The sequence below is a fragment of the Tenrec ecaudatus genome, chromosome 8, assembly GCF_050624435.1.
Source record: "Tenrec ecaudatus isolate mTenEca1 chromosome 8, mTenEca1.hap1, whole genome shotgun sequence".
NCBI classification, from domain to species: Eukaryota; Metazoa; Chordata; class Mammalia; order Afrosoricida; family Tenrecidae; genus Tenrec; species Tenrec ecaudatus.
In genome coordinates this window covers 96,812,048-96,917,642 of record NC_134537.1, presented here as the reverse complement: position 1 = coordinate 96,917,642, position 105,595 = coordinate 96,812,048, and the positions used below count along the sequence as shown (strand labels likewise).

At 45.0% G+C, this 105,595-nt stretch overlaps 1 protein-coding gene and 1 non-coding gene across 3 annotated transcripts; both read left to right on the top strand.

Moving 5' to 3' along the window:
* The first annotated feature begins 36,603 nt into the window (after positions 1-36,603).
* LOC142455788 (U8 small nucleolar RNA) lies at positions 36,604-36,738 on the top strand. The gene has a single exon (XR_012785918.1). It is a non-coding gene; the product is annotated as a U8 small nucleolar RNA (small nucleolar RNA).
* A 10,367-nt stretch (positions 36,739-47,105) lies between these two features.
* On the top strand, positions 47,106-99,217 carry GPAT4 (glycerol-3-phosphate acyltransferase 4). 2 transcript variants are annotated; one of them, XM_075556620.1, is made up of 13 exons: positions 47,106-47,265; positions 68,961-69,143; positions 78,143-78,212; positions 78,380-78,680; positions 79,432-79,506; positions 81,713-81,802; positions 81,971-82,064; positions 82,628-82,743; positions 83,796-83,851; positions 84,807-84,892; positions 91,500-91,628; positions 91,708-91,787; positions 98,196-99,217. In XM_075556620.1, exons 3-13 carry the CDS (start codon positions 78,158-78,160, stop codon positions 98,302-98,304), a joined length of 1,191 nt encoding a protein of 396 aa, XP_075412735.1. In that variant the 5' UTR covers positions 47,106-47,265; positions 68,961-69,143; positions 78,143-78,157; the 3' UTR covers positions 98,305-99,217. The 2 variants fall into 2 exon arrangements, with proteins under 2 accessions (XP_075412735.1, XP_075412734.1); XM_075556619.1 differs by having other exon boundaries at positions 68,961-69,973.
* Positions 99,218-105,595: the final 6,378 nt, after the last annotated feature.

Here is a 105,595-nt window from a genome sequence, read left to right as displayed (position 1 = left end):
CTCGTGGCTTTGATGCTCTGTCCTGTGCTTCTTCCGGCAGGGATCTTGCCAGTTCTCAGCTGCTGGTTCTTCCTTCTAAATGAGCATAGGATTCTCTCCCTGCTTCTGAAGCGCTGCTTTCACACCCAGAGGAATGTCCAGTCCGCTGCACCTCATTTTCATGGGTCCAACAATCATTTGGTGGGCGTCCCAAAGGCTGTGTGTAGAAAAGCTGTACCAACCGCAGCCAGGTACACACCAAGGCAGCTGAGCCACCGCCGCGGCTGGAGAGCCAGTGCTGTCCAGAGAGTTAGAACTGAGGGTGGCTAGATGGGGTGGTTTGGGTGAGTCTCACTGCAGGTACATTCAGGCTGAAGTCAGTATTGAGGGAGCCAGACACACAGGTCAGAAGACAGCATAGTCGTAGCAGAGGAGATGCAAGTGCAAAGGATCCTAAAGCATGAAATGAACCTGACCTGTGATCTGGTTTCTGTGGGGAAGAAAGTGGCCCGGGAGGTCTTAGGCAGGCCAGGGCCAGATCCCAGAGCACTTTGTGCCATCTGGTTGTTTCAGCAGTCCTAAGAATTACATAGTAGACAGGAAACAAAGCAGATGGTGGTAAGACCAGAGCCCAAGCCTCCCTGCCTGCTAGATCCTTGTGCTTATCGAGGTGGTGAGCAACCGGGAGAGGAGGAGCAGGCTGTAATCTAGAACAGAGCTGCTCTAGCCGTACTGTGCATGCCATAGTGGGACTAGAAGTAATTCATCTTGTTAGAGTGCAGGTTCTCCTTCATAAGGCCTAGGGAGAAGCCCAGTCTCCGTGTCTGACAAGCCGCTCTGGGGAGAGCAACTCCTGTGCATACTGATGTCTCCAGCTCCGCCTGTGTGCATGTCAGGCTGCACGCAGCTTACGAGTTAGACTAAAGCCATAAAGGGAGTTGCTCCATTTCCTCAGTTGCCTGTTCTAAAGAGGCTGACCTGGACCTGTCAGTGTAAACCAAGTAAAAAGAAGGGAAATGATGTGGTTTAGTTAGTGGTGAGTACAGCTATGTGTGGCTTAACTTCCACAATATCAGTACCGTCTGAAATGAGATGAGCCACGTGAACCTTGTGCAAATGCCATATTGCAAACCTTTTAAAACCCGAGGGTCTGTGAGCTGTAGCCACGGGACACAGGAGACCAGCATGGCATGGCGAGGTGTGCGGTTGGGCTGGGTGGAGGCTGTGCAGGTGACTGTTCACTGACTGAACTCCTTTTGTTCAGGGTCAGATGTAGGTTGTGACTGCCCTTTTCTGCACATGCTCAGCAGGCCAGATCTGGTGATAACCAACGCTTGCTTACTATGGGTGAATAGTGAGCCTTTTCTGGGAAGGAAGGGCTCAAAAGAAACACCATCAGGAGGGAAAGAGCAGGCTGGCAGGTTAATGATAGACAATATGGAGTATATGTTTTAACATCTTGTGACAATATTTCTAATACCCTACAGGTAGGGTGACTGGGCAAGCTGCAGAATGTGTAGGTTACACAGGTAGAAGGTTCAAACTAGAAGAGGAAATCTTAGAACAAAATCCCAGTTCTAAAAAAGGGCTAGACTTACTGAGCCGATGGGAATCTAGATGAAGCCCTGAGGCTAACACTTTAAGAGGACTCTTGCACTCAGAACTAAAGTTATTTCTTGGAGGCCACCTTTCAGCCAAATAATAGATTGGTCTAGAAAATGAACACTATCATCTATAAGTTAGGATAGCTTTTTTAAATGATCAACTGTGAGGCCAAAGGGTCAACAAGTACCGAAAAGCACTGATCAGCTAACTGAGGAATGGTTTCAGAATGGAATTAAGGAGAAGCTGACATTGGAAAATGGTAACCAATGTCACAGGATCAGATTTGCTAAACAGGAACTCACTTTGTAGTGTAAACTTGTTCCTTAAATGTAACGACATACTTTTTTTTTTCTAAGTAAAATAAATTTCAACTTTATTCAACTGATGCCCTTAAAGACCAGGGATGGGGGTAAATCCAAATTTGCAAATCAAACCCAGTGAAATACATGTGGGCATCCTGCAGGGAAGCCTTCCAGAAAAGCCAGCCTGTTTGGTCTTTGCACGTGGTTTTCTTTGAAGTGGTCGTTCCTGGAATAAGCTGGTGCGCCACCAAAGCGTCCCCAATTCTTTGACACGGTCCTGCATAGGCCAGGTGTCAGCTGGTGTTTCTTGCCCCTGGGCCTAAGAATTCTCCGCTGCTTCCACTAGAGGGCGCCCATCCCTTGGCTCAGGGCTTGCCCTCACTCAGTCCAGGGCTGTGGGAGCATGGGGCGCAGGGGAGGTACCCATTTCTCAGGGGGCTTTGAGGGAGAACTCGAGAAGGATGTGTCATAATGTTATGCCGCCTCAACACCCGTGTCCCTTGACACTCTGCCATGCACCCTTTGCCCTTAGTAGTGAAGACCCAAAGCTGCCCCCCAGTTTTTATTGCAAAGTAGGGGCCGAGGCTCAGGAGGTGCAGCATGGAGGGGAGTCTTCTGGCTCAAGGTCAACAGGCATCACAAAGGCAAGTGGGGGGCCATGCTAGGTCACGGGCAGAAAGCCATCACAGTGGTCAAAGAAGTCGGGCTGGGGAGGGGGGGCGGCTGGTTTCCGCTGCCAGCGTCCACATCCAGTCAGTTCCCCAGCTCCTTGCACTCTTTGCTCCTGGTGTGCCGTCTGCTGGACGCCTCAGGTTCTGGGGCGAGGATGGCCGGGCCCCCTGTGGAGAACCTCTGTCTACCCTCCTACCTCCTGAGTCCACCCAGGGCCGGTGCCTCTGTGAACCACCTTGAAGCCCTGCGTAGCTTGGTATGCCGGAAGCTAGTGAGGGCCGGGTGCCTCAGTGGGAGACCAGTGCGTGCCACAGACCTGGGACTGTTACAAGGAAGTCACCCAAAGGGTGCTCTGCCACAGACGGACCCAAGGAGGCCGAGGGGCCACAGCAACACACAGAAGGGAAGTGAGGAGAGCATGCTGTGGACAGAAACAGGAAGTGGGGGTGGGTGGAGCCCATGGAAGGCTGGGTTCCCACTGGCTAGCTCTCCAACTCTGGAGAAGTCTGAGGGTCACTGTCTATCTTGCCCCAAGGTTGTCCATCCCAGAGGGCTCGGCCCTGTGACAGATGCCCCGGTTGTCCTGGCACTTCTGGGGATTGCAGATGGCTTGGCTTTACCATCACTTCCTCACACACAGCCTCACTCCACATGGGGCGCAGCGCAGGACTCGGGCTTGGCCTGCACGTGGCCTCACACAGACCTGTGCTCCACAGACCCTGGCCACACTACACTGGTGGTGCCGAGCAAGGGGTAGCCGGGTAGCTGCTGAGAGACTTCCAGGAAGGTAAGCCAGTCCAAGTCGCTGAGCCCAGGCTTTGCAGCTCGGCCCACCACTGCCTTCCACAGGGCACAAGCCCCTTGGCCTGGGCAGAGCATGGGTGCCAGGTTGCACACCCCAACCCCTTCAGCAGGCCATTCTACACCAGCTTGGCAAGCCAGAAAGCATGGTCTGGAGGCTCAGGGCGGAGCAACACAGTCTCACTTCAGGAAGAAAAACAGCCGTCTGCTCACTCTGGGTGGCTGCTTCTGGGGAAGGGGGACAGGGAGCAGCAGCAGGCTGCATGTAGTTTTTCCCAGGGGAGATGGGGATCTGGTTCAAAACAAGGATGTACACTGACTGACTACACCAGGGCAGGGAGAGGGGTACACCCCCTCGAACACCTTCACTTCTGCTTCAGCCAGGTAATGGCAGAGGGGACAATTCCATCTGCAGGGCTTCTCGAGAGCCTTCCTGTGGGGCATGTGCTCTGGGGATGAACCACATTGGCATTCCCTTCTTCCTGCACTCTTTCCCCTTCCTGACTTCCTCTTCCAGTTGAGAGAGAGAAATGGAGATGGGGAGGAGGGGGGAGAGAGCAAGAGATGGGTATTCCTAAGCACTGTGTATCTCAGTGGCATTAGCACCCTCTCCAAGATGTCACAGGAAACAGCATGTTTGAAACTCCCACAAGGTTACAGAATCACATCAACAGGCAGCCTCTTGGTCCCCACTCTTGCCGGCGCCCATGCATGCACGTAAGCACACACACTCGCACACCGAGGGCGCCGTCTGTTTGCGGAGTGGGCGCAGGCTGGCTCACGTCAGGTACTGCACCACGAGGAACATGAGCAGGCAAGTGAGCAGCATGCCTCCGAGCATGAAGTACTTGTCCTGGAAGGCCCGCTTCTCGATGAGCCGCATCACAGTGTTGGACAAGCCCAGCATGTTGGTGATGTCCAGGACCTTCTTCTGAGTCCCGTTGGTGGTGAATGTGCGGGACAGGAGCTCCTCTCGCTGCCTCTCCTCCTCCCTGGCGCACCGCTGGTGCTGGAAGTTCCGGAGGGCAGTCTGCAGGTGCTGGACATCATACTTCAGCTGGAATGACATACATTTCTAAAGCAACCCATGGAGCACAGCTTTACAGAAAGGAGTCAAACTTGACTCGTTGGCAACTGAGGGGTACAGTAAAGACAGTGGCCTGTGGCCTTGGGATTTCCCCACCAGTAGATAGATAGGGTCACCAGAAACTACTGGAGCTGCCTGCAAAAATCCTGCCAGGGTTCCCATGCTTGCCTCGGGCTCAAACCAGCATGGTCTGATCTGGAAATAGGCTTCAATATCAATCTGGACTAAATGGTCTTTGAATGGATTATCCAAGAGATCTACAAAATAAAGGAAATAATGCCAACTATTTGTATATAAAATAAAAATTTCAAAGAAGATCCTCTGGGTTGGGGCATTGAAGGACCCCACTATTGGGATCATGGAGAAGAATACACAGACTGAAATAAATACTAACATCTAATGTTTATTGAGTTTTTACTATAGATTGGGTAGTTCTGAGCTCTTAAAGTGGATTAGCTCAATAATCTTCACAATAGCCCTATACTAGAAAAAAATGTGAGATTAGGAAATGGGTATCCTTTCGATGAAATGCTTGTCTCTGCCCTTGCCCTTGCACAGGGTGTTTTATGTCTCTAAAGGTAGAGCATTCTCTTGGGTCACTTTTCTTTGGAATGGCTTCAAATACAGAATGCTCAACTGATAGAACAATATCACTCATAGCACCTGCAAGTAAAATGTTGCTGAAGATCATCCAACAAAGGTTGCAGTAATACATTGACAGGGAGCTACCCGAGGCTCAGAGCACGTGGAACAAAGATGATATCAGATGGATCCTGACTTTCTGACAATCGTTTTCTGAATCTAACCAGTCTCATATCTTTTGAGGATTCACTGTAAATTCCTTGTGGGGCAAAAATAATCATTAAGTTCTATTCTGACCACCACAGAATCAAGTAGAAGTGATCCAAGAAGAAAGGTTTAAGTTACTTTGTGTTGGGTAATTCATTGTGTGATCCATACTGAAGGCTGAAATCCTTGATCTTCATCAGTAAGTGCTTCAAGTCCTCACTTTCAGCAAGCAAGATTGTGTCGTCTGTGTATAGCCAAGTTGTTAATAAGCCTTCCTCCAATCCTGATGCCACGTTCTTCATATAACCCAGCTTCTCTGACTTTGTTCAGCATATGATTGAATACGTGTGGTGAAATGATACAACCCTGACACACCCCTTTCCTAATTTTCATCCATGAAGTGTTCCCTTCTCTGTCCACCCAACTGTCTCTTCATCCATGTACAGAACACAGTTAAGTGTTTTGAAATTCCCATTCTTCTCAAGGTTATCCACACATTTGAACACCTTGGCATAGCAAAACACAAGTAAACATGTTTCTGTTATTCTTTGAGGTAAGATCCATCTTTTTCCTGAGGTGTCCCAAAAGACTAACTACTAAGATTCACATGACTTTAGAGGAGGTGAAATTTTTCACAACACAAGAATATTTTCTGAATTAGGGTATTTTCTGTATACCACAATCCTTACAGATTCTACCTAACTCATTGAGACAAGGAAAGCTATTCACAATGGATTAAACTCAACACAAAATAGCAAACCTTTCTTCTTGGCTCACTTCTCTTAGGTTCTGTGGTGGTCAGAAATGGTTATGTTTGCCCCTCAAGGAATTTACAATGAATCCCCTTGCAGTACAAATTTGAACGTATGAGACTGGTTAGATTCAGAAAAAGATTGTCTTAAATCCAGCACTAAGAAGGATGGAAGGAGCTCGTTTTCATTGGCTTAAAGCCCGTTGAGTAGGGTACTCCTTGTGACCCAAAAGTATTTCCTGGCTCAAAGGTAAAATTTTAAAACATCAAACTGTTGCTTCTGTTATCTCTGAACCTCAAGGATAATTGTGACCCTCTGTTGCCTTACCAGTTATTTGTCACAGAAAAGGATGGGGATAAAAGAGATTTGCATTTATCGAACACCTGGGTCTGGAGAGTGCAAACTGCTATCCATGAATACATTGAGTGTCCAGCAACCCTATGCAGAAAACGCTTGTTTCATCATTTAACTCCAGATTCCGGGCAAAATTGTCTTTATCCTTCCCTAAGTGGCTCACTAATGTCCTTTTCATACTTATAGTTTTACTATTTCATCTCTTTTTAAAAGCCCACCAGAATTCTCTAGAAAATTAAGGTGAAATGAGTTCCTCTTGGTCCCATGAAACGGATGGTCTGGGCATGCCCAGCTTTGAAAGCATAGCTGTAATCTAACTTCGAGAGCAGGCCCAGGAGCAACATGATGGAAAATTACTTGAGCCTCACAGAGGATGTGACTTCATTGTAAACACAGTGTGGCACCAATGGGATGTGCTCTTCCCAAGATGGTTGATACATTTACAGTAACAATGGGGGGGAGGGGGGGAGAGTGCTGACCCAACAGGCAAAGAAGACAAAGAGTGAAAAACAAAACAAAACAGTGTGACCACCTTCATCTACATGTGTTGGTTCTGTACCTCTTCAGAACTAACCAATTTAGGGGGGTCCTCCACCCCTAAACCAAGGTCCCTAGCCTTCTGTGTGTGCTCCAACTGACTTGTCTTTCACACAGGCAATCCACCTGTCCGTGGCTTCCCAAAATTCTCAAAGAGATTGATCACAGTCACTGCTTCCCCCGGCTTCCTGGAATTTCTCTGGGTCGTGTTGGCAGTTCTGTGGTGAGCAGAATGTGTGTAAAGTACTCATGGTGTTTGGATTGTTCCCAGGGTGAGGCTGGAGCTAGGACTCGGAATGCCCTTCACAACCTTCTGCAGACCAAAGGCCTTGCTATTTCCAGCACTAACACAGTGCCCAGTGAGGGCGGCCAGCCAGAGAACAGATCACAGAATACTATGCTTCTCTTCCCCACAAAACCACCTATGGGCTTTTTAGGCAAGTATGGGAGGGTGTGGGACGTTCTAAGAGAGCACCAGGAGAACGCCAAAGACTGGCAGAAGCATGCCAGCTTCCCAGAGAGTGGTGCCCAAGCCAGACTTGAAACACTGGAGGAGGTGGGCTAAGGAGAGAAGTAAGGGAGACAAGTTGGGGAAAAGTCACAGACTGGAGGTCACCTTCAGGTCCCCCTGTTGTCGGGAGCAGCAAGAACACAGAATTTGAGTTGGAGCGTCAGGAAGATGGGGTTCCTCTTTAAGCAAGAGTCCTATTTACCATACATACTAAAGAGTTTGGATTTTGCCCAACAACTTTCAGGAACCTCTGAAAGGTTTTAATAGAAGATCTGATCTAAGATCTGCATTTCAGACATGTGATTTGCATTGGGAAAAATCCCTGTGGTGACTGTGGAGAATGGAGGACAGACTGGAGAATTGGAAATGTCTGGCTGGGCTAACAAGCCAAATGGGAAAAAAGGAGGGGAGGGCCTCTAGTCCCTGTTGGTACAGTGGGTTATGCATGGGGCTACTAACCTCAAGGTGAGCAGTTTGAAACCACCTGTTGCTCCTTGGGAGAAAAAATGAGGGTTTCTACTGCCATAAAGCATAGCAGATTCAGAAATGCCAGGGGGCGTTCCACCCTGTCCTACAGGGTCACTATGAGTCAGAATGGACTTGGCAGTGGCAGTGAGTGTGGTTTGGTTGAGTCCATAAAGGGGGATAACGGAGAATGGACAGGGACTTCTGCATCCGGCATTGGCGGACTAGGAATCTGGGTCCAACTCTCTCTGCAGGCAATTTGCAAGTCTGCATGCACATTTCTAAAGACACCACAGAGCTAATGAGACAATGAGGACTTGTGACACCAAGGCCCAGAAGGCAGAAACGGAGAGAGGTCAGCCTTGCTGCGGTAGGCGCAGTGGCAGCAAAGAGGAACTAACTCTTCTAACTCCCTGGGTGGAGGGGGGGTTCAGTGCCATTGAGTCAATTCCAACTCATAGAGCCATCTGAGGGAACCCCTCCTCCCAGCTGCTCTTAGTTTTGAGCCCATGGTTGCAGCCTCTGGTGGACGGCCTGCCTCTTGGTCACTGGCCTCCACGCTACCTGTGCTAAATCTGGGACTCAGATGGGAGAGCCCAGTGAATTTAATGAAAACATTACACCCTTTTTTTTTTCACAACTAAATGAAGTCTAGGACGGCCTTCTATTATTAATCTACACAAGTCCCAGTAGCATTAGCAATATTTGTGACTTTGAAACCAGAAGCGGTCGGCTATTTTCCAGGTACAATGCTCATACATTGTGGCAGATTTCTCAAAACATCGCTTACATTCATCCCTTTTTCTAAATTGTAGTTTTTATTACACCTGATGATACATCTTGTTTAGTACATCTTTAGTGCATTCATAAAGAAGCCCATATATTACTGTACCACAAGTTTGGCTTCGAAGTTATCTCAGTAGCTGTATTTTCAACTAATAGGGAATCCTATTTATTTCATGTTTTTAAAAGCATTGTTCTCAGAATGAATCCATAGATGTCTCAGATTGCTATCAGGGCCCATGAAACACAAAAGCTGAGCAGCTGGAGGCTAACAGGACCAGTGGGTACAGGTTAGAACCGTGCCTATGGCAGGTGGGAGCTCTGGTAAGCCACCTGCATTCAGGATTGCAGTTCTAGGAGTGAACGTGACTGTTAAAACAGACCAGGCCTCATACACACAGGCAGCTGCCCATTTTTCAATCAGGGATGGCCGTGAACCTTTTAAACTGGCAAACTGAATGAAAACAACCCTCCAAGTGATGCCCCAAAAGGCCCCAGCTGGGGTTTCCTGTCCTTGGGTCTCCTTTGTTCCTGTCTTGCAATTCTGTCAGAATTTAGGACACATGGACAAACCTCTCCTGTTTCCTATTAGAAGTTAGAAATTAATCCACCTCCATCTGAAAGACACACAGTGATCTTATGGGACAAGGATAGACCTGCCCCCTGTGGGTTTATGAGACTGTAACTCTTTAAAGGAGTAGTGAGATAGTTAAGGTTTATTGTGCCAACCTGGCCAATAAACACATGTGGGATTAATTGACAGGTGGAGCGATAAATGGCTTGGTGAGCCTGGCCTTTCTAGTTCTTGGGTTTCTTGCTTTCTGATGGTCAGACCAGTGTGCAGCTGCCTTACCCAGTTCCCTGCTTCAGCTGGTAAGGCTCATTTCCTGCAGGAAATCCCTGAGAAGAAGCCACATGATCCTACCCCGATGTAGCCCTGGGTGCTGGAGCAGCCGTGTGGCCACCCCTGCCAGCACTGAGATGCTTACACACTTACTGATTCAGCTTTCCTCCTGCAGTTGGCATCAGTGCGTGTGTTTTGTGAGACTGAGGAGGACTTTGTAGATTGGTGTCCAACATATGGGCTAATGTGGGACTTATGGGCTTGGACAGCACTGGGTTGGGATGCTTTCTTTATGTACACTTACCCTTTATATAAAACTCTCTCATATACATATGAGTGGCTGTGGATTTGTTTCTCTAGTCTACCCAGACTAACACAAGTAGAAAGCCTTATCTTTCTCCTGTAGAAACACTGGTGGTTTTGAACTGCTGACCTTGTGTTTAACAGCCCAGCACATGATCAGCTGGCCTTCTATGGAAACTGACTCGGTGGCAGTGGATTTGGATCTGAAGGGCAGAATTTTCTAACAATACCTGAAGCTGGAATGTGGCTGCATACCTCTGAACAAAGGACCATCGGAACCAGACAGCTATCCCAAACCAAAGGGCCCTAGAAGACCCTGTTTACAAAGTCTTGCTTATAAAACACGCTGTGACCTGTTGCTTCGGAAGGTAGATTTTCATGGGCAAGGCCCCCTTTGTCCTCCTCCTTGTTGTTGTTGTTGTTAGGTGCCATTGAATTGGCATTGACCCATAGCAGCACTATGCACAATGGAATGAAACATTGCATGGTCCTGCACCATCCTCACAATTGTTCCTATGCCTGAGCCCCTTGTTGCAGCCTCTGTGTCAACCCATCTCATCGAGGGCCTGCCTCTTTTTTATCGCCCTTTTACTTTATCAAATATGATGTCTTTCTCCAGGGACCGGTCTCTCCTGACAATATGTCCAAAGCATGTAAGACTCAATCTAGCCACCTTTGCCTCTCAGCAGACTCTGACCGTACTCATTCCGAGACAGACCAGTTTGTCTTTCAGCAGTCCATGGTACTTTCAATATTCTGCTCCAGCACCACAAGTCAGATGCATCTAGACTTCTATGGCCTTCTTATTCACGATGTCCAACTTTCACAGGCATTTGATGCAAAGGAGAACACCATGGCTTGGGTCAGGCACACCTTAGTCCGTAACGGAACATCCTTGCTCCTCAGTACTCTAATGAGATCTTGTGCAGCAGATTTGCCTAATGCAATACATCTTTTGATCTTTTGACTGCTGCTCCCATGAACATTGATTGTGGATTCAAGTGAGAAAAAAATCCTTGTGTACTAAAATTCAATAAATACTTGTTCTCCCTTCTATCCCTGACTCTAGAATTTTCTACCTTGGGACAGGTTGCCCCGAGTCACCCCCACTATGTAAACACAAGCATCAGGCAGAAAGAAAGAAATTCAAATAATCCCTGAAGAAAGATAGCACCCTAGATCTCAATTTAGTTCCATAAACATTTTTTTCAAATACAGTGTCTAGAATAGAGGTAACAGGGCTCATGAGGAGGAGAGGGGGTGGGATGGGAGCCAATATAACAACTGACAACAGAAATGTACCCGCAAGTACTCTGGAGAGAGGACTCGCTAGACTCAGGCTGTAGAAAAGTCACACAGAGAATCAAATAGGAAGCCTTAACAAGTGCCCTTGCTGATTTACAGAAGGGCGAGTCAGGAAGAAGGGCTGATCTGGAGGTATTCTGTGGAATTCGTGCCCAGCTGGAGTTGAATTTCACCCGGGGGCCGGCCACCGAGCAGCAGAGAGTGTGGAGAGAGTTCTGTGAGTCCGGGATCCTAGTTGCAAGTGCTGAACCTCAACCTGAATCAGCTTGAGGAAAAAGGCCACACACTCGCAGAAAACGGCAGCCGGTCTCTGATCATCCACCCGGTCCCCAGATTTGAAGAGCATCTTCAGAGGTGTGTATGCAAATGTATGTTTGTCACCGTCGGTCTCTTCTGTTTGTCTGTACCCTTCGGCCTCTCATTCCCACCAGCAGGTAGAATTCATCCACTGGGTAGGAAAAAGAGGGGCCAGGCACATTGAAAGTTGCACCATTCCAGGTTAGCGTGGTGTGGTAATTATATAATCATTTGTCAATTTGAGAGATATGAGTGAAAGGGGTGGAGTCTAGGCTGTCAATCCGATCATAGCCAATGAGGCCTCTGTGTGGGCATGGCCTACTCCTGGGAATTCTTGGAACTCAGGTATTTCCTCTTTGGGAGCAGGTGACACTTTTCTCTCTCTGCTCACTCCCTGAGAGACACTCTACTGACAAGACACATGATGTTATGCCCTGGGAGCTGGAGAAGTCACACAAACCTACCCTGATGCAACCAGACCTCTGGAGCCAGAGAAGCCACGTAGAGACTCCTGCCAGCGCTGAGATGCTTACACCATCACTGGAGCCACAAGACTTCCAGCCCACTGGCCTGTGATCTGCTTGCATTTGGCATCATTACATATATTTCATGAGTCGGAAGAGGACTTTATGGATTGGTATTAGACATATGGGCTAATATTGGACTTATGGACTTGATCTGGATTGGGCTAGGACGTTTTCTCAATATTCAATTGCTCTTGTATATAAGCCTCTTTCTTGTATACATATGAGCGTCTATGAATTTGTTTCTCTAGTCTACCCAGACTAACACAGGTGGAATTGTACCATCCTGGTTCAAGCTTTAAATCTTAAAAGTCCCAGTGGCTGGCACTGTTTACAGCAGTGATTCTCAACCTGTGGGTTGTGACCCCTGTGGGGGTCAAACAACCCTTTTACAGGGGTTGCCTGATTCATAACAGTAGCAAAATTAGTTATGAAGTAGCAATGAAAATAATGTTATGGTTGGGGAGTCACCGCCACATGAGGAAGTGTAGGAAAGGGTTGCGGCATAAGGAAGGTTGAGAAGCACTGGTTTAGAGCATGGGCCAAGGTTAGGGATCAGTCACGATAACAAAGACTGGCCTCATCAGGGTGTTATCGGAAATGAGATGGAGTAAACACTAGACAGCTAGAATCTGCTGTAGCCCTAGGAGCTGCTGGCAGTGGCGGTGGAGTCAGCCCTTGGACTCAGTGGTGTCGGACACAATGGAGCAAAGCATTGCCCAGCCTGTGCTCTCCTGTGTTTGAGGTGGACAAAGAATCATTTGCATCATGTGTCCTGCGTGCCTCGGTTGTATTGTGCTGCTGTGTCTCTCTGTCTTCCTTAGCAGGGTCATGACCCTCACTGCACGGAACTAGAGGAATTTACTAGAAGATCACTGTTACCCCAATCAAAATCATACCCAATGTGAATGGGAAGGCAGTGTGTGTGTGTGGACTGGAGACCCAAAGCCCATCTGTAGACAATTGGACGTCCCCTCACAGAGGGGGCACAAGGAAGAGATGAGTCAGTCAGGGTGCAGTATAGCACCGATGAAACACACAACTTACCTCTAGTTCTTTGGTGCTTCCTTCCCCCTCAACCCCCCAATATCATGACCTCAATTCTGCCTTACAAATCAGATTCGACCAGAACATGCACACTACAGATAAGAGCCCACAACATGGGAAATCCAGGATAGATAAACCCTTCAGGGCCAACAAGGAGAGTAGAGATACCAGGAGGATTAGGGGAAGTGAGGGGCGGGGGCAAAAAGGGGGAACTGATCACAATGATCAACATATAACCCCCTCCCTCCCTGAGGGACAAACAACGGAAAAGTGGGTAGAGGGCGATGGAGGATGATGTAAGATATGAAAATAATAATCTGTAATTTACCATGGGTTCAGGAGGGAGGGCGGACAGGGAGGGGGGAAATGAGGAGCTGATATAAAGGGCTCAAGTAGAAAGAATGTACTTTGAAAATGAAGATGGCAGCATCTGTACAAATGTGCTTGACACAATGGATGAATGGATGGATTGTGATGAGATGTAAGAGCCCCCAATAAAAGTATTTAGAAATTTTTTTAAAAGATTACTATCTTTCAGCTTTATTTTAGTGTCTGAGATATACATATGAGTTTCTGTGGATTTGTTTCTCTAATGTACCCAGACTAACACAGTGTCCCTAGCTTGTGTTAAAAAGTATCCCTCTCAGTTAAAAGGTTAAAAAGTATCCCTCTCAGTTAAAAGGTTAAAAAGTATCCCTCTCAGTTAAAAGGTTAAAAAGGATCCCTCACTGTTAAAAGGTTAAAAAGTATCCCTCTCAGTAATGATTGATGGAATGGAAGGCTTGGAAGATTGAGAACTATGAAACTAGGAAGCCGCTTAAAATACATTCTGAATAATCACACCGTTTATATTCGCGGTTTTGCTTTGAAGCGCTCATTATACAATAAATGTTCCTCTAGCCTTTTTAGTTTTAGAGTTTTTAGCATTCTTGTTATTCCGGGGTGCCATTTTGATGGGAGGATGTGGTACAAAGATTCTCTCCTTATGATATAGTATGACTAATTTTGTGTTGGACTCCATTCTCACGGTGACTTTACAGGGGTCAGTAAAAACAATGCTACAAAATCATAGCCATGCTTATTAAAAACGTCAAAAGGTGAAGCTATTATTTCTTGTTGTTTACTCTTCTGAACTTGCAGTGTGCCTGCCTGCAGCCCTTTCCTAAGATGCCCTGGTGCCACAACTGGGTAAGCCGTGCCATGTCCATTTGGCAGAGCCAGCAGTGCAAACCCACTAGCCGCTCGGTGGGAGAGAGTTGAGGCTCTCTGCGCGCATTGAGATTTCCAACTTTGGAGACTCCATAGAACCAGAATCGCCTTCGTGGCAGTGGGCTTGTTTGTTTTTGACTCTTCCCCTAAGACTTTGCGCTCTGTGATTCATACCACGTCGCAGTGGCAGTTTGGGCATCCTCCGAGACTCAGCATTGAGCTCCTTTTGGCGTTGCCTTACCTACAGCATTCTCTGCTTTTATAGCTAGGTTCTAATGTCGGTAGCAATGGACACCACAACTCCCAGACTGTACTCCTCACAATTAAGGCGCTTTATTAGGGATGTCCCACCACTTGTCTGTCAGCTTGTCGTACTGCGTTGGCTCTGTGCTGCTCTGAGGCTGGAAGCTGTGTCACTGGTATTTCAAATGCCGGCAGGGTCCCCAAAGAGACCAGGTTCCAGCAGAGCGTTCGGACTAAGAACAGACTGTGTTTGTACATGGAATCGGCTGCCCACTTTGGAGGAAGGAGCCGCTGAAACCTTACACATAGCCTGGAAACATTGTCAAATACGGAAGGACTCGTGAATGGAAGCAGACATTGTCAGAGACAGCGCTAGGGGGTACCCCCCGTGGGACAGGACTAGAAATGTGAGTGAGGAGATGCTGCTTTCTCTGATTGGAGTCCACAGTGGTGGCCAGGGAAGGAAAGCCTGGGGGAGTAAAGTCTTTGAGCACTTCATCTGCTGCTGGGCAGTTCTCCAAGTGAGAGGAAACTTCTGCAAACCCCAATTAATCATCGGAATCTGGAAGGCACAAGTATGCATCTAGAAAAAAACTCCAAGTTGTCACAGTTAAATGGACCGCATAGAGACCAACACTCTAGACTTCCTGGCCGTTTGGAATCAGAACACACAGGGTTGACTAGGCTGGGGAGAGGAATGGCATTGTGTGCATCATCACAGGGGGGCATTTCAAGATGTTGCGTGTGGTGCCATGCTACCTGTGATCAGATAATATCTGTCAGCCATCATGGAAGGCCAATCAGTACAACTGTTATTCAAATGTTGGCACCAACCACCAAAGCTAGCGGTGAAGATGTTGGAGAATTCTGCCAACATCTTCGGTCTGAAATTGATCAAACATGCCTTCAAGGTGCACTGGCCACTACTGGCCAAGGGCTGGGAAAGCTGGCAACCAGGAGGAAGGAGCAGGAGCTAGAAAACAAGGCCTTGTGATCAAAAGGAAGCCGGGGTCGCATGATCGAGTTTGGCAAAACCAACAACTTCATTGAAAACACCTTTTTTTGGACAACCCAAACAGTGACCATGTATGTGGACTTCTCCAGATGGAATAGACAGAAATCACATTGACTCTATCCATGGGAAGAGGGCTTGCAAAAGCTTACAGTAAGCACCTACAACCAGGCCGGGGCCAACAGTGGAACAGGCCATTAATTGCCCATAGGTAAGTTCAGGTTGCATCTGATGAAAATGGTAACAAGTCCGTGAGACGCAAATATGACCTTGGGTCTATCCTACTTGAATTTCAAGGACATCTCAAGGATAGATGTGATACATTGAACACTAATGACAGAAGGCTGATGAGCTGTGAAGACATTAGGAAAATCATTCATGGGGGGGAGGAACTGATAGCAACGATGACTATATAACCCCCCCCTGAGGGGATGAATAATGGAATGGTAGCTGAATGGATACACTGGATGGTGCGAGATACGGCGGTGGGGGCGGGGGAGGTATATCAATAACAATAATATCGAATATAATAACAGGGTTCTTGGGGGGAGAGTGGAGGAAGGGTGGGGATCAAGGGAGCTGATATAAAAGGGTGCAAGAAGAAAGAAAATGTTCTGGAAATGATGGTGGCCACAATTGTACAATCATGCTTGATCTATTTTTTTTAGTATATGTGCTGCCGAAGCGAGCACGCTTGATCTAATTTAACTATGGATTGTTATAATGTCTGTAAGAGCTCCCAATAGAAACTGGGGGAAAAGACCCACAAAATTAAAAAAAAAGAACCCGATACACGAAGAAAGCAGAAGGTCACTAAAAAGATAGAAAAAAGAAAAGGTCAAAGTGGATGTCAGAAGAAACTCTGAAACTTGCTCTTAATTGTTTAGCAAATAAAAGAAATGATGAAGTAAAAGAGCTGAACAAAAAATTTCAAAGGGCAGCTCTAGAAGACAAAGTAAAATATTATCATGAAATGTGTGGATTCTGATGAGAGCTGTAAATGCCCCCAATAAAATGGTTTAAAAAAAAACAAAACCATTTTTTGGGTGGGTCCCAGCAGCTCAGTGGTGAGCAGAGTGGCAGCAGCAGGCAACCCAACTTCAAGAAAGTTCTTGGTGCCCTGCAGCAGCGCCAGGCACCCAGCAAGCACCCTCCCCACAGCCCAGAAGGAAGGTCCGCTCAGCCAAAGGGGAGGCGAAGGAGGAGCCCAAAAGGAGAGAGGGAGATTGTCAGTGAACCCGTGCCTGCGCAAGTGGGGACGAAGTCAAAAAGGCAGCAGGAACGGATAAATCCTGTCCCAAAAAATTGCAGGGACAAGGGGAGCAAAGGGGAAACAGGCTGAAGCCACTGACCAAGAAACTAAAGATTCTGGAAATGGAAAAACAAGAAGAGTCTAACCTCTGATGAAGCAGGAGAAGAAGCCAAGTCTGATGAATGTTCACCTTACATGTCTTATCCATGGGCCCTGCTATCTCCCTTCTTGTACAATCCACAGGAAGATTTTTATCAACTATTTTGTAAATACAAGTTTTCTAGCAGCTCTAGAAACATTTTAAAACAAAACATTTTTAAGAAGGAGGAAATCCCACTTCCTTCCATTTCTTTTAAGCATAAATGTGGGGTTTTTTAAAAGACGTGAAATTACTTACTGGTTGTTTATTTTTTGGTACAACCAGAAATTAGTGGGATTTTGAATGGGTGTCAACCTAACATTCCATGGGATGGGGGAAGGTTTTATATCCCTAGTAAACATACTTCATGGCAATTTGGAGTAACTGTCATGCACTTGTCTGACTTGAACCCTTAATATTTTGTTTCTATGGTTGGTTTGTTTTCCTTCTTAGTAGAATTGTGTCTGGAAACCATTCCATGACAACTCCTCTCTTGTCAGAACTGTGCGTTCTGTAGCACCTTGGGTCGTGGGAGTCCCGTTTTCCTGGTCACTTTGTTACATGCTGCGACAGGTTGAACATTGAGTGTGTAGTGTGCGTGACACTGAATTGTGAATTAGTGAGACCTAAGGTGCAATAGCTTATCAACACTTGAAGATAATGGTACTTGATAATCTTTTTTTGTAAGTTTGCCTCCAAATTTAAAGCTGGAATATCATGGAACTTAGAAACAAATTGTATCTGCATGCCCCTTTAGGATTTTGGTATGCACATTAAGAATTCTGCACACACTGTTCATAATGTCTCTGTACTGATCTCAAAACATCCAATAAAGTGCCAGTAACAAAGAGAGGGAGAGAAAGGTAGTTAGAAAACCAAAAAGGAAGAACATGCTCAGCATATCTTAAGCTGAAAAACTGAAGAAATATTCAATCCTTGTGTTGCAATATCGGAAGCTTCTATGGGCCAAATATTAAATGATGCAGGAAGCATCCAAAGAAAGATGGAAAGAATACAGCATCACTGTATCAAAAATAACTAGTCAGCATCCCACCATTTCAGGAGGCAGCCTATGAGCAAGAGCAAGAACCAATGGTGCTGAAGGAAGAAGTTCAAACTGCACTGAAAGCATGAGCCCAAACCAAGCATCTAGGAATTAATGGGATACCATGCTGATGAAGCACAAGAATCACTTCCTCTTCTATGCCAGGAAATTTAGAGGACAGCACTTAGCCAAGTGACTGGAAGAGATCCATATTTGTGCCCATTCCAAAGAAAGAGGACCCAACAGAATGCTGAAACTATGGAATGATATCACATACACGTGACATTTTGCTCAAGACCATCCAACAATGGTTGCAGCAGGACATTGCCAGGGAGCTGCCAGAGATTCAGGTGGGACATCACTGCTGCTATCAAACAGATCATGGCTCCAAGCAGAGGATCCAAAAAGTTGTCTCCTCATGTTTTATCCATTATGCTATGACATTCGACTGTGTGGACGGAAACAAACCACAGCCAGCCTCGGCACGAATGGGACTGCCGGAGCACTTGGCAATGCTCCCGTAGAATGTGTACGGGGATCAAGAGAGTTGTCTGAACAGAACGAGGGAATTAGTGCATAGTTTAAAATCAAGTAAGGTGTGCATCAGGGTTGCATCCTCTCGCCATACTTATTCAATCTGTCTGCTGAGCCAGTCATCGGGGAAGCTTGATTACGTGAAGAATTCAGCAGCAGGTTTGGCGGAAAGCATACTGACAACCTGTGATCTGCAGATGACACTTTGCTTGCTGAAAATGAGGCCTCGAAGCACTTGCTGATGAAGATCAGAATTGCAGCCTTCAGTGTTGGTTCGAACCCAATGTAAAGAAGGGCCAAATCCTCACAACTGGCCCAAGAGGAAACGTTGTGATAAATGGAAAAAAGATTGACGTTGTCACGGATTTTGTCTTACTTGAGTCCACAATCGATGCTCACGGGAGCAGCAGTCAAGAGAATAAAAGATGTGGTGCAGTATCAGGCATCAAACAAATGAAAAGCATATCAGTGGGAATGAGGGGGAGGGCAAGTGGAGACCCAAAGCCCATCAGAAGTCAATTGGACACCCCCTGTCAGAATGGCCACAAGAAAGAGAAGAGCCAGTCAGGGTGCAGTATAGCACCAATGAAACACACAACCTTCCTCTAGTTCTTTAATGCTTCCTTCCTCCCCACTAACAGGACCCCAATTCTATCTTACCAATGGGACAGGTAAGAGCTCGAAATACAGGGAATCCAGAACAGATTAACCTCTCAAGACCAATAAGGGGAACAGCGATACTGAGAGGGTAAGGTGGCAGGGGGAGGGTCAGGGAACAGATTACAATGATCAATGTGTGGCTCCCATCCCAGGGGAACAGAAAGCGGAAGGGTTGGTGAAATGGGACAACAGTCGGTGTAAAACATGAAGAAGAAAAAAAGAAAAAGAAAGGGGATGTGAGGGTGGGAGGGTGGGAGGGAAGGTGGGAAAGTGGGTGGGGAGGAGGAGCTGATGCCAAGGGCTCAAGTAGAAAGAAAATGTTTTAAAAGATGTTGTCCTATATGATGACAACATATGTAAAGATGTGTTTGACAAAATAGATATATGTATGGATTGTGAAAAGAGCTGTAAGAGCCCCCAATAAAACAAAATTAAATTAACAAAAAAAGATGTGGTACATTGGGAAATCTGCTGCACAAGACCTCTTTAGAGTGTTGAAAAGCAAGGAAGTTACTTTGAGGACTGACGTGCACCTGCCCCACGCCATGGTATTTCTGATGGCCTCCGGCACATGTGGAAGCCAGACTTTGAAGAAGGGGTGATGTGTTGGAATGACGGTGCTGGTGAGGAGTACTGGAAGCACCCATGCTGCCAAAAAGACAGGATGCTCCTTAGAGGCAAGGTTTGCTGAGACCTTGTCTCACATACTTGGACATGTTGTCAGGAGAGACTAGTCACTGGGGAAGGACATCTTGTTTGGTAAAGTAACGGGGCAGAGAAAAAGAGGAAGACTGAGCAAGATGGACTGACACAGTGGCTTTTCTGATAAGCTCCAGCCTGAGAACAATGAATTGCGAAGACGGCGTTGGACTGGGCTGGGCTGAGTTTCCTTCTGTTGTGGGCAGGGTCGCTCGGATTTGGAACTGTCTTGAGAGCACCTGACCCAACAGTAAGAAGAGAGCTTTGGATGGGCAGAGGAGGCGGGGCAGGTAATTGAGTCTCATAAAAGCCAAGCTTGCTTTCTTTTTCTTTTTGGTGATCCGAGTGAGTTTTTGTGAAGGACAGAAGAAGTCTCAGGCTTTACAGTAAACTGAACACAGGACTGTACCCCACTGCCCTCCACCCCTACCATGTGGCGGCGGGGGAGAGGGGTGCGTGTGTGTGTCTGTGTGTGTGTGTGTGTGTGTGTGTGTGTGTGTGAGAGAGAGAGAGAGAGAGAGAGAGAGAGAGAGAGAGAGAGAGAGAGAGAGAGAGAGAGAGAGAGAGAGAGAACAGCGCATACAAGCAGAAGACAGAGGAGCAGCGGGAGAGAGAGGACCCAAGCTGTTTTTCTAAAACACAAATCATCGCACTTGGGGACAAATTTAGGTACAAGCCAGAAAAATGACAAGTGACAAAGCCAAACTGAGACCTTTTTTTTTTTAACAAAGGGAAAAGACTCTAACATTATACCATGAAGAAAAGGCGTTTTTTTTTTTTTTAATCCAGATATTGAACTATGGGAGTGGTCTATAAAGATATCCATAAAGGCTACAGTCACAGAGATGAAGAAACGAATAATAACAACAATTGATTTATTTCTGCTGCGAAAGGTTTCGATGCTAACCTAACAGCAAGGACGAGACTAGGGACCCTCTTGGATGTCCTTCCACATTGCAATTCTGTGGATCCATGCAGGCCCCACACACCTCTTTCAGAAATGCACACTAATTCCTTACAACGCTGAGTGCCTTGTGGTTTTTGTTGTAAATGTTTTCCCAGGTTGCAGAGCATAAGGAAACAAATCTAGGGTTAGGAGTCAGAAAATATAGGCTCAAATCCTGAATTTGCATTTTTATCGATGCCAGGAACCTGGAGAAACTAGCGCCTTAGTCGAAATAAAGAAAGTAAAAATAAAGCCAACATAACAGACTGGTTGTGTGGGCAAAGAAATGAGGTAAGTTAGGAAAAGACTTTTGAAAACTCTAAAATTATTTGACAAATGCAACTTCAAAAAGTTTGTGTGGAATTAGAAGTTAGTGGAGCTTTCTTTCCCATGGTTTTTTAAAGCTCCCTCATACACCCCGTCACTCTGTTATTCTCGATGCCTCCTCCCAGCAATGCATCCTCGTGGTTCTGCACCAAACTCGCTTCTACTAGGAGTGAACGCAGGAAGGTTTGTTGTGGAAAGAGTTTTGCCAACAGGACACCTCACAGCACCGAAGCAGGCTACCATAATGTCCATGCTGCAGCAAGACAGTGAGATTTTGACCAGGAGGAGCGGACAGGGGGGGTGCTTATAGGCATGAAGGGGCCACGTGACAAGATATTACAGGGGAGAAGTGAGTACAGCACACGTATTCTTAACATTGTCCATGTTATTTCCCATCATCCTGGCATTCTTCTCAGATGGAACTGCGCACTCTTGAAAAAGATCTTTTTTTTCTCAGCATTTTATTAGGGACTCATACAACTTTTATCACAATCCATACATACATCAATTGTATAAAGCACACCTGTACATTCCTTGCCCAAATCATTTTCAAAGCATTTGCTCTCCACTTAAGCCCTTTGCATCGATTCCTCTTTTTTCCCCTCCCTCCCCGCTACCCCCTCCCTTGTGAGCCCTTGATAATTTATAAATTATTATTTTGTCATATCTTGCCTTATCTGGTGTCTCCCTTCACCCCCTTTTCTGTTGGTCATCCCCCAGGGAGGAGGTCACATGTAGATCCTTGTAATTGATTCCCTCTTTCCAACACACTCACACTCTACCCCTCACACTCCTGGTCCTGAAGGTATCATCCACCCTGGATTCCCTGTGCCTCCAGCTCCTATCTGCACCAGTGTACAACCTCTGTTCTATCCAGACTTGCAAGGTAGAATTCAGATCATGGTAGTGGGGTGGGGTGGGGGGGCAGGGAGAAGCATTTAGGAACTGGAGGAAAGCTGTATTCTTCATCGGTGCTACATCGCACCCTGACTGACTCATCTCCTCCTCTAGATCCCTCTGTGAGGGGATCTCCACTGGCCGACAAATGGGCTTTGGGTCTCCACTCTGCACTTCCCCCTTCATTCAGTATGGAAAGTTTTGGGGTTTTTTTGGATGATGATGCCTTATACCTGATCCCTTCAACACCTCGTGATCACACAGGCTGGGGTGCTTCTTCCATGTGGGCTTTGGTGCTTCTGAGCTAGATAGCTGCCTGTTTACCTTCAAGCCTTTAAGACCCCGACACTATCTCTTTTGATAGCCGGGCACCATCAACTTTCTTTGCCACATTTGCTTATGCACCCGTTTGTCCTCAGCAATCGTATCATGGAGGTGTGCAGCCAATGATATGATTTTTTGTTCTTTGATGCCTGATAACTGATCCCTTCGGAACCATGTGATCACATAGGCTGGTGTGTTCTTCCATGTGGGCTTTGTTGCTTCTGAGCTAGATGGCCGCTTCTTTATCCTCAAGCTTTTAAGACCCCAGACACTATCTCTTTTGATAGGCGGGCACCATCAGCTTTCTTCACCATATTTGCTTGTTCACCTGCTTTGGCTTCAGTGGTTGTGTCGGGAGGGTGAGCATCATAGAATGCCAATTTAATAAAAGAAAGTATTCATGCATTGAGGGAGTGCTTGAGTAGAGGCCCAAGGTCCTTCTGCCACCTTAATACTAAACCTATAAATATAGGAATATAGATCTATTTCCCCATCCTCATATATATATTTGCATGTACATGTCTGTCTAGACCTCTATAAATGCCCTTTGCCTCCTAGCTCTTTCCTCCATTTCCCTTGACTTACCCCACTATCATGCTCCATCCCCACCTGGGTTACAGCTATACCTCTTTGTTACATTACCTTACCCTTGATCATTCCCTACCAGACCTGCCACTCCCACCTCACTACCAATTTGGATCCCATGTTTTTCCCTTGTCTCTGGGTTTGTTAACACCACTTCCTTACTCCCCACCTCACCCTATCCCAAGTCCCCAAGGAACTGTCGGTCCCGTTGTTTTTCCTCCAGATAGTTCATCCAGCCTATCTTATTTAGACAGACCTGTGGAGATAATAACATGCACAAAAACAAGACAGAGGAAAATAAAGCAACAGTATACAACAAAACAACAACAAACCACTGACAAAGAACAAAACAAAACACTTCAAGAAAGAGAAGCTTGTAGTTAGTTCAAGGATCGTGACAAACATCTTTTAACAAAAAGTATTTGCACAAGCTAAAGCCCTGATCCTTGCTCTCATCTTGCAAGCAGTTAAACTTTTACAAAAGGCTGAATGGTCTTTTCTAGACAGTTAGAACAGAGGCTTTGGTCAAGTCACAGTGTAATTCCAAATGGAATTTAATTTTCGATCTGGGCCAGCCATCTTAGTCATGCCCAACACCCTAGTTTTAGGTCTGTACACATTAATGTTGACAGGTATCATCATTCCTATTTGCAGGTGTGAAAGCCTTGGCTTTTCTGTATTCACTGTTGGAGTTACACAAGTTCATGTCCACTTGATAAATTAGTGTAGGGGTGGAGTCTAGCCTGCCAATCAGGTCACAGCCTGATGGTGCCTCCTTGTGGGCATGGCCTTCACATGAGGATTCTGGGAACATACTCGCTTTCTCTGCCTTAGTCTTTCTGTGAACAAGTCATGTGGAGACTTGCTGAGCCCTGTGAGAGCCTCTCTCTCTCTGCTTTACCATTCTGTGGAAGATCACACTTGGAGAGGTGGAGGAGCCACGTAGAGACCTGCACCAGCACTGCGATGCTCCACCACCACTGGATCCACAAGACTTTACACCCACCGGCCTGTGACCTTCCTGCATTTTGCATCACTGCTTGTGACTACATGAGTCTGAAGAAGGATTTGGGGGCTAGTATTGGACTTATGGGCTAATATTGGACTTATGGACTTGATCTGGACTAGGCTGGGGCGTTTTCTTTATATACAATTACTCTTGGATATAAAGCTCTCTCACACATATGTGTCACTAGATTTGTTTTTCTAGCCAACCGTATCTAACACATTCACCACTAAGCAGCATAGCTTATGTTAGAAGCTAGCAGTTCTAAACCAGAATGTATTGTTTATCTTTCCCTGACACCACATTGCTTGTCAAACAGAAATATGATCTGTCTTGGGCTCTTCATTTGACACGTGGGAAGGCAATCCCTGATTCCAACCAGCCAGATTCCAACTTTGTTAAGTAGTGAGGCTGCGTGGTTTCTGATGGATTTTTTCCAGTTCTAACTTTGGTTGAATATGTTCTTTTAAAGTCCAGGTCTGTTTGTGGGTAAAAGGTTTTTACCTTATAAATCTGGTTAGACCACTGGTACAGATGGGAACTGGAAACACAGGGAATCCAGGGAGGATGATCCCTTAAGGACCATTGGTGAGAGTGGTGATTCCGGGAGGGTGGAGGGAGGGTGGGGTAAAAAGGGGGAACCGATTACAGGGATCTACATATAACCTCCTCCCTGGGAGATGGAACAGAAAAGTGGGTAAAGGGAGATGTCAGACAGTGTAAGATATGACAAAATAATAATTTATAAATTATCAAGGGTTCATGAGGAAGGGGGGAGTGGGGAAGAAGGGGGGAAAATGAGGAGGTGATGCCAGGGGCTTAAGTGGAGAGCAAATGCTTTGAGAATGATGAGGGTAACAAATGTACAAATGTGCTTTACACAATTGATGTATGGATGGATTATGATAGGACTTGTATGAGTCCCCAATAAAATAATTAAAGAAATAAAAAAAAGAATCCTCAAAACCTTTGAATGAGCATGCACACACACGGTTGTAATCTTAGCCACATTTGGGAGGTTTCAGTGTACAGGATAAACGCACACAGCCTGATAAAAAGAGGCCTTGAATGACTGAGAAATTGCGAACAACTTGTCTAACATTAGCTTCGATAGCAATTGCCAGGGTTGTGCTGAGCTAGATGCTTGGCATGGCAAATAGAGGAAAACCAACTCGTAAGCAGTGATAGTAAATTGAAAACCTACAGTTTATTGAAATATCAGGAACAATAAAAAGAATAAAAATTTAGAAAAACACAGTGTAGCTGCTTTCTGTTCCCCAAAGTAACCACACATTTAAAACAATAGAAAAGTGGGGAATACAAGGGCTCAAGTAGAAAGCAAATGTTTTGAAAACGATGATGGCAACAAATGTACAAATGTGTTTGACACAGTGGATGGATGGACGGATGGATGGCGATAAGAGCTGCATGAGCCCCCAATAAAGTGATTGTTTAAAATTTAAAAAGCCCTTGACATTTCAAAAAAAGAAAGAAAAGTGGGTAATGAAACAAAAACAACACAGCTGTACTAGACTTATTAACTATATTGACACAGCAAGAGAGGTGTGTCAGTAGAAATATAATGTTGGGGCAAAACATTATTAAGTAGGACTGCCAAATTATCCGTGAACAAAGAATTGGTTAATGTTGGTGGATCCGATCAATGAAATGTGCTGTTGCACAGTGAAAATGGACTATAGCGACACTATCCACACCAAAGTCACCGCCATCCAGTCGATACGGACTCATGGTGACCCGGCAGGACAGGGAGGACTGTCCCTCTGTGGGAGCAGAAGGCCCCGTCTTTCTTCCAAGGAGCAGCTGGTGTTTCCAACTGCTGACCTTCCCGTCAGCAGCTCAACGTGTAACCACCATGCTCCCAGGGCCCCTCTGCATTGACAACTAGCGAACACGAAATGGCGTGAAAATTAATAAATGATGTAACTGCATGTTGAAAGAAAATGCATATTTTCCACATATATATGCGCAAATTAATCACACAATTAGTGGTTAATATATAAATACAAATAAATAAATTATAAGACAATTTTATAAGAATGAATTAATTAATCTATCTAATTGAGATAGTGGAAGTCCATGTTGCTGTGCCCATGCATAACCTCTATCCATGGGCCACCAAGTCACCATGAGGCCTGAACTACCCATCATGAACGGGGTATTGTCTGACCCACAGAGTCATAAAGTTGGATGTGCGCAACAACACTCCATTGCTAAATGGAAGTGGTATATACCAGATCGGGCCAAAGTAGGACCTGAAGGGACAAATAAGCTGCATGAAGAAGTGGCCCAAATGCCCACAGTCTCCACTCCTGTCACATTACCTTGTTTCTCCCAGTCTGCACCTATGGCCTCCTGGGGAGTTCCTTACCATACTTTATCTGAAGACCAAAAAAGTCATGCTTGGTTTATGGATGCCTCTGTATGATATGCAGGTGCCACTCGTAAGTGGACAGCAGCAGCACTACAGCCCCTTTCTGGGATCTCCCTAAAGGACAGTGGTGAAGGGAAATCTCAATGGGCAGAACTTCTAGCAGTGCACCTGGCCGTTCAGTTTGCATATAAGGAAAAATGGCCAGATGCGAGACTATATACTGATTCATGGGCTATGGCTAATGGTTTGGCTGGATGGTCAGGGATTTGGAAGGACCATGATTGGAAAATTGGTGACAAGGAGGTGTGGGGAAGAGGTATGTGGATGGACCTCTCTGAATGGGCCAAGAAAGTAAAGTTAATTGTATCTCATGTGAACGCTCACTCACCAAAGGATTACCTCTGAAGAGGAGGACTTTAATAATCAAGTGGATAAGACGACACGCACTGTGGAGACTGGTCCTCCTCTTTCCTCTGCCACCCCTGTCCTCGCCCAATGGGCACATGTACAAAGTGGACATGGTGGCAGGGGTGGAGGCTATGCATGGGCACAGCAACATGGACTTCCACTCACCAAGGCTGACTTGGCCACTGCCACTGCTGAGTGCCCCATTTGCCAGCAGCAGAAACCAACATTAAGTCCAAGATATGGGACCATTCCTCGGGGAGATCAACCAGCAACTTGGTGGGACCTACTCTGGCTATGGATTTGCCTTCCCTGAACGCGATGCTTCTGTCAAAACTATTATTTGTGGACTTACAGAATGCCTCATCCACCGGCATGGCATCCCACATAGCATCGCTTCAGATCAAGGAACTCACTTTACAGCAAATGCAGTGTGGCAATGGGCCCATTCCCATGGCATCCACTGGTCGTATCATGTTCCTCATCATCCTGAAGCTTCTGGCTTGATAGAATGATGGAATGGCTTCCCAAAGACACAATTATGGCACCAACTAGGTGGCAACAACTTGCGGGGCTGGGGCAGTGTTCTCCAGGAAGTTGTATACGCTCTAAACCAGCGGCCAATATATGGTGCTGTGTCTCCAACAGCCAGAATTCATGAGTCCAGGAACCAAGGGGTGGAAGCTGGAGTGGCACCACTCACTGTTACTCCTAGTGATCCCCTTGCAGCATTTTTGCTTCCTGTCCCAGCAACCCTGTGTTCCTCAGGCCTGGAGGTCCTGGTCCCGAAGGAAGGAACTCTCCCACCTGGAAACAGCACGGATTCCACTGAACTGGCAGCTGAGAATGCCCCCTGGCCACATTGGGCTTCTCATGCCTGTGGATCAACAGGTCAGGAAGAGTGTCACTGTATTGAATGTCTGATTGATCCTGATTACCAAGGAGAAATTGGACTGGTGTTACATAGTGGAGGTAAAGAAGAATATGTCTGGAATCCAGGAGATCCCATAGGCCGACTCTTAGTGTTACCATGCCCTGTTATTAAAGTAAATGGTAAATTACAGCAACCCAATCCTGACAGGACTTATAATGACCCAGACTCCTCAGGAATGAAGGTCTGGGTCACCCCACCAGCCAAAAAACCACAGTCAGCTGAGGTGCTTGCTGAGAGCTAAGGTAATCCAGAATGGGTAATAGAAGAAGGTAGTTCTACCTATCAGTTTTGACCACGTGATCAATTGCAAAAGCATAGTTTGTAATTGTCAATGTATTTTCTTTTTATGTGCTTATTGCATATCTTTCCTTTGTTCAGGTATGATATCTCAGATACAATTGGACTCAGTGTGTTTTCATTTACATGTATGATAGATGATTGATGATAAGTATAAGTGTTATTTCATCAATGTCCGGAAATTATATAAATATATATGGCTAAAGAATTGTGCACAGGTGCCAGGTTGGCAAGGGGTGGATTGAGATAGTTTATTGTGCCAGCCTGGCCGATAAACACATGTGGGATTAATTGAAGGGCGGAGAGATAAATGGCTCGGTGAGCCTCATCTTTCTTGTCTCTCACTCTTTGATCATTGGATAAGTGTGTGGCTGCCTTGCTTGTTCTGTGCCTCAATTTGCAAGCTACACTACCTATGGGACACCTAACCTGTGAACTGTGTCACTGTAACTTGAGGTCCCTTTAAGACTTGCCTCGCCAGAGAATTGGAATGTACATCTCTGGAGCTGGGGACTGATGGTTGGTGACCTGCCTTGCTGTTTGCTGCCTGTGCCGGGATAGCCTGGATCTCTCTACAGAGGACTACCTGGTGGCCCTCAAGACTTGAAGGACTGCCAGTGTCTCACAACTCTCTCACGGGAGTGAGTTGCACTGAGCCATTTGTACTGCTGTGTAATTTAGCTGTTCATTTCTAGTATTATCTATCTATATAATTTAACAGTTCATTTCTTGTGTTGTATATCTATCTTTATAAATATATATATATAATTATTAGCAATCTGGTTTTGTCTCTCTAGAGAACCCTGTCTAGCACACTAATGAATAATGTTACCACCTTGCTGTTCTTTTTTTCCTCCCCCAAATAATTTTTGATCAAGATATTATATACATAAAAAAGGTTACACAGGAAACACACCTGCTCCCACCACCAAGGTCCAGAAATAGAATAGTACATGGAGGTCTAGACCTCATGAGAAAGATCTATCCTAAAGATATAGACTGGGGAGTTATCGGCATAATGAGTAGCAGTTGAGTAATTGTCAAAATCAGTGAAGGCACACTGGGAAAAGGTACCAGAGTGAAGACTGCAGAGATATGAAGATTTGTGGGACATTCAGGGTTAAGAAGTGGACAGAGGAACCTGGATCTGTAAAGGAGACTGAGAAGGATCCTAAATGTAAGAGAAACACAGGGAACTCATTCTCCACCTCCTGAGACCATCTGGTCACATCTAGGACAGGTTTCAGAGAGCAAGCGTGCCACGGAGGTACACTCAGCAATTTCCTTATATCTGCACCTGGTCTTCCCCATGGGAGGTAAGAATTCAGCCACTGAACCACCGATCGGGTAAGCTCTCTGTGGCTACTTTTGTCTGCATAGCTAAAGCTTGAACCCCTTCCCTGGGATTTGCAAGTTTCCCATCTCTTCCAGGAGCCTGGGTGGTGCAGTGGTGAAAACACCCAGCGTCTAAAGGTTGGCAGTTGCAAGCCACCAGCCCTTTGCAGGAGCAAGATGTGGCGGTCTCCTTCTATAAAGCGTTTATGACTTGGGAACGCACAGAGGCAGTTCTATCCCATCCCATGGGGTCTCTGTGAGTCAGAATCAACACCAGAGCAATGGTCTCCATTCCCTCTCCCAGGATTTCAAGAACAATAAATAAATAAACAGCTGCCCATTCAAAGGAGAGGGTCTCACTTGGGGTGGGCCCATGTGCGTCAGAGTGGAACTGTGCTCCACAGAGGTTTCCACGGCTGAACTTACAGAACCGGGTAGCTGGACCTTTCTTCTCGGCACCTCTGGGTGGGCTTGTTTTTCCAGCCTGTCAGAGTTGAGCATATTAACCGTTTCCACCATGCAAAGGTTCCTCTGGGATTTTACTCAGACTCGGATTTTTTGGTTTTGTTTTGTTTTCACGCCCCTGGGTTCACAACGGGGAGGGAAAAATCAAAGCCAGGAATAACTCAACTCCTCACCGCAGGGGAAGGTCTCAAGAGTCTCACATTCTTCGCTCCCTCCGGCAGGGTCCTTTCCTGACGAGCGAGCATGAAGCTTCTCAGAAATAAGTTCGGAATGATGCCCTGCAGGGAACACTTTGAACTGGAGAGGAAGATGAAATGTAAATTAAGGTGTAACTGTTTAAAGGACCTAGTCAATGAGTCTACGAGGTGCGTGTGTCAAGAGACACTGCGCCACGCTCCTGACAATGGACATGGGAAGGATGCCGGGGAGAAGTTTGCTCTTTAATTTTCTTTCCATTTGGCAAGGGCTAGTTTTCTGGGAACTTGAAATCTTACTTTTCCAACTTTTGCCAAAAGAAGTATCCATGAAACCATCGTCCACTGCCCATGTTGAAAAACACTTCGCCTTTCCTCCTCTTCATCACATATATCAGCGGGGTGGGGGTAGGGGGTGGGGTGGGGGTGACTATCCTTTTCCACCTGAAAATAGGTGTACTTAAAATGAAAAACAAAAAAGCTTAAACTTTTATTTTAAGTGGTTGAGGACATTTGGGGTGGGGGTGGGGGTGTAATTTACCTAGATTCAGAACCCAGATCTCTGTTTCTGTAACGCCTGACAGTTTCCCTACTGTGTGAGTCAGAAGTATTGCTACCAAACCATGGATGCTTTTGTTTATTTTTAAATACTAATACATGAAGCTTCTATACTTGAAATATCCATCCCCTATGTCTCTAGACATCTCAAGGGACTGTTTCCATCATCTCTCGACCTCTTCCCTCGCCCGCCCCTGGACACCGCATGAAAATGGCAGTTTGGGCCTCCCCCAGGGTCTCCGAGTGTGGTCCTTTGCCATGTGCTTGGTGACTGGGGAGGGAAGCGAGTGCTGAGGGAGGAAGAGGAGTGCCGTGAGGTGGGTGGGGTGAGCTCTCCCAACGAGATTCTCATCGAACAACCTTTGCTCCCCTCACAGAATGAGCAGGCTCATTGCCATGATGAGAACAAATTTCCTCAGCAAAACTTTACTGGCCTTTTCCTCGCCAATCGGTTTTCAGTTTCCTTAAAAGTCCTTCATAATAAGCTTCCCATGATTGTCCTGTGTCCTTCAGGAACATTTCCCAAGATGACACCTTGAGAATCCTGAAAACCAGTTATCATAACCTTCTGAATGAACTTCTATGCTGTGAATTTATTGGGCCTGGCAGATCCCCTCAGAAGTCACTGTTTGGATTGGACCCTGCTCTCCAGTTCCTATTGGGCAATTCAAGACTCACCTCAGGTTATGACTTGTTCCATGCAGTCCTCTTGTCTAGCTTCCATCTTGCTTAAAAGATAGAAAGGTAAGCTCTTGGAGTTAGCTGGCTATTGAATAACACTTCTGTTACCCATTGAGCCAAAAACTTGCTGAGGCTAAGATATTCACTTAAAGTTTAAAATGCTGAATCCTGTGAGAGCTTGTGCTAGTTACATGATTTCACATCAACCCAAATTTTTATGAAAGTATACAGTGGAGTCCCAATTGTCAATCAGGTCACAACCTGGTGATGCTTCCTTGGGTTGTGACCTTCTTATAAGAAGAAACTAGGAACCTCCTTCTTTGTCACCTTGCCTTCCTGCTTGCAGAAACTCTGCTTGCCCCACAGGGATGCCCCCATGTAGGCCTCCTAACCCTGAGGTCCAGCCATGTTTCCAGTGACCTTGGATCCATGTCACTTTGCACCCACCAGCCTGTGATCTCCCTGCTTCAATTTTCTGCAATCACCAGCCAGAGAGACTTAGGAACTAGCATTGAACTTATAGACTTGAGTTGGACTGGGTTGGGATGCCTTCTTGATATGAAGTTCTTTCTCAGAGAGAGATGAGTGTCATTAGGTTTGTTGAGGTTTTTGTTGTTGTTGTTTTCTGATAACTTGGTCTAACATAGAGCACAATTTCAGTAATTATCACAGCACTGGAAATTCTACATCATTTTCTACCAGTTTCTATAATTCAGCCACAGATGAAGGTCTTCCCCTTCTTGGCTCATCTTTGAGGTCTTGCCGACCTTCTTTTAAAACGCTTGATCCATCGAATAACTGTTTGTGTAGGCGGAGTAGCAGTCCTGTAAACTGGTTGCAAAACTTCAATGATTTGGGAAGATGGAGTTTTGTTTAAAATGAGGGAGGTGGACATACGTGTGAACTTGAACCCTGACAGCTATACTTTTTTCACTTGCCCTCATATTTATCACTTGGTATTAAAACTGCTTGCTGAGTGGCTGGCCTCTCCTGCTAGACCACAAGTGCTGGGAAGGAACTGCCAGTGGATGCTAGCCGCAGGCTGGACGCCTCTGAGGAACTCACAACATGCGGGTTAGAATAATATATGAATATTTGTGGTCAGTATGCCTCTTACCAAAGTTTCAGCTTCCAAAGTTTTGAAATCTTTGGAAGAATTTAACCTCTTTCCAGAAAAAAAAAAAGTTCATTCTCTCAGGTTATATAATTCAAGGATGACACGTTTTAAATAAAAGCATTTTCTTATCTCGATCTACTCTAATCCTTGGCTTCATGGGCTACATTTAGGTGTAGTGACTGCAGGCTACATAAGAATAGTCTTAATGGCTGAGCAAGCAACACTTGCTTCATTTCCTCTCCTCTCTGAAGGGCCTGTCCCAGGCCAACTCATGCTCTGTAAAACAGCCGGACACGCTGCCAGCTGGTGAACAGGGAATAAACAAAAGTAATCAAGCGCACAGGCGCCTTAGCAGGGAGGATAGTGAGACTTCATCTTATTTACTTCAGGCATGGTATCAAGAGGGACCTGGAAGACACCATGCTTGATCAAGTAGAGGGCCCGTGGAAGAGAGGAGGATTCCCAATGGGGTGGACTGACACAATGGCTGCCAATAGAGTAATGATTACGAGGATGGCGTAGGACCTGGTAGTGTTTTGCTCTGTGGTGCATTGGGTCAATAGGAGTTATAACTGTCTCAGTGGAACTTACCAATTACAGGCTTTTAATTTCAACTTCCAATGTTTTCAAATTTTAGGTTTTGAAAGATTTTAACTACACCACCATTCATCTTGAGCCCCCCCTCCCCACTGCCCCAGTCCAGCAGGAACCCCAGCAGCTGCAGGATGCTTCCCCAACCCCCCCAGCAGAGAATGGAATTGGAGTAGGGGTAGGGGCTCGGGGTGCCGATTCTAGGGTCAGGGCAGAGAAGATGCCAGACTGGGATGCGAGGGCAGTGGGGAGTTCACAAAGGAGGAGTGTGGTGGCTAGATGAACCTCTTAGGTTGGAAGGCACTCAAGATACAGCTGGGGAAGAGCTGCCTCCTCAAAGTTGAGCGGACCTAGTGATATAGAGGGAAGAAAGCTTTCCGGGCCTTAATTTGCTGAGGTGGTGCAATTTAAATGAGAGGGCACATCTGCACACATTTATTAATCACTGAACTGTGGAATAGACAAAAAATGAAAATTGGACATCACCAAGAAAGAAATGGAACTCTCATAGGCATTCGTGAGCTGAAATAGACTAGAGATTTTTACAATCACATAGTTCACTATGTCAAAACTGACCAATTGTATCCTCATCAAAAAGAAACATTTCAAGATGTACCTTGAAGTACAACATGGTCAGTGTCAGGATAGTACTTATACATGCGCAAAGAAGATCCGCTAATGACTGCCACTCCAATGGTGAGCAAACAACCAATGAAGCTCAACTCTGTAAAGAATAACATAGTATCAGGATTGGATTAAAACCAGTTACAGCCTGGAATACATAGATGACACAAACATGCTCACTGAAAGTCATGAGGCACTTACTGATGAAGACCAAAGCGACAGCCTTCAGGTGAATTACACCTCAATATACAGACAACAAATATCCTCACTACTAGACCAATGATCAACCTCATGATAAATGGAGAAACTATTAAAGTGCTCAGGGATTTCATTTTACTTAGATCCACACTCAATGCTCATGGAAGCAGCAGTCCAAAATTCAAATAATGTATTCAATTAAGCAAGTCTGCTGAAAAAGACCTCTTTAAAATGTTCCAAAGTAAAGATGGCACTTTGAGGACTAAGGAGCTCCTGACTTAAGCCATGGTATTTTTAATCATATCACAGACATGTGAAAGCTGGACAATGCTCGAGAAAAACCAAAGAAAACTGTATGCACTGGAATTATGGTACTGGTGAAGAATACTGAGTATAACATGGACTGCCAGAAATACACATAAATCTCTCTTGGAGTACCAGAATGATCTTTATACGGGAGGATGTTGAGACTTCCGCTTCAGTACTTAGGATATTATGTTAGACAGGATTCTCTAGAGAAACACAACCAGGACACTTATGGTTATAGAACAGAGGGCTCAGTTCAACTCACTTTCATGGAACAGTTAATATACTGGAATTCCTTCAACTCACGTGGCTGCTGGGTCCAAGGTCAAGGCCGAAGACAGCAGACTCTTCTCTCAGGCCAGGCAGGCAGAGTCTGTCTGCAGGCAGCAGAAAACAGGGAGGATCAGCAATAGTCTGGAGCTCAGGAGCTTAGCGAAGCAGGCCCTGATGGGATCTGGAACTCAAGCGCAGTGACAGGATCCACCAGCCTCAAGCTCAAGCAATGTATGCACCAGCAGCATGACAAAGCAGCTCTCAGAGGAGCTTCAAGCTCTAGCTACAGGATCCACGGGTTAGCTTGGCCCACAGGTAGTGTAGCACCCAGGTTGAGGCAGTGGTAGAGAACTAGCTAAAGCGGCAGCATGCCAGTCCGATCACCAGGGAGCGAGAGAGATGGGATGCTAGCTGGGTTGTCCTCCAATCAAACTGCGACCTGGTTAAACTCTGACCCCATGTTTCTCTTGGCCTAGTTGGCACAATAAAACTATCACTGATGTTATTCATTGGCACTAGTCCCTGGGGAAGGACATCGTCCTTGGCAGAGGGTCTACGAAAGAGGAGAAGACATTCAATAACAAACTGACTCAGTGGCAGCAACGATAGGTTCTAACATAACGATCTTGAAGGTGGCACATGACTGAGCAGGGTTCATTCTGTTGTTTATAGGATTGTCATGAGTTGGAACTGACTTGATGGAGCCTAACTATAGCACCCATCTAGTTTTGACTTCTAATATTTTGAGATCTTAAAGCTTTGGAAGAATTTAACCTCTTTTCAGAAATTGTTCATTACCTGATTATTATAGAGGGCTAATAACCTTTTAAATAGAAATGTTTCCTATCTTTCTCTCCTCTGCTCCCTGCTTTCTTGTGCTACATTTTTTTGTGCCAGCTGCGGGCTATATAAACACCATCATAATGGTTGAACAAACAACATTTACTTTTCCTCTCTGAAAGGCCAGAGGAAAACTCATATTCTGTAAAACAGCCAGGATGCTCTGCCAGCCGGTTAATGGGCAGAGACAGAAACAGCCAAACACACAGGCTCCCAGGTGCACTGCACACACAGCTGCAGCTTCCTCTTCTCCTAAGGGGTGCTGTTGTAATCGCGGCTGTTACCTCCGTCATTATGCTCTTGCTGACTCCTATAAGGCGTGATATCATCTCAGAAATGGGTGAGCCGTCACGAGCGGGGTTCACTCTCTGAAATGAACGGCAGTAAGAATCAACAGAAAAAACTATAGACAGTTATAAAAATGGCTGATTTATTTCTAACAAAATTCAGGTTTCTGAATTTCTCATTGATGGGAATTGGGGGGAATACCACATGTAGCAGGGCTCACCACGCTGAGAGGAAAGATCTAGAAGAGCATGTGGCTCTGAGCCCACAGCTGTGTGGATGTGTGCGGGGCAGTCCATTGGGAGCCTCATCAACCCTGGACCACAGTAGAGCGATCCCCGAGGAGGTACTCGGCGAGGTCATCAGTGCAGAAGCACACCAGCAGGTCTTTTCTTCCCCAGACCTCTGGTGGGTTCGAACTGCTGACCTTTCTTTGGATTGACAGCTAAGTGCTCACCCATTGAGCCACCCAGGCACCTTCCCACAGTTGTCGAGGGTGTCAAGTCTGCCTGTTAAAATTTTTTAAAAGTGCTATTGTGAGTTGAATAGAGGTTTACAGAGATCATCATCAAGTTTACATTCAACAAATCATACCCATTGTGTTTCATCTCATTCATTGTGATCCTCTCAATACACTATCACTTATTCCACTTCCTCCCTGGTTTCCTGTTTCCATTCCTCCTCCTTTCCTAACCCTTCTGAACTCTGTCCTTTTGATCTCAAGCGCTTGATTATCCTAAGGTGTGCACACCCCACTAGTGCTAAAGACCTGTCCCACTTGTCTTCCAGTTTGTCACACTCCGGTGGTTTGTGTATTGCTGAGATCTATACCAGTGGTATTTTCAAAGCACATAGGTTCAACAGAGCTTCAAGACCAAGATCAGACAATGAAGAAGGAGTAGGGTGTCCACTTCAGAGAAATCAGCCAGTGAAAACCTTATTGATAACAGCAGAATGTTGTCAGATACTGAAGATCTTATGAAATGAAGAGCATTGTCAGAGATAGTGACAGAAGATGACCCCTCAGGTTAAAAGGCACTCAAAATATGACTGAAGAAGAGCCGCCTTCTCACAGCAGTCACCCATAATCAGGTGGATGGAGTAAAGCCTTTAGGACTTCCATTTGCTGATGAGGCATGACTCGACATGAGAAGAAACATCTGCAAACATCTATTATTAATTTTTGGAACTTGGAATGTACAAAGTATAAATCTAGGAAATTGGGAAGTCACAAATAAACAAGTGGAATGCATGAAGACAAAAATCCTAGGCATCGTCTGTAAGGTTAATCCCTACCTGTTCCTCCTTTTGCAGAACAGAGATAAAATGATGATCGGAGCTCTCATGATACGTGATTAGCGTCTCCTTGTGAGCAGGACTTGCTACATCCTGTTTGCTCCTGTCTGATTAAAAAAATAAAAAATCCTAGGCATTAGTAGGCTGAAACAGACTGGCAATGGCTGTTTTGAATCAGAAAAGTATGTGGTTTTCTGTACCAGGAATGAGAAATTCAAGAGGAATGGTGTCACATTCATGGTCACAGAGGATATTTTAAGAAAAAAAAAAAAGAGAGAGGACCTGATGCAAAGGGCTTAAGCAAATGCTTTGAAAATGATGAGGGCAAAGAATGTACAGATGTGCTTTACACAATTGATGTATGTATATGTATGGATTGTGATAAGAGTTGTATGAGCCCCTAATAAAATGTAAAAAAAAAGAAAGAACTATCTCAAAGTACAATGCTATCTGTGATAGGATACTATCTAACCACATATAAAGAAACCCAGTCGATACAATATTATTCAAATTTATGCAACAGCCATGAAAGCTAGTAATGCAGAAATGGAAGAATTTTACTAATGTCCTCAGTCTAAAATTAATCAAACATGCAATCAAGATGCACTGATAATTACCGGCCATAAGAAGGTAAAAGTTGGAGGCAAAGAGGAAGGGACAGTAGATGGAAAATATGGCCTTGGTGATGGAAACAAAACTTGAGATCACATGACAGAATTTTGCAAGACCAATGAATTCACGGCAAATATCTCTTTCTCAACAACACAAACAGTGACTACATACCTGGACTTCTCCAGATGAAATACACAGAACTCAAATGGATGATATCTGTGAGAAGAGAGGATGGGTAAACTCAGTATCAGCAGCTAAAACCAGGCCAGGGCCAACTGTGGAACAGACCATCAATTGCTCAAGTGTAAGTTCAGGTTACAGCCAAAGAAAATGAAAACAAGGTCACGAGAGCCAAAATATGACTTTGAGTCTATTTAACCTGGATTTTGAGAACATCTCAATAACAGATTTGGTGCACTGAACACTCATACAGAAGAGCTGTTGAGTTGTGGGGGGACACCAATAGCATCATGCATGAAGAAAGCAAACGATCTTTAAAAAGACAGGAAAGAAATAAAAGATAAAAGTGAAATTTGCTCTTAATTGAGTAGCTAAGGCAAATGGAAGAAGTGATGAAGTCACAGAGCTGAATAGAAAATTTCAAAGGTCCGCTTTTGAGAAAGCAAAGCATTATACTGAAATACGCAAAGGCCTAGAGCTAGAAAACCAAAGTGAAAGAACATGCTCGGCACACCTTGAAAGAGTCTGTGGGTAAACATTGAACAATGCAAGAAGCATCCAATGGAGACGGGAACAAAATACAGAGTCACTGTGCCAAAAAGAGCTCATCTATGTCCAACCATTTCAGGAGGTAGCGTCTGAACCAAAAAAAAAAAATCTATGATATTGAAGGTAGAAGTTCAAGTGCATTGAAGGCATTAGCTAAAAAACAAGGTTCCAGGCATTGATGGAATACCAATTGAAGTGTTCCACTACGTTGGTCTAAAAGCACTGGAAGCATTCACTTGCCTAAGCCAGGAAATTTGGAAGACGGCTACCCGGCCAATTAACTGGAAGTGATCCGTATTTGTAGCCATTCCAAAGAAAGTGCCTGGTTTAAAGATCCAGAAAAGTGTGCACCAGGGTTGTATCCTCTCATTGTTCTTATTTAATCTGTATGCTGATGAAATCATCAGGGAAGCTGGATTATATGAAGAAGGTGGGAGCGGGATTGGAGGAAGGATTCTGAACAACCTGTGATGTGCAGATGACACAACCTGCCTACTGAAAGGGAGGAGGACTTGAAGCACTTGTTGATGAACACCAAGGGTTGCAGCCTTCAGTACGGATGACAACTCAATGTAAAGAAAGCCAAAATCCTCACAATGGGACCAATCGGTAACATCATGACACATGGAGAAAATATTGAAGTTGTCAAGGATTTTGTCTTACTTCGATCCACAATCAGTGCTCAAGAGCAGTCATGAGATCAAAGAAGTAGTCAATCTGCTGCACAAGACCTTTTTTAAATGTTGAAAAGCAAGGATGTTGCTTCGAGGACCAAGGTGTATCTGACCCAAGCTATGGTATTTTCAATTGCCTCATAAGCTTGTTAATGTGGTAAGGAATTCTGAAAAATACCTGATGGGTCTGAGTTATGACACTGACAAATAGTATTGAAAGTACCATCAACTGCCAAAATAACCATCAAATCTGATTTGGAAGGAGTACAACTAGAATGCTCGTTAGAGGAAAGGAGAGCGAGACTTTGGCTCCGGTACCTTTGGGCATGTTGTCAGGAGGGACCAGTCCCTGGAGAAGGACATCGTGCTTGGTAAAGTAGTGGGTCAGCATAAAAACAAGAAGACTCTCAACAAGATGGTTTGAGACAGTGGCTGCAACAATGGGTTTACACGTCAGGGCAATTGTGAGGATGATGTAGGGCTGGACAGTGGGGTGTTTTGTTCTGTTGCACATGGGGTTGCTATGAGGGCCCCTAGCAACAATAACAACAATACAGATCGGTCCACTGTTTGGTTGAAATTGGAGGTCCGGGGGTAAGTTCTGTCCCAGATCTGAGGGGGGAGTAAGGGCCATCATCCTGGGAGTTCTGCTAATCTCTATCTGATCACTAAGCCTGGTCTTTAAAATTTTTGTTCCACCTTTTTTTATAGAAGGACTACTATGTAGGACTTTCTAACGTGATCTCTTTCAGAAAAGTTGGGTGTGGTGGCCAGGCACCCTCTAATTTTTCTGGTCTCAGGATCACGCAGACTGTTGTTAGCATGTCCGTTAGCCCGTTGGACTAATTGTTTCCATGTGTCTTTTATTTTTATTACTCTTCTTTTTACCAGACCTGGACAGAGCAATAGTTGCACCCTGTAGAAACCAAATTCACTGCCATTGAGTCTATTCTGATAGGTTCCTATATGACAGGTAGAGCTGCCCCTGTGGGTTTCTAAGACTGTAAATTTTATGGGAGTGGAAAACCTCATTTTTCTTCAGAGCAGCTGGTGGTTTCAAACTGCTGACCTTGTGGGTAGCAGCCCAATGTGTAACCCACTACGCCACCAGAGCTCTCAGTTGAGCCCTACATTGCTTGATACTATCTCTAAATGAAGTTACACATACAACCACAAGGAGCATAGGATTTATGAAAAAGATGCCACTCATGGTGTATTTTTGGATTTCACATGTGCCATTGTCAGACTACACTGCCTGGAGTGAACTTTGAATTAATATTTAATGTTTTTCCAAAGACTCATCTTATAAGTAGCATAAATGCACTTATTGACTTTTTCTATTAAAAGTGTTTATTCTAGAAATGAACACATGTATCCCATGCCACAATTTAAATAATAATATCTTATTTTGATATAGTGAAAAAGCTCAATCCAAACAAATGTAGTGTGGGGTTGTTTTTTTTGAGCTCTGAAAGGACAAGAATGAAACAAGCTGATCTAATGTATTACACCATTTCACACCTCAGTAATGTTATGATTCATTGAGCTCTGATAATATGATAGCTAGGAATCATTATTATTTGCCCACACAGCCCAAGTATTGCCTGCTGTATTTTATATATTAATTGCTAGTGTACTTCTCCATTTTGTTAATACAGTATCTGTATCAGTTTCATAAATTTCTGGGGATTGTGTAATTTTCACTTATACTGAGCAACTGCCATGTTCTAGATAATCTGTTAACCTACTGGAGATAGAAACGTTTCTGTTAGTAGTCAAGTGGTTTAACTCCTGCTGAAGTGTCCTTACTTCAGCAAACTATGATTTCCACTAGATTAAAAAAAACCTTGCAAAGTAATTGGAAGCTCTCCTTTCCCTCCTGTGGGGATCCCAGGAAGGTAGGCATTTGAAGCGGTGTGATAAAGGCCTCTGGGAGTGCATTTCAGAACAAGAAAATCTGGGCAGAGTGGTCATCTAGATTCATGCAAGAGGATGCTCTGTTCGGTCATGTTTTTGGGGTACATAGCAGGTAGAATCTATGCAAGGAGAACCTTTGTGGGGTACAACAAATTACTAGAGTCCATGGAACCAGGCATTTCTCCTGTCTTCCTTTTTAAACTTTGGGGTCAACAAACAACCTAGTAGTGTTGCGTTCGTTTCCCAAGTAGGCATCCCTATTGCTGAAAGTATGAGCTGCCATGTAAATTCGATCATTCCAGTTCACGTAGCAGTTTAAAGCATTTACTTAAATCAAAATATCGTTGTTAAGTGCTCTTGAGTCATTCTGACCCATAGTGACCCTAAACACCGCCCAGGCCTGAGCCATCCTCACAATTGTGATGCGCTGTTTGGGCCATTCTTGCAGCCAGTATGTCAATCCCGCTCATAACAGGCCTTCCTCTTTTTCGCTGCCCTCCACTTCACCAAGCATGATGTCTTCTCCCAGGGACTGGTCTCTCCTGATAACATGCCCAGAGCATGTAGGATGAAGTCTTGCCGTCTTGCTTCTATGAGCCACTCTGGTTATGTTTCTTCTGAGGCAGATTTGTTGGTCCTTTGGCAGTCCATCTTACTTTCCAAACTCTGCACCATCACCTTAACTCAAGTGTGTTAGAAGGGCAAACTCATGTGGCTTTCCATTACTTCCCAACTCTTAAGAACTGTATATAAGGCCTCTACAATCTTGGTCTGAGAGAAAAAAGATCCCTACTTGAGTAGATTTTTTTTTTCTAAGTTAGAATGATTTTGCACAACCCTGTTGCCCTGGAGGGCCAGTGCCCCAGAGAGAAGCAGCCCTGGCTGTGTGTATGCATAGGCTTGTGCTCTGGTCATCTTACCCTGATGTTATTTGCATGCCCATTCTCATGAGCAGAGGTGGCAAAAGAGAATTGGGCAAACCAGAGAAGTGACCTCTGGTGATCTCCTGAGGCTAGTTGTGATCAAGTGCATGCATGCCAGTGAAGATATTCACTGTCACAAGTGTGTTTGGCTAATATAGGTGTAGGTTATTCCCTGCCAGTCCAGAACCAACTTCAGAATCTCTGCAAGACTTTCGTCTATGTTAGTATGGTGCCACAAAGGTTGCACAATCACCTGCTAACCTGACGGTTGCCAGTTTGAAGCTATCCAGTGACTCCTTGGAGGAAATGGCCTGACGATGTTTCTATAAAGAGCAGGTAGCTTTGTGTCAGGGCTGACTTGGTGGCAGCTAACAACAGTGTCAATGGCATGTCCTTTGCCTTGGACTTCTTAATATGCAATGGAGTTCTTATGAGGGGGTACCTCAAAAAAGCTGGAATTGCGCTGAGTGGAGCTTTTGTAGTACGTTTTTCCCACTAGGTGAGCCAGTAACTCCGAGTCAGTGCATTCCATGGTGTCACCTTTGAAGGTTCTCTCTGGTCACAGTGAATTTTTTCGTAAAAGCAGTTTCGCTCAAACCTCATTTTTTGTAATGGCCAATTTAAGAGAACAGCATGTGGCTGTGAGATTTTGTTTCCTGTTTGGGAAAAAGTGCCGCAGGAACTGTTGTGATGTTGAACACAGCTTAGAAGCACAGCGCTCTGGGAAAAACTCCAGTGTATGGATGGTTTTCTTGTTTCAAAAAAGGTGACAAACCACATTCTGGAGGTCCAACAACTTCCCGAACTTGTAGTGCAAGTAGAGTTCGTCCCACCAGGTCAGACTGTTAATCAAGCTTTCTATTTAGAGGCTCTGAGAAGATAGCATAGCAGTCTGCAACAAGAAAGACCTGATTTGTGGCAGATGGGGGACTGACTGGTTTTGCCACCATGACAATGCACCTGCTCATGTAGCCATCTCAGTGTGCCAGTTTTGGGCAAAAAACAGCATGCCTCTCTTGCCCCACACCCCTTACTCACCTGACTTTGCTCTGTGCAACTTTTTTTTGTTTCTGAAAATGAAGAAGGGCATGAAAAAACAGTGATTTGACATACATGAGGGGAAGAAAAAAGGGAGGTGCTGCTAGCCATCCAAAGAGATGAATTTGAAAAACGTTTCCAAGGATGGAATTGCAGATTTGAAAAATGTATTAAGTGCAATGGAGAGTACTTTGAAGGTGATAAGGTTGTTTTGTAAAAAAAAAAAAAAAAGAAAAGAAATACACAGCAATCCATTGGGGGGGGGGGTATCCCTCATATATCCTGGCACCATTCATGATCAATTTGATTCCTTCTAAAAATAAGTCATTATTTTATGTGCCATACAAAGTCAGTATTAGTCCTAATACCTGGTGTCAGGAGCTCTATTCTGAGAGAGGATAAAGGACATTTACTGAATCGGGCTCTTCTCTGAGTGGTTGGGTGTGAGCATGGCACAGTTGGAGGCCCAGTAAACACTGATGGAGTATTCACTTCTTGACGACTTTGGCCATGTAGATGGGGAGCTGTGATGCTACATGGCACATGTATGGAATTATCTCCTGAAGAAAGGAGTACCCCTGGGTCAAGCCACGACATGACATATACCCAGCAAACACGAGGACAGTGTAGACCTATTTTGGGAAACGAGCTCAAAGTAAGGACGAGATGAGCGTTGTTAAATCTCTCACTGGCGCCTTAGCCACTGGGGCCTCCTCTTCTATGGGACTGCTCTTCATCAAGTCTTCAAAATTATTCCTACAGTTATGTCGTACAAGGGTCCTTTCATTTAGAATATGAAATGATTCAACACAAATTTATAGGTTGTTCAAATTCACAGTGAAAAGAACTTTCGTATTGGATGTAAGCCTGGCCATGAAATGGGCAGTGGGGCTTTTGTATAAATAAACGTGCTTGGTGCCTAAATTTTAAAGCAAACCTTGCTCATTTTATCTACCCCCATTATATCCCCCCCTAGAACCCCTGGTGGTTGTAATGCATTGGGCTGCTAACTGTAAGGTCAGCAGTTCGAAACCACCAGCTAGCTGCTCATGAGAAAGACAGAATTTTCTACTCCTGTCAGCAGTTACAGTCTCGGAAACTCACAGAGGCAGTTCTAACCTGTCCTATACAGTTGCTATGTGTTGGTATTGACTCAATGGCAAGGAGTTGTTTGGTATGGGGTTTTACTGGAGTCCTTCCATCTATAAATGAAATGACAAAGGTTCATCCAGACCATTGACCTTTACAAACAAAACCCTAGTGTCTCAGGGAACTACACTAAATGCTGTTTCTATTGGGCACTTTTTCCAACATAGCCTGCCTGCCTGCACTAAAGAGGGTTTGAGAGTGCAACAGTAAACTTATATGTACACTGTGTGGATATGTTAACCCCCAAACTGAGTCTACTATTTGGCTAGGCAAAGGATTAACCCCCACCATCCTTTCTGAGTCTATAATACATGTGAAACTTTTTCAACTTAAAAATTATTATGCACTGCATGAAGCCTCTGCTCAATCCCCCCTGACCATAGTCAAGGGATTTCACTAACCTCGCTATCAGACGGTGTTGTAAACTCGATTATGGCAGACATGATTAAGTAAAATGCAGTAACTGATCATTGATCTCCCTTTTGACCCACTTTGAATTTGTTCTAGTTTTCCATATTTCCTGCTTTTTTCCTTGATTTTAATTTTACTGCCCTTTATTTTTTCTTTTCAATGTATTTGCTGGTTTATTCGTTCATTTTTGTATGTTTTCCAGTATGTAAAATCCAGGATAGGCAAATCTGTAGAGATAGTAACTGGTATAATGGTTTATTGGGGATTCAGGAGGGGAGGTTGGAGGGAAATGGGGAGCTAATAATGAATACAAGAAGGAAGAAAAGGTTCTAGAACAGATTTTAGTGATGTTTATACAACTCTTTATTAATGAGGTATATGATATATGAATTATAGTTCAATAAAATATTAAACATTTAAAAATTATGCACAAGGTACTATATGTAAATGTTACATAAAAGTTTAAATAAAAATGAAAAATGAGAGCAGAGCAGATGGATGGATTACTTCTAAGTGTTGGCCAGTTCTAGGTCACAGAAGGGGATCAAATAGAGGAGACCAGAGAGCACTTGAGATGCAATGACTAATTTAAGCATTGTGGATGTCCAGCTTTTCCTCTTATGAAATCTGACTCAGTTGAAGATAAGCCAGTCCACGCATTATTATTCATCTTTGTATCGCTGGACTCCAGCAAAAAGATAGGCATATAGTAAGGGCTCAAGGAAGGCTTATTAAATGAAGGGATAAATAGTTGTGGTAATATGAGCAGGTTTCCAAAAGTTCATGGGAAAATGCCATATATCTTTATTTCATTTTCCCACAAACTTTTGGAAGCAGAAGTCCCCTCCCATTTATCATGGGAATGAGTGGTCCAGTGTTTTGTCCAGAGTCATCATTCTTACAGACAGATCTCAAGGCCTAAGAATGTGGCCTTTACTCCACATATTGATTAACAGGTTATTTAGCATGACAATCTGACATGGGGATGTTGATAGGGAGGGTGACACCAAAATGGGTATCAGCAGAAATTGTTTTTTCAGTAAGATAACCCAGAAGCTAGTCATAACAATGAAAAACATTTTTCATAAGACCAGTTTACATGTGCCAACACAAGGCTAGACCTCTATGCTAATGTACTTTTTGATGCTAATGTGCTGTGAGAGCTTTCATTACCACCCGCTAACAATGGTGGTTCAAATCACATGGCCTTATCTGCATGAGCTACACACATGTGCTAATGTTTTCACTGCTGATTATGTTCTAAGAGTTGCTGTTCGGATCCACTTTTCTGGTGCTTTAGCTATGGTATGGTGGTAATTAGTATTTGAGAATCCATATCACTAACTTTTTTGATAGTAAAGTAGTAACTAAAGGAAAAAAGGGAGACAAACCTAAAAAGACTCCCACTAAGTTATGAATAATGTTGTACCTGATAATGCTGTAATTCAACATGGAAAGATTTTACTACATTTTCGTATTCATTTAATCTAAGAAATATTATATTTAAACAGCTTATGACTATGTTTATATTATGTTCTGGGCTTAGCACTGATATAGTCTGGTATGGAAAGAGGTCTCTGAGGTTAGGAGGGGGGTGAGGTATGAAAAGCAGGAGTTATCACACTGGGTGACACTAGTGACCCCAAGCCTAGGGATGCCACTGAATTTGACAGTAATGTGCCTCGCAGACGGGGAATTGGGCTGGGGAGGGCGCTGTTTAACCAAATCACACTAGTTGCCCTTGTAGATTTGACTCATGACAACCCCATCTGCTGCTGAGTAGAACAGAGTTGTGTGGCTAGGGGTGTGTGTGCATTTGTTTATTTAAAGAACAAGAGCTAAAATTTTGAGATGATAAGCTGAGGTTAGATGTTTGAAGTCTGAGGAGGTGATAAGAAATGCACGTGAAAATCTTCAGCAAAAGTTAACCTTCAGCAGAGAGAGTGGGTCCAAGTTCAGGTAGACATTGGCAAATGGTACCTATGGGGGAACACAGAGAGGTATACCAATCCCTTGAGCTCTTTGGCTTTACTGAAAAGCAAAGGAGACTTACGGATGATAACTAACATCGCTTGGGCCAGCCAGGTCTGTGCTAATTTACCTGTAGTACCTCTTCAGTTTGAGAAGCCCTGGTGGCAACGTGGTTACACGTTGGACTGGTCATCTCAAGGTCTTCAGTTTGAAACTACTAACTGCCCTGCGGAAGAAACACAGGACTTTCTACTTCCAGAAACTTCCCGGGGCAGTTCCCACGGGATGACGATGAATTGAATCAACTCCATGGTAGTGAATTTGGTGTTTGCGTTGGTCCCTCTGTAGCTCAGAGTCTAGGTTGCTGTTGAGGAAGTTTTGGACCACTAGGCACAAGATTAGTGGCTCAAACCCATCAATTGCTCCTAGGAGAAAGATGGGGCGATCCTCCTCTGGTAAAGATCTACAGCCCCAGAAACTCTATTATGGGGTCATGGAATGAACTCAGTGGCAGGGGGTTGGCTTTTTGGTAGTGGTAGTTCTCCCCCCGCCCCCCGTCCCCACCCCCACCTCACCTCCATCGTCACAGAAATCCCGTGAGGCAGTTCCACCCACCGCTGGATGACAAGATAATTTAGTGACTCAAACCTCACCTCCTTGATTTCTCCCTCTCAAAAACATACATGTACACGTATGTACCTTAAAGACAGTATGCAGGCCTTAATCCATCTAAAAAAAGATGGAGACCCCTCTTTTGGTGAGGGATCACCCCACCCCCCCACCCCCCGCACGAGATGAGGCAGGGCCCGAGGCCGACGGGACAGTCTTTCCAGCGTGTGCCTCGCCCCAGGTATAAGCTGCCCCTCGCCCGCTAGGGGGCGAGTGGGCGCACGCCGTGCGCGCCCACCCTCCGGGGACTGCCGACGCGGCGTCCTCCCCCCGCCCCGCCCCGCCCCACCCCGCCCCGCCAGGCTCGGCCGGGCTCGGCTGGGCTCGGCTCGACTCGGCTAGGCTAGGCGCGCGCCCTGCGCAAGGGTGCTGGGCGAGAGATTTGACGGCGGGCGGGGTGGGGATGGGACGCGAGGGGCACGTCAAAGCCGCGTAGACAAAGGGCGGGCGCGCGCACGTCCTTACGCACGCCTCGGCCGGCCGCCGCGGACTGGGGCGGGAGGACCGGGCAACGGAGGGATTAGGAGCCCCGCAACCTCTCGGTCGGTGAGTACCGCTGGCGTCAGGGGGACTGAGACACACCCAGGGCTCGGGGTCCGGCGCTCAACCAGGGGCCTGCGTTCGGGGACACCGTCGCTGCGCCCGCCGCCCCAGCGTCAGGAGGCACCATTGCCGTTTCCTGGGGTTTCCCGGCCCGACGTGGAACGGCCCGCCCCCTCCCCCCCGCGGTGGAACCGCCTGCCCCGTCCCCGCCGGGGGGGTGGGGGCGGCCGCGGCACCTGCGCTCCCTTCCCGCAGCCCCCGAGCCCGGCCCGCGGCGCGCTTGCTTCCCCCCGGCCGGCCCGGAGGCGCGGGCTCCCCGCCATTTCCTCCTCCGTCCCGGTCCCCGGGCCCCCTCCCGAATGCAAGGTGGCCTGCAGCCCTCTACGTTCCAAGTCGTGGAATTTCAATCCAGCTCCTTTCAGCCTGTAATTTCTTTATTTTTCTGGCGCTTCGTTTTTCCCCTCCCTGGTTCTCCACGTGAACATCGCCTTCCGAGCTTTGTAGCCCTTGAATCCCTGGCCTTCCTGTGTTTACTTCACGGCTCCCACCAAAGCATCCTATTGCTTCGGGGCTTTAGTAGTTTGGCGCCTCACTTTCCATTTCACAGAGGGCGTGAAGTTTTGCAGTTTGAAACTTAGGAAGAATACGCTCCGTGAAGCACTACAGCTTTATTGGAAATAAGTTGCCGACTTCCCTGGATATCCGTGCCTCTCACTGCTGATGGCCTCTGTGATGATGGATCTTCTCATTGATAACTTTCTGAAATCAGCTAGAGAGTTTTCATTCTGGTTCATTTTCCTTCATTTTAGCCGAGCTTTGAGTGTCTCTGCTTAGTTTCCTGTCGTGTAGATTCTCTTCCACCCAAGGGACATGGTGTGAGAAGCGATTATCCTTATGCCAAACACTGTAGAAAAGAGTCTTGTAATAATGTCAGGCAAGGATTATTAGCTTTCTGCCGGTGATGAATTAAAAAAAAAAGAGACTTGGTATAAATAAACCCAAACCAAACTTTCTGCTATCAAGTTGGTGCCGCCTCATAGTGACCCTATAACTTAAACTTAGTTTAGAGCATTTTGAATACACCAAAGTAGAATAGTGAGCCAACAAGTGCTCTTGCATCCAGCCTCATCATCACTTCTAGCTGGTCTTGACCCATCTACATCCCTATCCCTCTCCGCCCCCACCCCCCATGTTTCTCAGGGAGAAATACTTGATGCTTTAGTTGAAAGTGAGCTTTCATTACTCAAAAGCAGCTTTAGATTGGAATTAAAATTCTTACTAATGTATAAAAATCATAATGTATTTTTTTCCTGGGACACAGTTTACTGTTACAGGTTTTTCAAGCCAGAAGCACATAATAGATTTTGGCGAAGGACCGGAAAAAATGTATCAAAGTTAATCAAACTGCTGGAAGGCAGGTTAAAACAAAAAGTATTTCACATCTGGATAAGAATGTCCCGATCACCTCATCCAGCTTTCCTTTTTGATGGGCCTTCAAGGTACAGGGAGGTTCAGTGACTTGTCCAGACGCCGCAGGTAAAAAGAGGCAGGACTCAAGTCACAAGTGACAGCTCTCACACTTCTTAATCTAACTTCCTCTGCCCCTTACTCTCTGCTGCCTTTAGGTTGGTTCCTTTAAGAAAGAGTTATGTGTGAAGGGCTATGACTGAAAACTCTGAAATTAAAATCATGAGCATTTGGATGGGTACACATGAGCTTTCCACCAAGTTGTGGATTACTCAAACCAGGGGATAGGCCTTAAATTTATTTCTGAGGATAGATTTAGGACAAATGAGAAGTCGATGTGGGGTACTTCTGACATTAGTATATAACACTGAGACTCAGTATAATTTTAATTAAAAAATATTTTAGGGAGCTCGTCCAGATATCATATCAATCCATAATTCAGTTATATCAGCATAATTATACGATTGCTACCACAATAGTTCCAAACATATTCTTTCATCTTGAACTCCTTGATAGCAGCTCCCTATTATTTCTGCCTTCCCCACTCTACTCCCCAGAACCCCTTATTGTTATTATATATTATTTTTATTTTCATTAATTGTTTTTGCTGTATCTTAACCCATCCAATACATCCATTCACTTACAATTCTGTTCTTTGCTCCCCTCGAGTGGGGTTGTACAATCATTCTTGCTATCAGTTCTCCCTCAATACCCCCCCCCCCCCGGTCCCCCTTATTCTCAGGAAATCATTACTGCTGATACTGTTTCTGAAGCATTTATCTATCTTGGCTTCTATGCTTCGAACAATCTTAATTCTACAAATGAACCTACACAGGGCTAACAAGATTAATGAGGGAAAACAAAAACCATAATAGTAAGGGGAAGAAATATTAAGAACCTGAGCAGCATTTCTCAACCTGTGGGTCTTGACCCCTTTGGGGGTCAAGTGACCCTTTCACAGGGATCCCCTGATTCATAACAGTAGCAAAACTACAGTTATGAAGTAGCAACTAAAATAACTTTATGGTTGGGGGTCACCACAACATGAGGGCCTGAAAGGGTCACGACATTAGGAAGGTTGAGAACCACTGAACTAGAGGAATGGGTTTCATCAGTGCTCTACTACACCCTGGACTTATCATCCCTTTTGTGTGGCCCTTCTGTGAGGGACTGTCCAATTGTAAGAATGTGACTTTAACATGCTTGATAACCTTCACGTTTACTTAATAAAGCTAGTAAAGGGAGCTAGGATGAGTGGGAGTGGACACTGGAGTTAGCAGAGAACAGTAGCACCCAGCCTTAAGACATTCTCCTTGTCATTAGCAGATGACAATCCTAGTCTGGATGGATTATGGGATAGGCTCTTTTAAAAATCCTGATGTGCATGCTTTAGGGTTCTGTCCTGCTGTAATCTCCAGAAAGTAGTTTAGTATCTGCACTTGTGTCTGTTTTGTCCTTTAAAATGAGGATAATTCTAAGTATTGTGAATTTTGTATTTGTATGTAAATTGCAATGATTTATGATGATGATGTGACATGCTTGCTTATAAGTTTGCTTGCAGGATGTGAATTTGTGATGTCATCATACACATCCAGTTTTTGAAACACACCCATTTCCGTCCAGTTTATTCTGACTCATAGTGACCCTCCAGGACAGAGTAGAACTACTTCTTGGGGGTCCCAAGACTTTCCATTTTTAAAGGAGCAGAAACCTATTTCTTCTTTGGAGCACCTGTTGGGTTTGAGCTGCTGACCTTGTGTCCAATACTTACCTGACAGTGCCAAAAGGAGCCTGGTGGTGCAGGGGTTAAATACTTGACTGCTAGCCAAAAGGCCAGTGGTTCAAACCCACCAGGTTCTCTTCTAGAAACAATACGGCAGTTTGATTCTGTAGAGACTTACAGCCTTTGAAATTCTACGGGGCAGGCCGTTCTCCTTGGTCTTCTATGATTGCTATGACTCAGAATAGACTTGATGGTAGTGGGTTTGTTGTGTTTAAGATATAGGACATGTGGGAGTAAGGGGTGTGTGTGTGTGTGTGTGTGTCTGGTTTATTACGATTTTAGTCAACTTGTGGACTGGTTGCTGCAAAAGGTTACCTTTTTAAGAAATCTCTTGCTTTCTGGAGCTAGAAGCTAGGGATTGTTTGGTCCTAGTGAAACTTTAACTGGACTGCAGAGTTGTCTCTTCAAATAGAAAGGAATCCCATCATGGAATGTCACATTGTTTTGTATCATGATGCTCATGGGGACGCCTTGGCCAAATGCCATTCATTCCATGTATCACTAAGCTATACAGTAATGTTTACGGCAGTATGACTAATGCTGGTTACGGGGATGGAATTTTAAAGTTAGAAGGAATATTTTGAGTGCTTGGAGTTTTTCCTAACTCCTTTAACTGGCCTCTTTCTCTTTTAAAATATATAAAATACATGCAACCGCCCAGTTACCAAGGCTTGCCTCCTTTCTTAGAACACTTTTATTTGTCCTTGTATGATAGTCGTTTTTATGTTTGGGCTGCACCTCCTGTTAGATTACAAGCTCAAGGTCGGTACTTGAGCTAGTACAATGCTCCTGTATTGCATATAATAAGGCTTGATACAGTTTTTGTGGATTTTTAAAAGTAAAACATTTTTCACTGGTGAGGAAACTTAAATGTAGGCTAGCCGAATGACTTATCCAAGGTCGCAAAGACCACATGCTAACAGAGCTGTGTCTGGGACCGAGGAAGACTCCTCTCTTAGTTCTCGGTCCTTTCAATTTTACTATTGTCTTCATTCTTCAGAGCAATAGGGAGGGTAAAAGTATACATTTATATACACACACATATACATGCCTGTGTGTATTTTTTCCTTAACTTTTCTGTAAAAGATTTTGATTCATGCTGTCTTGTATAATGCAGGCCACATAAGTAATTTTACACTTTATGGTGTTAGTTGGCAGTGCAACCAGTTTATGTGCACCTGATGCAGATTATTGCTACTCTATACTACATAGGGTCACAATGAATCAGAGTTGATAACTAGTCATAACAGTTGCCATTTTTAAAAAGGTAAAAAGAAATAGGTGAATAGACCTTTAATAATATAATTTCATCCAATTTATCCAGACTGTCACTTCAATATGCAATCAAGATAAGAAATTATGGATGAGATCTTTTACATTCATTTGTTATACTAAGTCATTGAAAAAAATTAGTGTGCATTTTGCATTTACCCACCAATTCACTGCTGTCAAGTCAGTTCTGACTTACAGCAACCCACTAGAGCAGAGTAGAAATTCTCCCTAGCTTTTCCAAAGCTGTGAATCTTTATGTAAGCCGACTTCATGTCACATCTCCCAAAGAGCAGGTGGTGAGTTCAAACTGTCCACCTTTGGTTAGCAACCAAGCACTTTCACCTTGCTGTACCACTAGGGCTCCTTTAACGTCGTTAGCACGTCTCAGTACAGATTAGCTCTCTTCTGGTGCCCAAGAGTCACATGTGGTTAGTGGCTATTGCTACTACAATAGTTTTTGCTTGTATTGAATGTTTATGTATGCTTTAGTAATAAATAGATAACCATTTTCTCACACACAATGTAGCACTATGATCAAGAAGAAAATATTTAGGGGATTGACTCATGGTAGAAAGATAGACTTCTATCAATACAGAATAAATATTAGCAGTATTCTTGAGCCAAAATAGACCCAATAAAATAAAGGAAGCAAGCTAGCTGTAATAAACTGTTATCTGGAGAAAAAGATGTGGTGCATTCTCAGATGATAAGACTGTTTTTGTAAATTGGCCCATGTCAGTCCCATCCCCACAGCTCGCCTTCAAACCCCAGGCCACAACTCAAGCTGTGTTACAGGACTGTCCTCTGAAACAAGCAAGGGGACAGGGGAGCTGCGTTATCCTGACAAACAGCTGCTGAATGGAAATGAACACATTTTAATAAGTAGGTTGAATATGGTCTAACTGTAAAACTTAGGGAGCAGAGTAAGTGTTAAGGAGATGGCAGGAATGGAAAAAACAATCTTGCCATTTTCTCCTCCTCCTCCCGTGGACAGCACTGTTTAAAAGAACTGAAGGGGTAGGCACCCTGGCAAGTGGACCGATCCCAGGGCATTTTTCTGGGGAACATTTCTGAGGGTGAAGGGGAGTATTTCCTTTCAAGTTTTAGTTGAGATGATTGTGAGTTTATTCAGAGTTGAACAAAGAAGTCTGAGGCTTCATAGGAGTTCACCTTGTATAAGGATAGCTTGTGTCTTGACAAACTGCTTTCTCATTTGAAATATGACTGCTTAATCATTGGGCTGAAACTTAATAAATGGCAAGTAACAAAACAAATGAACAACCCAAGTAAACAATGGGCAAAAAATGTAAATAGACACTCACCAAATAACGTAATACGGATGGCAAATAAATACAGGAGAAGGTGCTCAATATGATTAGTCATCACAGGACTGCAAATGAAAATTATGAAAAGCCAATACATGACATAGGAATGCTTAAATACCAAACACTGATGCGGATGAAGAGTAAATGAAATCCTCATATGCTACAGGAATGTAAAATGGGAAAGCTAATTTAGAAAACAGTTTGGCATTTCTTAATTTGCCTTAGACTCAATCTATCTATGGGTATGTACCCAACAGAAATGAGAGTATAAGCCCATAAAAGACTTGTAGATTATTGTCCATAGCATATATTTACTTATAAATCCAATAACTGGAAACAACTCAAATGTCCATTTGTCAAACCAAACTCATTGCCATTGAGTCAATTCAGACATCTATACAGTGGAATACTACTCAGCAATAATAGGGAATGGACTGTTATACATGCAATAGCAAGAATTAATTTAAAAATAATTATGTTGGGTGAAATAAAAAAGTATTTGTTTTTGAAATTGAACTGACATAGCAGTGCTTAGTTAATGAACTGTCTTGGATTTTACAGCCCCAATAAAGTGGCTTTCCATAAACCAATGGCTCCTGAATATAGAAATACTTTTTTTTGGAGCCAACTCTTTTTTTTAATTGTTGTATTAGGGGCTCATACAACTCTTATCACAATCCATACATACATCAATTGTGTAAAGCACATCTGTACATTTATTGCCCTCATCCTCAAAACTTTTGCTCTCCACCTAAGCCCCTGGCATCAGCTCCTCATTTTCCCTTCCCTCCCCGCTTCTCCTTCCCTCATGACCCCTTGGTAATTTATTAATTATTATTTTGCCCTATCTTGCCCTGTCCAATGTCTCCCTTCACCCACTTTTCTGTTGTCTGTCCCCCAGGGAGGAGGTCACATGTCAATCCTTGAAATCGGCTCCCCCTTTCCAACCCACCCTCTTTCTACCCTCCTAGTATCGCCACTCACAACACTGGTCCTGAAGGGATCATCCGCCCTGGATTCCCTGAGTTTCTAGCTCCTGTCTGCACCAGTGTACATCCTCTGGTCTAGCCAGATTTGTAAGGTAGAATTGGAATCATGATAGTGCGGGGGCGGGGGGGGGCGGGGGGGACAGGGAGGAACCATTTAGAAACTAGAGGAAAGTTGTATGTGTTTCATCGTTGCTACATCGTATTATGACTGGCTCGTCTCCTCCCCAAGACCCTTCTGTAAGGGGATGTCCAGTGGTCTACAAATGGGCTTTGGGTCTCCACTCTGCACTCCTCCCCTCATTCACTATGATAAGATTTTTTGTTATTTTTTGTTGGTGTGCTTCCTCCATGTGGGATTTGTTGTTTCTGAGCTAGATGGCCGCTTGTTTACCTTCCAAGCCTTTAAGACCCCAGGTGCTAAATCTCTTGATAGCCAGGCACCATCAGCTTTTTCCGCCACATTTGCTTATGCATCCATTTGTCTTCAGCGATCATATCAAAGAGGTGAGCACACAATGATATGTTCTTTTGTTCTTTTATTCCTGATAACTGATCCCTTCGGCACCTCGTGATCATACAGGTTGGTGTCCTTTTCCATGTGGGCTTCGTTGCTTCTGAGCTAGATGACCGCTTGTTTACCTTCACGCCTTTAACACCCCAGACGCTATATCTTTTGATATCCGGGCACCATCAGCTTTCTTTACCACATTTGCTTGTTCACCCGCTTTGTCTTCAGCGGTTGTGTCTGGAAGGTGAGTATCATAGATTGTCAATTTAATAGAACAAAGTATTCTTGCATTGAGGGAGTACTTGAGCAGAGGCCCAATGTCCTTCTGCTACCTTAATACTAAACCTATAAATAATATGCACATAGATCTAGATCCCATCCTCATATATAAATATATTTGCATATGTACATGCCTTTATTTAGACCTCTATAAATGCCCTTTGCCTCCTAGCTCTTTCCTCTATTTCCTTTGACTTTCCTCTTATCCCACTATCATGCTCAGTCTTCATTTGGGTTTCAGTAATTCCTCTTGAACACATTACCCTTGATCACGCCCTACCAGGCCTCCCAGACCCTCTTCAGCACCGATTTGGATCACTTGTTGTTCCCTTGTCCCTGGGTTTGTTAACACCACTACCTTTCCACCCACCTGCTCCTCTCTCATGTCCCCCTGAACTGTTGGTCCTGTTGTTTTCTCCTCCAGATTGTTCATCCAGCCTATCCTATTTAGACAGACCTGCGGAGATAATAACATGCACAAAAACAAGACAGAGCAAAACCAAGCAACAATATACAACAAGCCAATGACAAAAAGCAAAGCAAAACACAACAAGAAAGAAAAGATTGTAGTTAGTTCAAGGATCGTCTATTGGCCTTTAGGAGTGTTTTCCAGAACAGTCTTTTGGGGCACAACGCCCTGGCCCTAAAGTCCACCTTCAGCATTCCCCGAGGACCTTGCTGCTCTATTCCCTTGCTGTTCTGTTGCACCCCCTTAGTCTTTTGCCTTGGTGTGGCGGGATCAGATTGGGCACATTTTCCACACTATGTCTCTTGTGTTGTCCCCTGTAGGGCTGTGGGTCAGTGAGGGAGGTCATGTCTCATAGTGAGGCCGGCCTTGTGGTACTCTCTGTGGACTGGCTGCTCTAATTGGGAACATCGTCCTGAAGGCCTGGTGGGCCAGGATGTGCTCCACTCTCTCCTCCTCCCCCTTCATCTGCTTCCATGTGCTCTGATCAAATATGTCCCTCTCCCGGACCTGCAGATTCAATGCCATCCTTTAAAATAAATTCTTAGGGGGAAGAGGCAGGTGTCCACGTAGTAGTTGGGATTGGGGCTGGCTCCTCAGACCTCTCCATTTGTTCCCTACTCCATGCCGGCATGTTGCATTCACATCTTGGAGCACTGGGTTGAAATCTGGTCCCTCTTTCCCTGTAGAGACACAAACAATACCCTATCCTTGGGTGGGTTAGTGACCTGTGCCCCCGCTACCCATTTCTTTTATTATTTTCTTTTCCTTTCCCCACCTCCTTTTTAGTGGAGCCAACTTCTTGAGACAAGTTGCTTTGGGGTAGTTTGGTATGGTGGTGTATATTACCCATTTCCACCTCCAGTTAAACCTTTATAGGGCTAGGGGAAAATTCTGGAGATCGGAATGACCAAAATTTAAAAAAACCCAAATTCATTGCCATCAAGTTACTCCAACCTCCTAGAGGTCCTGTAAGACAGGGTAGAACTACCCCCTGTGGGTTTCTGAGACCAACTAACTCTTCACGAGAGTAAGAGTAGTTTCGAATTGCTGATCTTCTTGTGGTTACCAGCCCAACACATAACCCATTCTCCCACCAGAGCTCTTTTAGAATGACCAAGGCCTTAAAATTGAGACACTATTCATGTTTCCTTCCTAGTGAGTTGGGCTGTTCTTTGAACTATTTTACCCTAGCTTTTTCTTGGACCATTGATTTTACCCAAGATGGTTGTCTTCTGTGTGTATGTGCCTGATTTCTGAGCATTTTAAGGTTCTCGACCTAATAGCCCCAAGTGCTGACCTATCTTAAGTTCCTGAAAACGTCCTGTGCTCTTCCTCCTAAGCAGCTTCTGTTCTGGCAGAACAGATTCCTTACTCTGCACCACTTCTGATGCATCCAGTCCAGCGCACACTTCCTTGGTGCCCACGTGCACAAGCATTTGTTACTATCACGTCAAGAATTGAACTCATTGGATCTGTTGTGCCCCAACAGAATAAACTTGGGAAAATGGATGCATTTCATCTAGAATACAACCTTCCTCTAAGCATACAGGTGGTCTGCCTGGGTAGCAGAGAGATCACTATCGGGAAATCAGTTCTGAATTGCAGACATATGTCTGTTACTAACCAGCTTTGTAACTAGTAACTGTTCAACTCTTTCAAAAGGCTCAGCGTTCTGAGATATAAAATGAAGTGGTTGGACCGGAATTCTTCATGATAAACTAATAAAGTTGCCATATGCCATCATTGTATTATTGCCCCCAGATTTACAGTGATGGTTATAGCAGTAACTTCTGTTTATTGAACACTAACACTGGTATCGCTTGATAAGCATTATCAGTCACCTGCACAGCATTTTCCTAGGACACCCGTTAGTCCCATTCTGCAGAGAAGCAACCCAAAGGGTCCATTTTTTCCCCTTAAAGTTACACATATGAGGCTAGCACTGAATGCAACTTTTCTGATTCTCTATGTGTAACCGTGATGCTTTACTTCACAGTTATTTTACCGTTTTAAGGAAGGACTCAGACTAAATTTTGGTTTGGGGAGGAATTTTAAAAGACATTAATTTAGTCGAACCACTACAGTATATATATCTCTGCCATCCTGCAGAATCAAGCTGTGGGTAAACAGTCTATTCTTCTTAATAATTTTAGATTCTGCTTTTTATAACCATCTTTATTGAAATATAATTCATATATACCATAAAATTCACCGTTTTAAAATGTACCAAACCAAGTCCCCTTTCCATCGAGTCAGTGCTGACTCTGGACCTATTTATTCATAGAGTTGTTTGTGCAACTATTACTGCAGTCAACTGTAGAACATTTTTATCACTTCTTTTTTTAATCCACCATGACTGACCGCTATTTTTATCACTTCTAAAAGAAATCGCACAACCCTGTAGCTATCATTTCCTTATCTCCTTTTCATTCCTCCAGCCCTAAGAGACCTCTAATCTACCTTCTGTCACTGTGTTGTTCTTGGGTGCCATCTCCTATAGATCCCATGTGATAGAGCAGAACTGTCCCATAGGACTTTCTAAACTCTAATCCGTATAGCAGCAGATTTCCAGGTCCTCCTCCTGCAGAGCCACCGGGTGGGTTCAAAGCACCAACCTTCTGGGTTTGGTGGGTTCAAAGCACCACCAAGGTACCTTTTCTGTCCCTCTAGACTTGCTTATTCTAGACATGCTTTCACCATTTTCACTCACTTACTCACTGCTGTTGAGTTAATTCTGATAGCAGTCCTACAGAATTGTCCCTTTCTGAGACTGTAAATTTCTATGGGAGCAGAAAGCCTCAACTTTCTCCTATGGAGAAGCTGGTGGTATTGAACTACATACCTTGAGCTTAGCAGCCTGATGTATATAATCCACTACACCACTATAACTCCTTTTCATCATCTTAGGGGATTTGTAAAGACCTTTCACCTCATTTTATCTGTCACTTTGTCATATAGTATGGGTGTTGCTGTAATGCTGGAAACCATCCCACTGATAGTAGTAAGGTCACCCATTACAGGTTTCAGTAGAGCATGCACACATGGAAGATGGAATAGGCTGTCTACTTCGGGTGGGGGTGGGGGTGGGGGTATCCACTGAAAACCCTAAGGATAGCAATGTAACATTGTCTGATCTAATGCCAGAAGATGAATACTAGTGACCCAAGACTAGAACAGTTATGGGATGACATCAAGAACGTCTACATAAAGAAAGCAAAAGGTCATTAAGAGCAAAAGTAAATGTCAGAAAGAAAAGACCAAAGTAGATGTCAGAAGAGACTCTAAACCGTGATCTTGAATATAGAATAGCTAAGCTAAATAGAAGAAATTATAAAATAATTGAACAGAAAGAAGACCACCCAAGAACAAAAATAAAACATTTTATTGAAATGTGTAAAGGCCTAAAATGCGTAACCCCTAAGAGAAGAACATGTTCAGAATATGTCGAGTTCAGAAAGAGTCAAGCCTTGAGTGGATTCTGTGGCCACAGCCCACTAGAGAGTACATAGAGTCACCACCCAACGTTTCAAGAGGTAGCATATGATCAAGAACCCATGGGCTGGTAGCCATGGTGGCATGGTGAGTGACTCGGCTGTGAACCACAAGGGCAGCTGTTGAAAGCCCCGGGCTGCGCCCTGGAACCAAGAACAGCCTTTCAAACCTCGAAATCGAAATTTATACTTCATCTGGAAGTAACATTGGAAAAAAAGTGAAAAACCTTAAAAAAAAAAAAGAAGAAGAAGAAGAAGAACCAATGGGCTTGAAGAAAGAAGCCCAAACTGCACTCTGAAGGCATTAGCCAGAAACGAGGCTCTAGGAATTGACAATATCAACTGAAATGTTTCCACAAACACGTAGCACTGATAACACTCACTGGCTTATCCTAAGAAATTTGGAAGACAGCTATCTGGCCAACCAAGTGGAAGAGAATCCATATTTGTGCCAATTCCAAAGGTGATCCAATGGACTCTATAAATACCATCTGTATCACATGCAAATATTTTGTTGACGATAATCAGGGTTGTATCCTCACATTTAGTCTGATTACTGAGCAAATTATCAGAAAAGCTGAATTATATGAAGAATGATATCAGGATTCGAGGAAAACCTATTAACAACCTGTGGTATGCAGATGACGTGAGGAGGCCATGAAGCACTTGCTGATGAAGATCAAGGACTTCAGCCTTCAGTATGGATCACAACAAACTCCTCACAACCAGACCAATAGGGTAACGTCATGATAAATGGAGAAAATACTGTGGTTGTCAAGGATTTCATTTTACTTGGATCTACAATCAACACTCATGGAAGCAGCAGTCAAGAGATAAAATGCATTTAAGTAAATCTATACAAGACCTTTTTAACATGTTAAAAAGCAATGATCTTACTTTGAGGAGTAAGGTGTACCTGATCCAAACCTTCATATTTCCATTCACATAGTATGCATGTTGAATGTTGAACATTCAATAAGGATGACCAAAGAAGAATTGATGGAATTGAAATGATGGTACTGGCGAAGACTATTGAAAGTGTCGTGGAATTCTAAAAGAATAAAACAAATCTATCTGGGAAGTACAGCCCAAAGGCTTCTTAGAAGCAAGGATGGTGAAACTGTTTCATTTACTTTGAACCCGCCCTTGGGAAAGGGCCTCATGCTTGGTAAAAGAGAGGGACAGTAAAAAAAAAGAAAGAAAAGGTCCTTGACAAGATGGATCAACACATTAGCTACATTGATCAGCTCAAGCCTAGGAACTACTGTGAGGATGGCACAGGACTGGTCGGTGTTTCATTCTATTGTCCATCGGGTCACTCCAAGAACAGACTTCGTGACATCGAACAAAAACAAATTAAAAAACTGATGGAGTTGTGTATTGAGAGGGGCCTGCCAGAAATCCAAGCCATATTTAAAAGAATGTGGAGTGAGGTATACCACTGCTGATGTCTGGTGGATCTTGGTTGAGAACAGAGAATACCAGAAAGATGTTCACCTGTATCTTATCAACTATACAAAGGCATTTAACTCTGAATCATAAGATTCATAAGATGTTATGGATAAGTGTGTGAAGAATGGAAATTCCAGAACATTTGAATTGTGCTCATGTGGAATCTGCACATAAGTTGAGAGGCAATCTGTCACTCAAAACAGTGGGGATACTGCATAGTTTAACGTCAACAAAGGTATAGGTCAGGTCTCAATCTGTAAAGCGAATGATTTGAGAAGCTGTACTGTATGAAGGAAGAACGCGGCATCAGGCGTGGAGAAAGACCCACCAACAGTCTGTGATATATCCATGACACAGTCTTGCTTGCTGAAAGCACTTGAGGAAGATCAAAGCCTTAAGTATGGATTACACCTCAACATGAAAGTCCTCACAACTGCACCTGTAAGCAACATTACGAAAAACAGAAGAAAGACGTTTGCTAAGATTTCATTTTCTACAATCAATTGCTGGAAACAGCAATTGAGAACTCGAACTACATATTACATTGGGAAAATCAATTGCAAAAGGACCCATAAAAGTGCTCAGAAGCAAAGATGTCATTTTTAATCACAAAGGATGATTAAAAATGTCACAGCTTGGGTCAAGTGCACTGTATGTGAAAACTGGACCATGAATAAGAAAGAGCAAAGAATTGATGCCTTCGAATTATGGTGCTGGGGAAGAATATTGAATCTACCTGAGACTACCAGAAGAGTGAGCAGATCTGCTCTGGAAGAGTACAGCCAGAGTGCTCTTGAGAAGTGATGATGGTGAAGAGACTTTGTTTCACATACTTAGGATGTGGGGAGTCCCTGGAGAAAGACATCCTTTGTGGTAGAGAGCCAGTAGAGAAGAGGAAGCCCTTCAGCAAGATGGACAGACACAGTGGCTCCAGCAATGGGCTCTGACGTAACGATTGTGAGGATGCTGCATGAGGAGTTTTGTTCTGCTACATAGGTTATTAGTGGGAACTGACTGCACCATTAATATCAAGCGCCTTCAATCGGGAAATTCATATCTTGTTAAGAGTGTTAGTTTAAAACAGATTTCTCGTTGTAATAGGAGCTCAGAATATTAAGAGTAAAAATAGTTCATATATTTTGAGGATTTATTGTAAGCACTGTGTACTAAGTACTTTGTATTTTATTATATAATCTTAACAGTTCTTTTAATAGGTATTGTTGAACAAAAGCTTGAGATTAAGTAATCATTTACTTAAAGTTACACTCAAATTATTAGTTAAGTGCTAAAACTAGGATTTAAACATTCAAACCTGAGTGTGTGTGTGTGTGTGGGGGGTGTGTGTGCAGTCATTTGTGCTCTTTGGTGCTGAGTCGGGTGTGTATGTGAAACATGATACAAAGTTTTAAATATACCTAAAGGTAACAGTGTTGCCTGCCTTCCATTCCTAGAGATAGCAACTGTAGCCAATGCCTGTGTGTCTTTCCAGAAAGAACTCTTTGCAAAGTCATAAATTGTATACTTCCCTTTCCTTCTCTTCGACAATTGATGTTTATTATTGACATTGTTCTGCGTAACTCAGAGACTGTTTCTTTTTAGTGCAGTATGTATGCAGATGTCTCAAAGAGATGAATATATATTCTCTTGTATCTTTCATCGGTGGGCATTGATGTTTCTGCTGGTAGTCACACAATGCTGAAGTCAGAAACCTTGCCCATATAACCTTGTGCACATGCGGTAGTTACATGGTCTCTCACTCTCACCACTACTGATAATTTGTGACTCAATACTTCTTTGCTGTGGGGACTGTCCCGTGTATCATCAGATACTTAGCAGCATCCTGCCTTCCTACGCTGTAAATGTCAGTAGCTTCCCAACTCCCATTATGGCATCAAGTTAGATGTCCCCCAAACCAAGATCACACCCACGGCCATGGTGTAATTCCAACTCACAGCACTCCCGAGACTGAATCATTACAAGAGAAGACAGCCTATCTTTCTGGGGAGCCGATGGAGTTAAACCACCGACTTTGTGGTTCGTAGCCAGCGCCTAAACCACAGTGCGTTCCCGGGAGGGGGAGGGGCATCAAAGTGGTGGAGAACTACTTATTCTATCTAGAATACATTTCTAGAAGTGGAATTGCTGAATCAAAGGTGGTGTACGTTTAAAATTTTGATGGTTCTAAAAGGTTCTCCATAAAAGCTCAGTATTTTATGCTTCAACCAGCAATATTTGTGGGCATTTCTCACAGTAGTGTATAAACATTTTTTTATTTACTTTTAATTTGAGTTTTTCCTGTTTTATAATTTACCTTTTATTGAATCCTGACTGCATGCTAAGCATGTAATACTTTTACAATTTTTAAATTGTACTTTGAATTGCTTCATCTATAAGCTAGATGATGTGAAGTATATGCTTGTTCGTAGTGACCCATAGGACTGGGTAGAATTGCCCTGTTGGTTTCTAGGGCAATAATTTACGGAAGTAAGTGTTCCCATTTTTCTCCTGCATAATAACTGGTGAGTTCAAAGCACCAACCTACAGTTAGTGTCCAAGCACTTAAAACATTGCGCCCACCGATGCTTCTCCTGTACATGTTCCTTCCGGGTGTCTTATCATAATGACACAGTATGCCATTATTGAGATCCACTACATAACACACATGCAGTAAATGGGCTTTAGGAATGCATTTTCTTTGTGTGTTTTATCTATTTCTAATGAAATGGCTTTCCCACTGCTCAAAAGGGATCACACAGTGGAATGTCTTGGACAGAATGGGAGAAAAATGTGGACTAAGCCTTACATTAATAAAGACCAGGTGGACTTGTCTGATAGAGACTGGTGGAACCCCAGAAACTATGGCCCTTAGGCATCTCTATACCTCCTTTGAACAAGCCTGGGGAGAGCACTCATGAAGAAGGAAGGGCCAGGAAAGAAGCTTTAATGAACACAGGAAGCACGGAGAACGGGAGAAGGGTGCTGTGGTATTGTGGGGGTTGGAATCAGTGCCCCCAAGTGTGGATGAATCCTGGAATGGAAAATCAATTTTCTGTGTAAAATTCACCCAAACACCATAAAAACTTAAAATATATAAGTAAAACTACGCACACACACACACACACACACACACACACACACACACACACCATTTTTTAAAACAGTGGTGCAAGTCGTCCCTGGACATTTTTTTAGTCATCATGGTCTTTAGGTAGCATTGCAGAGAGCGAATGGCAACAAGTGTTTGAGTCCACGTTTAGGAGTGGAAATGCTAGTTGCCATCAAGTAGATTCCGACGTATGGGGGGTGACCCGTGTGTTCAGAGTAGAACTGCAAACGGTCTTCAAGGCTCTGTCCACCGGGTCTTTCCTATGAAGCGCCTCTAGGGGAACTCAAACCCCGACCTTTCAGTTAGTAGTTGAGCAGTTAACTTGAAACCCCCAGGCAGTTTTTGTGAGGCACGACAAAACTCAAAAACAAGCAGACAACCACAAAACCTGACTTCTATCTAGTCGATTCCCACTCTTAGTAGGGGTTTCTGAAACTATACTTCTTGACTGGACCAGACAGCCTCATTTTTCTCCCACGCAGCAGCTGGTGGGTTTGAATCACCTACCTTGCAGTTAGCAAGCAGTTCAGTGCCTAACTCACATTGCTGCCTGCCAAATAGCTTTTGGTTGGAACAGAATGAGTTCAAGTGTATTTGTTTCATAGGGCTGCCATAACAAGGAATCACAAATTAGGTGGCTTATGAACAGGAATTTATTGCCCCATGGGTGTGAAGGCTAGAAGTCCAAAGTCAGGTCAGTCATGTTGATTCCTTCCAGGGCTTCAGAGGGAGAACTTCTTTATGCCTCTTGCCTAGCTTTTGATGGTAGCCAGCAATCCTTGGCATTTCGTTTTATGCCTCTGTCTTTATTTACATGGTTGTTTTCCTGCTTTGTGTCTGTCTCTGTGTGTCTTTTCTTCCTTAGTGAGAACACCACTCATGGATTGTGACCTACTCTCCTCCAGTATGACCTCATGTAATTTACCTGATAACATCTTCAAAGACTCTATTTCCAAACAAGGTCTTATTCAGAGGGTTCACTCGGGAATAAGACTTCACCATGTCTTTTAGGGGAAACAATTCAATACATAATAGATTCCCTGACTTAAATTAAGTCCTGTGTTCTTTTCCCTTCCAAAAATCTAGAATCTATAATAGTGACTTTGCTTAATGTTTGTCTGTGAATATTTATCCTCTGTTAAATATTTACTACCCAGTATAATATCTGACTATGTAAAAGCATTCAACTGTGTGGACCATAACCAGCTATGGAGAGCCTTGAGAGGATTGGGAATTCTACAAAAAATCATATCATTGTGTATTCACCTTCCCGATATGATCGCTGAAGACAAATGGGTACATAAGCAAATGTAGTGAAGAAAGCTGATAGTGCCCAGCTATCAAAAGATATAGTGTCTGAGGTTTTAAAGACTTGAAGGTAAACAAGCGGCCATCTAGCTCAGAAACAACAAAGCCCACATGGAAGAAGCACACCAGCCTGTGTGATCAAAAGGTGTTGAAGGGATCAGGCATCAAGGAACAAAATATCATTGTGAATGAGGGGGAGTACAGATTAGGGACCCAAAGCCCATCAGTAGGCAGCTGGACATCCGGTTACTGAAGGGTCAGGGTGCAGAGTAGCAATGACAAAACACAACTTTCCTCTCGTTCCTAAATGCTCCCCCCACCTCCCCCCCACTATCACAGTCCCAATTCTACCTTACAAATCTGGCTAGACCAGAGGATGTACACTGGTGTGGATAGGAACTGGAAACACAGGGAATCCAGGACAGATGATCCCTTCAGGACCAGTGGTGAGAGTGGCAATGTCAGGAGGGTGGAGGAAAGGGGGAGTAGAAAGGGGGAACCCATTACAAGGATCTACATATAACTACCTCTCTGGGGGAGGAAGGGAGTGTCTTGGCATCCTGGATAGTGTGAGCAATTTGGCTGCTTACTGAAACATAAGAGATTGTACTCCACCCAGAGGCCCCTCAGAAGAAAGTCCTGACGATCCACTTCCAAACCATCAGCCACTGGAAACCATGTAGCGCACAGTCACCTTAAGTTGGAATCAACTGGATAGTGGAGGGTTTTTGTTTTTAAAGCGCCAGTTACCTCTGACGTTTTAATAAATGCTTTACTAATTCAAGATGTTTGGAAATTTACTTGATAACCACAGTTTGCTTACTATGTTTCTCCCTACTTCTAAGAATTTATGTGAGGATATTTTTGTGCTGACCAGATAACTTGTTTGACTAGTTTACTGTTCTCTGTTTTGGAGGCTGGCACTCATCATAAACACATACTGGCAGCACAAGGAGGTGTGCGCTGGTCAGCAGGGCTGGGGGCACAAAAGATCAACTAGGTCATGGACCAGCAGACCATGTCTGTAAAGGGCCAGACAGTAAACATGTTAGGTTCGAGAGGTCATGATCTCTGCCACTTATTCTTCTTTGCTTTAAAAAAAATTCTTTAAAAGCCAGACAGTAAATTTATGTTAGGTTCGAGAGGTCATGATCTCTGCCACTTATTCTTCTTTGCTTTAAAAAAAATTCTTTAAAGGCCAGACAGTAAACATGTTAGGTTCGAGAGGTCATGATCTCTGCCACTTATTCTTCTTTGCTTTAAAAAAAATTCTTTAAAGTTGTAAAACCTTTGCTTTGCTCATGAGCCATATAAAAACAGGTCGTAAGTGGATTTGTCCATGGACTGAGGTTTGCCTAACCCTGAAGAAATGAGGTTATTGCTAAATGTCTTAGGGACATGAACCCAGAATTACTTTGGGAATTCTCAGTTGATTGTGATCCAAAGAAGACTAAATTCTGGTCTAGGGACTCAGGTCACCATGGGTCCTTGGAGTTGGCAGTGGCCTTGGCCAGTGTTGCCTGTGAGGCAGAGGGCACTTGCCATCCCTCTCCCAAGGAAGGGTACTCATGGGAGGGTGGGACCAGAGAGCCCCGAGAGATACCGTGAACAGGGAATTAAGTTGATTGTGTCTCAAGAATACATCTAACTTCCTTGACCTTTGTTGGAACGTTGTTGTAAATCTGGCACGTAAAATCAGTTTGGCAAGTATATGAAAAGGAAGGAGCAGGTTTGTGCTTTAGGTTCTGAGAACACCACCAAATTCTGACACACAGATCCAGATTTGCCTCGTGGTGGTTCTCTGATCACAAGAAGTTCTGTCGAGCAGGCCCCGCATTAAGGAAGTGTCCGTTTATTTCAGGGTCTTAAAAGAGTGGTTTCTCATTGCATGGCCTCTCAGACAGATTTGTTAAATTCCTCCTCTGTGACCCTTAGCTCCCTTAGCCTCAATTTCCCCAACTGTAAATGACAGCAATGCGAATAAATCCAGTGTAGGGCTCTTGTGAGAATTCTTAAACATTTTTCCGAGATCTAAAACCCATTGCTATTGAGTTCATCGTGACTCACAGCAGTCCTGTAAGTCAGGGTAGAAGCTACCCCATAGGGTTTCCAGGATTGTAAAATCTTCACAAACGCAGCGGGCCACATCTTTCTCCCGAGGAATAGCCGGTGGGTTCGAACCACCAATTTGATAGGAGATATAATATGATTAGTCTATTACTTGCCATGTTGTAAGCATTCAGTGAATGCTAACTCTGATAATACCGTGTGGAAGTGGGGGCGGAATGGAACACATGGAGGATCAGAAATGGGAACTAGTATTTGTGATGATTGTGCCCTGCTTGAGTGCTTAACCATCAGATGCATAGAGGGTGGTGGGAGCAGGCCAGCATGAGGCGTCTGAGAACTGGATCTGTGTCTGTGTGATTGCGTGTGTATGACTGTTTCCTCCTTTGTCACATGGAAATAATGCATTTTGACAGGTGGTGGAATAACCAAATAAGGTAGCATGTGAAAGGGTTTTAAGTTCTGTGGCGCATTGGGCAAAATTTAAGGTGACACCAGTAACCTGGCTCATTTGTTCAGTTTCTGGAATGTGTATGTATTGGAGCACAGTCAGAAGGTGATTGGTGTGATGCAAACTGCTTTACCAGAAAGACACGATAGATTGCTTTGAAGATCAACATTTAACCCTGGCAACTTCAGAGTTAGAATGGATAACAGAAAATTAGAATATATGTGTGAGATCCTTGGTAAATGGCAAGCGGGGTAGAAAGGGGGAACTGATTACAAGGATCTACATATAACCTCCTCTCGGGGACAGACAACAGAAAAGTGGGTGAAGGGAGACCTCAGACAGAGTAAGATATGACAAAATAATAACAATTCATAAATTATCAAGGATTCATGAGGGAGGTGAAGGAGGAGAGGGAGGGGAAAATATGAGGAGCTGATAACAAGGACTCAAGTAGAAAGCAAATGTTTTGAGAATGATGAGGGCAACAAATGTACAAATGTGCTTGACACGAATGTATAATATGTATGGATTGTGATAAGAGTTGTATGAGCCCCCAATAAAATGATTTAAAAAAAAAGAAATGAATGACTACCAGGGGGAGATAGGCTGGAGGGTCTTTGATCTCTATTTAGAAATTTTGGTACTTTTTTGCAGAATGAAAAGTATATATATTTTCCCTGTAATTCTCTTTTGAGGAATTTATTTGGAAAATATACGTGTGCATTGTATGTCTTAAGTTGTGTGTATGGATCTCAGCACGGCACTGTTCATGTGCAGTGTTTTGCACAAATAGTGGAAACACCGGTGTCCAAGGTTAGGGAATCATAGTGTACTCAGGAAGATAACAACTCTGCACCTGTAAGGACTGAGGGTGCTCTGTATACACTGATCAGGTGTCCTATCAAGATATGGGCAATACCACTTGTGAGGAATGTAACCCCTTCAGACTCAGTTCAATGGGAGCAGTTGTCAACATGTACCCAAAGCAAGGTTGAGAAGCAAAGGCACAGAGGCTCCATCAATGGAAACAGAGTGGCATTAATTCGAATGCTGACACATTGTGAAAATTGTAACCAATGTCACCAACAGTATGTACAAATAGTGATGATTAAGTGACAACCTAATTTGCTAAGTAACCTTTCACCTACAACACAATAAAATCTATATTTTAAGATATGAAATGAGAGGGGCATGGGGAGAGAACAGTTGCATAGTATACCACCATTATGTGGAATTTGGGGGCGCAGTTACGATTTTGTGTGTGTGTGTGTGTGTGTGTGTGTGTATGTGTGTAAAATCTGTGGAAGAGAATTCTGGGTAACAACTGAGATGGGAAGGAAATTTGCTATTAAAGCATGTATAGTTTTTATTTTTTTAATGTGTGTGTGCACACAGGTTTCAAAAAGCTCATGGAATAGTGGAGTTGAATGAGAATGTAATTTTTTTCATAAACTTTAAGGCCACTTTGTGTGAGTATACCATTGAGAACATGTGAGTGGGCATAGATCATATCACGAGCTGAAAATCATATGAAGCATCTGTGTGTTTTCCTCTCACACCTGTCTACCACCTGTTGCCCGCCACTTCAGTCTCCTTGACCTCGATGACTTCAGGAGCTGGAACTGACTTTAGGCTCCCCCTCAAACAGTGCCCTCTGCCCCGCCTCCCTGAGCACATTGACGTCTCTCCGCATGCTTTGGTGAACTGACTGTGCTTCTTTTTCCCCCTCAGCTTTGGCGGCATGTGAACACCTTCTTGCCAAGAGCCCAGGTCGCCGCTGTAAAGGGCCCTTAGGGAGAAGACTATCCAGAGGGAACCAGCGCCAGACACGTTTGGAATTTCACTCTTCGCAGGCAGCATGAGCCATTCTCTGCGAGCATCTGTGTCCCACTGGAATAGACCATAGCTCTCCAGGTAGGAGGGTCCTGGAAGCAGAAAGGGCCAGGGGCCTCTCCAGAGGAAGAATGGGGCCAGATGTGAACTCTCTACAATGAACACGATTTTCACCTTATGAAGAAATTTTAAGTAAAACAATTATTTAATTTCTACACATTCAAGTTCATTTGCCTTCTGTGTGAAGCGCCAGCAGTCACGGCCCTTGACAGGAGATATCAGGAGCTTTCTGGCACCAAGTTGAACTTTTCTTGGTAATTCTGGCAATGACAGATCTGCTGGACAGCTTGCCCGGTTAAATGCTCTTGAGCAAGGGAAAGAGTAAAACCTCTGGAAGCAGTGTAGGGCCAGCAGCGCCGAGAGCCCGCCCTTGCTGCTCTCTCTTTCAGAACCTCGGCCTGGACGCGGATGCTTTTCCTGAAGATCTATCCTGCCTTGTTCATCTCCAAAGCCACCTACCCTGGGGCAGCCTGGCATTGGGGGCTGCCTCCTGGGGCCCTTTTCTGCTCTTCACCCTACTCCCAGCCGTCCCTTCAGACCGTCAAATGATGTGAACTTTGGAATGGGGTTTGTTATACTTTGGGAACTTGTTTCTTTTCCCGGGTTGGTGCCGTCGGAGAGGACCATTTGAAGGCTGGGCTTGGTTTTCGGACAGGAGGGCACTGGCCGCACCTGGATCCTCCACCATGTTCTTGTTGCTGCCTTTTGATAGCCTGATTGTCAACCTGCTGGGCATCTCCCTGACTGTCCTTTTCACCCTCCTCCTCGTCTTCATCATAGTCCCGGCCATTTTTGGAGTCTCCTTTGGTATCAGAAAGCTCTACATGAAAACCTTGCTCAGAATCTTTGCGGTGAGTCGAGCTGTAAACAAATAGCTGCTTCACAGAGGAGGGAAGAAGTGCTGCTGGAAACTGGGTTGTTGTTCTTGGGGTGAATCTCATCTCTTTAAAGACAGGGTGAAAGTTGGGAGGCCGGGAAGTGGCATTCTGAGGAAAAAGAACCACCAAAAGTGTCCTGCAGAAAAAGCCCATCTTTATTGCTGTGCTGTGGTTCTGGTGTGCTTGGTTTGTGCTGAGCATGGGGCCTCTCCGTGCTTCCAAATCTCCCGTTTACTTCAGAGAGAGCAGGGTTAGGATGAAAAGTAAGACAGCATCGGTAGACTCAGCCTCGTCCTGTACATTTCAGTGCAGAGCTGCTGTTGCTAGTCCCTCACTGATACGCGAGAGCCTTTTCTCACTTTCAAGCATTTCTCTTAAATAGGTGCATGCATTTCAGACAAAAGCATTTATGGCAGTCCAGACTGAAGTGTTGTGTGCGTTTTTCTTATTAAGACCGAAGAGAAGGATAAGAAATACCCTAACATATGTCAGGACTGGTCACACTGGCAAGGACATAGGGAAGAAGTGGTATTTCCTGGAAGTTGATCCACAGACTTTTAATGTCTGCACAGAGATTTGTTAACTTAATTTGTATTTTTTGTTTCTGAAGAAAGATGACCTTCAGTAGTCCCCAAATTTTTAAGAATTCTTGTTTGTAACTGAGATCATGGATAACTCGAGAAGTCAAAATAGCATAATAATATATACTATAATAATATTTTATACCATATTATTTGCTCATACAGTAATCTCAGGTATCCCATTTGTTTTCCTTTTCTTAAAATTCTTTGACAAGCAGGAAAAACACCTACATTTTGTTTGTGAAGAAACAAGACTCAGGTCAGGCGAGCTGTTGTGCAGTGGTACTTGGCAGCGGGAAATACTTTTCTGCATATTCCTGAATCTAGGGATTAATCTAATTTGTTTGTTATTTAATATTTCTATCAGAATATGAGCCCTGGGAACCGATTACAAGGATCTACAATTGACCTCCTCCCTTGGGGGTGGACAACAGAAAAGGGGGTGAAGGGAGACGTCAGACAGGGCAAGATATGACAAAATAATAATTTATAAATTATTGAGAGCGCATGGGGGAAGGGGAAGCGGGGAGGGAAGGGAAAAAAAGAGGACTTGGTGCAAAGGGCTTAAGTGGAGAGCAAATGCTCTGAGAGTGATGAGGGCAATGAATGTACAGATATGCTTTACACAATTGATGCATGTGTGTACTGTGATGGGAGTTGTGTGAGCCCCTAATAAAATGTTTAAAAACGAAAAGAATAGGAGCCCTCCTGGGGTTTGGAGTTCTCTAATGTCTTTGTGTTCAGGTAAGTCTGGGGACGAACAGCAACAGTGTTACCTGGGCGCATTGCTAGAAACGCCATATCTGGCCTGCTCCAGGACTCCTGAAGTAGGAGCTGCAGCTTAACAAGATCCAGGTGCTTCAGACATGCTTTAAACTTTGGCAAGTGCTGATCTGGTTGGTCTTTGGAGTATCGTTTACTAAGGTGTAGTACATCTTTTAATTACTAAAGAAATGTGTATATGTGTGTCAGTCCAAGACAGTCTTTAGCAGGGTTGGGATCCATGTGGACTGTATCACTTACTGCTGACTTTTTGTCATATGAGAAACATACACTGAGGTAGAATCAAGACCTAGTTGTTAAACTTTGAGGAAGGTAATCAATGTGTAGCTTTCACTTAGATTTCTAAGCAAGGGGTTAATTCATGGACCTGTGCAAATGTATCAGTTTTAAAACATAGAAACAAGCATTACCAGCTGAAAGGATTTTTAAAAACTTGCATCAAATTTTGGGTGAGAAAGCTTAGAACCCATGTATTTTCCCTGCTCCCTTTTTACAATGTTCTTTAAAAAAATGAATGGTGTAAAGTTAGTAGCCAAGTAAATCATTATCATTATGGCTACATTTTTCAAATATTCATTCTTAAGGCTTTTAATGTAGGGAGTAATTATTACAATGGAAAGTTGACTAAGTGTATATTGTTAGACCCGTCCATGGAACAGGTAGATAATCTTGAGCCATAATCTTGAGGCTCTTTTCAGACAGACCGCGTCATGAAAATCGCTGGTTTAGGACACAGCCATTTAACAGTGGGGGTGGAAGTAGTACATTTATAGCCGTGTGTGACTTTAGAACTTTGAATTATAAGAATCAGATTTGCATTCCTTATTTCCCTTATGTGGATGAAACCCTCAGGGTTTGTGGGAGCCCTGTGGATCCCAGGAGGGCTCTGCATGCTGCGTGGATAATTGTGATCTGGCTGTAAACTATATTAAGGGGTAGACCAGAAAGGACTCGTATGAACCAACAAGGGCAGGGGTGATTCTGGATGAGTGTTGGGCTTTTCTCACATTCTGTTATTGCTCAGTGTTGATGTTCATGGACAGTAAGATCTCAGTGCCCAGTGTCAGCAGCAGTAGTAGTAGGTATAAGGCAAACTGATTTCAGATCTTGCACAGTGTCTGACCTATGTGTGTCCATGTAAAATATACCTGTGCTTATGGTTTGCGTGTACTCCTCCACAGCAAAGCCCCACCTGTTTTCAGGCTTCTCATCCTCTTCCTCTTCTAAAATGGGATGAGAATGTATACTCATACAGTTTTAAAGGTGGAAGGAAGTTCAGAGCTTATCTTAATGCCATGGTTCTCAACCTCGAGTGTTCATTAGAACTACCTGGGGAAGCATTGAAAAAACTATCAGAGCTTTCATTGTGAACACAGTTTGCAGAAGGCTCTGGATGACATTGGAAGCCTAGAATGCATTTGCAGAGTCCCCACATGGATGTAAGCCCCCAGTGATTCCCTTCCGGCCAGTCTAGGAATATGAATAGGCTTGCTGTCATAGCGCATTGTAAAGTCGATTGTGGCAGATGTAGTTAGGTTAAAATGTAGTACCTTATTCTTTATCTCCCTAATGATCCATTTTAAAGTTGTTTCAGTTTTTAATGTTTTCACCTTTCTCATTGATTGAACTTTATCTCTTGTCTTATTTTGTCATTGTTTCTTTTGTTTATTTCATGTTTATGTTTTGCATAGTTTTCTTATATGAAATCCAGATAGGTATACCTATAGCGACAGGAATTGGGTTAATAATTACCTAAGGGCATGGCATAGGAAGTTTGGAGGGGAATAGGGAACTAACAACAATGGATACTAGGAGAAGAGAATGTTTGAAATTGGTTGTGGTGATATAATTGAGCTATGAAATTGTATGATATGTGACATATATGCCAGTAAAGCTATTGTTACAAAGTGAGAGTGAGTGGCATGGTATGGGTAACCACAAGACCAGCAGCTCCAGCCCACCAGCCACTCTGGGGGAGAACAATGAGGTATTCGGCTCACACCAAGATTTAGTCTCAGAAACCCACCGGAGCAGCTCTACTCTGTCCTATAAGCTCTCTGTGAGTTGTCATCTGTCTACTAGATGGTGCTGGGTTTGGTTTTGGTTTGTGAAAAGAGAAAAAAAAGTGTTCTAGAAAAACAGTGACTACAGAGGAAGTGCAGTGTTTGTTTAGAGACTTTACAAAGTTTAATAGCACAAGGACATTGGGGGTGTGTGGAGGGACTGGGATGGGGCCATAACGTATAGCCGAATTAGTTTAGACATTGGGAAGTCACTGAAAGGCTTTGAGCAAGTAAATGCTGTGGATGACAAGACAGCCTCTGGCAGCTCCTGCCTGTGGATGGTTTTGCCGGGGCAGGAGACATGAGCAATTGAACAGCTGTTGCAAGAGTGCAGATGAGAGAATGGGGGCTGGAAGGAAGGTGGCGGCGGGCAACAAGAGGCAGCTGTAGGAAAGACTGCCCTATCAGGGCAGGGGAGAGGGCGAGAAGATGGGGGGGGGGCAGGCAGGCAAGGGGTGACGAGAAGGATGGTGCTCCCATACCAAGGTTGGGAAATAGACAGGAGGTGGCCAGAAGGGAGTGATTTGGGGCATAAGAAGGAGGCGTTATGTTTTAAGGGTTCAGAGAGATGACCACCAGCTTAGCACTTTTGAGAAGCAGTACGTTTAACAGCAGTTGCATAGATAGAGGTTAGGAGCCCTGCTGTCAGAGCTGTTAAGTATGCAACTGCTAACAGGGTCAGTGGTTTGAGCCCCCTAGCTGTCTGCTTTCATACATAATCACAGCTTCTGAAACTCGGGGCGGGGATTCACTGTGCCCTGTAGGCTTAAACAGTTAGTAAGAATCAACTTGTTAGCAGTGGGTTTGGTTTTGGTGTGATTTTTACCTAGAAAGTACAGGGAGAAGAGAGGCTTCTTAAAAGGAAATTGAAGTCGATGGATAATTTGGGTCTCCACGCGGGCCTGGTGCTTTGCGAGTACCTGGGTCATGAGGGAAATGCAGTTCAGACAGAAGGGAAGGCTTCTGCTGAGGTTTGCTTGGCCAAGACTGTGAGACCTTGCTTATGTGTAAGTTTTTAAGTGGTAGCGCGAAGAGGTGAATTACTTGCAAAACTATACCATCGACCCATCTGCATTTTACGGGCTGGGCCTACGTATGTGAAACAGCTTAAAGTTCACCTGTGAGTGCAGTATTGTTAGTGTCCTTAAATTGTACTCTTCGTCTGAAAAGCTGAAGGAATTGACGCAATGTCAATGAGTTGAGTGAGATACTGAATAAATAGCATCTTGAATCATAGGACAAAAGAGTTATTAGCGTGAAGTCCACTCTGACCTAGACTTCTCAGTTTAATCCAAGGTATGTGAGAACTACTTCTTAGAGTGACCGCTCAGGGAAACCAGCTGGGTTCCAGTTAAAGCAAACCCCAAGTTCTAGCTGTTTGGATTTTACTTAGTAAAACCGTCCTCACAGACTTAAACTCTCGTCCCAGGGCGAGCTGAGGGTTTTTATTGCAGTCTCAGTCTCCGAATTGTCAGGACAGAATGAGCGCTTTTCTGATGGTGACTGTTCTTGCAACAGCAGTGCAAAGTCTTGGTCAAAATGCAAAACTCTAGAGCAGTGCTTCTCCACCTTCCTCCTGCCTCTACCTGTTCATACAGCTCCTCATGTAGTGGGGACCCCAACCATAACATCATTTTCATTGCTACTTCATAACTAATTTTGCTACTGTTATGAATCAGACGACCCCTGTGAAAGGGTCGTTCACGCCCTCTCCCCTCCCCCCAAAGAGGTCTTGACCCACAGATTGAGAACTGCTGCTCTGGATGCTGTCTGAGTGACTTGGGTCTGAGTTCTGGGCTTGTAAACTTGCCTTTACTCACCTCTTGCCTAAGTCAGGAGATCAGGTAGACTTCACTTTCCTCTGTTGTTGATGTCATATTTGCATTCTCTGATCTTCTTGAAAGATCATTATACAAAGAACCAAAGACCATCAGTGGCTTAAGGGTAACGTTGCAATGCCTATTACTGTAATTGCTGCCAATAAATTATACACCTGTAAGATGCTGAATTGGCAAGTTGTGTGATAAATTTATAGCAATGACAAAAGAAGGGAAAAAAGAGACGCCAGTCAGGCTGCTTATGTGCAGTCAAACACCGCATGGGGCCTGGTTCCTTGGGTTCATGGGAAATCCAGGTAATTGGTCTAGTAATGTTTAGTGCTTCTGCTCCAATTTCTGGCTTGTTGCATAGTGTCTGGAGTCTTAAAACTCGCACTCGGCTATCTGAAACACACTTGGCCCTATTCACCTAGAACAACAAAGGAAGAAATGGGGGTACGGAAATGTGTGGCTAGTTCCACGGATGAAGAGCTGCCCCCTTTGCCGTGAGATCAGAGATGCTGGGGAGAAATTGCAAAAGAGAATTTGTTTTATTTGGACTCTAGACTTTCTGGAGCCATGAAGGGTAGATGAACCCTTGAAATTATTGCCCCAAGATAATCTTTAAATCTTAAGCCAAAAATGACATGTTTTCTTAAAGCCAAGCAATCTTGTAGTGTAACTCGTCTAAAAAGATCTGCCTTGAATATGCTCACAAAAATTGGCATGTAGGATCAAATAATAACAGCAATTCCTTTGAGACATTAAGTCGGAACCAAATGGTTGTAGAACTTGAAGACTGTAATAAATCACTGAATCGCACAAGCGCTGCTGAATTGGGGTGTGCTCTGCTGTCTATGAGGGGGTTACTGCCCCAAAATGGAGAAACGCTGCGCTGGGCAAAACTTTCATACTATGTATTTTTCCTGCTAGGCCAGCATTAAGCAACTCTCTCTGAGTTAGTGCACCAGTCGCATTGCCTGGGAAGGTTCTCTGGTCACGGTGAATTTGTTCGTAAGAGCAATTTCACTTGAACCTCATTTTTGTGATGGCCAATTTAAGAGAACAGTGTGTGCTGTGATAGTTGGTTTCCTGCTTGGGAAAATGCCACAGCAACTGTTGCGATGTTGAACACAGGACACGCTATGGGAAAACTCACATGTATGAGTGGTTTTCTCCTTTAAAAAAGGTGAAATGTCGATTGATGACAAACCTCATTGTTCTGGATGCCCATCAACTTTCCCAACGGACAAAAATGTCGACAACCCTCATGTACTGTGCTTTCTCATGGATATAACTTCCCATTTGCTGATGAAATATTTCAGCATAAAGGAATGAATGAGCTCATGTTTTCACCTCATTATGTAGTAGTAGGGGAGACTCCAAAGTCTGCTCTTTTTTCTCCACTACAATTAAAAGGATTTTAATAGTGGAAGAGAGGTCCTAGAAACTTCTCTTTTCTAGATCTTTCCTAACTTTGAGAGAGTATACATTTCAGTAATCATAAGGACAGCCAGAATACTGTACAACTTTCCCAAATCCTATCATGTACATCTCAGAGTCTTCTGGTTTGGCAATGAGTTAATTGCTTATGGGCATTCCTCACTAAAAACATAGCCATCGAATCAATTCTGACTCATAGTGACCCTATAGGACAAAGTAGAGCTGCCCCTGGGTTTCCAAGACTACAACCTGTATCTCTTTATGGGAGTTGGAAGCCTCATCTTTCTCCTGTGGAGTGGCGAGTGGTTTTTAACTCTTGACCTTGAAGTGCTACCAGGGTGAGAGTTAAGCTTGGGATTTGGACTGGGATGTTTTTCATCTCTAAATACGGCTTCATTTCAAATGCTACTAAGCTCCTCGCAGGTAGTCGGTGGCAACAGTGGTGAAACTCTCGAATAGCTAGAAGGCTGGACGTTCCAACCCCCACCCAGAGGTGAAGGCAGGCCTGTCGATCTGCTTCTGAAAGGTCAAAGTCTTGGAAACCCGACGAAGCAGTTCTACTCTGACACATGGGGTGACTGGTCAGCATCAACAAGCTGGCTCTAGACCAGCGGTTCTCATCCTGTGGGTCGAGACCCCTTTGGGGTTTGAATAACCCTTTCACAGGGGTCTCCTAAGACCATTGGAAAACACATAAATGTTTCACAATATATAATTACATATTGTTTTGTGATTAATCACGAAGCTTTAATTATGTTTGTGTTCAGTTTGTAAAAATGAAAATGCATCCAGCATATCAGATATTTATATTACAATTCATAACAGTAGTAAAATTACAGTTATGCAGTAGCAGCGAAAATAATTTTATTATTTGGGGTCACCACAACATGAGGAACTGTATGAAAGGGTCGAAGCGTCAGGAAGGTCGAGGACCACTGCTCTAGACCGTTGTCTATGGAGTTCTCTGATGGAAAGGACATTCAGGGGCGAATGGACAACCCATCCATAAACATGCTTCAGTCTTCTTTCCTACTTGAAAATTGTTGCTTTCTCAGAATAATTTTTAAAATGTTGACCTTATTGGGTTGTAGGCAGTTGCTTGATTTTGCTGTTTGTGAATAGCTTCGGTTAGGCAATAAGAAGGAATTGTGAGGAAGGTAAGCTAGTGAGTTCCTTAAAGGGGCCTAGAAATTAAGAGTTTAGGAAGTGAGGAGGCTTGGCCTGAGAAACTTATCCAGACTTTGAGTCTCCAACCTGTTTGCTATAGGTGACTGCTAACCTTTGGTCCTCGTTACCTGGGAGGAGAGGGGCTAGGGTCCCTTTTTAGAATGCATGCTCTCTTGGCTACAATCTGACAGGATCTGACTAGGCCAGAGGCTTTCCCAGCCTGAACGGGGAGGCTTGTGTGGAACCAAAAAGGCTCTTATTCTCTTGTGTGTTACCTTTCCTCCCTAGTGGGCCACCTTGAGGATGGAGAGAGGCGCCAAGGAGAAGAACCACCAACTCTACAAGCCCTATACCAATGGTAAGACTGGGCCTTGATTCTCCTCTTAAAAGTTCCCTTCCAAATCCGGTCGTGTGTCCTTCAGATGCCACACACACTCTCATGGTAGGAAAGGGCGGGTGTCCACTGGAGCCTGCCTCGCACGCTCTTCCCTAGCGTGCTGCCTGATGGGATGCGCTCTTTTGCAGGCATCATAGCAAAAGACCCCACTTCACTGGAAGAAGAGATCAAAGAAATCCGCCGGAGTGGGAGTAGTAAAGCTCTGGATCACACTCCAGAGTTTGAGCTCTCTGACATTTTCTACTTCTGCCGGAAAGGAATGGAGACCATTATGGATGATGAGGTGACTAAGAGATTCTCAGCAGAGGAGTTGGAGTCCTGGAACCTGCTGAGCAGAACCAATTATAACTTCCAGTACATCAGCCTGCGGCTCACTGTCTTATGGGGGCTAGGAGTGCTGATCCGGTATTGCTTCCTGCTGCCTCTCAGGTGAGGACAGGGTCTGATGGGAGAAACGGCTGAGACTGGGCCGCCTAGGCCTCGGGTCCTACCTCGCTTCCTTGGCTTGGCTTTCCCGTTTTAGAAAGAGGGCCAGTTGGGATCTTTTCCCTGGTCAGTCTCACTGCCTCCCAGAAGAGGTTACTGTTCCTTTAATAGCCACTTGAGTCTGTGCATATCAGATAGTTTCGTGAAGATACATGACTTGTTGGAGTGGGGTAAACACAGGGACAGAGAACATCATGTACTTTCTGGCCACTCTTCCCTGGCATGGCTCATTCTTTCCTACCTCTCAAACACAGCGACAATACCCAGCTCCATTTTCCTGTTCTGAGCACATCTTGCCTTGCCAGACACTGGTATCTTCAGGCTCCCCCTCCCGTTTCTTCAAATAGAAGCTGGGCTCCTGCTGGCCTTCAATGCCGAAGGTGGTGGTGGTGGTGAGTGAGGTAGATAGCAGGATGGCAGGTGCCCAGAAATGTGGATTGCCGTCATTCTTGGCAGCCTGCAGCCTGATGTGATGGTGTCAGCCGAAAGCCAGAGCTCACTGTCTAGTCTGGAATGAAAACGCGGTGTGGGTTTGAAAGACTTGCCTTCGTGTCTTGGTGAAACCTGTCCAGAACTAACCTCATAGTGAGATCTTGGGGGTGGTTTTTATAATGCCCACTCGCTTTAACACATGACGTTTTCTACTTGTTCTTAGGGTTCATTTGCTGCCATCTAACCTGTTGTCTTCTTACAGGATCGCTCTGGCTTTCACGGGGATTAGCCTCCTGGTGGTCGGCACAACCATGGTAGGATACTTGCCAAGTGGGAGGTGAGTAGAGCTTTGGGGTCTGAGGCTAAGGGACTGGTGTGGGCCTGCTGCGTTAGACAACTTCTCTGGATCCAACCGAGTCCAACCCATGACGCTGTAATGACAACAGCGTCAGCTTTCCATTGCTATTGATCTTCATCTGTCCCTGTGGTCTTTTGGCCCTGCACCCCTCATACACTTTCTATTGTAAAGGCAAAGGGAGAAAATTAAACAAAAGCCGTTTAGGACTCAGATGTTGATAGATTTTGCAGCAGGGTGTTTAGGTTTGAGCATTCTAACAGGCCTGTGCTGCTGCACTCGACGGCTCACCCGGAGGTTGGCAGGTGGAAGCCAGTTAGTTGGTTGCTCTGTGGAACAAAGCCTTGGCCAGCTGCTTCTGTTTAGATCGCACCAAGGATGTGCTATAGGACAAGTCTGCCCTGTACCACGCAGGCTCCCACGGGATTGGGCCGAGATAGCAGCAGCTGTGCTGATAAATACATTAGGAAGAGGGAAAAGATTGGAAAAAGTGATTAGAGCCACAGGAGAGGATTTTAAAAAATCTTTTTATTAGGGGCGCATACAACTTATCACAATCCATACATCCATCCATTGTGTAGAGCACATCTGTACATTCATTGCAGGAGGAATTTTTTTTAGCATAAAAATCTGCCCCTCCGACGGACAGCGGAGAAGTGGGTGAGGGAGACGTCAGATGGTGTAAAATATGACAAAATAATAATAATTTACAAATTATCAAGGGTTTAGGGGGGAGAGGAGGGAGGGGGAAAATGAGCTGATACCAAGGGCTCAAGCAGAAAGCAAGTGTTTTGAGAATAATGGTGGCAGCATATGTACAAATGTGCTTGACACGATGTATGTTTGGCTTTTGATAAGAGTTGTATGAACCCCTAATAAAATGATTTTTAAAAAATCTGCCCCTCCATCAAAGAACAAAAAAATCAATGAGAATGAGGGTGGGTACGGAGTGGGGACCCAAAGCCCATCTGTAGGCAACTGTGAACATCCCCTTACAGAAGGGTTGAGGGGAGGAGACGAGCCAGTCAGGGTGCAGAGTAGCACTGATGGGACATAAAACTTTCCTCTAGTTCTTAAATGCTTCCTCCTGATCCAAATTCTACCTTACAAATCCAACTAGATCACAGGATGTACATTGGTACAGGTAAGAGCTGGAAACACCAGGGAATCCAGGGCAGATAAACCCTTCAGTGGGGTAGAAAGGAGGAACCAATCACAAGAATCTCCATATAATCCATATAATCCCCTCCCTGGGGGATGGACAACAGAAAAGTGGTGAAGGGAGATGTTGGACAGTGTAAGACACGACAAAAAATATTTTATAAATTAACAAGGGCTTGTGAGGGAGGGGGCGTGGTAAGGAAGGGGGGGAAATGAGCTGATACCAAGGGCTCAAGTAGAAAAAAAATGTTTTGAGAATGATGATGGCAACATATGCACAAATGTGCTTGACACAATGGATGGATGGATTATGATAAGAATTGTACAGCCCCCAATCAAATGACTGTTGGTTTTGGTTTTTTTTAAAAATCTGCCCTTCGTTAGACATTCTGGGGCTTAGTTGGCCTCTCTTCTGCCCAGGTTGGTGAGGCAGTGGGATTCTAACCTTTACCCCACCCCAGGTATTGACTGAGAAGGAAAGAAATCCAAGAGGCATCCTGGTTCCCCTGTACTGGAGCCTATTCTAGTGCTGTGGCATTTGAAACCACTAAGATGGATTTAAATCTCATCATTCTTCGTTTCCTTGTCTGTAAACATGAAGGTGTTAGTACATTATAGAATTTTACCATATACACTCATTTTGCAGTCATAAAAGATACCTTTCACTCACTGCCATTGAGATGATTCCAACTCATAGCAACCCTAGAGGACAGGGTAGAACTGCCCCTGTGAGTTTCTGAGAGTATTAGTCTTTACAGGAGTAGAAAGCCCCGTCTTTCACCCTGGAATTGTTTGGTGGTTTCGAACTACTTACCTTGCAGTTAGCAGTCCAGCGTGTAACCACTATGCCACCAGTGCTCCTCATAAAGGAATATAAAGCAGAACTCTCACAGCGACCCTGTAGAAGCAGGGTAGAACTGCCTCCAGGGGTTTCTAAGACTACGGGTAGCAATAATTACTGGGGTCAGCACGTTTTCCTGTCATCCTAAATATAAAGCAAAACAAAAACTGCATCCTGTTGTGGCAGGTTTAAGGAGTTCTTGAGTAAACATGTGCACCTGATGTGTTACCGGATCTGCGTGCGAGCACTGACTGCCATCATCACCTACCATGACAGGTGAGTCCGCCACCTGCCCGTACATCTACTGACAGCCAGCCAAATGGGGCTGTTTTTTGGAGTTCTTCGTTGGACCTGTTAATGTGTGCGATGGGGAGGAGATCTAAAAAAATTGTTTCACTCTCTAACCTGTGTTACTTTGCCTGCGTTTTTTCTTTTTAAACCTAGGAAAAACAGACCTAGAAATGGTGGCCTCTGTGTGGCCAATCATACCTCTCCTATTGATGTGATCATTTTGGCCAGTGATGGCTACTATGCCATGGTAAGTGATCATCTTTTTGTTTTCTTATGGCAAAACTTAGTACTCTAGGCCCGAGCTTACGAGCTTCTGACCCCAGAGTGCTTTCTGAAGGTGTAAACACATAGACATGCGTTCTACTCATGCTCCCCCCCCATACCTTACACGGACCACCCTGGTTCCTGTTGCTCGGGGGAACCCCATCAGGTTTGATAGGAAAGATACTGCACAGAAGCAGCGCTGAGTCCCTGGAGCATGGTTGGAGAGTATACTGTGGTCCTTGGGTGACCGTGGAAAGGGGTGAAGGTTAGGGATGGGAAGACTTGAAGGGACTGGATTCAAGCAAGGGCACTGGGGAGCTGCACTTTTATCACTGTTTTAGGGGTTTCATGTATGTTTTTAATTACACATCTCTGGTATCACCGATTAAAAGGAGAAATTTGAGGCTCTAAGAGTAATAGAAACCTGCGATTAGCAGTAAATGTTAAATGGTAAGAGGTTGAGGGATTTATCTTGGACTTGCAGGAGTGGGAGGAATGATTTGTGAGGCTCGCTTCCCTACTCATTGGCTTTGTGTCTGGGGTTAGGTGGGTCAAGTGCACGGAGGACTCATGGGTGTGATTCAGAGAGCCATGGTGAAGGCCTGTCCGCACGTTTGGTTTGAGCGCTCTGAAGTTAAAGATCGCCACCTGGTGGCTAAGAGGTAAATCTGGCAAGACGCCCCTTTCCCCTATGATCCGTTCAGTTATTCTCAACTTTCGTAGTGACCCTTTAATACAGTTCCTCCTTTTGATGATGCCCCAACCATAAAATCATTTTAGTTGCTACTTCATAACTAATTTGCTTCTGTTAGGAATAACCCTGTGACAGGGTCGTTCGACCTACAAAGGGGTCACGACACACAGGTTGAGTACAGTTAGTTACATAAAGTATGCAGAAGAGAATATTTATGGGTAGTTATTGCCCCACAGTGGATGACTGGTAAATTTTGTTTTGTTTTCACTCTCGGTGTTTTCTACACCAAGCGTATACTGCTTTCAAATAAAAACATGTTCTAAAACATAGGCTATTAAAGTCTAGATGTCTTAGCATGATTACTGAGTTCGTGGTTTTAAGTCTTTTGAATTTTTTTCTTCACATCAAAAAGTAGAAACTTTTAATGCTATTTGAAATCTCAAAGTGAATTAGTGTCTTGATTAAAAACAAGGCAAGGCAGTGGAACAAATTTGTTTTCAAACTAAAAAAAAAAAGATAAATCTGATGCATGTTAGGGAACAAGTTTTGCAGGCGACTCGAGGCTGCGGAGGACCAGCTTCCACTGCACAGGATCCACGGGGTCTCCACCCACACCCCGTTGGGGTGTCTTTCGGGTCCTTCGTGGTGCTGCAGCTGGTGGGCTGTGACAGGCTCACCCCGGCAAGTCTGCTGAGCGACACACACGTACTAAGGGTGCTGAGTGCCAGGGCCACGTTTTGTTTATGATTTTCTCAAGTGAACAGTATCCACTACAGATTTGTATACGTATTTCTTAAATCGTGTGGCTTTAATCGTGACGATCTGTTTTCCCTCCCTCTCTTTACAAGGCTTGTCTTTCTGAGCCCTGGGTTATAAAGGATAGGTTAATCCCTTTGTACTTGACTGATAGAGCCTATAAACTAGTGTCCCATCCAGTGACTAGGTTTCCTGGGGGTGTATTTTGTAGCGATGGAGATGGTGCAGTGCTGTCTAACCCTAGTCTCCTTTTCTCTTCCGAAGGCTGACTGAGCATGTGCAGGATAAAAGCAAGCTGCCGATCCTCATTTTCCCAGAAGGTAAGGGCTGAGCACCACAAAGAACACTCTGGGGAAACCACGCAGGAGCGTGCCCATGGGGTACCTTAGGAACCAGGTACCCCGACCTTTGTAAGGGTTATTTATCATCGGTGAATAGTTTGAGGCCTCCTTTCAATTAGCTTTTGAACTAAAAACTTCAACTGAAGAGTGCTATAGAGTGAACTTTAAAACAAAGAGCAGCCCCAAAAGTGGCCCTCGAGCCCATTCCCATGCCGGCTGGGAATGGATGGAGCTCCGTGGAGTTTCCAGTGGCTGCTTTTTCGGAAGTAGATGGCCAATCCTTTCTCCTGAGCTATCTCGGGGGCAGGAAGGGGTGCGGGGCGGTGCTTGGAACCAAAGACTTCACTGAGGAACCGAGTGTGCCATCCTCTGTGGCACCCGGGACTCCACGGTGAACGGAAGCACGGCAGACATAGCCGTTCTCCAACACCGTCAGCTGGGCCCTTTGCCTTCCTGTAGAGTTCTCTCTGAGACATCCCATGTCCGCCGAGCTCTCGGATTAGATCAAGGCTGATGAGTGCTGACTACGGAAAACTGCCGCCCACAAAAGGAGAACAGAACGCGATTGAGTTCCACCTCACTCTTTTCCGTGTTCCTTCACAAGCTTGGAAAGTGATAGGTTGACCTGATGTAAAGAGTCCCTAGAGCAGTGGTTCTCAAGCAGTGGGTCACGGCCCCTTTGGAGGCTGAACAACCCTTTCATAGGGGTCACCCAATTCATAACAGTAGCAAAATTATGAAGTAGCAACGAAAATAGTTTTATGGTTTGGGGGAGTCAGCACAACATGAGGAACTGTATGAAAGGGTCTCGGCATTAGGAAGGTTGATGACCGCTGCCCTAGAAGAATCTTAATCATATTTAGTCTTTATGGAATGCCTAATCTGTGGGGTAAAGGATGAAATGTAATAGCTGTTTCATTCTGCTGTGTTTTAGGAACCTGCATTAATAATACATCGGTGATGATGTTCAAAAAAGGAAGTTTTGAAATTGGAGCCACTGTGTACCCTGTTGCTATCAAGGTACAAGACCGCTGAGGGTGCATAGCTGCATCCGCACAGCTGCCCTGAGGGGTGCAGCGAGAGGAGTTGGGTGAAGGAGCTGGCGTCACCTCTCTAGGGATTGACCCTCTCCAGCAGGGCAGGTGGGGGCCGAGTGCTGGAGGAGGAGATTGCCAAAATGCCCAGAATCCCTCAGTGGGTGGTGGGGAGTATGCGAACTGAGGATTAGCCAGGTTCCCATCTGTACCTCACTTCACCACCAAGACTCAGAAAGTGGGAAGCCTGTCACAGGTTGTGTATTGTCCCCTCTGTATTTCTTTATACCTAGCTCTGGAATAGGACACTCCGCCTGAAAAGGTGGCTTACTGCAGGGAGCACGGGTATGGCTAAACCCCAGAAAGGTGTGAACATAAAGCTTATAGAGAGGCCCTCACTCTGGAAGAAGCAACACCACTGAGTTGACTGGTGGCATCATCTTGTCTGACTAGAACGGTTCCTCAGAAAAATATGATCGCGAGAGCTCATCTGACCTCCCCCTCACCCTGCAGGAACTTGGGTCTCTGACTGTCCCGGTGCTCATATGCCCTGCCAGAGGCAGCAGTAGGCTAGCCACTCAGTCCCGTCCCCACCTTTTCCTCTTCACATCCCTCTAATTTCATAAATAGATACATATTATTCTCCCTAAAAGTACTCAGACCTTACATTACTACGTCTCTAAAAACACAGTGTCATTATGCTTACAGGATTAGGTTGCGATCCCAGATCAGGGCCAAATTTGGGTAAATTTGAGTGAGTTACACGTCAAATGTAGTCTCCAAAATCTCTGCAAAGGTAGATATGTTTGCTGTCTACAGAGCATTCTGCAGAGAGAGTTCTGACTTTATTTTGACCTTGCCCATGGCAGGGAGGAGTGTTGCTCTTCTTGATTGAGCCAGTCCTCACCCAGCACTCCGATTGGATCAGCTAGGTAAAACACCTGGCCAGGAGGACAAAATTACTATTAGCTGCAGGAAAACTGCCTAATAGGTAGGCCTTCCAGAGAGGTCTGTTGAGGATGCTGTGTGCAGGAACGTAGGCTGTCAATTATGTGTTTGTCGTGGGTGGAACAGTACGGAGTGGGAGGCAGACATGTGACTGTTTATTAACAACACACTGCTAGACAGAGGCCCTGGTGAGAGTCAGCATCACCTATAGGGATTGTTAGACGCAGAGAGCCAAGGCTCTAAGCCCAGAGGTTCTGATTGAGTAGGTCCGGAAAAGGGTTAGCATTTCTAACTTGTTCCTGGGTCGCGCTGATGCTTCTGCTTGGGGAAGCACCCTTGGAGCCACTGCTCCAGCGCAGTCTTTGCAGCATGAGCCCTGGGAAAGCTGTGGCTCCTCCTGAGAGAAATGCGTCCACTTTGCCATGTGCACGTATTAAAACCTACCTGTGGTTGTTACTGACTGAAAAGGCATTCGACTTGTTGTGACTCATAACAAGCGATGGATAACATTGAGAAGAAAGAGGACTCCAGAACACCTCGTTGTGCTCCTGCGGGTCGGGTACATGCACCAAGAAGCAGTCGTTAGAAGGAACGAGGCCAGGGGGTGCTGCAGGCTTTACAGTTGGACAAGAGGTGCCTCGGGACGGGGGTGTGTGTGTGTATTTTTTCACCATACTTAATCGGTATGCTGAGTAAGTAATCAGAGAAGCATGTGGCTTCAGCATTGGATCATTAGCCTGCAATATGCAGATGACACAACTTTGCTTGCTAAAAGCGAGGGGTACATGCAACACTTGCAGATGAGGATCCAGATTGCAGCCTTCGGTGTGGATTACAACTCAGTGTCAAGAAAAACAAAACCCCGGTAGGGAGATACCCATAAAAGTCATCGGACAGACCTGGAATTATCTATGCTTTTTTCTGGGGGTGGGGGGTTGCTAGGTTACTTTTTTTTTAATTCTTTTTTCTTTTTATTCAGTTTATTCTTTTGTTTACGTTGTTGGTTTGCCTACTTATATAAGATAGGCATGGGAAGCAAACCTGAGGAGAAAGCAATGGGACTTGGGGGAAGGAGGAAGCAAGGGAAGGGAGTGGTGAGCAAACAATGCCACAGACAGGGGAACAACTAGGGAATTAAAATCAACAATGAGGAGGACATAACATCCTGGGGGTGTTGAAACAACAGCAATCTAGCTGAGAGGAATTACTAAGAGGCAGAAGAAGGGTGGGGCAGGAGGAAACAGGAAAGATCTAGGAAGCAAAGCTATATATACATAGTGGTATAAATACAGGTGTGTATATGTAATTCATAAAAATAGAGGTATTAGCCAATGTGTATATATTTATATGGCAGTACATTGAGGAAGTGGATGGACTTTGGGCCTCTGCTCAAGCTGTCCCTCAACGCAAGAACATTTCGTTCTAACAACCTGGCATTCTGTGATGCTCACCCTCCCGGCATGATCACTGAAGACGAAATGGTGCACAAACAAATGTGGTGAAGAAAGCTGATGGTTCCCTGCTATCAAAAGATACAGCGTTCAGGGTTGTAAAGGCTTGAAGTTAAAACAAGCGGCCATCTAGCAGAGAAGCAACACATCCACATAGCAGAAGCACACCAGCCTGTGCGATCATGAGGTGCCTTTGAGATCAGATAACAGGCTCCAGAAGACCCAGAACAAACAAAACATATTGAGAATTGGGGTGCGGTGGGGGTGGTGGAGCAGAGATACAAACCCATCTGTAGACAAAGGGCCATCCCCTCAAAGAAGGGTCACAAGAAGGGATGAGTCAACCAGGGTTCAGTATGGCACCGATGAAAGATGCAGTGTTTTTCTGGTTCCTGGAGGCTTCCTCACGCCCCACTATCATGATCCCAGGCCTGCAGCTCAGTTCTGGCTAGACCAGAACATGTACACAGGTACAGATAAAATGCTCAGGACACAAGGAATCCATTTGTGAGGGAACAAATGGGAGTGGCAATACCAGGAGGGTAGCGTGAAGGTGGGGGGAGAGGAGAGATCGTATCACAATGATCAACACGTAACCACAATCCCTCCCCCAACCCACCCCAGGTGGAAGAACAACAGAAACTAGAGGAAGGGGGAAAGCGGTGGGTGTAAGATATGAAAGTAATAATATATAATTTATCAAGGGGTCACGAGGGTGGGAAGAAAGGAGAGCTGATATCAAGTGCTCAAATAGTAAGTGTTTAGAAAATAAGGATATTAACACGTACACGTATGCTTGAAACAATTGTGTGGAGCTGTAAGAGCCCCCAATTAAAAAAAGAACCATATATAAATTCAATAATAAATATCAAGTGATCAATGTTCATCCGGATACAGGACACATTAAAATAAAAAGGACATTCCTTAAAAAAAAAAAAAACAAAGCTCTCACAACTGGACCAATAGGCAATGTCATTGTAAATGGAGAAGAGATTGAGCTTGTCAAGGATTTAATTTTATTGGACCAACAATCAGTGCTCATGGAAGCAACAGTCAAGAAATCACGCGCAACATACTGCAGTGGGCAGATCTGCAGGGGACGTGTTCAAAGTTTTGAAGAGCAAGGATACTGTTTGAGGACTAAGGTACGCCTGACCCCAAGCCTGGTGCTTTGAATCTCCTCACTTTAAATGTGAAAGTTGGACAGAGTGAATAAGGAAGCCAAAGAACTTATGCATTTGAATTATGTTGTTGGCAATGAATATTAAAAGTACCACAAACTGGCAGAAGAACAAACAGGTCTGGGAAGAAGTTAGAATGCTTCTTGGCAGCTAGCTTCTTGAAAGACTTGGTCTTTGGACATAATGTCAGGGGAGAGCAGTCTCTGGAAAAGGAGGGTGTGCTTGGTAAAGTAGAAGGTGAGTGGAAATTCAGAGGAAGACATTCAAGGAGACGGATTGACGAAGTGGTTGCGGTAGTGGACTCAACCATGGCAGTAATTGCTGGTGGCCCAGGCCGGCAGTGTTTCTTCTGTCGTGCAGTGTCCCTGGGGGGCTGGCTGGACGGCACCTAGCAGCACGCTGTCGGGATGGGAGCTCCTTCTGTTGCTATTCCTGGAGTCTGTGGGAGGCAGTCCTTCCAGTTTTCGTGTGCAGCAGCTGGAGGGGTTTAACTGCTGGCCGCCTGGTTAGCAGCCCAGTGCATAACCCACTACACCCCAGAGCTCATGGGAGTTGGCAAATGATATTGAAAGTACCCCGGACTGCCAGAGGAACAAGCAGCTCTGCCTTGGAAAACAAGCTGGAATACTCCTTGGAAGTGAAGATGGTGCAACTTTGTTAACAGAAGAGAGAGACCAGCCCCTGGAAAAGGGCATCCACCGTGGTAAAGGAAAAGCTTGCCAAAAATAGCAGGTCCCCCAAGAAGCAGGATTGACATTGTCTACCACAGTGGGCTCAAACATCACCACGATTTTGAGACTAGAATAAGACAGGTCAGTGTTTTGTTCTGTTGCACATACAGTTTGGAGCCTAGTTGGCAGCACATCACAATTGCAGTAACCATCTGTAGTCAATGGAGCCCTGGTGGCACTCTAGTCAAGTGCCCATCTGCTACTGACTGCTTAGAGTTGGACCCTGCCCTGTGCTCTATGGGAGAAAGATGTGAGAATCTGCGAGAGGACATATTTACAGCCTTGGGAACCCTGGGGCTCACTTCTGCTCCGTCCTGTAAGATTACTGTGAGTTGGAATCTACTCAACAGCAAAGAAGTTGATTGAGTTCTGTTCCATTATACTTTTCTAGTATTTGTGAAGCCTTCGTTGGTAGACTTGGGTGACCTTAGCCTTTCCTAGGCTCTTACATAGCCATCAAAATCAAGTGCTTAGCTGATCGTGAGGCACTTACAGCTTTCTTCACCGGAGAAAGATGAGGTTTTGTGTTCAGCCTGGGAAGCCCACTGGTGCGGTACTATTCTGTTTTACAGGGTTGCTATGAGTCAATTGACTATACAGTCAGGGTTTGGGGTTTTTTAATGTAGCTTTTGCTTTGTTTTTCTCTCTCCACAGTGTCTGCCCAGCATGGGGCAGAGAATCAGCTCTGAATAAAGGACTTTCTCATACTTACTTGTATTATCAAAATTCCTGTTTCACATTTTGCTTTATGAAATACTGTAACTCTTTCTAATCATATTTGTTACTGTTTAAAACTCATTTTACTCCTGTATTTCCTTTTGGCTTCAATATGAACTTGTTTTACTCCCTTATTATTATTATTTTTTTTGGCTTCTAATTTGAACTCATTAGATAAACTTAAATTTCTTAATTTATATACGTCATTATACCTGTGTTTTGTAGTTAGCTTTATAGGCATAATTATCACTTTTTAAACTCAGAGACTCATGGAACTCATAGCTAGAAATGCCAAGAGAGTTCACACCCAGCCCCACCCCGAGTATAAGTTTCCAACATAGGGTCCCTGCCAGGTGTTCCTGTCCGTCTCTCTGAGTGATAGGGTATTATTTGTGACGGCCAGAGACACCTTGGTCTACTGTGGGTTAACATTCTCTATTTTTTTTACTTTTTGTGATTTAGGTCAGGGTTTACATTTCATTTAAGATCACCTTTTTTTTAAACTCAGCAGCTTCAACAACTCATCAACCCTCCCAACCGTTTTAGCTTGCCCTGCCACACTCCCTCCCTCCCTGTGGGAGAGCTCGTGTGATCTGTTCGCCTTTAACTGTGCAGCTCTTTCCATCATCAGTACACAGAAGCTGTCCAGTGTTGTAGCTGTCCTGGCCCCTCAAGCACTCCAGAGAAGTCTCATGCCACTTGCTTCAGGCATTCTTTTGAAGGACTCGTTTCCTGTACAGCTTCGCCACCATCTCTCACCCTGGCTTATGTGTCACTGATGATCCCTCTGATTGGTGAGAAAGAGGTGCATGGCGTAGCTGCATTTCCCACGAGCACTTGTCCCACCTTTTGCCTCCATGAGAGTTGATAGCCGATGAATCTGCTTGTCGATGGGGACTGCAGAGCCTTTACGACCTCACGGTGCCGCAGTGCATGTCCGTTTGTTCATGAAAACTGCTGACTGAAGAGGCAGCCTTGGTGGTGGAAGTGTAGCTACAGAAGCACATCACACAAGTTCCAATTGTTTTCCCCTAGGTGTGAATACCGGAAGTGAGATTAGAAGTTAGTAGGTATATAAAGAAATCTGCCCACTTAAATGGGATACGTGTCAATGTATTCATAAGAGAAATGACATGGTGCTAGCTTTACAGGAGAGAGGGGCTAGTGAAGTGCAGTAGAAGTGGATAATTAATGACTGAGGAATGGCTCCCTGGGAAGTACATTATGTTTTATTTTTGAAGATACTCGAGAATCAGTGGTAAAGCAGGTAAACCCGGGGTGTGATTTGCATTAAAGAGGGAGGTAGTGGTTTGTGTGAGGAATCCTGGTAGGAAAGTCTTCTGGAATGCTCTGCAGCAGAAGATTGGGTCCATCTCTGGGAGGTGAACTGGAAGTTGCTGGAGGTCAGACTGGCCCAGTGGGAGTATTTCTTCAGAATGTTCCTGGAGGGAGTCTGGTAGCAGCAGCAGCTAATAAATCCTGATCCTGCTGCAGTTGACTCACTCGGAAAAATTGCTGTTAGCTCCCACAGACTTCTTACCATCCAGCTTTCTATTGCTTCCCAGTATGACCCTCAATTTGGCGATGCCTTCTGGAACAGCAGCAAGTATGGGATGGTGACGTACCTGCTGAGAATGATGACCAGCTGGGCCATTGTCTGCAGTGTTTGGTACCTGCCACCAATGACCAGGGAGGTAAGTCTCCCGAACAGGGCAGAGGTCTTCACTGTGCTGTGAGCCTGGGGTGAGTGGTCTCATTTCTTTTTTCTTTCAGGCAGATGAAGATGCTGTCCACTTTGCTAACCGGGTGAAATCTGCCATTGCCAGGCAAGGAGGACTTGTGGACCTGCTGTGGTGAGTGTAGAGCCAGACATGGTGGCCAAATACAGGAGAACTTCGATTCTGACCGAGATGCTCATTTAAAGACTCCTGTTTATAAAGAATCTTCCTCTCCCTTTTATGGAAAATTAAACTCATCAGCTTCAGATGTGAGCACTCTGACATATCTCTCCTGCTTTCAACTTGGAAGGCCGCTGTGCTAGTTTGAGGAGCTCTGGTGATGTAGTGGGGTATGCATTGGGTTGTTGACCACAAGGCCAGTAGTTCAGAACCACCAGTCATTCTGTGGCTTTCTGCACGTGTAAAAATGTAGTTTCAGAAGCCTATGTGTATCAGTTCTGAATGTATCAGATCTTCTTTGATCTGCCTTGCTCATTGTTCCTAGTTTCTAGTGCTTATGAGGCAGTTGAAACTATCCTGGCTTGGGTGGGTCCGCCACAACACATTATTCAAAGTGACCTCTTTGCTTTTTAACACTTTAACAAAAGAGACCTTTTGCAGCAGATTTCCCCAGTGCAGATATTGTTAGATTGGTTGACTGCTAGTTCCATGGGTTGATTGTGGATCCAAATTAAGTGAAACCCTTGACAATTTTTTTTAATTATCAGAATGTTGCTTATAGTCCAGTTAAGAGGCTATTTTGTTTTCTTTATGTTAAAATAATTATACTAAAAGGTATAGTGTGTATTAATTTCATCTTCATCAATAAGTGCTTCATGTCATCTTCACTTTTAGCAAGCAAGCAAGGTGTGTCATCTCCAAGTGACAGATGTTAATGAGCCTTCCTCCAGTCTTGATGCTGAATTCTTCTTCCTGTAGCTCACCTTCTTGGATTACTTGCCTTAACATACAGCTTGAACAAGTATGGTAAAATGTTATAACTCCGGCATCGACCTATCCAGATTTAAAACTGCTCAGTACCCCCTATTCTATGTGCATGTCTCTGAAATCATTGGAAAGGCGTAGAGCCTTTTCCTGCACTAATGTAAGTCTAAATGAGGACCATGTGCATCCGGGCAGACCTACAACTTCTTAAACGCATGGAAATGTGTCTTGTTTGTAACCTAGGAACGGCCTGTATCTATCACAGTGAGTTCTAAGTCACTTTCTGATATTGTTAGGCACGCTGGAGTCTGCTCTGACTCTTAGTGATCCTGTGAAACACGGCCCAGTCCTGTGCCATCTGCCTTGTTGTGTTTGAACCCATTGGGTCAACCACTGTGTCAGTCCGTCTTGTCCAGGAGCTACTTGATCAAGTCTGCTGTTCTTTTTCCAGACAGTGGTCTCTCTGACGGCACAGGTGAGACCAAGTGCGGCCACCCTCACTCCCAAGGAGCTGCACTTCGTGCAAGCCTGATTAGTCTGTTTCTCTATCAGTCTGTGGTACTTGGAATGTTCTTCATCCACGCCATCATTCAGTCTTTCAGCTTTATGTGCGTATCGGGCCGTTGAAAACCCCGGGCTTCGGGCCAGGTGCACCTTAGTCCTTAAAGTTACGTCTTTACTCTCCCACACTTGAACTAGGGCTTGAGCAGCTCATGTGCTGATTGCTGCTTCCATGAACGCTGCTTGTGGATCCAAGTGAAACAGAATCCTTAACACTTCAATCCTTTCCCCCTTTATCCTGATGTTATCAATTGGAACAGTTGTGAGGACTTTTAAAGCCTTGTTTTCTGCCAGTGCACTCTCGGTTTTTCTGTCCTATGACACCCCCTGAAGTGGCTGAGTGTCCGTCAGCTGTTTGGGCCTAGTAACTATTCATTTCCTCCTCTTCTGAAACTTCCCATGCCCTCCCGTGTTTTGCCAATACCATGACCAAACCACTACTGTGCAGCTAACACTTTTGTTTGTTTTTTACTTTTCAAAACATTTAAGAAAAGATGCAAAGCAAAGCATGTGCTGCTTCAATTAATTTCTACATGTACAGTAAGATTGTCACTTTAAAAAAGCATTTTATTGGGGGTTTGTATCCATTGTGTCAAGCATATTTGTACATTTGTTGCCATCATCATTCTCAAAACATTTTCTTTCTACTTGAGCCCTTGGTATGGGCTCCTCATTTTCCCCCATTCCTCCCTCCCCCTCGATAATTTATAAATTATTATTATTTTTTCATGTCTAACAACTGTCCGATGTCTCCCTTCACCCACGTTTCTGTTGTCTGTCCCCCTGGAAGGGGGTTATGTGTAGATGATTGTGGTCAGTGTCTCCTTTTCCCCACCTTCTCCTTCCCCTCCTGGTATGGCTGCTCTTATTATTGGTCCTGAGGGGTTTATCTGTCCTGGATTTCATGTGTTTCCAGCTCTTATCTGTACCAGTGTACATCCTCTGGTCTAGCCAAGTTTGTAAGGTTGAATTGGGATCATGATAGTGGGGAAGAGAAAGAGCATTAAAGAACTAGAGAAAAGGTTTATGTTTCATCGGTCCTATACTGCACCCTGACTGGTTCGTCTCCTTCCTGAGACCCTTCTGTAAGGGGATGTCCAGTTGCCTACAGAGGGGCTTTGGTTCTCCACTCCGCACTCCCCTTTATTCAAAATGATAAGATTTTTTGTTCTTTGCCTGATACTTGATCTTATCGATACCTCGTGATCACACAGACTGGTGGGCTTGGTTGCTTCTGAGCTAGATGGCCACTTGTTTACCCTCAAGCCTTTAAGACCCCAGATGCTATAGCTTATGATAGCCGGGCACCATCAGCTTTCTTCACTACATTTGCTTATGCACCCGCTTTGTCTTCAGCTATCATGTTGGGAAGGTGAGCATCGTGGAATGCCAGTTTAATAGAACAAAGTGTTCTTGCATTGAGGGAGTACTTGAGTGGAGGCCCAATGTCCATCGCGTGTAGCTAACTCTTAACCCTATGTGCCACCAGGACTGTTTTCCCCATGGAGTTTCTTGTTCTGTTCTTCCAGCCGGAGAAATGCTTAATGTCCTCTCTCCCCTGTTGGCTTTCTAACTCCAAGTCTTTGCACATTTTATTATAACACTTAACTAACTGCCTGTTGATAGCTACTGTTCAGCTCTTTATCGCTGCTGCCATTCACTTTGGCGTCTCTACATTTACAAGCAAGCTTTGGAGTCTCTTCTGTCATCCATTTGGGTCTTTTCTTTCCTTTGAATGGCCTTTCTATGCTTTGTAGTATGATATCCTAGACGTTATCCCGCATCTCATTCAGTCTCTGATCATTAGGGTTCAAATATGTTGAGATGGTTCTAGATTCAGGTGGGACATAGTCCAGGTGGTACGTGGGCTCTTGAGGACTTGTTTCCATTGTCTTCAGCCTTAACTTGAATGTCCGTGTCCACGGTTCATCTCTGGCCTTGTTTTGACTCCTCATGAGCTTCTCTATCACTTCTTTGCACAAATGTAGCCCATTTTACTTGCATATATTTCATCTTGCAAAGTCCACATGTATAATTGTGGTGTATGTTGTTGAAAAAATGTATTTCCAATGAATTAAGTTGCTGGCCTTGCGACACTATCAAGAGATCTTTGGCACTGTTTTATCACCAACATATTTTCCAAGTACCGACCCTTTCCCTTTGTTTCAATTTTTCCATTTCAGTCAACAATTTATAATGTAATTATTAATGCATCTTGATTGCATGTTTGATCAATTTCAGAGTATGGAAGATGGTGCAAATCTACCAATTTCTTCATCCTTGGCCTTTGGTGTGTACATTCAAATAAGAGTTGTATTTATTAGCTGGTCATCCCTGTGGGGCGTGGAGCTCTCATATCATTGAGCATATTGTACTGTGGAAAGCGTGCCTTTTCACACGGAATGTAAGGTCATTTCTATCGGTCATTCCTGGAATAGTGCACCTTAGGATTGCCCGACACCATTCATTTCAGCTCACTAGTGCCTGCGCTACAACTCTTCAAACAACGTGGTTCATTTTTGACACTGCTCAGTTTTCTTAGGGTCATGATTTGTACATTGCACATTCCACTTACTTAGGAATGTTTGCTCCTTCTCACTTGGGGTTGTACCAGCCACGTCAGCAAATGCAGGTCCCCAGAGCTTTACACCATCCACTTAATGAAGGTTGACTACATTGGGAGAAACCCTGGTGCACTGGTGAAAGCTCTCAGCAGAGAAGCAGGTCAGCGGTTTGAACCCACCAGCTTTCCCGTAGGAGAAAGATGTCATCGTCTGCCTCCATAGAGATTCCAAGTCTTGAAAAACTACCGGGCAGTTGTCTGTCCAATAGGGTTGTGTGAGTTGGAATGGACTCAGTGTCAGTGGGTGGGCTACTTGGAGGAGACAACTCTTTCCCCGTTGTATTTGGTCCTTATTTCTAGTCTGTCTTGGTCTGGAAGCTCCACTAAAAACCTTGGGGTATTTGGAATACCAGCTACCAGCGCACACAAGCCACTGCAGTGTGACAGCCTGACAGTTTGCACGGAAGCCTTCATTTCTGTGCACCTTCTCAGGTTTTGGACGGTCTGCTCGTGGGGCACGCAAACAAGCTCATCTTGCCATGTGGAGCTGCCCTGATGCTGATGTGGAGCCCTCTCAGGAGTGCTGGATTTTCTCCAAGCTCAGTGTTTGGCGAAGCTGGCCATCCTTTGGAAGGCACACGTTCCTTGATTGTAGTTTGCTTGTTGCCCACTAGGGCAGGGGCTGGCGGGCTTTTCTGTAAAGAACAAGATAGCAAATGCTTAGGTTTGGTGGGCTCTGTTGCAGTTCCATAACTTTGGGCAGCACGATGCAGCCATGGACAGTGTTATAGAAACAGGTAACTGGCTGGATCTGATCCGTACTAGAGAATGTAATCGTTTCACAAGGGGTGAATTCATGGGAAAATGGATGAAAAGATACAGCATTCTTCCAAGAATTTTTTGAAACCTCCTTATATTCCAAATAAGGGACGAGTGCCAGTTGAAGGACACTGTCATTGCCTTGGTGGCAGGCTTACTTGCTAACCAGGAGGTTGACAGTTGGAGCCCATCCAGTGATCTGCTGCCGGAAAAGGACAGCCTAGGAAGCAGTGTGTAAGACCTCTGTCACGGGTCGCCGTGCACTGGGATCACCCGCTGGCGTCTGGGGACAAGAGTCACTCTGGAGGACATTTAACTCACGTGACCATGCCGACTCATAGGGACCCTGTAGGACAGGGCAGCACAGCCCCTGTGAGTTTCCCATACTGTAAGTCTTTATAGGAGTAGAAAGCCCCATCTTTCTCCCACCCGGTTCAAACTGCTGGCCTCGGGGCATACAGCCAACTCGTAACCACTACCCCACCAGGTCACTCCTCAGGGACCATCGGGGAAAGAAAGTAACCAGTTCAAATTGCCAACAGAGGGGAGTGGGTTCGCAGAGGATGACCTTTTCACAATGTTACCTTTTTTTACGCCCTGACTACCGTTTTTTTAAGCTGATGTGCTAGCTAGCAATCTTGTATCCTCACTGCAGTCTCCTGAAGAATAGGAATTGTTACTGCTCTTTTACAGATGAGAAATGAAAACACTCAGTGAGGTTACATACCTTCTTCGGTTCTCATCAGTCGTTAATTTTCATCACCTTGAACGGCTACGAAGGAGCCCTGCAGTTGGATCGTTAGAGGTGGTGCTAAGGTCTAGAGTTCAGGCGAAGAGTGGGGAGCAGGCTGTGAAGAAACAAATGGTCTAGAGGCTTGTTCGGGGCTGTTGGAGAGAGATGCTCGGCACTGCAGTCGGTGGAGGAGTTTGAGTGGTGCTTCCAGAAGGTCGTTTAGTGGGTATCTCTGCGAGGTGCACATGCTTAGGTGCTCAGACTCGCTGACTCGATGCCAGTTTGAACCCACCACGGTGCCTTAGACGCACGCCAGCCTGGCCCTCTGCTTCTGCAAGTGACTGCCTGGAACCTTGTGGGGCACAGCTGTGCTCTGAGAGGCCGCCAGCTTGCAGGAAGGGAGAGCTGCGCTTGCCTCATGCTCTCGTTTGCATGGCTCTCATGCACCAGGGTGGGACTTGACTCATTCTCTCATTGACTCTCGGTGTGTCTGAGAGTTTTTAAACCGCACGATAACACCGGAATGCCTTTCTCCTTTGTAGACCGTGACAGTAAACAGAACTTCAATGCCTTTTAAATGTTAGATTGAGTCCATTCTAAAACACCTTGAATATGAGCAGAGAATTTTTTTTAAATCTTAGTTATTTTAATTTTTAAGAAAACAATTATATTTTTGCTTTTTTTTTTTTTGCCTTTGAAATCTTTACAAATGGTGATTTCTGACCCCAGGGTAAGATAAGAGTTGAGTATGGTAGAAAGAGTGGCTTCCCAAACGGAGCCCGGTCCGAGCTCAGCTCAGAGGGCACCCTACGGAGCACCCCTCCGAGTGCCTTTGCCCCGGCAAGCTGTGTCTTGGGAGCGCTGGGATCCAAGGGCGGGTGAGAAGCTGCTTTGCTCTGACGTCCAGCCTTTCTCTCATCAGGGATGGTGGTCTGAAGAGGGAGAAGGTGAAGGACACGTTCAAAGAGGAGCAGCAGAAGCTGTACAGCAAGATGATCGTTGGGAACCACGAGGACAGGAGCCGCTCCTGATCCTCCCCTTGTCGGCTGGAGCCACCGGTCTCAGACCCTGACGTGTGAGCCAGCTTGAGTTGTTGCTGCCACCGCTGCTGCTGCCCCTGCTGCATCCTTTCCACACTCAGGGGCCCATGGGCCGCTCTGGACCCTTGGACTGCAGCATCTTCAGAGCGGTGCCGGAGCCCCGGGCCTGGCAGCGCAGTCAGCCCTTGGCTGTCTGGAGTGAATGCTGCTGGTGCGGCTGCCCGGGAGGAGATGCCTTTTTGTTTCTTTTACAGTAAGTCTATTGAAGGAATGCCATTCACGTCGACGCTCCACTGTGCATGTTGTGCGGGGCTGAGTGTTTGCGGAGAATCAGCCCCATTCCTGCTGGGAATGTCAGTGGGTCGCAGAGACCCACATCCCAGGGTCCTAGCTGGGGCAGAGCCCGCCACTCGAGAGGAGTGGCAGTGCCGACGGCCCGGGCTTGCTCCTGCCTCAGCGTTGCTCCCCAGCCTGGGATGCCCATAGGCAGGCAAGAAAGAAAACTTGTCTGCAGGGGCTTTCAGCAAAAGGATGTTTGAAATCCTTGTGCTGCCACCCCTGGGAAGCCACCAAAGGTAGACGGGAAGAGGCCAGTCAGCCCGACTCACTCATCCGTGTTGAGAGCCGGGAGTCACTGTGCAGTCAGGCTCTGGTGTGGTCCTCACTGCTGTGAGTGAATGTGGGTGAGTGCGTGCCTCGGTTTCCCCATCTGTCGCATGGCTCCGCGGGAAGAGTGGTGACACCTACCTCACAGGGTTGTTGTGGGGATCGCAGACCAGTAAAGCTCAGTGCTAGGAACACGGTCTGTGCAGCATGGCAGGACGAGGTCAGCTCAGAGCTGCTGCACAGGCCTTTGGATTTGTTTTTTGTGAGTAAATAAAATTTTCTTGGCTGGTGAATGAAATGAGGGTTTTTTTCCCTTCTCTCTGTCTTCCCTAGCTGGAACCCTGTATAACATGTTTTGTTTCTTGTCTTGTCAGAATTGCTCTTACCTTACTTGAGCTTAATCCTGAGACTGGCTCTTGGAATAAAGACCGGTCATTCAGAAGATGGACTGTCCATGTCAGGGGGGATGTAGCTCTCGCTCGGGTTTACACAGCATCCGTTCAGAATCCCCAGTGTAGACTGGGAGAAGATTGGTCCACACATGGGGGCCAGGGCGCTGGGAGCGAGCGAGTAGTGGAGCCTGTTTCACTGGGTTGGGGGATGAGAATGGAAGGTGGCAGGTCGGCCTGGAGGATAAGGGACATGGTAGAAGCAGGGAGGCTCTGGAAGGGGACAAGGGCTGCCATGTGGGCCCACCACTTTGTAGTCTGTGCAGGGTGATCCAGGGCCAAACAACCCTTGTTGACTCTTGCTTCTGAGGTTCCCCAGTTTCAAATCCCTCAGAAGAGAAAGTGGCCTCCCACCCTCCATTTATCCACCCGCCGCCTACTCGTTTGGTTCCCTCCCGCTCTTCCTCTGTGACACAGTAATGATGCCTTCCAGGATCTGCACCTGTCATGTTATAAGGTCACATCTCCAAGGTTGCCCTTTGGCCTGCGTTTTGGATGCAGTGGGACATGAAACCTCATTCCTGAGGCGGTTGAACTGATAACACTTGGTTACACTGAAGAACTACACCCTCTTTGACCCTTTCACCGTGACCAGTGAGCTGATCCCCATGTGTGCAGAGCAGGGACCGCACATGGTTGTCAAGGCTGTGGGTGCAGATTCTCAAACCTTTTTTCTGAGGTGCCTTGGGGTGGGTTTGAACTGACAACCTTTTGGGTTAGTCAGGTGCTTAACTGCTGACAATATCCCAAGACTCCATACTCTCTGGGTGAGTCAGTTCTGACTCTGAATTACAGGACAGAGTCAGCTGCCAGCTTCACTGCAGCAGAAGAGCTCGTCTGCCTCCCTGAGGTTTGCAGCCTGACACACACCCCATTCCGCCAGAGAGTCCCTAGTTCCCTAACTGCCTGCCTCGCACCTCCCTGAAAGGCCTCCCATTGCCTCTGAACTACTGGACCCATTGCTATTCATGAAAAGGTCTGTCTTCTCACCTTTTCTCCCAAAACTTTCTTATGATTTATAATAGGTTTTTTTTTCCTGAACTGTTTTACAAAATGTTCAAGAAGGGGGAAAAAAATCAGCCTTTATTAGAGATGATAAAGCATTCAAACGTTATCTAGTATAATCCTTAAAAATGGGACTTAAGTCAAGCTCCCTTTTTAAAAAAAAAACTGATTTAGCTTCTTGCTATTTAGTACTCTTTATTTCATGACTCAGTTAATTTCCATAAACATGTATACGTTGTGCATATGTTTGTGTGTGTGACACATGTGTTTGAAAGGGCTTCAAAAAGTTCATGGAAAAATTGAATTAAATGATAATGCCATTTCCTCATGAACTTTTTGAAGCCCCCTCGTGTGTATTATTAAGGTTTTCTCATGTACTTTTGGACAAACCTGTATGTTGTTGAAGGTATATTTCACGAGGGTGGCTTAGAATCACTGCTGTGTGAGCAAAGGTTGTTTACTAACAGTGGAGAGAAAGGCTCTAAAACTGCTCCCACAAAAACACAATCTCAGGTGTTTATTGAATGTTGTGTTAGAATCATCACACTGCCCATCCCACAGGCTCCGAGTTGCCCATAAGCTAGAATATCTGGCTTGCGAACACTGAATTGGTGTTTGGGGTTAAGATACGGCACTGAGGACTGGCAACCAAAAAGCATGTCCAACAGGAAGAGTCCCAGATAAGATTATTCTGTGGCTCCGGCAGGCTGAGGGTGATCTTGCGAGAAAACCAAGTGCTGTTAATTAGTACACGTGCTGGCCAGGCCTCCTGCCAAACCTGCTCTGCCATTTGCTGTTTGACTTCTCCAGGTCAGTGTCCTGATCCCTACCGAGGGAATTGAGCTAGGTGACTTCCATCACAGAAACCCGATTTCAAACTCTAGTGCACTTGGGGCGTCTAAAAACTCTGGGTACAGAAACGAGTTGTCCGTTTTAAGTTCATTTTTCTTCCTTCTGAACATTGAGGTCCCTGAGACTGAACTACACTATAGTGTGTTCCCCACAAGACCCCTTGAGAATTTTAGACAATTGGAGATTGAGTTCACACTTCCCTTTGGCTGAGTGGCTTTGTGGATTTTGGCCAGTACTCTTCTCTAGCCAACATGAACTGCTCCTAGCTAGTTAGAGCAGGAACTTTCTAGAAAAGCGAGTAAAACTGCCCTGACAGAGGAAGCAGCGAGGGCTGTCACCAGGCCAGAGCTCAGCAAGACGGAGCCCTTTGAGATGGCATCTTTGTGATGAAGAAGCAACTGTGGAACTTGATTGTGCTGTCTCACATCCCCACCGTTGCTGCTGTTTTGCACAGATGATGGGGCTTGGCGTGGGGTGGGGGGGAAGAGTGTCCATCCCGGGAGCTATCTGGTTGCATGCCTTCCTCGCAGCCCACCCCCAGTGGGGTGCCTAACCCTGCTCTTTAGGTATCTTCGGGCTCTATAAGTCCTGCTGTTTCCTTTTGGCATTGACCACGCACTCAGTTGTCCATTCGGTAGTGCTTCCTGTTGTCCCCAGTGCACAAAACCCCCACTGTGTGTGCTCTGCATGCCGGGTGGCCAGACGCGGTTGCTGTGTGGGTGGCGCGTCGGTGCTGGGCGGGCAGCTGCATGCACACTGACTCTTGGACAGGTTAAGAGACGACCATCCAGCCATTTATCTTCCAGTGCACTCACACCCCCTCTCCCCCCAGTCAATATGTCTCTCTCCGATGGGAAAGTTAATAAATTTTGCTCTAGATTAAAAGTATTGATCATTTCATTTGTAAACGATAAATAAAAAGGGGGGACTTTTCATTGCACTAGGGGTAGCGTCTGGTGGATTTTGCTGGGGAGATTGCGCTAGCTGTTGGGGGGGGTGGGCTTCTCATATGCATTCTGGCCGGCCAGCTGCATTGATTTCCTATTAGTCTCCCAGCACCACCCAGTAACACATCATTTCAGTACCTGCTATTAATGGTCTTTTGATAAATAATCACTTGTAAGTCAATAAATTTTTATTAAACAGTGTGGCTCTTTGATTTATTAAAATCCGACCGTGTTTGTCTGGGAGAAAAGGGATGCTGAATTGAAGTGGAGGTTTTCATATATCTTCCTGACGCCGAGCAGTCACTGCGCACTCCAGAGAAAAACAATTGCATTTTAACCGAAACAAAACCGCCGAGTTTGGAACTTGGGCCCAGGGAACCTTTATCTCCGTCAGCCTGAGGCTCACTGCGGGGAGCAGCCACAGGCCCGAGGGCGCCAAGGGGAGAACTTTGTGTTGGCTTCAGAAGGTGGTAAGGTGCTGGACAACTGCATTATGGGACAGCACAGACCCTCCACCTGAAGGGTTCCCGGAACGAATAGCCTTTGCAAACAGACCATCGGGGCCCAAGGAGAAGCAGCTTTGGGCCTTTTCGCTGCTTGCCTGCCCCAGTTTCCACCATCTTGAAGCAGGAGAAGCCAAGCGATGGCCACCCGACTTTGTTAGGTACAGATGGAACTCAGGGTTAGTTTTCAAAGGGAACCAGTCACTGAAGAAGGCAAATCGTGTGTGTGTGTGTGTGTGTGTGTGTGTGTGTGTGTGTGTGTGTGTGTGTGTGTGTGTGTGTGTGAGAGAGAGAGAGAGAGAGAGAGAGAGAGAGAGATGTGTTGGCATAAAGTTGCTGCCAGTATTTTGACACCTTTTCATCAAGACCATTAAGACCCAAATACTGAACAGAATCCCCAGGCCATTAAAAAAACATTTTTGTATAATATATTTTTTATCAGGAGTGAATCGTTAAAACTTGACCAGGCTACGCCTGTGGCTTTGTGCATTCGTAGTCGGAAGTGACCGTGGGCACCTCGGGTAGGGCTTTTGAAAGCCGAGGACTTGAATATTTATTTCTCAATTCGGCTGCAAGGTCTTTCTGTGTCTGGGTTTCCTATTCCATCCCTAGTCTCAGTGAGACTGCTGCCTCCTGGGACCTTACAGGTGCCCAGGGGCCTTTGGGAAGTCTGAGGAAGTCCGGGCGCACAGACATGCACGGCTGCTCAGAGCACGTGAGTGTCAACACTGGTTTGTAGGAGGGGGCCCCACGGACCTATGCCAGAGACGACCCCACCCCCCGCAGGGATGTGACTGTGTCGGGGCCACAGAGTCACATGGGGTGGTGGGGAGGGTATGGCTTTCTAGAACATAAGCAATGATAAGTACCTTCTGCATCTTTACAAGTGCAAAATTCAAGTCTCGTTTCAAGAGGAAACAAGACTTTTCCTAAATGTCTTGGGAGCTCAACTTGGTCCCTCTTCTCATCTCAGGCCCCTCGTCTTTATTCATTCCACACTACTGTCAGGACACCTGGATGGGCAAGCAGTGACCAGGTTAGGTGGTGACATTGGAGGGTGGGGTGGGGCGCGTCTCTGCAGATTCCATTTCTAGTTTCGGGTGGGGAGAGTGGAGCGAGGTTGGCACATTCTGGCACAAAGGCCCATTAACCCGCAGGTGCCCTCACTGCCTGTTGATAGACCTGGGCAGTGGGAAGTGGGAGGGCAGTGGGAGCTGGTAGGGCCTGTCCCTGTGGCAGGAAAGGAGGGGACCTAGAGTGTCCTGAATCTGACCATCCTATAGAGAAAGCTGTGATGGTGCCTCCTTCCCAGGACCCTCTGGCTCCCTAAATGCACTTGGGGCACAGCCGACTGTCGCTCCTGGCAGGAAGACCCCTGCCCATTGACCACACCCAGAGTTGTAGGAATACCTGCTCTTTGGCCCCCTCTGCTCATTTTCTCTGTTTTCGGGCTGTGCACACCCTCCTCCCTCTAGCTGAGGAGCTGACTGGTACGGCGAGGCATGGGGGCCAGGTCCTGCCTCTGCAGGAGAGGCCGGGGGAGCCCCCAGCCCATTGTTGGGGTCCCCAGTTTCCTCTTCCGTCCGCAGCGGGGCTGGGGAAGGGCTGCTCACACTCAGATTGATCCGCCAGCTGTGATTTGTCATTTCTCCACGGCAGGCGCTGTTTTCTCTTGCTTCAGGAGGCCCCTTCGACACCTGCTTTATTTTTCTTCCTGCGCTGACGTGACGGGAGACAGGTGTTAAACTACTTAATCACTTTAAAATTGTTTTAATTTTCTGTTTTTTATTGATCTCTCCAGCACCAATTAATCAGCTCAGTGGACCAGGCAGTTAGTACATTAAAAATTGTCAGGGAGGCCGTGCATCTTGCAAAATGTCTAAAAAATATTCGGCTAGCAAATTTCGTTTTTCCTTGGCATGCAACAGTCCCGGCCGGGCCCATGGCTGCCCCATCGAGAAGGGCCCCTGCCTCTTGGACTGGGTGTGAGGCTGTGGGGCGGGTATTCAGGCTGCAGGTGGAACTCCGGCCAGTGGGACTAGCTGTGGGGAACACGGAAGCAGGTGCCCCCTTTTTACTTCTCATTTGCCATCTGTCCTTCCACTCTTGCCCCCGCTGTCTCTCACACCCTTGGGTCTCCTTTTCCCAGGGGTGTTGGGAAGTTTGTGGCAGAGTATGTCCTCTGGCTCACAGTGTCCTGGCGTCCACAGGAGCAGGTCTCATGGGTCTGTGACTGTTTTCCTCTCGCTGGGACGCCTATACTTCTGACATGTCCTTCTGACAAAGCCAAGGCCATCTCCCCTGGGACAGGGGCCCGCTAAACTTAGAAAACCTTTGTCCGTTGGCAGGTAGCTGCCTGTATATCACATTGCCTTGTCTCTGGCACTCCCGTGACAGGCCTGAAGCCCTCCTGTGGAATGTTCTAGGCACTCACCATCCTCAGTCACCTGGTCCTGGGCTGCAAACCCTTGCCATTTGTCTTCCAGTACCTGCTTGGAAAGAATGTTTTGCTCCCTTGACTGTCCTTTCGAAACTAGGACAACCCAGCACCACCAGGACGTCAGCGTCAACGTCATTCCTTGGGGTAGACAACTGTTTTCCCAGACTTTCGATACCTTTCTGAAGGCAAGCTTCACGGTTTTGTTGTTGTTGCAGCAAGTTAAATGCCAAGCAGCTTATGAGGGGCTTCAAAATGTTCATGGGGAAAAAACCGAACCATTATCTAGCCACCAACTTTGTTTTTTTAAATGTCTTCATTACCAACTTTGGCCCTGCAAGTAATTTTTACTATTTTTAAGTTTTCCCCCAACAGTTTTAATGGCAACTAGAATTCACCTATCATTCAAGTCACTGGCTCCAGGCTCAGAAAGAAAAGTTGTGGGACCATTTTCTCCGCAGGGGCTGGGTAGCCTTCTTCCCA

Excerpts from the sequence above, each read along its gene's own strand:
- GPAT4 (XM_075556619.1), top strand. The coding sequence starts at position 69,809 with ATGTTCTTGTTGCTGCCTTTTGATAGCCTGATTGTCAACCTGCTGGGC. Across the intron at positions 78,681-79,431 it reads TGCTTCCTGCTGCCTCTCAG|GATCGCTCTGGCTTTCACGG; the intron begins GTGAGGACAGGG and ends GTCTTCTTACAG. Across the intron at positions 91,629-91,707 it reads TGCCACCAATGACCAGGGAG|GCAGATGAAGATGCTGTCCA; the intron begins GTAAGTCTCCCG and ends TTTTTCTTTCAG.